The sequence below is a fragment of the Trachemys scripta genome, chromosome 3, assembly GCF_013100865.1.
Source record: "Trachemys scripta elegans isolate TJP31775 chromosome 3, CAS_Tse_1.0, whole genome shotgun sequence".
Classification (NCBI taxonomy): domain Eukaryota; kingdom Metazoa; phylum Chordata; order Testudines; family Emydidae; genus Trachemys; species Trachemys scripta.
The window spans coordinates 77,553,222-77,697,400 of NC_048300.1; the positions used below are offsets into that span (position 1 = coordinate 77,553,222).

The 144,179-nt window shown below is 41.1% G+C and overlaps 3 protein-coding genes, 1 long non-coding RNA gene and 1 pseudogene across 5 annotated transcripts; 1 reads left to right on the forward strand and 4 right to left on the reverse strand.

Moving 5' to 3' along the window:
* Positions 1-9,168: 9,168 nt before the first annotated feature.
* Positions 9,169-14,058, reverse strand: ACTA1 (actin alpha 1, skeletal muscle). Its single transcript, XM_034765126.1, has 7 exons — positions 13,948-14,058; positions 12,229-12,369; positions 11,436-11,760; positions 10,868-11,029; positions 10,158-10,349; positions 9,859-10,040; positions 9,169-9,583 (listed from the first exon to the last, which is right to left on the reverse strand). Exons 2-7 carry the CDS (start codon positions 12,355-12,357, stop codon positions 9,440-9,442), a joined length of 1,134 nt encoding a protein of 377 aa, XP_034621017.1. The 5' UTR covers positions 12,358-12,369; positions 13,948-14,058; the 3' UTR covers positions 9,169-9,439.
* A 104-nt stretch (positions 14,059-14,162) lies between these two features.
* Positions 14,163-72,154, forward strand: LOC117874723. 2 transcript variants are annotated; one of them, XR_004645058.1, is made up of 3 exons: positions 14,163-14,498; positions 48,484-48,662; positions 71,991-72,154. It is a non-coding gene; the product is annotated as an uncharacterized LOC117874723 (long non-coding RNA). The 2 variants fall into 2 exon arrangements; XR_004645059.1 differs by lacking the exon at positions 14,163-14,498 and adding an exon at positions 42,799-43,309.
* NUP133 (nucleoporin 133) lies at positions 19,812-78,456 on the reverse strand. The gene is made up of 26 exons (XM_034765125.1): positions 78,158-78,456; positions 75,112-75,230; positions 73,463-73,566; positions 71,506-71,613; positions 66,512-66,643; positions 64,490-64,660; positions 62,115-62,270; positions 61,959-62,029; positions 61,199-61,346; positions 58,279-58,423; positions 56,736-56,893; positions 55,867-55,958; positions 51,405-51,568; positions 49,721-49,815; positions 49,399-49,623; positions 48,146-48,268; positions 44,465-44,564; positions 40,268-40,519; positions 38,792-38,925; positions 37,391-37,549; positions 32,707-32,842; positions 30,964-31,082; positions 29,324-29,404; positions 25,227-25,291; positions 21,339-21,427; positions 19,812-20,294 (listed from the first exon to the last, which is right to left on the reverse strand). The coding sequence occupies exons 1-26, from the start codon at positions 78,325-78,327 to the stop codon at positions 20,158-20,160; spliced, it is 3,453 nt and encodes a 1,150-aa protein (XP_034621016.1). The 5' UTR covers positions 78,328-78,456; the 3' UTR covers positions 19,812-20,157.
* A 12,739-nt stretch (positions 78,457-91,195) lies between these two features.
* On the reverse strand, positions 91,196-131,239 carry ABCB10 (ATP binding cassette subfamily B member 10). The gene is made up of 13 exons (XM_034765127.1): positions 130,752-131,239; positions 115,160-115,360; positions 114,587-114,789; positions 111,578-111,712; positions 107,989-108,135; positions 106,734-106,869; positions 105,643-105,738; positions 99,775-99,984; positions 98,944-99,023; positions 96,161-96,341; positions 95,847-95,890; positions 93,695-93,729; positions 91,196-92,860 (listed from the first exon to the last, which is right to left on the reverse strand). Exons 1-13 carry the CDS (start codon positions 131,077-131,079, stop codon positions 92,605-92,607), a joined length of 2,052 nt encoding a protein of 683 aa, XP_034621018.1. The 5' UTR covers positions 131,080-131,239; the 3' UTR covers positions 91,196-92,604.
* A 4,119-nt stretch (positions 131,240-135,358) lies between these two features.
* On the reverse strand, positions 135,359-136,530 carry LOC117875484 (annotated as a pseudogene).
* Between the last annotated feature and the right edge of the window lie 7,649 nt (positions 136,531-144,179).

The following is a 144,179-nucleotide window of genomic DNA, read 5'->3' on the forward strand; positions in this document are numbered from 1 at the left end:
GAAATAGTGTTTCCTAATATCCAACCTAGACCTCCCCCACTGCAACTTGAGACCATTGCTCCTTGTTCTGTCATCTGCCACCATTGATGACGTTCCAATGGAACCTGACTGCTTTTCTGCCATCTCAGCTGCTCAGCAGCCTGCCTGAAGGTCTGGTGTTGACCTGGGAGCCTGGAAACCCCAGTTTGTGGCTCCTTGGCAGCCCAACCTCCCAGGATCCCTGAGGCAGGCTGCCTTGGAGATGGGGACTGCAAGGCTCCCAGGATCTGCAACTGTAGGGCAACCACCAGGGATCCATTTCCTTTCGAAGAGACCTGTGATATTTTTGGGTTTCCTTCTCAATTGGAACAAAACCAGATGTCGAGATATAAAAATCCTCTGGAAAATGGAGTTACCTTTCACCGCCCAGCTCTAACAGTGATATAGTTGAAGTGGTAGAAGACTGTAGAGCGGACATGCAATTATACCCAATTTAAAGCACTTTACACGAGTACAGATATTTCTGTGAGGGGAAGGAAATACACCAAGATAAAGGTGCCTTACACTGCTATAGTTTAAGTGGCCATACCAGGGGTTGTATTGGTATAACTGTGGTTTGTTTGTTTTTTTAGAAAACCCCCAAACACCACACCCCGAACTGAAACTGTTAAATTGGTTAAAAAAACTGTGTGGAGACCAGGCCGCAGGTACCTTTGAAAATCCCAACCAGAGTCTCTGGGTATGCCTACACGGCAATAAAACACCCACAGCTGACCCATATCAGCTGACTCAGGCTTGCAGGGCTTGAGCTGTCGAGCTATGAAATTGTAATGTAGACATTCAGGCTCGGGCTGGAGCCCAGGCTCTGGGACCCTCCCCCCTCACCTGAATGTCTACACTGCCATTTTAAAGCTCTGCAGCCTGAGCCACACAAGCCTGAGTCAGATGACTAAGGTGACCAGATGTCCCGATTTTATAGGGACAGTCCCGATTTTCAAGGCTTTGTCTTCAATAGGCATCTATTACCTCCCCACCTCGTCCCAGTGTTTCACACTTGCTATCTGGTCACCCTAGCTGACACAGGCCAGCTGCGAGTGTCGTATTGCAGTGTAGACGTACCCTCTGTGGAAGAGTCTAATCTACTTCCCATTGCACTTAATGACAAAACTCCTATTGACTTCCATGAGCCAGGCGCAGCCCATTAGACACAACATAAACGCGTGTTTCTATGGGTATGGGTCTGTCAGTCCTTCTCTATTGCACAACAATCCTTCCTTCTTTTTTCCTTCACCGGGGGGATTTCTCAGCTTCAAAGAGTCATTTGCCCTGGAGCAAATAAACAAGCTGCTGGAGGTTTTTTGTACCTCTCTCCAAGCTCAGAGAGCAGTGCTCGGGGAGAGGGGCTGGGCCTGCGCTTGGGAGGGAAGCTGTTTTCAGCATTCCATATATGAGGAGCTCTCTGGGGTGTGGCTAACAGGCTGGCCCATTCCATGGCTGCCTAGGATGCTCCCTAGAGGCTCAGGGCCGGATTCTGATCCCAGCTACATTGTGTGATTCCCAAGTAATGTCAGTGGGGTGACTCTGGATTTACACAGGTGTAACTAAGAGCAGAATCTGGCCTTATGCTTTTTGGGGCAAAGTTATGTGAAACTGGGTGTGAACTTCCTATGTCTGGCTGTGATCCCGGAAGGGAGAGTGGAGCTCAGCTGTCTGCAAGAACGGCTGTTCCATAGCCTGCCCCAAAGCCTACGCTTAGTAGCATTTATTGTGCATTGTTAAAGTTAACATGACACTTTTTTTTCTTGCAAAATAAAGAGCTTCACACTGCTAGGGTGACCAGCTGTCCCAATTTTATAGGAACAGTCCCAATATTCAGGCTTTGTCGTATATAGGTGCCAATTACCCCCACCCCCGTCCTGATTTTTCACACTTGCTATCTGGTCACCCTATTCATGCAACGAAGTCCCAAGTGTGTGCTAGTCTGTGCCATGCAATGGACACAGCCTTGCCAGTTGCATAGCAATAAGGAGCTGTCTGACTACAGGGGAGTCGATACATTGTCTAGTTAACCCCTGTCCAAATGTAAACTCCAGCCTTTAAGAGCCTTGGTTACACCAAATTCTTCACTCTTCACCCAGGACACAGTTCATCAACCTCCCCTTCCACAGGGGCCCAGATCTAATCAGTGCAGCCCCAGAAGTATGGGGTGCTGTTCTGGGGCAGGGTATGGCCAGGAGACACTCTGAATTAATTCATCTGCCAATCAATCCTCCCTGGCAGGGCTCCTATTCAAAGCCATCCTTCCCTAGGGAGACTCCTCCACACCTAGCCCACCCTTGCAACAGCAAGTGTCAATTAAGAGCATCATGTGGATTTGCAACACCACCCTGTAGGAACCCATAAGCCAATCAATAGGTGTTGCCGGCACAGAGAGCCCGAGGAAAGCAACAGCAGGGTTCGTTGCCCAGTGTGCTTCGCGCCAATGAACACACCAGGGTGGAGAAGCAATCAAAGTTTATTTGAGATCTCAAAGTGGTGCAAGAAGACTGGCATGTCTCAGATCAAGCACACCATCATAAGCAGCTTTTCTCTTTTTATACATTTTGCAGCTAAGCTTTTCCCTTCTTCCCCTCCCTTCCCCCTCCCTCCTCCTATAATAGTTTACATTAAGCAAGTAGCAAGCAATTACATTTAAGCAGTTAAGTCATCTTGGTGGCTATAAGTCCAGCTTGTTAGTAACTTCTTTTTGAATTATCTTGTCCCTTTCCTTTGATTTGTTATTTTGCCTTTCAGCCAGAAGTATGCAAGCTTCATTATTACCGCTTGGCACCGGTATGAGCGGTTCTGCACCTGATAACAGGCTGTTACACATTCCAATTTTCTGCATCTGGCTTTTGAGGTCGATTAGAGTTTAAACATGGAAGGAGTTTGGTTCATTTAGGCCTAGTGCAGGAAGGCTTCATCGACACTCGTGGTCTTCCACCCTCCCGAGTTACCTAGGGTTATGCCTAATGACACCAATATAGGTTACACTCACCCAGCTGTGCTGTTTCTCCATCTGTGACAAATACTTTCTGGAAGCTATTTTGCAGAGCTGGCTGAATTGTTATAATCAAAACTTTGCCCAAAAATGGTTTTTTGAACAAAACAAAAAATTTTGCAGAAAATGTTCATTGGGGGTGACTTTGGAAAAAACAAACAAACTGAAAATCATTATTTCCAGTAAAGTAAAACCAACATTTTCCAGTTTTCAAGAACCAAAATTTTGGAAGGGGTTTCCCCCACCCTCAATTTAAAAAAAAAGTTTTCACAGGAAATCTGTTTAAAAAATTTATTTTTCATATTTTTTGTGAAAAATAACTGACAATTTCCAACCGGCTCTACCTATTTTGATTTTTAATGTGTAATAATAAGCCCTCATTAGATAACTAATCTAGGCCTGATGCTGATCTCTCCATGGTGTAACTCAGGCATGACTGATGGAGCTACATTGACATAAAACCTGTGAGAGAGGCGATTCCGGCCCTGGGAGCATAGGTCAATACTAATATGGGTTAAAATGCTTTTCAATTTAACGTGTTTAGAACACCATGGGAGAGAGAGAAGAACAGGGTGCAAATTCCCAATTCAGAACATGAAAAGGGCTGTGGCATTCATGGCATGTGCTCCGTCTCTCCGGAAAGGAAGAGACATGTTGGACCAGATTCTGCTCTCAGTGCAATGTAGATTTTTACTTCAGTGGAGTCACGCTGGAGTTACAGCATCACTGAGAGTTGAGTTTGGTCCCTGAGCCTTGTGTCTTCTGCTTCCTCGCTATTTGTGAGACATGCTCTGTAAACAATTAAATAACGCCAGGATAATGCTCAGAGCAGGGAAGGGCCTGTGGAAGAGCTCTGGGAGTGACAACACAGCCTGGTTTACATTTAAAATTAGGTCAACACAGTTACAGCACTCAGGGTGTGAAAAATCCACACCCCCGAACTATGTAGCTATGCTGACCTCACCCCTGTCAGAGATGCCACTAGGTCAATGGAAGAATGTTTCCATTGATCTAGCTGCTGTCGTTCAGGAAGGGGGTGCTCCTCCAGCGATGGACATACCCCATCTGTCGCTGTAGGCTGTGTCTACACTACCAGGTTGGGGGAAGCTCACATCTACAGCAACTCAGGATGGTGCAATCTGAGCCCATGTCTAATTTAAACATTTCTATGAATCTTCTTCTCTAAAATCCTTTCTTCAATTTTTTTTCCTGATTTAGCCTCTCTTTCCTATCTATTTTTACCTTCCAGAGTAGATTCTCAGCTATGCCCATGGATCATTGGGCCCAGTTGAGGAGGAGGGCTGATGCATGGGCCTGGCCCAGCATAATGGTAGAGCAGCCTGGGGACTTTCTCAAAACTGTATCAGCTGGCTATGGCCCCAAGAGGACACTACTCCAACAAAGAATAGCCCCAGCACAGTGGTGCTCTGGCCTTACCCTCCACACACACTGCTCTCTATACTAGGGGCTGCAGAGATGGGTGGTGTAGAAGTTGGTGTAATCAGATCCTTCCTCAGCTGGTGACCAGACACAGACAGGAAATCCCATTCTGGTGTGCTCTGGCTGCTTTCTGGCCCTTTCTACCACCAGACTGGCACACAAAAGCTGGATCACAAGAGTGAATCTGTTCCTCAGCGTTTTCTTTCTCCTCCTTGCCGCAATATTGCCCCACCATTATCCTCCTCTGCTGCGTTTCTAACTTCCCCGGGGTCTCCTTTCCTCTCCATTTCTATCTCCCATGTTCTCTCTATTCCATTTTATTCCACCACCACCACCCCTTGCACCTCTCAGAATAGGAGCCGGAATACTGGTCCAGCCGACCCTTCCAGCACAGCTGATGGGAGTGTTTCAAAAAGGGTGGGTGGCAGAGGGAATGAGTGGGTGTCATCCTCCAAAGGCGGGTGAGTTGACAGCTCTGTATTAATGACACATAGACAGGGCATAGACAGGGGCTTAACATCAACCTTATTTGGCAGAAGCATGGAGCTGGAAACTGAGCCCACAGCCACATTCACACATACTGATCTGCTCTAACAAAATAGAGCAGATTGTGCATTGTACAATGGCTGCCCTCACAGACCACGTCAATGGGGATTTGGTGACAAGGATGTATTCAGCATCCAATCAAGAATACAAATTTATAATCACCAAAAAGGATGATTAACGATGGAAACTGCCAAAGACTAGCTTAAAGGATTAGAGGAGAGATTTCAGGGGTTGTCCAATGAAGTAAATTTATAGATTGAAGGTCAGGAGAAACCATTATGATCATTCTAGTCTGACCTCCTGCAAGGGCTTCAAACATTATTTTGAAAACATAGTGGAGTGTCACAGTTTTGAGGAAGGAATCAAAATATGCATGGACTGAGGGTTTTACCCAGCGAAATCTGACCATTTCAATTGAATCCTTGTTGTATTTAGATTGCCTCGGAAGCTGTTTGTAAATGTTTCCAGTCCTGTTTTGCTTGTGTTGTTATACACAGGAGCAGAATAAGCACCCAAGTGAAATGCACACCAGGTGCTAAAGTCCCATCTGGTGAAAGCAAGTGAAACTCCACAGAAAGCTGTGCTGTTGCATCCACTTAGACCCAGTTGGAATTTGGCCCCTGATTTACTCTCTGACCATATAAGAAGGAAAACAGACATTTGGATTTGGGAATAGTACCATAATGAGCTAAGTTCCCCCATAGACATGAACAAGGATGCAGGTGAAGAGAATGTGATAGCTTAGAGACCAATCCTGCTTCCATCTAAATCAGTGGGATCAGTCAGGATGGAGCCCGTAAGCACTCATTTAACGTTTAAATCAGAGATCCCAATTCTTCCCACTGAGTTCAGTAGGAACAGGACTAGGACAATGGCACTTAGCTACAGAATGGGAGAATCTGGTTGTAAGAACATGGCTTCTTCAGGGCAATTACTATGTATATGAGTAATACACCGAATTTTGCTGCTAGGGACAGTAAGGACTGAGATGTCAATAGAATGATTAGGCTTTCTCCATGATATGGAGCATACGTAATTCACTGACAGCGATAATAAAGCCATTGAGTCAAATTCTGCCTGCAGATAAGCACACACAAATCCCAATGAAATTAGTAACATTCACACATCGGTGCCTAAAGTTAGGCTCTTGACTCCATATTTGGGCACCTGAATAAGTGGACTGAATTTTAGCAGTGCTGAGCACCTAGCTCCCATTGACTTCAGTCAGAATGGAGGGTGCTCGGCCCCTCTGAAAATCAGGCCACTTAATCAGATGCCTGAATATGGATTTAGGAGCTAACTTTAGGTCCTCACTTTGGAAAGTTTAGTCTGCATACCTAGATCTGACAGCACCACTTGTCTTATCATGAGGAGCAGCTGCTCTTCTAGATTAACCTTTTTTTCCAGCAGTTTTAAAAATTATTTTAAACCTACTAACAAAAGCTTGAACTAAGAGTGAAATTCATGTCCGCACATAGTTCCCATGTAAGCTCCTACGCCCCGCCTAAACCCTGCATTAGGGTGAATATCACTGCAAATGCCAGCAAAATTCCTATGTGTCTAGGCATTTATCCAAGGCTCATAACTGCAATATGTGAACACTTATGCCAGCTTTTAATACAGAATTTAAGGGGTACCAGAAAACATTTTAAAAGAGAAAATGGGTCATATCCTCTAAGGTCTTACAGTTCAGTGGGATAGCTGTGCAGGGGTCTGACAGGACGATGTCCTCTGTATTTCATTGTGTCTGGAGTTATCAGAATGGTTACCAACTCTTAGCAAAATAGACGTATAAAAGCTTTTTTTGGTTTTTGTTTTGGGAGGGTTGAGGTTGTTATTTTTAAGATGGAGGCAAACAAGAGCGACTGAAATGTAACCCCCTGAGACGTGGGTTATCAACCAAGTCTTATGGTGAGTTGGTGACATTTTACCTTAACTAGCAGTTTACAGTATATGAGGTTAGGGCAGTTGTAGAAAAGCTGCCCAAAGAGCTAAAAGGAAATGTGAACCCTTCCCAAACTTTTAGCTAACAGATCAAACTTTTCTTATGCCTTAACATTATTGTACACTTTACAGACATCATTAAAAAGCAAAATATTCTACAGGCTTAAAGATAATGTGCATTTCATGTTACATACCTTATGCTAAAGTCTGTAGATTTCAAAATATTTGTAGCCATTGATAACAATGGTAACCACTTTAAAATCTTTTTTCAAGCAGACATTAAATCCACCCAGTCTTTCCTTACAAATAACGTACATACTTTGAAGACACTAAATGGTCTAGTCCTGAAAACACTCAACCACACGAGTAAAGCTTGTAGGATTGAGTCCTATACCAGTGTGAATCCCTTTGTGATAATCTCTTATTCTAACAATCAGTTACACACATGCACATATCATATGTCTCTCAAAACCCTAATCTAAAATAAATGCAATATTTGGGGATCTTTGTGATATCTTTGACTTTACTCTGCAAACAATTATTTAAATGGGATCATGACCAAGAAATCTATATGAAATAAGGCTCTTAGAGATTCATTTCTGTCTAATGGAATCATGCCACAATGCTCAAAGGAACCCATTTCAGTCATTGCAGGGCATGAGGGAGAAGCACACAGGGGACAGGATTACTGGCTTGTCTGAAGATACTGCTGTATCCATGAGAGTGGAGTGCCTGAAGAGCAAGTGGTCAGTTCCTCAGCAGAGGGGAAAGAGCTGGGATTTTTGCTGCAGCTGAATTAATAAGGGCAGCTGAGTCCCATCCCCTACTCAAGGGCTAAAAGGACTGGCTTCCTCTCAGGGAAGAAATGCTACGTGGCTAATAAAAGGGAGCTTGAACAGTTAGCTCTGGCTTACCCCTGGGCCTCCTCATTGTATCCGTAGTTGGGTTTGGATCTTGTGGTTCAGTCTTTACTATTTACCGACAGCCAAACAAAGGTAGCCAGATTGACTCAGAGTAGGGTGACCAGATGTCCCAATTTTATAGGGACAGTCCCGATTTTTGGGTCATTTTCTTATATAGGCTCCTATTACCTCCCTACCCCCTGTCCTGATTTTTCACATTTGCTGTCTGGTCACCCTAACTCAGAGTCCGAACCAGTTGAATATGAACCACAACAGTAAGTTTCTAACCCCCTCCTAAAGAAGGGTCTCCCTCAGGCGCCAAAGGCCCTTGCCTAACTCGTGAGGAAGCTCCCAAGCCTTATCTGGACCCTGCCCCTGGCTGCAGACTCCCAAGGGGAAGTGTCGCTGATATTTGCCTGTGTATAATGGAGTGGAATGATCTATGTTTAAGCCCCACTCCCTGTCTGCCACTGGGCATTTACTTTATGCAGTGGTTCAGGGCAGTCACAGAATGGCTAAATAAGAGGGAAGGGCTCTGCTAAGTTTTATATAGTTTAGCCCAGTGATTTACTAGTGATTCTAAAGGAAAACCCCTCTCCTGTCAGTTCCACTTAGAAATGGGTTATAAAAAAAAGTTACTATTTACATTCTACTCCAATGAGGTATTTGAAATACGTGTGTTGCACAGGATCATTTGTCTAGTGAAATATATCTTTGGCGTTGGGCCAGTGTAAGACTGCATCTCATTCAAAAGAAGTTTTGTTTTTGTAGAGTTTAAGAAACTCATACAACCCAACAGCCTTTTAAAAAGTTATAAAAATAGAAAAGGCTTCTAGGATGAGATGTGGCACATTCTACAGCTATGACCATGTTTTTTAGAGCCAGGCTGTAATCCCTTGAAAAAGAGCTGTACACAGAAAATGTTAACCTGAACTTGAATATGGCAGCACTGGTACAACAGCACAGAGTAGGAAGATCATGTGTAAAGCAATTGAAATGTAAATTCTAAAAATAATAAATACTGAAGTGTTTCTCAGAACCAAGAAAGCAGTTTCAGATTCATATTTAAAATTGAAAAAAAAAAAAAAAACAGACCTTTTTAATATATTTTAAAAACTAACTGTGAAGCACTCTGGCCTCCTATAACCCAGTGTGTTTGTTTAATGTAGCATTGCTACTGTGTGAAATAACCCTGCATCATGTCAAAGTGTCGTAACTTTTTTCTCCCTAAATTGTAACCAGTTAAAGAACAGGATGAATGTGTATAGAGACTTCAACTCCAGAAACGGAAATAAATCATGACATAACCAACTCCAATGGGGCGTGACAGAATGACTGATGATTTAATGCTTCTTGAAGTTTTTGGTTTCCTTCCACAGGGCATGGTTTTAAAAATAAACAAAACGAGATAAAATAAATTAATTTATGTACACTTTACATACACTCTGTGTCACGTAGCGTTTGCAGCAACAGTAACAGAAATTGTTACAAAATAGAAAGTTACATGGCTGTTGCAGGTATTCAACAACCTACAACTTACAACAGTGTCATCCTGAGAGTGGTTAGCATAGTGATCATGTAAACATGCTTAGAAGCATTTACGGTGGACAATGGATGGGCCAGCTTCATCATATTCCTGTTTCGTGATCCACATCTGCTGGAAGGTAGACAGGGAAGCCAGGATAGAACCACCAATCCAGACAGAGTACTTACGCTCAGGTGGTGCAATGATCTACAAGATTAAGCAGAGCTCTGATCAGTAAACAAGCCATATATGGGCACAGAAAACATTTTATGAATTACTACACATAACTTTACAACATGTTAAGTGAGGTGGAATAGCATTTCCCAAAGAAGGAGAGTTAGATGCACCCATTCAAACTGATAGTTTGCAAAGTGCTTTGAAGATCAGCAATGTTAAGTATTATATCTTATTCCACTGTACTTGTCTGAAAATAAGAGTCTTATCTGATTATATGAGTCAATAATCCATATAGTCAAATGTACCTTGATCTTCATTGTGCTTGGAGCCAGAGCTGTGATCTCCTTCTGCATGCGGTCAGCAATACCAGGGTACATGGTGGTACCACCAGACATGACATTGTTAGCATACAGGTCCTTCCTGATGTCAATATCGCACTTCATGATGCTGTTGTAAGTTGTCTCATGAATACCAGCAGATTCCATACCTGGTAACATGAGGAGACAAAGGAATACAGAAGTAAGTGCACTTAATTCACCAGTGAAGCAGAAGGATCAGTAACACTGAAGGGAAGGATTTTTTTTGGAGAGAGGAGATTATATACCAATGAAGGATGGCTGGAAGAGGGTCTCTGGGCAACGGAAACGTTCATTGCCAATAGTGATGACCTGCCCATCAGGCAATTCATAGCTCTTTTCCAGGGAGGAGGAGGAAGCTGCAGTTGCCATCTCATTCTCGAAGTCCAGAGCCACATAGCACAGCTTCTCCTTGATGTCGCGCACAATCTCACGCTCAGCTGTCACAGGGAAAAACGAGATGTTAGAAGGCTGGAATGGGAGAGAGAGGAGCAAAGCAGCACAACCAGAGGTCAAGGGGAACGGGCAGGGACTCCAAAAGAGCGTGCCTGCATGTTTTCTGGCTCTGGGGGAGATTGTGCAGAGTCAAACAACAATATGAATGGAAGGGGGGGGGGGAAATCAAAGCATGGTCCTTGATTTTCAACATGGAACATCAGATACAGATCCCTGTGTTGAATATTAAATCTATCAAACAGGACCACACTGAGCAAATACACACCAGGTCCCCCAGGCTCAGGTTGTGTCTATTAAGTACAAACCTGTACCAATTAACAGGCAAGTAGCTAAGTACAAGTGCCCATTGCACTGAGTGGTGACCAGTCATCCCTAGTTACACAAAGGAGTGCAGGGTTGCAGGATTTGGCCATCCCCCTGGAAGTTAAACAAGGTCAGCCTCGAGTGTGACCGCTGTGTGCTGCCGATCAGAGGAGATGGTCGGTGGGCAGGCTCCACTTACCAGTGGTGACGAAAGAGTAGCCACGCTCTGTCAGGATCTTCATCAGGTAGTCAGTGAGGTCCCGACCGGCCAAGTCCAAGCGCATGATGGCATGTGGCAGAGCGTACCCCTCATAGATGGGCACGTTGTGTGTGACACCATCACCAGAGTCCAGCACAATACCTACAGGGAGGGGAGGGGGTGGGAGAGCAAGTAAGACTGAGCACCTCGCTAGGCCGACACAAGGCAAGGCTTGGGAAATGGTCACAAGGGAAGGAGCAATCCCTGCAGGACCTCATGGAGAAGGGGCAGGCAAAGTTTGTTTTTACTAGTGGCAACATCAGTCTAACGCAGAATTGGGGGCCTTCTGAGGGCAGGGGGGGTTCATGTCTCAGAGAGTCTATGCCAGTGGGTGGGTGCCCTCACTAGGTGAGGGTGGGTGTTGGCCTGGCTCAAGGTGGGCGAAACCTATGCTGGTGGGTGGATGCCCCAGGGTGAGGGTGGGATCACCTATACTGGTAGGTGGGTGCCCCCCAGGTGAGGGTGGGTGCTGTTAGAGGCCCTGAGGAGGCCCATTACTCTCACTCACCAGTGGTACGGCCGGAGGCGTACAGTGACAGAACAGCCTGGATGGCCACATACATGGCGGGCACATTGAAGGTCTCAAACATGATCTGGGTCATCTTTTCACGGTTGGCCTTGGGGTTGAGGGGGGCCTCAGTGAGCAGGGTGGGGTGCTCCTCGGGGGCCACACGCAGCTCGTTGTAGAAGGTGTGGTGCCAGATCTTCTCCATGTCATCCCAGTTGGTGATGATGCCGTGTTCAATGGGGTACTTCAGGGTCAGGATACCTCTCTTGCTCTGAGCTTCATCCCCCACGTAGGAGTCTTTCTGACCCATACCCACCATGACACCCTAGAGAGGAACAAAAGGGGGTTAGGGGGCTTAACATCTCTCCGGGGAAGGAGGGAGAGAGTCACACGCTATCCACTCTGAGGAGTGACAGCCAGCTCAGGACAGAAGAGGAGAAAGCTCCCAAGTCACAGGGCACAGCTAGGGCAAATCCAGCCCATTGTAAGAGCAGCTATTGCAGTACAGGTGTGCCTGCATGGAGCACACCTGTACTACAACAGCACATTTGTGGGGCACTGATATATATATAAGCTAGTCTCATGATGGGAGGAAGAGTGATTGGGTCACAGCTGGTGTGACAGCAGGCAGTTGTAGCACAGCCGGCATATAAATTACTCAATCCCATTATGGAGGTGGGGGTCAGCCCCTCCCAAGTGATTAGGGACTTTCCCCAGAAAGCAGGGGATGGTTTTTAAGCACTACCTCTGTGAAGCTGCAGTCCTGGCAGGGCTAGAAGACAGGGCATTGTACCTGATGGCGAGGGCGGCCCACGATGGAGGGGAACACAGCCCTGGGAGCATCATCTCCGGCGAAGCCAGCCTTCACCAGGCCAGAGCCATTGTCGCATACGAGCGCGGTGGTCTCATCCTCATCACACATGGTGTCGGCTTTCTGGGGAATGGCAAGAAAATCAAACCACCATAAGAGCAGACAGGAGACAATGCAACACAGCAGTAGTCTCACCACTCATGATCCACTTTATCACTAGGAGGGTGGTGAAGCACTGGAATGGGTTCCCTAGGGAGCTGGTGGAATCTCCTTCCTTAGAGGTTTTTAAGGTCAGGCTTGACAAAGCCCTGGTTGGGATGATTTAGTTGGGGTTGGTCCTCCTTTGAGCAGGGGGTTGGACTAGATGACCTCCTGAGGTCCCTTTCAACCCTGATATTCTAGGATTATTCTGTCCCAGAGGAGCCGGGCTCTCCCCCACCCACAGAAGGTGAGGGGTGAAGTGGGGCATGGCTTCAGAATGGGGCTGCAAGGTCCAATGGACATCTCAAAGGGTTTGATTTAAAACAAAAACTTCTATTCTACTTTAAAGTGGTTAATTAAAAATCACATTTTAAACTCAAAGTAGATCCAGCCTTCCTTTCTATTTTAGAACTCTATTTTAAATCTTTATTCCACACAGTATGGGTTATAGGAAATTGTAAATTAGCTCAAAGAACTAATAGAATTAATCTACCACATACTCAATAAACTGCATTATTTATTACTTGATCATTTTATCATCAAGTTTAGAGATTGTTACCAAGTAATCTGGTAGTTTTAATACATACACTTAAGATACATAAAGTAATTATATTTGTGGGGGGTGTAAAAATTGTAATCTTATAATCATTTCCACTTGATTTAAAAATCTCATCAATCTGGAACACAAGTTAAAGTAGGTCATAGCTGCCAAGAGTATTTAGGAGAAATAATTGTAAACCTTTATCAGGATAACAATAGTAAGCCACAGTTTTAAAATAAAAGCCAGGGACTTTGATTCAATAACGTGGCAAAAACTGGAGACGAAGAGGCAGGAGAGTAAACTTTAAGAAATTACTTTTCACATAGTTATTTAAGGGTTTTAAAAATTTGAAGCAGTAAACGTGCTGGTTTCAATTGGATGGAATTAAGAAGATGCGATGTAAAAATAAAGTCATCCAAGTTCAAGTACCATCTTGGATGGTACAAATAGTAAAATCCAAATAGTAAACATCTATGGTACTGTGCTTTTCCTTAAAATCTGACTCCCACCTCTCCTCTGGGCTACAATAAAAGAGAAGACTGGCTCAACAAGAGCCACTTAAACTATTTCCCTTTTCATCACGATCAGTAAGGAGTTACTAGAGAGGTAACGCGTGCCTGTTAGCATTCTCTCCCTCCACTCAACGCCAGCTCGGCTCCAGGGAAGCTGCGGGGAGCTGCCCTGCAGATCGGCCGCTGTCCAGGCAAGACGCGCTAATCTCTCGCTGCCTCGCCAGCGATCCGAGCTGTGCCCCCGCGTAAAGACGCGATTCTCCCCTCCCCCGCACGAGGGCCAGCCCGGCCCGCTCGCTCTCTGCAGCGGGGGAGGCTCCCGCCTCTGGGGGTTGGCGCTTTGGCTGCTCCCTAGACACTGTTTAGTCTCGGGCCCCGGCTGGGCGTTGGGCGGCGCGCCGCGCTCAATGGGCTTTGCGGGCTCAGCCCCCGCCCCGCCCGGCTCACCTCGGGTGGCTCCTGGCTCTCTGCTCCGGTTCAGGCTCCTCGCAGCTCTCCAGCTCGGTGGGCTGCCCGGCCCCGGCCCGGCTTTATAGAGCCGCCTCCCCCGCCGGCCGCAGGAATGTCTCCCCGTCTGTCTCCATATTTGGGTGTTGGGCAGCGAGCGAGCCCGGCCGGCCCGGCCGGAGCCCCCCAGGTCCCCTGCGCTGCCGCGGGGCTGCCCAAAGAAGGAGCTCCTGGCCCGGGCCCAGGGACCAGAGGCCGGGCCGTATAAGGAGCGTCTGCCGGGCCCTCCCCGGCCCCCGCCTCGGGCCAGGGGAAGGGGCCGGGAGGGCTCGTGTCCGAAATAATCCCGACCCCGCGATACCCAGAAAGGAGAAAGCGGCGCAGGGCTGCCGGGTGGGAGCCCGCGGCCCGGCAGCGGCCGCAGGTTCGGGGCAGCCGGGGGAGGCGAGCCCGGCTCGGCCCGAGGAAGAGGCAGGGCCGTGGGGCGATCAGCCTTGGCTGGCCGGGGGACAAGGGGCTCGGACACCGGCCCCCCAGGAGCTAAGCGGCAGGTACCTCTCCAGCACTGCTACGGCCCTGCCTTTGGCAAGTCACTTGCCCTGCGAGTTCCCCAGCGCGCACAGCCACGCTTCAGTCCCGGCCGCCTAGCGCACAGCGCCATGGCGAGCCACGCACATTTGTGTACGGTCTCTTTAAGTGGGCAGTTTGTGTCAGACACACACAGCTCGGTGGATGCTGCCTCCTAATTAGCATTCTCCACCCCAGGGGAAAGGACTGTTGCAAGGGGGACATATGTTGTTGTTGTTGTTTAAATCACTGTAGATTTTTGGGTAGAAAAATTAATTCTTGCGCAGCAGCAGCTTTCTATAATAAAAAATGCTGTGCAAAATCAGTTTTATATATAGAGGATGATAAAGATCCACGTTCTGGCTAGTTGCCAGTATAGGTTGGACAGCTCCCATGCACAGTGGGGCTGCTGTTGTTTATGCTATTTATACCACTGATATATTCAGATATATTTAAAAAAAAAATTCTCCAGAGATTTGAATCTACTTATGGTCATGTAGAGGTTTAATGGTCATTTTGGGTTGGGGAAGGCTGGAAGTACAGTTGGTAGTTGTCCAACTACGGTTAGGATAGGAAGCACAGCAGCTGCTTATGGAGAGAATTGAAATAAATGGACAGCTTAGCGGGCCAGGAAGGACAGATGTGATGCCAAAAGTTAGTGGAAGAGAGCAGCAGCCTCACTTGGAGCAATGGTAACATCTACTTTTCTAAAGTACACAGTGTACACACATGCTGGAAGGAATCTGTATGCTCAACAGGTGTTTTCTCTATGGAAGACAAAGATAGAAGTGTTCAGGTTTGTAGCCCACCATAAAATATCCTTTTATAGGTTATTTCTCTGTAAAATTAGGAAGAGGAAACTGCTCCGACATTTCCTACTGATCGTTTCAGCAACCAGCAAGATAGCCTAGATATGTAACTAACAAAGGCCTCTCTGCATCCACCACAAAAGTTATTGAGGAGATGACATTTGTAACTTTTAGGCACCCTTAAAAAATGCTTGTAATTAAATTTTAAGGTAGGGATCACAGAATCGTATTAAGTACCCATTAAATTCTTGTACAATTCTTTGCCAAACCAGGGAAGGGGCCATTCTTCCTCCATAAATAGGAATTGTATTCATCCCAACAAAGAATAGTCATAAAAGGGGGGAAATATTTAGAAAAATAGGTTGTGTAGGTAAGAAGGGGAGTTAGCACAGAAGAAAATCTAAAGCTGAAAAGGAAACAGTAGATTATGATTTATTTATGTTGAATGCCCCTGTCATGCTTTCATTTGCCCTATATGGGATCTGACCTTACATTTAAAAATCAGTTTCGTATTAGCAAGCTCTTTAAAACACACTGATTTTATTGGGTCTGATTTAAAGATGCATATGAAAAAGAAATGCATAGCATAATGGTCTGTTAAAGAAGCCCCGGAAGAGATATTGGTACTGGGAAAATGTATTCCAGTGACTATTTCTAATACCAGAAGTCTGATGTAGATTTAACCACTAGCTGTTGGATCCTGGTGCATTCCAATTGCAGTTATGAACTGTATCCATTATTGACCTGCTGAGTTCTGATTGGCTTAGAATACAGACTTGATGTGTGACTCAGAATAGCTCATCCATAAGGGTTTTAAAAAGGTATATTAGTCTTACCAATAAGCTGCCTGTGACTGGATGAAACTACTCCATCGTTAAATAAGGGGAAATTAACTGTTCATCTAGCCAGGCTCTGAATAAGCAGAGATTCTATTTGGCATAGGTGAAAGACTTTCTTTAGAAATTCCTGTTACACTTAGAAGGAAGAATCAGGTAAAGGAGATGAAGAAAGCAGGCCTGGTTTGTAACAACTGACTTTGGCGAAATTAGGGTAGGAGTAGCCAAAGGAAAATTTTTCTAAAAAAAAAAAGACAACTAAAATGTGGAGTAGAGAAAAGTGCTGGGAGAAGTCTCTGTGCTACCACGAACCACTATGAAGGAGAAGGCATTTTCTGCAGTTGGATTTCCCCAGCTGCAAGACAGCAGTAAGGTTTATCAGGGGATGGTTGACTTCTTCTTCTTCTCCTCTAACATTTAATCTCTGCAACTCCTAGTCTGGCAGCTCTCCCTTTCACCTCTGGCTGCACCCTATGTCTTTTTGCTGCTGCTTTCCATTTCCACTTCCTGCCATGCTACTGTCGTAAAGCACGCTGGAGCGGGGAAATGATTTTTCTCTGCAATTTTTTCTCCTCTTCATTCTTCCAAACTCTGTTGCCTAAAACTGAACCTATATAAATTTTCCATAAAGAGAAGCTACCTTTTCTGAGGATTTTAAGGAATCACAGTAATCAGATATTAAAAAAGATGCCCAGATTAGTTATTTCATGAGAGATGTATTTGTACTCCAGTTATCCATATGTGGTGGCACAAACCCTGCTTAAAATATTAACAGGGGAAGCATTGATATGACCTTTTAATGTAAGTGTTAAAAAAAAATTATTGGACATTTACCATTTTGGTTTTCCTACAACAAATCTCATGGTATCTCAAAGTGATACTATAGCTAAGTATGATAAATAGCAATTCAATATAGACAAATGCCTGGTGGCAATATTAATTTTCCACATAAAAGGCCACTTCCCCTGTATACGTTCTCTGGGATTGTAAACATAGGATAGGCAGGAGGGGCTAAACCAATATTTATTTTTTCAGTGTTCAGCCACCACAGCGACTAGTCAGTTCAAATTCCAGCAATAAGAGCAGGGCAAGAATAAAACTGATCTCCATAGTGGAATGTCCAATTTCTTCCACTTGTCTTGCTACAAATCACAACTTCACACCCTTTTCCATTATTCTTAAACTCGTGATGTTTACAAGTGAGGGTTGGACATTAAAATGATTTGTATCCTATACAAGGAAAGAAATGCTTAATACATTCTTTAATTATAAAATTTGTGTTACCTCCCCCCCAAACATTTGAGAACATTTTCTCCCCTATTTAATTTAGCCACATGGCTAACTGAAAACTTTCTTGCAGGAACAGGTAGTAGTCTGTACTTATTGTAACTGTTCCCCTTCATTGTAATCTTTTTAGATCTATTATGCAGCGCTAAATGAAGACCTCTTCTCTGTGCCACTATTTGAGAGAAGTTTGTTCTATAAGAGAAGTGTTCACCATAAAGTTTTGTTACTTTATTTTAATGGATAGATTATCAGAAAAGCTTGGAAATAGGAGCAAATACCAAATCTTAACTGTGCAACTCTTGTAATATACACTTTGGACCCCATGTGCCCTAATGGAAGTAGATCTCTAACAGGAATCAGTGGGAGTTCTGATTGCACAAAACAGGGGTCGGCAACCTTTCAGAAGTGGTGTGCCGAGTCTTCATTTATTCACTCTGATTTAAGGTTTCGTGTGCCAGTAATGCATTTTAACGTTTTTAGAAGGTCTCTTTCTATAAGTCTATAATAACTAAACTAATGTTGTATGTAAAGCAAATAAGGTTTTTAAAATGTTTAAGAAGCTTCATTTAAAATAAAATTAAAATTCAGAGCCCCTCGGACTGGTGGCCAGGACCCAGGTCTGAGTGCCACTGAAAATCAGCTCGCGTGCTATAGGTTGCCTACCCCTGGCATAGAATGAACAAGCACATGAAAATGGACAATAACCCAATAATCTTGACCTTTCAAATTGTATACTGACATAGTGAACACATTGAACATTCCTAATTCCAATTCCTAATATCCTGTCTTTGGAGTAGATCAAGAGCTAACAGCAATCTATAGTATACATAAACTTTAGCAAATTTATCTACTTGACTAAGTGTAACAGCTTTGAGACATCTCCCATGGCATAATCTGTGGATTATGACTGGGTACAGGTGGTTAGATTGTATGGAGATGAGTCGGAGGGGCTGGGGTTGAGAAATCCCATCAGTACATTCAAGGCTTGGCCAGAAATGTCTACATTACTAGACACTTCAAGCTAATTTTAACAAAGCCAAAGCACAGGAATAAGATATCCTTACAAAGAGTGCCAGTCATTTGATATACCATTTCCCATCTCTCGTTTAGTTTTTTAAATAATTTGAGATCCCATTTCCATTTAAAATTGTGTTTTACATGAGTAAGTAAAATTCCAATACTTTAAATTATTCCCTTTTGTAAAGTCAAAGCTGTAAGTTATACCAATAGCTCTCACAGCCATGTCACACTGTAGAAACAGGTGAAGTTTAATTGTTGACTTTTTACAAGGTTGCTAATGAGTATCTTTTCCATATTAGTTAGAACATCTCTAGATAAGTCTATTCTTCCAAACATGTTCAGCCTTTCAGCCCTGAGCACTGTATTAGCACAGGGAGGAGGGGAAGCAATGGTGCGATAGCTGTGCTTTTTAAACTAGAAATTGGATTCTCTTCAACTGATTTAACTTATGACCTTCTCAGCTGTTGGATCAAGTTGTTTTAGCAGGCACCTGGCCAGGATAAGTAGAGCATAAGGGTATGCAAGTTGCTCTGCATTCACTCTCTGGACATTAAACTATTTGTAAAAGAAAAGCTCCTCCTGCGATTTGTCAGATTAAAGCAATTTTTATATGATTTTAAATTAAACCTGTTATTTCAGTCTGAGAACCATTACAATGTTAAGAGTTACATGGACTTTTTTTATCATCGTGTCAGAGATAAGTGAACTGGGGTAAGTTGGCATCTACTAGTAAAGAATGAGTCTTCGAGTAAGGAAGGTCTTCCTGGACTCTCACTTTGATAACTGCTTTCTAGGTTTCCTGTGAGCTTAGGTTCTAGGCATTTATTGTCAATTACTGTATGGTGCAAACTTCAATCTCATTGTTTTAAAAATGTAAAAATCTATAGATAACCTTTGTATTTGTAACCTTAATCTAAAAAATTGCTCTGGATTTGTTGAAAATGTATGTGAAAAACTGGATTTACGGACAAGTTGAAAGATTGATGTATTTGCTAGGCGAGGGGACTTTTGAGTCAGGAGATCTGGGTTCTATTCCTATCTGCCACTGGCACAGGGAGTGACCTTGTGCAAGTCACTTATCATTTCTGTGACAGTTTCCTTTTCTGTAAATGGGGACTACTTACCTATCCATGTATTGCATGGATCTCTTCAGATGAAAGGTGTTGTATCAATGCAAAGTTTTATCCAAAAGCCTAATTTCTAAACAGAGTGCCTTACACAAGCATGGCTTTCATTTCTTAATCCAAAAAGCTATATATTCGGCCATCATTTAACATTTATTGTATTTTTTCCAATATATACTACCAGGGTGAAATCCTGGCCCCATGAAGTCAATGGCAAAACTCTCATGGTTTTCAATGGGGCCAGGATTTCACCCAGGTGTATGTGCCTCCAGTGTTGAGACTTCCTGCACACGAGACAAAAGTACAGAACAAATGTGAAACCAAAAGAGGCACAGAAAATGAAAATCAGCCATACATTTACAGCCAATCGGGAGAGAAAGTGAGTTTCCCAGAGAGAAATCAAGAGACTTAGCTATATTGTAAAGACTGTTAATTTCAAAAGCCAAACACATTACTGTATAAACTTTATTACAAAGGTTTAACGAAGTACATACAGAATGTAAAAAAGTATACACTGCTTTAATTCAGTTCTTTAGAAATTTCTACTTTCAAAAATGTTAAAAGTCATCATGCTTGTCCTTGAACATAGTGTTCATAGTTTGCCTTTAGCACAAATTCAAAATAAGGATTGGATTTCAAGTTGCCAAGTTCATCTGCTTGCAACAAGTCCTTCACCTCTGGTAAATATTCACTGAGCTGAACTCCTACAACACAAATAAACGTGCATTATAGAAACTGTAAGATACTTAGATAGGATGCTTGATGCCAATGGAAACATCTGTACCTGCATTTCAGTTCCTGAATCATTTTGTTTGCAGTTGTAAAGACTGTTCTAATTCTATTCCATCTACTGTGTCATGCAGTGCAACAACTCTATAAAGTGTTCTGTAAAACTGAGTTCATTGTTTAAAGATTATTATATTCCCCTCCTCAATTTGACCATTTTCATATTCTATATTTTAATAGTTATGTAAACTCCACAAAGTGCCTGTTTAACAAATAAAAAAGTATGATGAATCATACTTTTGATCAATTAAAATGGACTTAGTCCAAATGACTGGATACTGCAGCCCTTAAAAAAGGTCAAGAATCAGATATGTTGCATTTTTAAACCTAAAACTGTTCTGAAGAAATGCACTTCCATATTTATAACCTTCAAGCTTCTCTCATTTGACAATATAGCTTTTTAAAATTGTGATTATAGTTAAGGTTGAGTTACTATTCTAATCTCTTTTAGTTGCTTATAAAATTTCATCCAAAACATTCCTTTTGAGTTGTGATGTTGCTTGATTGGTCTGAACACAAGGCTTTTTGTCAGTTTTTTAAAAGTGTGAGTTAAAACAATTAAGCCATTCTGAATTATAGTCCTGGTGTCTTTAAATTCCTCCTGTCCCATAGGGGATTTTCACACTGGAGGCTGAGTTACGTTGTATAATAATGAGTTACTAAAAAAAAAAACAAAAAAAAAAACACCACACTCCACTATTTTCCTGCAAAACAGATGTAATTTGGAGGCTCCGAGAGAGAGAACTTTGCATATTTTGTCGCCTCCCTAGCAATACATAAAGCTAGAGTAGGGTACCACATGGTCACATTTTTATCTAATGAATTACTGATGCAATTTTTTTACTGCTTTTACATCTTTCTTGTTCTACTTTTTATAGATAAAAGCTGTTTATTTTGTTAAGTATGTTTTAAAACAAGGATGACATACAGTAATTTGAGAGTATTTTTTACATATAACTTACTTTCTTTCAATAACTTTTGTAGTATTTTCACAAATATACTGTCTTTAGATGCTTCAATTGGATCATCTTTACCTTCTGAACTGGACCAACTGCAACTCAGAAAGTATAAATTATAAATTGTAAAGCTGATTAAAAACTTGCTTAAATATGAGAACAGGATAATTAAAAACCTGATACTAAAACAATACATTTCCTTGGCGTATACCTGTATTCTGTGTGCATTTCTACAGTTGAAAGCTAGTGTTCGTTGCATCCTGAATGGATTATCTTTTTAATATTTTAGAGGAAAATTTTATTAAAATTGTGGCATTACAAGACAATCTAATAAAGCAGATAATAGGAATGCCTCCCTACTGACGAAACTGTAACAGCGGAAAAAAGTTATTTGCTTCAATTGGAGAACTCAGAATCAATTACACACATGGGTCTAAATAAGCTAGTTTAAACAATTATTTTAATTATTCCACAATCACTATTCTGACAAGAGTTTTATGTAAAAAGACATACTTCAGAACACAGAAGCAAAGGCAACTTGCCAACATACTTTTTCAAACAGGAGAAGCAAAGGAAGAACAAAACGTTGAGTGAAAGGTTTAAAATTTCAAGGCCCTAACTCAGCACAAAATATCCAGTTTCTGAGCTTTGCAAGCCTTAATATGTGATCACATAGGCTGAGTCATTCAAGGGAAAGGTCAGGCTGTTGCTGAAGCCCTAATTCAAACCATTCTTGCTTGGCAGAGAGGGGGAAAAAACCCTGATTTAAAATAACTTCTCTTGCTGCTAGCACTGGATTTTTCAGTTGCTGAGGTTTCTTGTCCCCAATGTCAAATGCCATGCAGCCTAGAATTACGCTGGGTATGGCTACATTGCAATTACATACCCACAGCTGGCCAGTACCAGCTGACTCTGGCCAAGGGGCTGTTTAATTGTGATGTTGATGTTGGGCTCAGGCTGCAGTCTAAGCTCTGGGACCTTCCCACCTCAGAGTCCTAGAGCTCAAGCGCCAGCCCGAGCCTGAACATCTACACTGCAATTAAACAGTACCTTAGGCTGTGAGCCTGAGCCAGCTGCAGGTTTTTAATTGCAGTGTAGATATACCCATTATTTCAGTCCTAAAATGGACATAATTACCTTGTGTGGTCACTGGGAAATGGATGGTTTGGTCAGTTCTCAGCCATGTCTCCAAATAGGTACACTAACAACAACAAAAAGTAGCATCTGGGGAGAAATCGCTGTTCCAATGAGGTCAGTGGCAAAACTCTCATTGACTTCAACAGGGTCAGGATTTCACCCATGGTTTTATTGGTGAGAAAAAAGACAAAAGTTCCCTGTTACCCTCCTTTCCCCCTACCTTCACTCCTTCTACAGGCATATGAGTGGTGAAGAGAATGAGAGAAACTAAGTCCAGCACTATGTTAGGATGTTGCTAAGCATGCTTAGCGAGTCTTGTTGTTGTACCAAAGAATCCAGTCACCATATATAGTAATCAAGTTAGGGAATGTAACAAGCTCCACCCCTAAAAGTAGGTGTTGTGGAATGCCTAATGTAGCACTTTGCAGATGCTAGAGAATGGTCACTACCTCCCTTGGAACAGGGATTAGCCTCCTTGGCTGCAGAACCTCAGGGAAGTGGGAACCAAATCTGGAAATTATATGTAAACTATCTAAACACTATTCCACCCAAACGGGTTTGAATACAGATTAGCTAGCCCATGTGGATGAGAGCCATGTTTAAAATTTGTTCTAGCAGAGTTTAAATACCATTTCTAAACTCTGTTCTTGGCCCAGCATGGACAAGGCCTAAAAACTTGTTAGGCTGTAATTGTGAAGGCTTTAATCAGGGGTAATTTAATAAGGAGTGGGGAAGGTTACTAATCAGAAATAACTATGTTGCCTGCATATTCCCACTTGTAGGATAAATGCTCCCTGGCCAAGCTTGGAGTTTTCTGGAAATCCCTGTTCTTTGGAACCTCCCCTTTAAGTGGGAGTGGCTCCAACTGCTCTTCAGCTCCTTTTGACTGCCAAAGGTGCAGTGGGCATGGAATATGCTCTTTCCTCACTGGTTATTTTTAAATATATAGAGATATACCTATCTCATAGAACTGGAAGGGACCTTGAAAGGTCATCGAGTCCAGCCCCCTGCCTTCACTAGCAGGACCAAGTACTGATTTTGCCCCAGATCCCTAAGTGGCCCCCTCAAGGATTGAACTCACAACCCTCGGTTTAGCAGGCCAATGCTCAAACTATTGAGCTATCCCTCCCCCCTTTTTTTCCTTCTGTCCTTTTGGAGCGGGGGGTGGGGTATGACCATAGTTCAAAAATCTGACTGACTAGCATTTGAAAACTAGAAGGAAAGGGTGCCTACGTGTCATGGGCATTATCTAGAGCAGTCAAGTATCAGAGGGGTAGCTGTGTTAGTCTGGATCTGTAAAAAGCAACAGAGAGTCCTGTGGCACCTTTAAGACTAACAGATGTATTGGAGCATAAGTTTTCGTGGGTGAATACCCACTTTGTCAGACGCATGTCACAAGCGTCTGACAAAGTGGGTGTTCACCCACGAAAGCTTATGCTCCAATACATCTAGAGTAGAGACTCAACTTTTCCAGACTACTGTACCCCTTTCAGGAGGCTGATTTGTCTTGTCTACCCCAAGTTTCACCTCACTTAAACTACTCGCTTACAAAAATCAGACAGTAAAATACAAAAGTGTCACAGCAACTATTAATGAAAAATTGCTGCCTTTCTCATTTTTACCATATAATTAAAAAATAAATTGATCGGAATATAAATCTTGTACTTGCACTGAAATGTATAGTATATAGAGCAGTCTAAACAAGTCATTGTATGAAAATTCAATTTGTACTGTTTTCAGTAGTGCTTTTTATGTAGCTTGTATAAAACTAGGCAAATATGTAGATGAGTTGATGAACCCCCTAGAAGACCTCTGTGTACCCCCATGGATAGGAGTACCCCTGGTTGAGATCCACTCATCTACAGATCTGTGAAGAGCAGGAGGGTTGCCTCAAACACTAGTGATGAGGAAAACTCTTCAGATCCAGTTGATTAAGTCTAGTAAGGTGGGTCCAGCACTGACTTTGGTGATCAGTCAAAGGGGCTCTATAGCTAGCTAAAACAATATTTAGGTCCCTGGTCTCTTCCAGTACCAATGATCCTGTTTTGTTGACTACAAAGCGAGGAACAGCTTACCAAAGTGTTTGGGTCCAACATCGCAGAACCAAGGTCCTTGGAACTGTCTAACTCAACTAAGTCCAGAACTGAACATCCAGCACTGCTGGCTCTAGAGAATAAGTTGTCAAAGTAGTTCTGTGCCCAGCATAAATGACATGAAAGTCTCCAGCAGTAGCGTCAATGGACAATACTCTAGAACAGTGTTTCTCTACCTTATACCAAGGACCAGCTTGCTGTCTTCCTAAACTGTGACCGGTCGTTGAGAAACACTGCTCTAGAAGATTCCAAGCTTGGGATCTGCTTATTCCACAAGTGGAAATATGCTGTTAGCCTCAAAGAAGAAAATCCAGTTTCATAGCCAGTCATCTCTCTCTCCCATTAAAGGGCAAAAGAAAATTCAAGAAACCACATAGTTGCATTTTAATTCCCTAAATGTTTGAAGTATTTGTAGAATAGCTAGAAGATTTAATGGATAAACTATTACAGAAATAGCTTTGTAAGTGATACCTCTCCCCTCCCTCTAAAAACACATTGTTCTGGACAGACTTTTCAGACTCTATATTAAACATACATACATACCATTTGAACATTCAATCTGATATTAGACGCTGGAGATTAGTACAAACATTTACAATTAAGAAAAATCAATGCTATGAATAGAGAAAATTGTACACGTCATCTATGTTCAGTTATGACCTACCTGTCTCTTTGGAGAGCTTTACAAAGAATTTTAAGCTTAAGATCATTTACATCCACTTCTTCCTCCTTCAATTTAAAAAGAAAAGGAAAATTAATATTAGCTGCTGTTTAAAAAAAAAAAAAAAAGACGAATAAAGGTTTTTTTCTAACCACCACATCACATCCAGAACCCAGAGTTGACTTGGATGCTTTCTTTACTCTTATTTACAAAAGAATAATTGATATTGGTAACAAGTACATAGGAACCTGTTTGTCTACTTCATTGCAGAGAGGCTGTACCGTCTAGTGGTCAAAGCAGCAGACCATCTCTCAAAACCCTCAAAGCAAAACTGCCTAGTTTTGTTACCACTTCAACACTTGGGACAGGTACCTGAAATGAAGCCCAGTTATGACTTGGGGTGGAAACAGTGAAAAATGCAGTAATTTCACATGGTTTTGACACAAAAACCTACTAAAACTTGGTATTTGTCCAAATTTCATTCAGTCATTTGGTTCATTTGATTCACAAATGCAGGGGCTGCAAGCTTCACATAGCCTCCGAATTCTATTCAGCTCTGCTTACTGTAGATAAGCAATAACCTCCCTGTGCCTCACTTTACTGATCTATTTCACAGGAGTTTTGAGACTTAGTTCTTTGAAATCTTCAGATAAAACAGTACTGCATAAGCACAATGCAGTATGAGAGAAAGTAAGCATTGTAATATGTATGTATGTTTCTATGCAGCTGTGTTATACCCTTGCATTGTCAAACCATCTAACTGGCCAATATATTATCATTTGACCCTGAGTAATTTTGCACTACTGCCCTAGTATCAGGACAATTGTTAGCACCAAATCTGAGAGGCTTGCAAAGGGTAAATAATCTTGTCTTCTAAAACAGAAAAGAATCAACAGGAGAGAAAAGATTGAAACTTACTCTACATTCAATGCAACATTTAGGGCACAATTTCTTGTTCTACTTTTTTTGTACGCTTGCACACATTACAAAGAACAAAACTTGTGGGAAAGTCAGCAAAAATAGTGCAAAATAAAAGCAAATACAAACAGGTCCTCTAGTTAAGAAGCCAACCAGCACAGCCCAAGCAATAGAAGAATGTGATGTGAACATAAGTAGGGCCTAAGAGATAAACCAACAGTGACTAACAGAGGTAGGTCTTAATAAATATAGAAAAAATCAATTACAGCATTATGGTAAGGCTGCCATGTTTTTCAACTGCCACCCATTTGTGGGAAAGACCTGTTTCAGGAAACCACAAATTACTGCATTTTGGTTGAGATACAGTTACTAGATGAAAAAGATGAAAGATCTCGGTGCTCATATGTCAGAGAGTTAAGGATGGTTTCACCTATTTAAACCTATTTGAGAAAGTAGTAATAGCTAATAAGACCTAAAAGCATCTGATAGAAATTAGAAATAAAAAAATAAAAATAAAAACCTTCTGAAAATATCAGTCCCATGTTTGAGCTACTGAAAAGGGAGCATTACCTACGGTTTTCAAACTTTTTGAGCTGAACCCCCTCCCACCACAAGTGATAATTTTTGGTTACGCCTCCCCCCAACCCAGGCTGGGTGGTCTGCTGAGGTGAGTCAGGGGATGGAGGTAGCACTCCCTCCCTGAGCCCTGCTATGCGGGGCTGGCCCAAGCCGCCTGGCATCACCGCCACCCCCCAATGTTACTCTGCATCCCACAGTTTGAACACCTCTAGAAGCTGTTGCTAAATGGAAGGCAGAAATTGGGGGGCATGCCCCCCATGCATGGCCTCTGCCTGTCTCAGATGGGGGTAGGTTAGACTACATTATTTGGAAAGGGGTATGCAGCCTAAAAAGTTTGAAAAGCACTGCTCTAAAGTAATGCCTTGGAAAAATGCCCTTTGATGTTTAAAGACATCTGAGACGACAGAGTGGGAAATGACTTTAGTTTTGACTTGCAAAGCCAAAAAGTTTAAGATAATGTCTCTCATAAAGGGGTTACCCATTGGCACTCTGGCAGCCATGAAGGCCTTGGCCATTAGGGAAAAGTAAGTCTATGAAGGAGGGGAGAATCACTTGTCTGAGTGCAACTCCTATTTTAGGACAACATGGGCTGATCTGGCTCAGACTTCAACCATTAAAGGCTGTTTCCTCTCCATCTGCAGCTGAGGCTATGAACTTCTCTAATCCAATATCTATCTCTATCTATATTTTAAAATCCATGTTAGCTAATCTGTTTGAAAAACCTACTGTGCCCAGGGCCAGTTGTCTTACATGCTAGCTAGGTGTTCACAATGACCAGATAACTATCACGTGTTAAAATACAGTTTACCCTATCTACATTAGGGTTTTTAAATGTGTTAGCTAACATGTCTTTAAAATACACCTTTATCGTAGTGCAGACAGACCTCTAGCACAGATATTAAGAGGCCTGGCATGAGACCTTCCTGCTCAGATAATGATGCTTCACCACAAAAGGCCATTTGTTTTCCCATTAGCCTTCTTGGGCATCTCAGCTATTTAATCCCTCCCAGGAGAAACTGAGAAATCTAGGCTGAGGGAATTCTGGAAGCAAGAGTGTGAGCAAAATCCTTGTGCTCTTAGCTTTTTGCCAGTTAGATAAGAGTGTCACTGGGACAGCTAACAAGAGCAATCAGGCAACCCATGTCTAGCCTCAAAATTCTGCAGTTTCTCTTGTCAATCATGCATCTCCATGGGTGATACAGATGAAATCCTAAATTCGGCTGACCTTGTCCACTCAGAAATTTTAGTTTAATTTATGCTTTCCCATTTGTAGTGTATATTTTTACTCAGACATCTAAGTTTCTCTAATTTAAATGAAAGATTCTTTTAAATCTTATTTTCTTAAAATGACACTATATTACTATTTTCATAAAGGATAGTGGGAACTTGGAAAAAGGCAATGACAAATGAAAGAAGAGTAGCAACTAAGTCCAGTAACCCCATTTGCTGCTATTCTCTCCCAAAGTAATGTTATTATTTACACTTCGTTCTTATATAGCAGTCAAATCAGGGTATGTGTGTTAAGCAACATTTTTCTGTTTAAAGTGGAAGAAAACTAATTCTGGGTCTATCAATACAATACACTGTCGCAAACATAAACATTTTTCTCCTTCTCCATTACATACAATAATGTGTAATAAAAGCACAAAATACAAGCAAATATTTTCTACATAAAACTTATGCACAAATAAGAATTACTTAAGAGGTATTACAAAAAGGAACTTTAACAAGGAAGAGACCATAATTTAAGGTCTAAATCATCTAAATTTAATAACTATGTGATCAGCAAAGTTATTGTTGGGCAACACAATGGCCTTATTGTAGCACTATCATACAGTAGATTCAAGCTGGAGCCTTTTCCCTCCAGACTAGGAAGAGCTGGGAACATCAGAGATGATTCTTCCCATTCCAAGAAGAAGCACAGAAATGCTTTCCAGCACTTCTGTAGCAACCTTTCCTAGATACTTCAGAAATAACACTGCTCTGAAGTGACATGGCTTTTATTTTTGGTTGAAGAATGCTGCTCAGGAGTGATGGTCCTGGAGAGCTGATTTTTGGCATTGCCAGAAGTAATTGTCAGCAAACAGGGAATAAGAGTGTGCAAGGAGAAATGATGACCTCTCAAAGATACAAGCTTAAGACAGCAAGCTTTATGCCCTAAATAGTACTATCATAATGATAAAAACCACAGACGTAGACCAAAGTAGTCTTGTCAATTTGAGGAGGCATGGCAGATTCATTTTGGATTATTTATTGGCACACAGATAAACTGATAATAGTGGACAAGTGAGTATTGTTTTCCTAAAACTGATGGACACCTCCGCCCCCTTCTTGTTTGGTGACAAACTCTAGACTGGCAAGGTTCTCAATATAACACAGATGGCCTACCTTGTTGCAGTTTACAAGGGTAAGTGTTACTTAGTTACTTTGACCTACACCACATTTGACATTATATCTCCAAAGATTGACAAACTAGAAAAGGTCACTTCCATTGGTGGGCACCAAGGGCCAGTATGTAACCCTCAAGTTACAGTAATAACACCAGCTCAGAGAAGTTAAAATATACTTCCTCTGATTCTGAGATCATCCAACCGTTTTCCTACCTCATCAATATATTCCAGCAGGTCCAATGCTTTCTTGAAGTCATACTCATTAGCTCTTCTGTTCTCATCACATATGTACAGCTATGGTATGAAAAGATTAAGTACAGAATTATTTTTAGCTTGCAAACTGATGTAAACTGATATTGTGAAGAACTCTGTGGGAAGACCACCACGTATTTTCCACTTATGTGACCTTTTCATTGAAATATGTATTGATTTGGCTGCAAGTATTTTTATGGTAAGGAATACAGTCAAGGTTTTAGACTAACATTCCACCCACATGACAATGGTCTGTGGAAAGACTATATTGGATATAAGGCTGCTATAGTACAGGTTTCAAATTTAAATGCCGTTTAAGGCTGCAACATTCCTAGCCTATTGTAGCCAGAGCTCAGCTCCACAAATAAAACGAGCTCACAGCAATATAAAAATGCATGCACTATCGTTCGTTTCCTGAAAACAGACATGCTTGCGATCAAAATTCAAAATCAACCTTTTCCATCTAAAACTGCAGACACATTTTGCCAATTCACCCTTTAATATAGAGTTTCCATACAGGAAACCCTCAATCCGGATTTTAAATTGAAATTTAAGATTAAGACAATATATTTTGTTCCCAGCCCCTGATTTTCACTTCCTGGTTGTAAACAGTGACTAAGAACACTGATATGATGGTAGCAGGAACTTATTAGAGGAAAACTGGACAGCTGACAGTCTCCCAACTGCTTGAAAAGGGATTATGTGATATCTCCTCCTCTCCCTCTTCCCCCTAACTAGCCTACTTTAAGGTGTGGGTAGAGGACTCAGAACCTGCTGACTACTAGGGCAAGTCCAAGAAGATAGAGGGACAGTAATGGCAGAATGTGCAACTTGCTGCTTCTTTTGTAGAGGCTGTACAGAGAGCAATGAATACCAGAAAAGACATCACTGGTAGGTTCTGGTTTCTTTTGATGGTGACTGTAGCAACATGTTGCCACCATGCATTCCTCTATTACTTTCTGCACACATCAGTGGGTGGTAAAAGAGAAGCAGATGAAAAGAGCATGCTATCTAAAGGACATAGGAACTGGTAAGGCAATTTGTGATTGTAGCTACTACTGCAAAAAGAAGTGAGGGACAAAGGAGAGAAAGTCAGCTCTGTCAGATTTTTGGCTGGATTTTCTGTAGGGGATCAAAGACTTTCTCTTGGCTCTCAGTGCAGCTGGTCATCAAAATCCCTCCTTCCTGGTTGAAGCCCTCCCCCCTCTTCCACTTTGCAACATCCCTGTCTTCCAAAGGGTGGCAAGTTCTGGGTCCCTTCTGCCTCTTAAGCTAGACTCCAAGTTATCATGTATCCACACAGTGCCCCAATACAACAGCTCAGCTCCTGATGCTGTTCTGATTTGCTCCATGCATCATGGTAGTGCACATGTTCAACCAGGAAGCTAAAGCAGGAACTGGAGGCAATATCTTGAAGTTTAATCATAAGCCATAATGGAGGCTTAAGTATAAATAACCAATTCATATTTTACAACTGAGTGTGGGATGGAAAACCATCCTGTAAATAACAAGAAGACAATTCAATTCTGATCTTCTCACCAATTCTGTGGAAAATAGCAGCACATAGGTAAACTTTAGCTAAGAAAAGTTGAGGTACATACATCGATAAGCTGAGGTGCAGTCAATACAGGCATGACACTGAGGTTCATCTGTTTATCAGCCAGCAGTTGTTCAGGTAAGGTCTCCTGATGTAACAGAAAACGCTCCTGTTCTGATATTTCTTACATTTAGTTAGGGGGAAGAATATTTCACATTATTATTTATATTGTGATCATTAAACATACAAATAAATTCTGACTGGTCACAAAACTATTCAGGTTTACAAAGTTATTTGTCTTAAAGAGTGTGTTTATTTAGGTTTTTTAAAATTATTTGTATTACAGAAGCACACAGACTCCCCAACTGAGACTGGGGCCCTGATGTCCTAGACACTGTACAGAGGCAGTTCTTGTTCTGAAGGGAGTACAGTCTAAATAGCCAAGACAAAGATTGGAGAAAGGACAGCTTATCCTTATTTTACATAGAGAGATTATGTGACTAGCCTACGGTCACATAGGTAGTCTCTGGCAAAACCGGGAACTCAAGCCAGATCTCCTGAGTTCCTAACTCTTCACCACAAGACCATTCTCTCTCATTCATTTGAGGCGCTCATCATTACGTTTCAAAGGCGTTTCTTCACATCAGCTATATGTTTCCAGAGTGGCTGCTTCCCCAATGTGAAAAATATGACTTTTTAACTTCAAAATTTGATGCTGCCAGTTTATTTTATTTAAAAAGTTTATGTAGGAGATTAAACATATTAAAAGCTGAAGGACACAGTTTCAAAAAGTCTGCTTAGTTACCATTAATATCCTTTGTAATTTTCAGTATTATTTCACTTGGGGTTGTACAGATTACTGTTCACCTCCCTACAAAATCTGAATGAGGAGCTTTATACGTCCCCAGTCTGAGTATTTTAATTAAGAATGAAAGTTAAGATGACAATAGTGTTGATATTCAGTGAACTGTCATTAAGTTTAAAAACACAGATAATAACAGGAAAGGGATGATTCAAGAACAGCCATAAATAGGTACCTAAAACAAATAATCAAAATACTATTGTATTAGGGATTGTGTGAAGTATGTTGTAATGTTCCCCCTGGTCGGCAATATTACAGCAGCTACTCCAAACAAATCTTTCATGAGCTTTTCCACAATCTGGTAGTAAAGATGCAGCAATAGTTACTATCATTGGAAAGATATATTACACTTTGAAAACTGGGGCAAGGTTGCAGGACCTGTATAGCCACTTGGAGAGGGGACAGGTGCTCTCAGCCTCAATGTGTTTTGAATTAAAGCGTTATGAAACCATTTCCTTACCACAAAAAATGAAGTGACATATTTAAAAAAAAAAAATTGACAACCCAAGTTAACAGTACACATGCTTAGACTTTCACATTGCAAATATACTAATAAAGGAAAACTGGAAGGCTTTTAAAGCTGCCAAGGCTTTCTCCTCCAAGTAGATGAGGGCATGTAGCACCATGTAACCTCAACTCCAAAGGCAGTCAAGCACCATACACCATCCAAGAAATGATCAGAGGTGGTTTTGAGTTTTTGTTTTTTTAAATTGCAGTAGTTTTATTAACCTATTTACCAGAGTAGCTGATAGTGCCTTTTAAAAAATAACTATACACCCTTGAACTAGGGTCCAAATTTTCCAGTGACACTAGACAACACTGATGGTGAAAACTTCCAAAGGCCCAGCACTAAGGATTTAACTTTACCATATGTAACACTAACAAGATTCTGATTAAAGAAATCCATTATCTTGCTGTTCTCTTTGCTCTGCTCTTATTTCTTACCTTCTATTTTTTCGTGCAATAGCTCCTCTGAAAAGTCAGATGCCAATGCAGCTAGTTTACTCAAGCCAAGAAGAGTTTTCTTTTTTGCAAAATATCTGGTCTCCACATTTGCCAAAGCCTGCAGCGTTCTGTGAGCCTAAAGTTAAGAAGGGTATTAGAAATAACATCGAAGGCACAGGAAGAAATAGAATAGACGGACTCCTTTAGAACTAAACCCTTATGACTATTTTTTCTTTAAACCCCCTCCCTCCAAGATTTTATAGGCTATAACTCTCCAAAAAAAGAGTCGCACACTTGGAAACTGAAGTTCTGCATTTTGCTGTTTAGGACATGTGGCAAAAAGACTTCAATATTGATGCAAAAGTGATATTAATAAAATTACTGTAACTTAATTTTTTTAAGTTGTTACAAACTTGTCTGCGTCTTAATACATATAGCTAAACGAATGTTATTGCAAAGATGATTGGAAATGTAATAATACATATGTTTAGCTAATTAAGTTACAAAATGTTAAAGCTAATCAGAGAAATTCCAAAGATTTCTGCTTCTATCTTCTAACAACAAGCAAATTACATGCAGACAAACAACATAAGCATTCATGTTTTAGGAAAATAACATGCTTGTGAAAGAAATGCAGGGTGTGTTATCCGATCAATTAATCTTGGTAAAGTGAGCGTTACTAACCCCATCCTCTTGCAAGAAAACCTGCTTGTGTTCTTAAAAACTTTAGCAAAAAACATATGATGTTGGAAATATTTTAAACTTTTGTTTATTTCTTAATGCTGAAATGACAAACACCTTTGTGAAATGCAGACTTGCAAATGTTAGCTAAATGCAATAGTCCTAATATAGCTCCTGATGTCATTGCTGTGTAAACAGTTAAATGCTTTACGTACCAACATGAAATGTAATGACCTTGCTAAACTAGTGTAAGAAGACATTTAAGTACAGAATATTTATATTAATGAGGAATTAATTAATTAGCAGCAGTGCAGAAGCAAACCCTCATCCAATGCAGTCAGACAAGAAAATCACAGTTCCAAAAACTGTCATATGGAATCAACAAATTAAGCTGAAGACTTCTGAAAGTTATTTAATTTTAAAATACTGTTTTGAGAACTAAAAAGATCTCTTTTAGAAGTGTTTGGACTTTTTGAAAACAATTTCATTTCCTATCAAACTAATAAAATTGAAAGAATATCTCAGAACAGACATTACAGATCTAGAATGGACTGATTAAAAAGAGAAATTCTCTTTTTCAAAGCTAGTTATCTGATGGTTTCCTGTTAAAAGAACAAAGGCAATTAAAGAAATGTTGCATATTCATTAAACAGACTGCATATTTCAGGAGCTGAAACGGTCACCTAGGCCAACCCCAAAGGCATGAAGCCAATGAAAAGACAGCAACTGACTCGAATCTAAACAGGCCTGAAAGTGATGCGTTTTCCTATAATTTCATGAAAACAGGAAGGAAAAGGGTATAAAAACTCAGAAGTGAGCACATCCCCCCCACCCCCACAACCTGTGTTATCCTGCTCAACAGACCCTCGGTTACACAGCACTCTATAAACAAGGTGCCACAGACAGATAAGAAAAAAAAACAGAGAAGACTCAAGAAGAAACCAAACTATGGAAAACCTCCCCAAGACTTCAACGTGGATTGATGAGAGGAATTTAACTAATAAACTTGCCAAGGGATTAGATTTAAAACTCTTGTAATGATTTTGTTGGAATATCAAAATGCTGAAACGCTGAACGGCTAACAGTTTCTCCTGTTAATCACCAAGTGCTTAGACCACGTATTCCTGGAAAGGAAACAGGGACTAAATATTGGTAAACTGATAAATAGTGGAATGTAACCAGATTTAAGATTCTTAATATTTGTAATTAGCCTGTTTTAAAGGCAGCTCCTTAAATAGCTTCTTCTAAGTAACTAATTTAAGTATCTTCTTCAATTTCATAGAATTTAGTTAAGATTGCTTATTTTGCCCAACAATAAACTGTTTGGTTATCTATAATAATTAGACAGGCTTCATTTGCCCTTAAATTATTTTGCCCATAAATTTTGGCACTTTGTACCTCAAAGCAGCACCCTGGAACCCCCATATTCACTACTGTCATATAGTTATGATACATTTTGTACAAACTATGCCTTGTGAGGGATCATTTTAAACGTCTTGATCTGTTGAACATTAATATCCTGTTGGATTGTATTTGCTATACTTGTAAGTGAGGTTATGAAGTTTTGCTATGTGAGCGTTACTGAAAAATGTTGTTAGGTTGGGAACACCCACCACAAGCCTTTCAGGTACAACAATGGAGTAGCCAGATGTGCTGATGGTCCACTGAAGGAAATCCACTCTCCTAACGACCATCTCAGAGAGTGCACATATACAGTGGAGATTGCTTCACCCACGTCATAGCAAAAGATCTTTCCAGCAAGCTGGAAGAAACTATAAAGAGGAGAAGTGACATCATGACTTGGCCTCACTTCCCTTACAACTCAACACCTGGAAACATGTCTGGAGGATAAAGATTTTGAACTGGGGAGAGTGGTCCCAGGCTGGAAGAGAGTTTCAGCCTGTGTATTGAAGATCTGTGACCTGTTTGTACCATCTATCAGGGTGAGACACTGTTTGATTCAAATCCTGTCTAGTCTATAGAACTCAGATTGTGAATTTACTTTTATTTCTTAGATAACCAACTTTGATCTCTATACTTACTACTTATAATTACTTAAAATCTATCTTTCTGTAGTTAATAAATCTGTTTTATATTTTACCTAAAACAGTGTGTTTTGGTTGAAGAGCTGGGAATACTCAGCTCAGTTTACTAGTGTGTGTCCTCTCCACATAGAGGGAGGGGCAGACTGAGTAATGAACTTACAATGGTCAGGCTTCTGACCAGGGCAAGACAATACAGTTCGGGAATACAAGTCTGGGGAGCTGGGGGGGAATTGGCTGGAGCCTCTCTACTGTTGGTTCATAAGTGGCTGGGAGAAGCATTCATGTAACTCAGTTGGGTGTGTCCCTGCCTGTGAATGTCTGTGTAAATACTGTACCTGCCAGAGGTTTGGAGCTTGCCAACAGATCATAGTATAAGAGGCAGCCCACGTTGGTGGGACAGAGGGCTCAGTGGTCCCACAGTCCGGGAACCCCGTCACATGCATAAACAGTTTTAAGTATCTAAGATACTAAAACTGAGTTCACAAATTTCTTCTCAACTTATCAAGAGAAAAGCGCCCCCCAGCGGTGGTTCACTCTCAAGGGCGTAATCGCTGTTAAAAGCTCTCCACAGAGAGACATACAGAAGCGATTACAAACGGAAGATTATTATTTGTGGTCAATCATTTGTGTTGTTTAGTTTAATGCTTTCTTTAATAATAAAATAGCCAGGGTGAATAGTTATGATTATTTTGCTTGGTCTTGATCACAGTGTTCCCCTAAGGTATGTAAATAAAACCTCTGACTAAACAGTGGGCTGAGTTGGCAGAAAGATAAATAATTAGTAAGAGCTGGCCTACCATTTTTCTTGTTTCTCTAAATATTTTTTAGTAATTTCTAAAATAGAATTACCTGGCATCCAACAATTATACCTACCCCGTTTCAGCCCACAGAGATAAGACAGATCTTTATTCCTAAACCAATGTCCAACAATTTAAATGTGTGTTTCATTGTTAGTCAAGAAAAATTGTCACATGATTAAAGGATCAAGTAAGCAGATGAATTGCTACTTTACACACTAAAGCACTGACTTTATTCAAATAAGCACAAATACCAGATCAGAATGAGCTTAAAGGGGAAGTTTGACATGCAGAGTGATTCACTTGTTACTTCAAGAATGTTTACTTAGCTAGAAACTGAAATTTATGTACAGTTCTGAGGTAACAAGTGAATCCTTGCCTATACATCTGGTATGTCAGACATGGGAGTGGAAAAATTCTGGTATGAAAATATATTAATTCAGAAATTAGTCTGACACTTTCAGTTCTTTTCTGGGTTCCTTGCTCCTCTATTCACTATGCTTTACTTTGAAAAGAAAAGTTTCAGTCCATGTGAATAGGACATCAGTTGTATTTTCCAAAAAATCTTAACGTCTTATGTTAACGTTTTACCCAGAGAAAAACAAAGTAATTTAACTCCCACTGCTACTTTACGATATATAAAAAAAGTTGGAAAGGATGATTTAAAAACAAAAACAAAACACACACAACAGATTTACCACGTTTTAAAGCAGTGGTCCCCAACCTCTCTCGTCTGGCGGGTGCAAGATGACGAGCCACGGAGGACCGTGGCGGCGGACGAGCATCCACCGAAATGCTGCCAACAAGCAGCAAGGTCTCGGCGGCATTTCAGCAGATGCTTGTCCGCCGGCCAATACGCGGGTGCACCCGCGGGCACCGCGTTGGGGACCCCTGTTTTAAAGCATCAAGAATGTCAACTTTGGGTTTCCCTGATTTTGCTGGAAGACTTATTGAAGGTGTTAGGAAATATTCATTGTGAACGCTTTTACTTTAATTGAAGGTGGGAAGGGTGTTGTTATAATAAAAGCTTTCTTGATCCAAAATATTAGTCAGTGACATCAAAGAGTCGTGACTAGTACACCCTTACACTTGTATGTGTATTCAACGAATTGTTAGTTTTAAAACAAACGTTTCAGTTAATTTTATATGAAGAAATCCTACCTTTTCCAGATCTTGACTATTGATTTCATGTAACCAACTGAGATGCTCATGAGCTTGCAAGAAACTGGCCAGCTGTCCATGCTGAGCAATAGGCTGAGATAACAGCTTTCCTCGCTTTCCTTTTTCTAAGTACCAACGAAACAGGAAATCTGAAAAATTCTAAAGATTACAGGAGATGAACACATGTTAAAAACTGATGTCAGGTTTTGTGTCCAATTTAGTTTCAACACAAATGCTATACAGACCACACGTGGTTAGAACATGGATTTACCTGCTCAACAAAACCAGAGGGAAAAGTGTTTAACAAAATGCTAGTGAAAAAGCTAGTGTTTTGATCAAAAATATAAGTGTCTATGGAAGAGGACCTACACCATTCTCTACATATTTTAATCTATAAGCAACTCAATATTTTGGTCTCAAAAGGAACATCGTTAGTATGAACTTCAGTTGTTACAGATTACATCTTTGCTCTTTACTCTTGGAAAGTTCATTGCCATCAAAAAGCAATCTGAGTAGGCAGGGAAAGTAGAATATTGGTTTGGAAGTCTGCCATAGGGATCTGAGTGGAGAATTTTGCCCCTTGTTATGAATTATTCTCACATGCAGAATCACTGTCCATAAAATGCATTCAAGACTGTGATCTTTTAATTCTCAAATTTCAACAAACTGTGTACACACTGCTTATGATTACCACACACAGAGTTTTACTATATTTTGACCAAATTATTTCTAACTCAACAGTTATAATAAAAACAAAAGGATTCTTTTGTTTATATCTTTTCAGTGTGATATATAAAACCACCATAAAGAATCATCTTTTTATAAGGCTTTAAATCAGATGCATGATTGTGGAAGTCTCACACACACTTGCAAAGACAGAAGACTCCAGAACACTACAAGTCACTTTACCTTGTTCATGTACTTGCAAGACTTAGAAATAGATTAGGATTGAACATATGTTATGTAGTACAGGTGAGTCAAACAATTTAAAACATTTTACTTTATTGCCAAAATGACTCAGAAGAAAATGACTAAAGAAGATAGAAAAAAAAAGTTAAAAATTGTTAGTAGTAACTAAACTGACTACTGAATCGCCAGTTTAAATTCATATCCTGAAGCTAACAGAATATCAGAAGAGGGATATCACCCACTAAACAAGTTAAAATCCCATTTCTAGATACAAATCTTTTTGTTCAGCAAGATTCATTTTACTTTTGTACCACTTAGAATGGAGAATCAAAAGAGTAGGAAAAGAATTTTTTAAATATAAAAATGACCTAAGATAGCAAAGTCTATTAACTGGATTTTGAAAGCCTAAAATTACCATCAGTATTTTGTTGGCAATGATTTATATCCGATCTTACTGCAGAACAATGTCTAAACGAGTGAGAAAAAAGTTACCTGATCTGCAAACTGCGTCATATAACGTTGTAGTCTGGCCTGATTATCAGTCTGCTCACACATTTGTACCAAGATATCAAAGTCACAATACTTCTCTGCTAAAGCAGCTGCCAACTGATACTGTCCTAGGGAAACTAGGGAACCCAAAAGAGAAACAAGTCAATCAAACACACTCTTTGTCTGTAAGAGGATGCATGCTGTCTTGGATCACAATAATAAAAATAATTCAAAATCCCTGCAATAGAAAAATAGTTGTATATCAAGTATGCATTCATTTGTGCTTTCAAACCACAACTGATGTGCGTGCTTATGTAAACATGCATACACGTATAATATATACAGTAAGTAGCACAATAAATCCAGGGAGATTTTCAGAGCCACACAGGCCTGTTAGGCACCCAGCTACCTCTGAAAGTAAGCACACCACTCCCATTTGCACCTTTGAAATTCTTTGGTTTCATAAATATTTACAGTTCATAATCAGGCATCACCAAAAGTGAGAAAGTAACAAGACAAAGACATTTTGTCAATGTAGAAATCAATTATAAGGATTACTAGATTTATATACACAATATGTTATTGGTCACTTCTATTTTGATTCAAGTAAAGTCAAGAGAAATGAGATTCAAGGGCCTGATATCAGTGTGCTGCTAAGGAAATTAAAGCTTTAAACTGAATACAATGCTACAGAGCTTGTATATATTTACACGCTAACAGAATATATGTATGTTAGTATAAAAAGACTAACACATGCAATTTCTTTACTTAACAAAGACTTCCCTAATTATAATATTAAAAGCTCATGGATTTAATATTCAACTGTTCTATTAATTTAATTCATTTTAAGCCTAAAAAACATCAGGTTCATAAACTTACCAAATATTGTGCTACCTATTATAAGTGAGCACTGTTTCCAAGATTACATTATTAAACCCAAAATATTTTGGCTACATCAATGACAAGTTAAGCTAGGATTATTAAAATCATATATAATCAACATTATACAATTAATATTTATGCTGTTAGATGAATGTACCACTTGATAAATATTCAAACAGATCTATGGCTAAGTAGCAACAAAGTAGACTTACTTAGAAATATATTTTAAAGCTATTTTCATCCAACACTGTCAAGTCATATTAAGTTCCTGGCATCAGGCTATGCAATAAGTAATTGCAAAGAATGCACTGATTTTACAATTCAGGTAGGAGACTTCTGTCTGCTACATAGGTTTGATTTAGGATCCCTACAATAAGAATTCCATTTTCGTCAATCTATTTCTATAGCTAAATTCCCCATTAAATAGTACAAACAAACCAACAACTAATACACTGCATAGAAATGTCATTTTACTCTAGATATGGAACATTAATTTTATTTTTTACTTTCTGTATTTGCTTGGATCCAAACATTCCATGCATTGTTTCCTAGATGAATGGTTAATCCTTACACTAAAGAAAAGAGATCATCACTTACGAAGAGGAGACAAAAGTTCCGATCTTTTCTGAATATATTCCATTTCTAGATTATTGTATCTCTCTTGATCAGCAGGCCGGTCCACAGATTTAAGCTGAGAAACAAAGCCATCTAGAAAGCAATCTAGCAGTGCCACCAACTGTTCAGCCACAATGCTACGGAGGTTACTGTCCACTTGAGGATAAACAACTTTCAGAATAATTGCATGCTGACGTATTATTGCTGTTCGTATGCCAGCTGGACCACTAGATGCTTGGAAAGACAAAAAAAATAGTCAACATTAAAAAAATTAGATTCTATAATTAGCTTGTGACTTTATATATTATGATAGTATGAAGGGAGCACAATTATAGGCATTAAAGAGACAGATACACCACCATATGCAAAAGATATCTAAAAGATTGTAGTGTTTCTCACATTTTCAGTGTTTACTTTGTGCTTCTGTCAGTGCCTGCATGTGCACTGGAAAAGCATGAGAAGTTATCACACTGGTACAGTGCTCCGGGAACCCACATGTACACAATTCCCCAGAGGGTGTTTAAAGGGAACAAAACAAAAGTGGAGCTGCTGCTGTCTTAGTTCAGCTGGCTGCTGCTTTTTTGCTATTTTTCATTGGTATAAATGGTATAATTTCTGAAGTTCTATATTAAATTTTTTTAAAATTATACACAATGTAAAGATCCCACAGGAGCAAAAGTAAATAAGAAAGCAGTGGCAGAAAAGATGTTCCTCCCCTCTCTGTGATCCCTAGACAGAACTAAGCAGTAGGGAAGTAGTGTACACACATGAGCTAGGGAGGGAGCTTTTTCTTGGGACATTTCCATAGAGCTAGGGGAATACAACAGGATCCAACTAACGCCTCTTGAGAACTATCCAAAGGTCAACAAATAGCAGGGGGAGTCCATCCCCAGATCCAGAAGGAAAGTGAATGAGGAACCTTTTGCCCCTCAGTTCTCGTCAATAAAGCAGGAATGTACTGGAAGGCCAGAGCAGATGGAACAGGAGGTGCATAAGCTTCTGTGACAAGTAGCTAGGAACCTGTTTGAGCGGAAGAGGGCCTGGGAGCTGGAAATGTCTTATTTAGAGCTATGATGGCTACGTACACCGCTGTTGGTGTGACTCAAATACCACTGGGGAAACAGAAAATATGGAGAAAAAAAATATAAAGAACACCTGAAACACTCAGTATAGAATGCACATATCACATTGCAAATTTCAAATCTGAATTTGTCAGTGACCCAGAAAAAAGTTGCAATGAAATTAGCTATTTCTTTAAATATTCCCATTTTTCTTTTATATTATTAATACTAAGCATTAATTCTATCCTTCCCATTTTATCCACAGGTTAACTCTGAGCCCCTAACTTCTTATGCCATACGTACAATAAAAAACAAGTACAACTAAAGCAATTTTGCTTAAGTAATCAACCAATTTACATACCATAAATATAGACTGACATGCTGACACTGACACATACTAAAATTGTAACTGATTACAAGAGATTTGATGAGCAGTAGGAAAAAAGATTTCTTTCAATCCAATCAATAACAAAATGAAAAGTTTATATTGGGATTTTTTTGGATCTGTTTTATTTTAACAATTTAATTTAAAAAAGTATAAAGATCAGAAAATATTCTGAGATCCTTGTTATGAGGCACTGCAAACAGCTCTAACTACTACAGGACAGTGGTTATCAAGTTTTAGTCTACCAAACTGTTTGTCACAAGGTTCTGCATGCATCAACATAGCGCACTCCCAACACGCAGAGGCCTTAACCTGCAAATTATTTCCCAGAGTTACTATTCATGCCACTGCTAATTCAGCTGCACTGATGGGTTCCCTGACAAACAAGTCTTCAGTGGTTTCCAGAGATTTTAACCTGTGCCAAGTAAACACTTCTACTGGAGACGCAGCAAATATACATGAGAACAGAATCAAACTAACAAGTGACTTTGAGATTAGAGCAGCAGAGGTTGCAAGAGCGAGGAGGAGAATAAATGTTATGTCCTCTCCCATAGCATAGAACTTTAATAGTAACAACATTCATCACATTAAAACGAGTATTTTCATCTCGTCTTCCTCCTCCTCCTCCTCACATTGCTTCCCCCCCTTGTTCCCTCTGGAGACCTGCTTTGCTGACTGACCTAGTAAGGGAAACTGGGGAAGGTGATCTAGGTCATTTGCAGGAAGAGTGTGAGTAGATCCTAGAGCAGTGCCAGAATGCCCAACAAAGCCAGGGTGGTAAGCCAAATGGATAGAGCTGGGTAGGTGCTGAGGCTCAAAGGTGATGTTTGCCAAGGAACAGGTTGAGGGAGGAGATCTGAACATCTGGAGAAGGGTCCTTCCTTGATGTTATCAAGAAAGAAGAGTATATTTGTCCTACAGGTGGTTATGACCCCTCTCTAATGAGATGGAGAATATTGGTGTTGAAGGCTTGATTTTTTTTGATACTGGGAAAATCAGTGCTGGTAGCACTGGTAACCAAGCTGGTGCTGGTGGCTCAACGTCTGTAGTTGAACTATCTGCTGGTACTGTTGAAGATTTTTGTATCAGTATTGGGTCTGGTACCAAGGTTCTTGGTGACAAGGAGTCATTGCCAGTAATGAGTTTTGGTGTTGGGAGTGGACCTGATTTTGCTTGGAGCTGGGTGGAGCAAAGAATCTGCTCATGCTAGGCAGTCTGAACTGATTAGACTTTTCGGGTCAGTTAACAAGAGTCAGAAAACCCATGACTTTGTTTTGTTTTTTTTTGTTCTCTCTGGGAAGGAGGGCTGCCACATTGAGCCATCCTTAGAAAGTAGCTCAGATCTGCCCTGCCTTGATGTGGTGTAAGTGATACAGGGCTTTGGCACCAAGCGTGCAGCCAGTGCTGAAATCGGTTTGGAGTGTCGAGAGGAGCTGAAAGGATTGATGCCCTTTCCTTGATACAGGTAATGGGAGTATCCACACTCCAAGGGGTGCTGAAGAATGGGTATCCCTGGGAAGAGCATCCCTTTTTGGAGTTTGTGAAGCATTTTCAGAATCTTGTGGACTGCTTCAACAGGTAGAATTTTAACTAACTATCTACGGAGAAGTGGTTCTGATGGAGAAGGACCTGCATACAGAGCAATGATCCAGGACATGGCTGTGGGCCAACCAAGAGTTACCTACCATGCCCAACCAGTTAGCAGACTGAGTCCATTATGTGATGGGCATGGCTCGAAGCCAGATGGTTGGTCTTAGCCATTAAGCAGGGAGAGATCTCAGTTCATAGTAGTCAGAAGAAAAAAAATTAATATACTAAAATAACAGAACACTTAATGGACTGCCAACAGGATAAAAATATCACCTCAAAAACTAACTAGACTAGCTACCTTAATTATCAGTTTAGAAGAAAAGGCACTATGAGGCAGAGTGCAGCAGACACCACAGAGATAAGTCTTCCTGCCAGGGATGGGAACTGGGAACAGAGGTGATCAAAGCCAATCTGATCTATATATGCCTTTGGACATGGGGTCACCATGACATGCAGGACAGACAACGCCAACGCATCCTGCTGTTCGGAAGATTTTGATTTTGGTTACATGAAGCACACGCATACCATAAGAGGGGTCCACATGGACAAAAGCTGGAAGAAAAACTTTAAAATGTTTACATTACAAAACAAAACTTGTTCTGACAAGTTTTCACAGCATTGCATCCTCAAGTAGCAAAGCACAAATACTCAACAAAGCAGCAAAGTGGGCAACTATCAGTTTTTTTACTCTTGACAGGGAGCCCTGAACACTATCTGCCTGTGTTAAACAGAGCAAGATTAATATTTTATGCTTCATTTGAAAGTTACACAAAAAAATCATGATCTTGTCAGCTGGAATCAGGACACCCTAAAAACAAAAATTAGTCCTGCCTCCCAACTTTTGGCACCTTTGTTTTGTAGCCAGATTCTCAGTGTCCAGTGCAACAAGCTTAAAGGAATATCATCAGTAATGGAGAAACCGACCATTCATCAACAAACTAAACCATTAGGTTCTACTATCTATATGGATATCTACATACAAGCTTAGAATAGCGCATAACAGCACTGTCCAGTTTAATATTCACAGTTCGAGCTAACACAAAGACTTCAGAGGATACGGTCAAATGTTCTGAAACACATGAAGAGTATTTGTTAATGTTTTAAAACCGATATTAATTTGCTTAACATTTTCACTATTCTCACCTGTCCATGGAACATATTCAGGTTCTCTTTCCGGGAGCTCTCCTGTTTTATATAAAGAGGCTCTAGACTGGCGATACTGGCTGGCAGCTTGTAGCATATCCTGCACAACATTAAATGGACACCTTAAAATCTGGTCAATTTCCCAAACTTGCCACATTTTCTCTTTCAATCATGTTTTTCCTGTGTCAATATTTTTTCACCCTCTACTGATGCATGCAACTCACAAACAGCAGGAGAGTATGCAGAGGCCTAGCAAGAGCATTAGTGTACATGCCCAGGAGCTGTAAGTTCTCTACTATGCACATATGTTATCAATAGTCTCCCCCAGGCTGCTAGCCATCCTGCTACTTTTAAGGTTCCCATGAAGAGTAGTTCAAGAAGGAAAGTCACCATGTACCCTCAATCCCACCCCAGTACTTCAGCTGCCTTCTGAGATCAGAGGATGTGGCCAACTATCCACCCCCTGTCTAATACTGGTCTTTCTCCCTGCTCCTGTGCTCTGCTGCAGTTCATGGCAATCACTTCATCATCTCCTTCCTGCTAAAGGGATGAGAAGCAAAGGTGGCAATCCCCCACAAGGCTCCCACTTCCATGCTGGTTTCCAGAGACTATTAAGGGTTCCACCAGGAAATGGAGCCCCCCCCATTACTATTTTACACTAATTTCAGTGCTTCCCAGCTCTGTGAAGGGGTTCGTCTTGCCACCTTGAGGTCTATGGAGGCTTCCAAACTCCTTCAGACCCATTAAAAGATCTGGTGGTGATCGTGAGACTAAGTGCATCTCCTTCCACCTTTCTTCCGGATCCATTGTAAGGTAAAGAGGGGTAGTTAAAACCAACATGACCTTGCTTTTCATTACTTTCCTTTCTGCCACCCTGCAGTAGTTTGGGAAAGGAGACTTTCCAAGCCCCATATACTGAAACAGCAACACTTTATGATTTGCTGTTACTGTTAAGCAGACTCTTAAAATGCCTGAAGAAATATGTGCATTATAAGCTCTTCCAGAACAGTGCTTGAGTGTGTGATGATATGTTCTTGTTCATGAGACCAGGAAGAAGTGAAACTGACCAATACAGAGGTACACCTTTACACAAAGCTCTGTCAAATGGGCAAACTGGGGGGGAGGGGAACAAATCAGGAAAAATGTTTGAGCTCTAGTAATTGGGCAGGACAGATGTAGTGGAACAAAAGGGAACTGAGACTGAATCAGATCATCAGGACCATCATAACAAAGAGAACAAATCCAAGATTAGACTCCTGGGACTTAACAGGGAGAAAGAAGGCAAAAGTGGGCGATTTGACACATTTCTGGGGTCAGTGCCTCTGATTTTCTGGGACTTGAGCTGCCTAAACACTTGGTTTCTGCCAGAATTCTGAGAGAAATTGGCTCTCAAGGTAATATTCTCATACCCAAAATCACATATAGTTCACTACAGTTGTGTTACTCTGTTCTGACAATATCTTGGAATGTGATTCTATATTTCTGGACTATATCCATGCCAGCCTAGAAAGTTCAGTAAGCTTTTATCTAGTATGACACTTCTAGGAGTGGAGACGAAAAATCATAATTAATCAGATGATGGACATTAACTTCATGTAACGTAGTCAGAATGAGGCATGCCTTGTGTTGGCACTGCTGGATGGATTAAATGTGGATTAAGTTGTTTTGGATATTTTCCCTTTTGTGCCATTAACAAGGTCATATTCAGTGTTTTGTCCCTCTTGTCAAGAGAGAGATACTACTATATTTGTATAGACTAGTACTGAATGTATACGGAGTGTGACAAGCAACTGATGAGTTTTATTTTTCCCGTTCGTGAATTTCCCTACGTATTTCCTTTTTTACACTGTGCTTGGATACTGCAAGGAAGACGAGGCACCTAACGGATCCTTCGTAAAACTTGTTTTGTGCACTTTCATATTAATTAATGGGTAGTTCTTCTATTTGGCCAACTTGTCTATGAGAACTACCCATGTTACTGTACTGAGCAGTAGTCAAGGATTTCCCATGACTGAATCCAGCACCACAAATAATTCCTGTACTATACCTGAAACCATCTAACTCTACCAATTTCACTTCTTTTAATATTAGTAGTACTCATTTATTATTAAACAACTAATACATATATTCCATGGTTTTTGTTCAGCCAAGAAATGCAAATTACTGTTTTCTGTATTTTTCACCCTCTCTCTCCACTCTGCCCTTCCAATATTTGGGCTGGCTGAAGTAAAAGCCTTGTTGAAAAGGGTTCCATATATGGCACTGGGTTTTGTTTTGTTTTCTTAACTCTTGCAACTTATTAATTTCTACTACAGACTGAGCAGGTCCAGAAGTTTACATGATTCTATTAGTAATATCCATATAATAAAATCCTACATTACACATTCTTTATTAGTATCTTGATATTCTTGCACATGGCATTTGATATTTAAATAGCCTAAAATAGCCATAAAGGACAAAAATAAAATTAGATTTGCGAAGTCAAAGTATTTCTTGCAGTTTCCTATCCAGATGTGCCTTCTTTATTGAATTTGTTTTCAACATTGCAAGGTCCTTTTTCTTATTAATCAGGTGGGAAAACTGACATACAATTACTTCACTTAGGAAAGAAAAATCAAATGCAAAATTACAAAATGGATACTAACTGGTAAGGAGGATAGCACTGCTGAAAAGGATCTGGGGGTTAATAGCAGATCACAAATTCAGTATGAGTCAACAATGTAATGTAGTTGCAAAAAAGGCTAATCTAATTTGAGGTATATTGACAGAGTGTTGTATATAGGACACAGAAGGTAATTGTCCTGCTCTATCCAGCCCTTGTGGTGCTCAGCACTGGCCTCAGCTGGAGTACTGTGGCCAGTTCTGGGCACCACTCTTCAGGGAAGATGTGGACAAATTTAGGAGAGCCCAGAGGAGAGCAACAAAAATGATAAAAGGTTTAGAAAACCTGACCTATGAAGAAATGTTAACAGTCTTCAAATACACCTCTACCCCGATATAACACGGCCCGATATAACATAAATTCGGATACAACGCGGTAAAGCAGCGCTCCGGGGGAGGGGAGGGGGCGGGACTGTGCACTCCGGCGGATCAAAGCAAGTTCGATATAAAGCGGTTTCACCTATAATGCGGTAAGATTTTTTGGCTCCCGAGGACAGCGTTATATCAGGGTAGAGGTGTATGTTAAGGGCCGTTATAAATGACAGATCAATTGTTCTCCATGTTCACTGAAGGTAGGCCAAGAAGTAATGGGCTTAATCTGCAACAAGGGAGATTTAGGTTAGATATTAGCAAAAACTTTCCAACTGTAAGGGTAGTTAAGTTCTGGAATAGACATCCAAGGGAGTTTGTGGAATCCCCATCATTGGGGGTTTTAAAAACAGGTTGCACAAACACCTATCAGCAATGGTCTAGGTTTACTTGATCCTGCCTCAGAGCAGTGGGTTGGACTTGATGATTTCTCAAGGTCCCTTCCAGTCCTACATTTCTATAATTCTATATTCAGAAATAATTCTTATGTTTTCTTTATTTCTCTTTCCTGTTCTTTATGAAACAATACTGCATTCTCGACAACTTTCCCTTGCTTACTAATACTCAGAAAAGTAGGGTTGGACTCAACTTGCTAAATTCTGGTCTTGGTTTTTTTCTGGAGTGTTTCGCTTAATCAATGTAATTTGATACCTTTATGATGTTATTCACGTCAACAACTATCTGGGCCCACTCAATGGATTCAATTGGTGTATCCTTCAAGATTTGCTCCTCATGATCTAATAAGCATTCAAAGATTGTATCTATCTGGGATACCTGTAAAACATACAAAAATATTTGCACTGAACACAAGCCTACCCATTATCAGGTGATGTGTGACAGCCAAATGATTACTATCTATGAAAATATTGAAGTATTAACAGGATCTTGATTAAACAGCCTACTGGAATACAAAAAAGTATTAAACATTTATATGGATATTGAAAACATCCAGTTATTTTAGTTGATTTTGTTGTTGTTGTTTTTTTAAGGGTTATAAGCCCTCTCGCTTCTGGACACAAGCCAATTGGGTTAGGAAGAAACTCCCCATATGTGCAGGTTTTTCCATGATTGTCCATTATGGGGCTCCTTGTGCCTTCTTCTGAAACATGTGGTACTGACTACTGTCAGGAAAAGGGTAATGGACTACACGGACAACTGTTTCAATCAGGTATCACAATTCCTATTACTTATTTATTTTCTCCACAGCTAACACCAGTTCTCACCTCTCCTAGGGAGAAATCAGTCACTAGTTATTAATACTCTGTACATAATTAATCTAAAACTAAATCTAAACATTTTATTGCACATTGTTAAGATGAAATAGAGGAAATTAATGTAAACTAGACAACTGGAATGTAGTACAACTGGAATGTTTGCCTTAAAAATGTAATTGATTGATTGGATTAGACATACTGCATCAGAGAGGACAATATATTATAGTGAAAGGCACTGAGTGGTTACGACTCATTCCAGGAAGGGAATGAAGAGATGAGGACATGTTTTGCTAGCTTTATGAGAAAGAGACCTACCTAGATGGCATTAGTGTCCTTCAGTGCTCTCCTGTAACATGGCAATCCTAGCATACAATTCTCTGATGAGAAGGGAAAACATGGCAGTCTTTTCATCCTTCCTATAGCTGAACTGGTTGGAGATCAGATTAATTTTACTCTAGCTATGTGATGTCAATCAGGATTCATACTTTAGTTGCAGATGCATGCAAAAAGTTATGTTTTAAAATGAGAGAAAATGCTACCAATAAAGTTTTAACAGGAGAATTCTGGGAAGTTAAATTTGTTTTAGAAGAATAAAGTCTTATTTTACACATTAATGTATTTCAGTTTTTACAACATAGCAATTCATCATGAAAAGGGTTCCAATTAATCAAGGAAACTTCCTTGTCTTACCTCTCTAAAGAAAACATCTGCAGGGGTAAGACTTTGTGGAATATCACATTCCCTTTTGTTTAAAGCAATCAATATAGCGGTGTTCACCAAGTCTGGCAGTCTGGAGTGGTGGTTCTTGAGAACAATGGCTGCTGCTAACTTTTCTGCATGTTCACAGAGCAACAATCGAGTTGTCATTGGCATCCCTCTTACTGGAAAACTGCCCAGACATTCAAATAAGCCAACCTTTTATTAAAAAAAAATGTTAAGCAATGTGCAAAAAATGATTAATATAATATAAAAAAATATAAGTGTTCATGCCAGCAGAATTTTAGGACCTTACCTGATGAAGAAAGTCAATGAAGAAAGAATGGGCTTTCGTCTTATCCTCCAACTGATGAAGGAGAATAAGGGATGTATTGCTGAAACCAGCTGCTTCTGAAAAGAGTGTGTGTGTGAAGACAAGATTTTTAACTAAGAGCACTTTTTTTAAAAGTCCATGGTATTGCAAGCTGGAATTTAAGATCTCTTACATTTTGCAGCTTTTCTGTCTTCAATTATTACAAAAAAATGAACAAAAGCAAACCCTTGGGAAAAATAACTTATTTGATACTAACAAAAACTGATACACAAAGACTGGACTTTTTTTTTTTTTTTTTTTAAATCAGATCACCTTGTTTTGATCTTAAGAGACTGAAAATACAACTTAAAACTAAGTTTTTGTAATATAAATAAAACAAATATATAAATATGGAAGACAGACAACATCAAAATGAAGATAACTATCTGAATCCTGATTAAAGGGTTTATTAAAGACCTAATACACCTCCATCACTGCACAGATTTTACACTCCATGCACATATGGGCTTAGCAAAGCAAAAAGAAATTGCTCCCTCTTCTTCACCCCCGGATGTAGCCATATATTGCTGTTTTAAATATGGTTGGCCCAAGCTCACTCCTTTCCCTCAGGATTTGAATCCGAGGATCCTGATAAAATTTTTATACAAAGGAGCAAAGACTTTAAGGAACCAGTGAGTGGAGTGGAAGCTTCTTTGGGTATATCTGTGTGTTTGATATCCCAGTAGGGCTCCACTGTACCTTTTTATTGCTTTAGAATTCTCACAACTTCTACATACTCTATTATCAGAAGACTGCTAAGATGTGAAACTCACAAGAACAGTTGCGTCTGCAGTTTCCATCATGTGTAGGCTTATCAGAATTTTATTTTTATTTTCAAGTATTTATTGATTAATCAACTCCAGTTTTTGCACTAACAGGAAATCAGTTCAGATAATGCATTCATAACATAATGGCTATTTTTCAATATGTTGTGAATCTTTAAAGATTTAGTATTTGATATTTCATAATTTCTTATAGATTGCCAGGTAGAAATGATAGCAAAAAAAAGCATCAGTTGGCCATACATGCTACATATAAAACTTCCAGCCAAGTCCATGCTCAGCTCTGGGCAACTGCTGCCTGGAGATATAAAGGAAGGTCTCTTCTCATGGGTAGTTACTCAGGACACGTGATCAGAAGGTGGCTTGCTTCAGTGCTTCACCTACACCAGATTCCTCCGGCGGGGGTTGGGGAGGTAAGAAAGTGTCACTTAGCCTTTGCATGTAACTTCCCCCTGCAGCAACTGCTACTCTCCTCTCTTCTTAGCATTACTAGAGAAACAGCAGCACTAAAAGGAGTGAAAAGGAGCTATTTAGAGTAGAGGTTGCCACGCAGAAACAGTGGTCAAAGGCAAAAGGCTCTTTACCCCCATGAAAGTATACTCGAGAGCGCATAGGAAAAATTGTGGGGAGGCTGTTGGTGATTAGTTTGGGAAGAGGGAGTGAGGGTAGGAAAGAAAGGTCAAAGCGGTGCAATCAATGCAAGTTGTTGAATACTAAGCAATCCACAAGTCCCAAAAATTGCCTTCACTTCATGGAGCATAGGGCTTACCTTATGATTTACTTTTTAAGCAGAATACTGTGCACAACTTCCCACATATAAAACCCCAAATAATATTAAGCCTTACCCTCTGGTACAGATTCAGCCCATCGTGGGTCAGATGCAGGGTAATCATCCACTAAGTCTACACTGATCTGAATTACAGCTCTATCCAGTTCAGTATCAGAATCCAGGTCTGCATTTGGTGGAAAGAGCTCAACAACCATGCTCTGTGCACTGATTACATCTTTTCTGAAATAAAAGAGAAAGGCTGCATAAAACAAAGTGTAATCAAAAATGGCCAGAATGTTAAAAATTCTCACAACCAGCAGTTTTTTCTACTATACTTTTTATTAAATATGTAGGTTATAATCACTAACACTGTTTGTACTGACCACCTTTAACCTGAGTTTTTAAAAAGCATCTTAGTATAATTACCTATTTCAAAGGGGTATTATCTATTTTATTGATGGGTAAGTAATTTGCAGTCACTTTTGACCCAAAAAACCCTGATGTTTAGCTATGCATGCTGAATGCCTTTCCAGTAGCCAAGCTAACAGGAGCGGTCGACACAATATTTTAACTAAAAAAAATGTATGTGCCGAATGTTCCTCTTGGCTTGCTATTGGGGCCTAGTAGCAGTTGCAGATGGTCCACATGACGTTGTAGGCAATCTCATCATACCATCTCCTCCATACATTTATCAAGCGCAAGCTTGAAGCCAGTTAGGTTTTTTGCCCTCACTGCTCCCGTTAGAAGGCTATTCCAGAATTTCACTCTTCTTATGGTTAGATACCTTTGTCTAATTTCAAGCCTAAACTTGTTGATGCCCAGTTTATATCCATTTGTTCTTGTGACAACACCACCACTTAACTTTAATAACTCCTCTCTCTCCCTGGCATTTACTCCTCTGATATACTTATAGAGAACAATCATATCTCCCCTCAGCCTTCATTTGGTTAGGCTAAACAAGTCAAGCTCGTTGAGTCTCTTCTCATAAGGTAGGGTTTCCATTCCCCTTATCCTAGAAGCCTCTCTCTGCACCTGTTCCAGTTCGAATTCATCTTTCTTAAACATAGGAGACCAGAATTTCACACAGTATTTTCATGGCTGCATCCCATTGGCAGCTCATAGTCATCCTGTGATCAAACAATACACCCAAGTCTTTCTCCTCCTCTGTTGCCTCCAACTAATACGTCCCCAGCTTATAGCAAAAATTCTTGTTAGCTCTTACGTGCATGACTTTGCACTATTACATCTCATCCCATTTCTATTATTCTTGTTTTCAAGGTCCTCCTCATCTTCTTGTATATTCCAGTCCTCCTCCATGTTGGCAATACCTCCCAACTTTGTGTCATCTGCAAATTTTATTAGCACAATCCCACTTTTTGTGCCAAGGTCATTAATAAAAATGTTAAATAAGACTGGTCCCAAGATCGATCCCTGAGAAATTCCACTAGTAAACTCCCTCCAGACTAACAGTTCACCTTTCAATATGACCCGTTGTAGTCTCCCCCTTAATCAGTTTCTTGTCCACCTTTCAATTCTCACATTTATCTCATCTTCTCCAATTTAATAATTTCCCATATGGAACTGTATCAGACGTCTTACTGATATCCAGATAGATTGGATCTACTGCATTTCTTTTGTCTAAAAAAATCAGTTATCTTCTCAAAGAAAGAGATCAGGTTGGTCTGGCAAAATTCAACTTTTGTAAAACCATGTTGTATTTTATCCCAAATACCGTTTACCTCCATATCATTAACTACTTTCTCTTTCAACATTTGTTCCAAGATCTTGCATACAACTGAGGTATGACTAACAGACCTGCAGTTTCCCAGATCACCTTTTCCCCCTGTTTTGCCTAGAGGGGAAATCCTCTGTGTTTAAAATCTTTTTGTTACCCTGTAAAGTTATCTTCCATCCTGATTTTACAGAGGTGATTCTTTCATTTTTTTAAAATAAATTTCTTTTAAGAACCTGATTGTTTTTCGGTGTCCTAAAGACCCAGGGGGTTTGATCTGTGCTATTGGTTAGAATATTATTCTCAAGCCTCCCCAGGAAAGGGGGTGTAGAGGCTTGGGAGGATATTTTGTGGGAGGTAGGGATCCAAGTGGCCCTCCCTTAATGTTTGTTTAAATCACTTGGTGGTGGCAGCGATACTAAGGGTAAGGAAGAAATTTGTGCCTTGGGGAAGTTTTTAACCTAAGCTGGTAGAAATAAACTTAGGGGGTCTTTCATGAGGGTCCCCACATCTGTACCCTAAAGTTTAAAGTGGGGAGGAAACCCTAACATAGGTACTATATTAGCAATTCTCCAGTCATAGGGTACAACCGCCAAGTTTAAGGATTCATTAAAAATCCTTGCCACTGGGCTTGCAATTTCATGTGCCAGTTCCTTTAATATTCTTCGATGGAGATTATTTGGGGCCCCTGATTTGGTCCCATTAAGCTGTTTGAGTTTGACTTACATGTCAGAAGTAGTCATTTCTACTTTCATATCCTTGTTTCCATAAGCCACCCTGCACTACTCCCAAATTCCTCATTACCCTTATTAAAAACTGAGGCAAAGTATTTGTTTAGTTGTCACATACCATGGCTCAGATTATCCATTCCTTCTCATATCTGGTACCATTTGATCCAATAACATCTTTCTCCAAATAATGGCTCACTTTCACGCGGTTTAGCTCATCACAGCTTCCATTTACCATTCCTAGTTTGCACCCTCACCTCTTCACCCTGTCCTTCCAACTCTCATCAAATCATACCTCCTCTTATCTTCAGTCTCTTAACTGCCATCTTCCTCTTATCCCCTTCCTTCAGTTTCTCTACAGCTGCTTCCTACTCTCCTTCCTCCAAAAACACTACTAACCCAGTAATCTATTGTATACCCCCATATCCTTTAATCATCTTCCCTTTTCCTGCATTATCCTGCAAAACCATGTCTCATTCTACAATTTATTTCCCACTCTAGCACTGGCTCTCTCTCCGACCCTGGCACCATCCTCTGATGGTGATTTCTCCTCCCAGCTGCCCAGGTGGCAGCTGTGTTTGTTGCTCTCCTGCCAGTTCCAACAATTCCTCACTTTCCCCTTCCTTTCTGAAGTACACACCTAACTATCCACCCATCCCTTCTTGCCACTGCTGTCATTCATCATTCCAGCTTGCTCTCTCACTCTTCTCCTTTCTCTCCACCTAACTCTTGACTCTCTTCCTAGTTCCACACCATTAACCTTCAGTTTCAGCTTCCATGTTGGTGAGCCTCACTGTTTCATGTTCTCTTACTAATACCCTTGCTCAACCTGCTGTCACAAATCAATTCCCCCATTAACCTCCATGGTTGCAACTTTCTACACCAAGAATTGAGCTCAATGATTTCTCTCTTCCCGGACTAATTCATGTCCTCCTCCTTGTATTTAAGGATCTCCACAACTCAATTTCTTATCTCTCTACTTCGCCTGACAGTCCCCTTCATGCACTTCTCCCACACAAATCTCTGTCTTTCTCATGCAGCCCCTTATGCCTGGAACCCTCTTTCTGACTCTCTATTCCATGCCTCCATCCTCTCTTCAAAGTCCTTTCTCCAACCTCAATTATTCTAGGAGGCTTAGTTTTATAGATTATAGATTACTATATTCTTTCTATTCTAATATAAAAAATGTAAGTCTGCAGCCCTGAAGACATCTGCACAAATCACTAAGCAAACAAACTTACTGTTTTCACCCTTGGGTCACTCCACCCTTTCCAGTGTTTATCTCCTCCGCTTGTTTTTGTCAATTTAGATCACACATTTATCAGGGCAATGACTATGTTTTGAGAAGCATCATGCACATTCATGGCACTATGTAAAAAATATCTTCTAAAGTAATACTGAAAATTGTCCATTTAAATGTAAATAAAATAGTCAGGATTTTTCCATTCTTCCCTAACTTTCTTCATCAATGCCAGTTACTGAGAGGACAAACAAAATTTTAAGCTTAAAATAGCTTTACTTTGTGTCAATCAGATCATTAATACCAGCTCTGGCAGGTTATAGCTGTAAAAATGACTATACAAGTCTGCTCATTTCTAACATGGATCACTGCCTAGGTGGTCCAAAAATGCCAATTATTTCATGCGATAATTTTTTTAAAAAATTGGTTCTTTTTACAAAATCTCATGTGATTTTTTTAACCACAAAAAACTAAAAACTGAAAAATGTTTTTGAAAACCAAACAACATTTTTACCAATTTTTTGTGGGGTTTTTTTGTTTGTTTGTGTTGGGTTATTTTGGGGCTGTGGGATGTGTGTGTTGAAAATCCAGACAAATTCAACCAAAACGAAAAGCATTTCAGGGAAAATAAAATAGCTAGTCAAAAAAAAAATTGTCAATAACAATTTACTCAACAGTGTCCAAGGTGTGCACACACTTTTCTAGAAAAGGAATATATTAAATATGAGTCCATGGTGATTTTTAATTAATCAGCATGAATTTTATTTTTATCAAGAGAATCCCTTAATTAAAAACAAACTTGCCCTCTCTAGTAAATCAACATAGTGACTCCTCATACCTGCAGTACTGCAGAAAAGCAGCTTTCAGTAATTTAGTTTTATCCTCTTGTGCTATAATCTCCATTCTACTGGTAGCATCAAATGCAGAACCCTGAAATGTAAAGTAAAAATTCAGACCGAAGGACACATAGGCAAATACAAACCTCATTATGGAAGGAAAGTAATCTTTCTAAAATAACAGTGGTTTAGGATTATAATAGACAGGCCAAATCTAAAGTTTTTATTCCTGTGGGATGTTCTTGCTGATCACAACAACAACAAAAGAGACTGGGGGCAAAGGTAACAGGATCACAGTTCAGAAGCTGTACAGATTGATCTAGCCAAAGTAATGGTCATGAGATTCCCTCCATTATGAGGTACTACTACAGCAACTGATCCTAGAGGGTAAGACAAATGGGATAATGACCAATTCATTCTTAATTATTAGCTAACTAAAGAACTGGTCAGCCCCATACTAAAAGCCCAGCTTTCCATCCCTCTCTAAAAAATTTTGGGCAAAAGATTCTACTTTAGAAAAATGTTCTTGACAAGGTAACTCATCTGAGATTTTAAGTAAATGTATATTGTATAAAAGTTAAATATGGACATGTGAAAAAACTTTTTTCCAGTCTAAAAAGAGTTGGTAACTTGATAAAAAAGTAGAATTAAAGTAGCACATTATTCAAATGAGTAGAGCTGGCTGACAAATATCAATTTGACTGGGAATTTCAAAATATTGTAAAAACTGTTTTGGGTTTTGAAAATTTGTTTTCAGTTAGATCTACACAAAAGTTAAAATTTTCTGTGAATGAAATTGTGAAGGTGAGTGAACTCTAGGCACACTTTCTTTTTGCGTTACGAGGTTTTGAATTTTCATACTAAATATTACCTCATTGTTTGGTCCAGTTACAGAAGATGACAGGGAATCCTCAAGGTCTTCAGGAAGCACAGACACATTTTCCCTAGAAAAGATGGCCACAAGCCCACTTTTTCTGGTGAAAAAAATGGGAACTCCAGTGTAAGAACCTGCTCCTAAAATGCTATCACCTAACGGGAAGGAAAAACAAGACATTTAATAAATAAAATGATCATATAATGCTGCATTCATAGCTTGATCTTCAAGTAGACATTTACTACATTTTCCCATGAACCAGCTAACAGCAGTACTTCACAACAGATTTGATCATTCAAACAAACGATAAGACCCACTGCAGATTACCAAATGATATGAGGTAATAACTAAGCAAACAAACCTAATTTTAGAAAAAATGCAAAGCACAGATTCATAAAATATTCTCACATATTAAAGTAAGTCCAGCTTTACTTCATGTTATACACCATACTATCCTAGTAAAAGAACTGTCCTATAAAATATTAATAGCAGACCTCACTACAGTGGTCTACTCAAATCTTTGATGAGAAGTGGAATTAAATTTTCAGGTGGAGAGAGACTTGTTTGGTTTGCAGAGAAGCCTTCCTCTGCAACATGGGTTTAAACCAGCAAGTGACATGTGTAAATGGTGGATTCTCTGTAACTTGAAGTCTTTAAATCATGATTTGAGGACTTCAATAACTCAGCCAGAGTTTAGGGATCTATTACAGGAGTGGGTGGGTGAGCGAGCTTCTGTGGCCTGCAATGTGCAAGAGGTCATGATCATGATGGTTCGTTCTGACCTTAAAGTCTATGAGTCTATCAGAATAAGCAAGATTTGGTGGTATTTAAAAATAGGGCTCCTATGTACAGTTACACAGTATCATCTTATTTTCGTTTTCTGTCTCCTGTCAAGTGAGTTTCAATCCCATTTTTAGAGTAAAATCCCAGACTTTTTGCAAGCAGTATATCAATAAAAATATACTCAGCACTTATATGTATGTGTGTATATACACCTCTACCCTGATATAACACAACCCGATATAACACGAATTCAGATATAATGCTGTAAAGCCGCGCTGAGGGGTGGGGTTGGGAGGGCGCTGCATGCTCTGGCGGATGAAACCAAGTTCGATATAACACGGTTTCATCTATAACGCGGTAAGATTTTTTGGCTCCCGAGGACAGCGTTATATTGGGGTAGAGGTGTATATATTCAAAATTGTTTGCACAACCAACTTATCATTACACATTTCACACACAGGGAAGCTAAAGCAAAGTAGTGAAGTGACTAGCTGCAGGCCAGAGAAAGAACTAGCAGCAACAACTAACATTAGAGTTCAGACCTTTGACTGCCAAACCTTTGTTCATTCCATCAACCCATGCTGCCTCAATCTTTAGTTTTGAGGTAACTGGGGATCCTTGAATGAAGGAACAGAATGCCAAAATATATGGCTCAATCTAAATACAGTTTGGAAATAATTAAAATCAATGAAGAAAAATTTTGTCAATATGGTTAACTAAGTGAATTAATACAAATTAAGTTTCCTATTGCTATTACCTTGTGCACCAAAAAAAATTTTCTCCTGTGGTAAAGAAATTCTTCCAGTTCCAGTTGAACAAGCAAAGACCTCATCTTCAGTATACAGGTAGGCAGCATGGCTAAAGAAGTCTGGGACCACGAAACAGCACATCAGTTCTTCAGACTACAAGTGTCCAGAAGAATGGCAGAATATACAAATAAACAATATTTAACACTTAATACAGCACTTTAAAAATGTTCAAAAAGTTCTACAAACATGAATATCTGCCTTTTCTTAATTTTAACATGACAGACACATCTATCACAAATGTATTTTAAAAGGATCCCTATTTCTATTTCTAATTTTCTCTGAATATTTAAGATCTGTTTTGTCACCTGCTAACTCCAAAAGAGATGGAGGTATATTTTCACCAGAATAGAAAAGAGGTGAACAAATCAGTAATTCAGTAGCCATTAGACACTCCTCCTAATGCAAGAACCAATTTTAAAATTGACACCATGGAAAAAATATCAGCCATATAAAGTTAGGTCAAAGCTAATATTCATAAAAGCTTAATTAAAGAGACATTGACACTTCATGAAACATTTTTTGTGAAGTGTCAGATGAGTAAGCAAATATACTTTAAGCACACTTTGTGGATTTCTGTTAGAAATCTGCAGTACATCTGTAACTAAAGATTTGATTGCTGAAAACTAGGTATAGATGGGTTTAATTATCAAAGATATTCAAGATTATTAGTATTAGAGAGGCTAGTAAAACAGACTGATGTATCAAATAACAGAGTGTATACATTTTTTAAAAGCTAAGATTCTGAGCAAAAAAAAAACCCCAGGCAGAAGCCAGTAAATTTAAATTCAAAGCTGGTCTGGTTTTTCTGTTCTTATCAAAAGCATGAGGTTCTAAAATATCAACAAGCCAGACAGCAGCGGAGGCAAAGCCTCTTTTTTGAGCGGATGATTGCATCTGAGGGGGAAAGAAGGATATGTATATTGGGGATACTAGATGGAATTCAGAACCTTCAGCTGGCTTTGCTGAGCATCAGTACAAGGTATAAAAAAAAAAAATAAAGAAGCAACTGGAGATTAGAAAATTAGTTCAGTATATACAGCACAAGATACCGTATAAAACAATCTACAGCAGTGATACTGAAACTGAGGCTCACAAGCCACAAGTGGCTCTTTAAAAGAGTCTACTGCAGCTCTTTGCAGTACATGATATTAAAACACTGATTTAATTATTAACCAATCAGGATGCTTTTACTATGTTATTAACCAACTGTAGCTGATAAAATAATACTTGGTCAGTCATTTTGCTGTGAGAATAATATTTATTTCCCCGTCATACTGTTTAAATATATAGTACTATAGTAAATGAAACAATGAATTCACACTACTGAGGCTCTTTTAGGGTAATGTTGATTGCTAATCTGGCTCCTGAACTACTAAGGTCTGAATATCACTGATTAACGGCATATAAATCCATGTAATCAGGTAATGCCCAAATCACACAAAAGATTCATTTTAAAATAAAGACAAGAAGATTCCCATCTGGCTGAAATACTTTTCAAGTATCCTTTTTTCTTCTTACTCAGTATTATTTAACTGCTTTAAAAGCTCTAAAAAGACAATGATCAAGCTTTAAAATTAAAAGCTATCTCAACAATAGCTTTTAACCTCTAAGTCAGGGATTCTCAACTTTTTTCTTTCTGAGGCCCCCCAACATGTTATAAAAACTCCAGGGCCCAGTGTGGGGGGACTTGGGGCTCCAGCCGCCAGGCAGGAGAGTCCTCACGCATAGGTGTAGTTTGACTTCTATGGGGGGAGGGAGGGGGCCAGGAAGGGAGTGCCACTCACCTCAGCAGGCCACCCAGCCTGTCTGGGTTGTGTGGAAGAGGGGGTGCAACCAAACATTATAACTCAAAGGGGGGTGGCTCAGCTCAAAAAGTTTGAAAACCGTTCAGAGGGCAGGAGGTAGCTAGGTGTTGTGTGCAGGCGGGGTGGTAGCTCAGAGTGCAGGGAGAGAGGTAGCTAGTGGCTATGTGTGCCCAGAGTGCCTCCCCACCCTGCGGTCGCTGCTATCCTTTACCAGCTGAGTGAGCAGTCAAAGGGGGCTGGGAGCTGAGGAGCAGCCGCACCCCAGGCACCAGCAACAGGAGGAGGAAACAGGGGAACACCATGGAGTAACCGCTGCCCCACACTGCCCGGCTCCAGCTTCCAACCTGGCCAAGGGCGGGGCGGGCCTCAGGGGTCTGGGGGAGAGAAGTGGGGGGGTGGGCATGGAGCTGCCCCCGTGACTTCCCTGCTCTGGGTAAGGCACTGCAGTTTGGGGGGCCAAATCCGCCCATGGACTCAGGGCATTAGCCTCAGGGGGAGTGCCAGAGCACCAGGGCTTTGGTCCCATGGGGGGCACCAGGGCTCGGGACTTTGGCCATGGGTCCTGCAGCCCTCCTGAAATGGCTCATGGACCCCCAGGGCACCAAAGACCCCCAGTTGAGAACCGCTGCTTTAAGTTTTACTCTTAACTTTTCTGTATTTGCTGTCCATTTTCAGCAAAATTTCTTCAGCCTTCTCCTTCAGATTCAAGACACTGAGGATGAATTACTTCATAATTCATGCAAAATTGATTTTATAATAAAGCTGCTTACAACAGAGAGATAGATGGCGGTATGTAGAGGGCAAGATAGTAAACCTAAACAATAGGAAATATCTCAGCAATAACACTAGTGAAAAAGGAGAGCGTTTCTGTGGGTTTTTACTTTATATATTTTACATGAAATTTAAATATTTTACATTGAACTTTAGTTACTGCTCTCATCAAAAGCTGTTTATATTAATTCTCAGGAAAAGAAAAAACACACACAAAACATGTTGCCTGTAGACATTATTTCCGAGACCAATTCCAAATTCACTTTAGAGCAAAGGTCCAATGACTCCATACCTGAAACGGTGGATTATATTGGGTGACCTCCACAACAACATCATCAGACATGTGGTAACCTTTATCCTCCACTGTTATGAGAGTGTAATAGGTGAGACATGGACTGTCTCCAAGATGCCATGCTGCAGCCAAAATTACCAGTCCATCACTATTCATTGAAAAAGCACCACACAATAAGTACATGCACCATGGTTCAGAATACAGGAATATAAGTAGGACACTACATAAAAAATATTTTCAGGTATCCAATGTATTAGAAAAGTGTCTTTTTATTAAACAGGAACTTTAGTCTCCAACTTAAAACAGTGAGGGGGTATATGGAGTATTTTGTTGTTTTAATGTTCTTAATGCAACAACAATGGTTTTTAGAAACTGAAAATCTGTGGAAAACTAAATTCCCATCAAGCTGTTTAAGTAATATCAATAGAAGCCACAGACCAGTTATTTTGGTTAGCTGACACAGAAGTTATATTTGGCTTACCCAGCCTCCTGGAAAAAAACATTGCGAAGAAAATTATCATGAAATGACAGAACCTTAATAGGGTTATTCTGGGTGAAGAATTTTTAAAACCATTAAGTTCTAATGCTTTCACATCTAATACAATTAGTTATTTGCACTGAGGTGTCTGTTTTGTCACCAACAGCATTCAGAGTAATTAAAATCCCAATCATTTACATATAAAACAATGTAGGAAAATCGAAAGCACTTATCAAATCAGCACATGGTTCATCTCTTGCTAGACAGAATGCTCATGCCTACCGGTTTCGCTGCAAATCCAAATACTGAACGTTGACTCCTCCTTTAATATCTTCATAGCTACTTTCAGAGCCCTGTAAAAGACACTAATTTATACTAACAGAAACAAAGCAGCTAACTACCAATTTCATTTTATTTTTCAAGTTTACAGCCTCTTACCCAAATTGCATCTGTGATGTGTTCTTTAAGGATTCTGTTGATATCCCAGCTGAGAACTTGACGTTCAGTAGAATCATCTATCTCCCATTTGTTTAGATTTGAACTGGTCAGTGCATAAAAGCTTGATCTCTCTTTGTCCCAAAGAACACTAGAAAGCTGCATTAACAAAACAAAACAAAACAGAAAGCTCTGAGTTAAAGTATGTTCTTACTATTCTGATATATTGTGCCACTCCACTCTTAATTTGATAAGACTTATGCATGCTCAATTTGACAATTATTATTACTGTAGTGCCTACGAGCTCTGTTCATGGACCAGAACCCCATTATGCAAGGGGCTATATAACCACAGGATAAAAAGATGGTCCCTGCCCGAAAGAGCTTACAATCTCTGCTTTAACTATGATACAAGATTTAAGTATCTAAATAATTCCAGACGTCTTAGTTTATGGGATAGAAAAAAATTGCAAAAATCTCTTTCATGCTCCTCTCCAGCTTTTGTGAAATTCAGATCCAAAACTTGAGTTGATCCACAACCACTGGCATCCCTTTATCTAGGGAGAACCTATGAGTTACTAATAGTTTCTCCATTGTCATTCAATTTGCCCTGCATCATTCTCTGCACATCTCAAGTGTACACCAGGCTATAGTTCAATGTACGCTTTAAAAATCATGCTTTGGGTGATGCAAGGACCTGAAAGAACATTTGCCTAATGAAGTACACATGTTATAGATGCACTGGAAATGGGGCAAGGTCTCCACAGAAGTGACTGCATGAGTCTTTGTGCATTTGAATGTTAAGACTGCAGCTCTCCAGATAGACAAAAGGGTATTTTTTCCTATGACTCTAGTAAGGTGCATGGGATAGGATGTTTTGCTGATGTTTAACTTAACAGATTTTTTTTTTTTTATGAGTTGTACGGTTAAGAACTCAAATCATAAAATGCCAAAGGTAATATTCACATGCAAGTTAAACTATGTCCTTCCGTATGGATATGCATGACAATATGATCACAAAATAAATCACAAATAATACAAATAGAAGTCCATATAACCTTGAAAAGTGGATATTATATAACATGCAGCAAATGACACAGGGCCTGCTTCATTCACTGCTCATCTTGTATGTAAGTGACTTTCAGAAACTGTCAGCATAAGCAGAGTATATACACAAAACTAGAAAATGCCACACATCTGGTTTTACAGAAAACTGTACATTATATTTGATAAATGGTAAGTGGACAAATAATTAAAGACTCTTAGAATACACAAGTACCACTACACTGGATACAACCTTAACTTTCAGAGTAACAGCCGTGTTAGTCTGTATCCGCAAAAAGAAGAACAGGAGTACTTGTGGCACCTTAGAGACTAATAAATTTGTTAGTCTCTAAGGTGCCACAAGTACTCCTGTTCTTCTTTTAACCTTAACTTTGGCATTTTCTGACTTGAATGATAATACTGCACAGTAAAGCACACACTAAAGTTTCTTTCGATTAACTTAAATGAGTCTTCCTGTGGTGAAAAGCTTAAAAAATACACAAGCACTCAGCAATTAAATTGCTAGATCAGGTATGGTATGGACCAGAAAGAAAGACAATATGCTGTGTAAGACTAATGCCACTCCACGAAATAAACAAAGGGGCCACAGGCTGTTGAGAAATACCACATCTAGATAGGATACCAACTATAGTTTGCTTTTGACATTCAGTTACCACAGGCATAATCTATGACAAATGAATAGGAGGGACAGTAGTACACTCCAGTTTTCTAGGCTTTAAGCCACTTGGTGTTTGACAACCGCAACGCAGGGAATCTTCTGGGAAGCATATGAAATACCAATTCTGGAACACAAATCAGGTTGAGGACTCAAGTCCAAGTGATCATACTGGACGCAGATCATCCATTCAATGAGCACACAGATGCTATGATTTCTGAGGAAATTTAAAAACAGTTGCAAGATAATTATTCCTTCCTGTTTACAACAGTGCTGTAAAGCAGTGGTTTTCTTTAGGGGTCCGCAGACTATGTCGAAGAGGTCTGCGAAAGGTTGTCGTTACTAAAGAACAGTGGTTTTCAACCTGGGGTCCACAGACTATGTCTAAGATTTCCAAAGGAGTCCGCACCTCCATTCGAAATTTTTCAGGGATCCACAAATGAAGAGAGATTGAAAACCACTGCTGGAAAGTATTTCTTTTTAAAGCCTTACTGAATATAATTGGTATGGAATGGGTTTCAGAAGTTCTGTATCCTGATACAGTATATCCTTAAGTAGCAGTGAGTGAAAGGGGAAGGAAGGAGTGGGACAATAAGTTGGAACACGGCATTATAATTTAAAAAAAAATCTATTTATAATAATTTATTTCTTGAACTTACCGCAGCATCATTACTGGGAGATAAAATCCCCAAGAGAGAGGAGACTCTTCGGCCAATTCCAGAAAACATGCCCTGTCCCTGTGGCAGGACATGCTGATGGATCTTACCAGAACTGTCTGGTATCAATCGAACTAGCTGGCCCCTTGAAGATGATAAAACAAAACTTCCTCCCTAATGAAAAGTAAAAATGTCTCCATTAAACACATAAAAGACACACCACCAACTTTCAGCAACAATTACTATCAAATAAGGATTATTTGTACCAAGCTAGTAGAAAACAGGATTGGGAACACAGCCATCGTTGCTACTGTACAAAGAACCTGAGGGTTAGCAGAGATATACCATAAAACATTTTTCCAGCAAATTAATTTAAAGCTCAGCTGGCTCTAAAAGCCTGGGGAAAACTTTACTTGGTTAAAAATGTCAGCTTTTCAACAGGCCATGCTCTTTACCTGGAAATTATAAGACATTACATAAAAACTGAAATGTATCAGATGTTTTAACAACTATTTATAGTTCTTCCAAGGCTTAAATTATGGCATATAGCACACAATGTGCGTGTTAGGTTACTCATGTTTAAATTAATATTTTACCACTTTTTTTGAAAAACTGTTTTATTGATCAGAAAAATAGTCCACCTTTAATGAACATTTTTACCAACTATTATTTGTGAAATTAATGCTCATTTTCATAATCTTCTTCTTAGGAACTGCTCTGCTCCATAACAAAAAATTCTTTCCAAGGGTACCTTGCTGTTTTCACTGAAGTGCCCTGACCTACGTAGGACACATCACAACTAACTGCATAAGAAAATATCCATCAGACTATGTTGTGAGACTTATTTCATTATCTTTTAAAAATGATTTTGGCAATAGTGAATGTAGTTTTTGTAAAAGATGCCAGATTGTTTGTAAAAGGAAATGCAGCACTATATGGCAACAGTAGTGGAGAGGACAGGGACAGGCTCACCTCTTGTGCAAAGTCATTGACTTCAATGGTGTTACATGGGAGATGAATATAGCCCATACTGTGAAAAACACATTACTTAGAAGTATTGAAAGAAATCTGTATCTAGCAAATATTAAACTGGAGTTCAACAATGATTAATCTTCTAAACACTGCACAAGATTTATCCTATGGAATTACATTTCAGTCAACAAAAATTGCAAAGCTAAAATTCCGTGTAATGTTTTCAAATGAATGTTTACACTTCTCAAAATGCTGTGGTATAGTTCCATTTGAACTTTTCTTGAGTCTCAGTTTACCAATTTAGCAAATCTAGTGCTTCAAATCTCTGAGATGGCTGCACACGCACTTTCAATTGCTTTCATTTTCTGACAGATGCTTAATTTTTTTATTAGACTTTTTAAGTGAAACTAGCAACAGATGTGTTGTTTTGGGATGTTTTAATACTCACTGCTAATCAAAAATGTTACATATAAATATACTAATTCTGCCCTAAAGGGAAAATCATTTTATTTAAATTAGACTTCGGATGTGCTAGGTTTTAGAAGTTGCAAAATGCAGGTAAAAATTTTCCAACAGGGTCAATCTGCTGACATCTGAAACACTTATGTGTAATTGTTCATATACTTAAGTGAAAAAAATTGACAATTCCTTAGTAAACATAACAAGTTAAAAAAGAGAATATAAGTTCTCTTATATGGTTCTACCACCATTTTATCTTTGCAGTTTACTCCTCTTACATCTAATTTCTGAAATGGGATTTATAAAAATATATATATACAGTTTAACAAGCTCATACACAAAATAATTCTCTGTTCGTGTTTGTCATATTCTGAAACTTTTGGGAGGAAAGGGATCTTGCTCTCACTCATGGTGGTATCGCCTTTCTGTCAGTTCTGTGAAGTTAGCCATAATGAAGTCACATAGTTCACTCTGCAACTGTTTAGTTTATTAAAATTCCTAGTGGTTTAGGACTTGATGCTCCAAATACTCTTTCCTGTTTCTAAGTTAGCAATCAAATTAATACTTTCGATGTAAACAAAACTTGTACTATACCTTTACAGCTGTTAGAAAACTGCACAGAGAGCCTCCAAAGTCTGTAAAAGTCTCCGTATAGGAACCTTCATGCACAAGGCTGGGCCAATAACGTACAAACCCTTCGCTGGTGGCAACCATTGCTGACAGAGACTTGAAATTACAGAAAAATAGTCAACACATGATATAGATGGACTATAATAAGGATGAAACTTTTTATTGAATAATATTAATCTCTTTTGAGTGTCCCAGAGGTTAAGCGAGTAAAAACACAAAATTGGTAAACATATAGATACATACATACAGAACTAAAGCGCATTCAGGGGAGAGGAGGAGGATTATGTAAAAATGGAAACTTCTAACTCAACAGATGTATATACACTGAGTCATGGCTGCTTGTCTTACTGACAAAAATAATTTGTATTACTTTTTACTGCTGATCGTGTAGCAGGGCCAATATAGCTATGGAGTGCAAGTGAGATTTGTTGCTGTAAGAACCAGCAAAGGACTTAAGTTCCAGATGCAAAATCTTTGTTACTGGTCATGACATGTGACCCCAAAAACTCAGTTTGACTAATATCCAATGTCAGCTGGCGAGGCTGACAGAGAAAAAAAATCTTTTTACCTGTAAACAAAAAAAAAAAAATGTTTTGGAGCCATTAAGAGAAACATAAAACTCTACAATGCCTTTTTTACAAATGTATTCTTTAGAGAATAAGCACACAAACTCTCAAATGTTTCTATCAGGATGTTTTGGGTGAAGAGTTCTTCACTCTAGGACTCACTCTCCCTGGAGATCCACCCAAAGCCAAGTACAGAGAATGGTGCAAGTGCCTTTATCCAAGTAAAGATCTGGACAGGAAGCACTACGTCTCATCAACTGATTGCCCTAAAAATCACAAAATAATAAGAACATAATAATGGCTGTAAAGGGTCAGACCAATGGTCCATCTAGCCCACTATCCTATCTTCTATCAATAGCCAGTGCCAGATACTTCAGAGAGAATTAACTGAACAGGGCAATTATCAAGTGATTCATCCCCTGTTGTCCAATCCCAGTTTATAGCAGTTGGAGATTAAGGGCCATGGGGTTACATCTCTGACCATCTTGGCTAATAGCCATTGATAAACCTATTCTCCATGAATTTATCTAATTCTTTTGTAACCCATTTACACTTTTGGACTTCACAACATCCCCGGGAAGGAGTTCCACAGGCTGACTGCATGTTGTGTGAAGTGCTTCTTCCTTACTTTTGTTTTAAACCTGCTGTATATTAATTTATTTGCATCACCCCTGGTTCTTGTATTACATGAAAGGATAAATAACACTTCCTCCACACCATTAATGATTTTAAAGACCTCTATCACCTCCCACCCGTTGGTTGTCTCTTTTCTGAGCTGAATAGTTGGTCTTTTTAATCTCCCCATCATATGGAAGTTGTTCCATATTCCAATCATTTTTGTAGCCCTTCTCTTCACTTATTCCAATTTTAATATATCTTTTTTGAGATGGGGCAACCAGAACTGCCTGCAGTACTCAAGGAGTGGGCATACAATGGATTTACATAGTGGCATTAAGATATTTTCTTATTATCTATTCCCTTCCGAATGGCTCCTAACACTGTTAAGCTTTTTTGACAGTCACTGCATATTGAGCGGATGTTTTCAGAGATCTAAGATGACTCCAAGATCTCTTTCTTAAGTGGCAACAGCTGATTTAGACCCCATCATTTTGGGTGTATAGTTGGAGTTGTTTTCCAATGTGCATTACTTTGCACATATCAACATTAAATTGCCATTTTGTTGCCTAGTCATCCAGTTTTGTGAGATCCCTTTGAAACTCTTTGCAATCATCTTTGGACTTAACAATCGAGTAATTTTGTATCAGCTGCAAACCCTGCCATCTCACTGTTTCCCCACTTTTCCAAATCATTTATTAAATATGTTGTACAGCACTTGTCCCAGTACAGATCTTTGGGGGACTCTGGTATTTACCTCTCTCCACTGTGAAACCTAACCATTTATTCCTACCCTTTCCTTCCTACCTTTTAACCAGTTACTGATCCATGAGAGGTCATGCCCTCTTCTCCCATGACTGCTTACTTTGCTTAAGAGCCTTTGGTGGGAACCTTGTCAAAGGCTTTCTGAAAATCCAAGTACACTATACCTAACTCAATCATCCTTGTCCAGATGCTTGTTGACAACCTCAAAAAATTCTAATAGATTGATGAAGCATGATTTGCCTATACAAAAGCCATGTTGACTCTTCCCCAACACTGTTTATCTCTGTACCTGATAATTCTATTCTTTACTATAATGTCAACCTATTTGCCTGGTACTGAAGTTAGGCTTACTGGCCTGTAATTGCCAGGATGGTCTCTGGAGCCTTTTTTTTTAAAAATGGCTGTTACAATAGCTATCTTCCAGTCATCTGGTACAGAGGCTGATTTAAGCAACAGGCTACATACCACAGTTAGTAGTTCTGCAATTTCATATTTGAGCTCCTTCAGAACTCTTGGGTGAATATTTGTTCCAAAACCTCCTTTACTGACACCTCAATCTGGGACATTTCCTCAGATCTATCATCTAAAAGAATGGCTTAGGTGTGGGAATCTCCCACACATCCTCTGCAGTGAAGACCAATGCAAAGGATTCATTTCTGCAATGGCCTTGTCTTCCTTGAGTCCTCCTTTACCACCTTGATCATCCAGTGGCCCCACTGATTGTTTGGCAGGCTTCCTGCTTCTAATGTACTTACAGACATTTTTGCTGTTAGTTTTTGTGTCTTTTGCTAGTTGCTCTTCAAATTCCTTTTTGGCATGCCTAATTATACTTTTGCACCTGACTTGCCAGAGTTTTTGCTCTTTTCTATTTTCCTCACTAGGATTTGACTTCCAAAGTTTTTAAAGGATACCTTTTTGCCTCTAAATGCCTCTTTTACTCTGTTGTTTAACAATGGCGGCATTTTTCTGGTCCTCTTACTGTTTTGTTTTGTTGTAATTTGGAGTATACAAGACGTTTTACTCTTGTGACTATTCCTTTTAATTTCCAATTAAATAGCCTCCTCATTTTTATGTAGTTCCCCTTTTTGAAGTTAAATGCTACTGTGGTGGGTTTCTTTAGTATTTTCCCCCACTACAAGGATGTTAAATTTAATTACATTATGGTCACTATTACTGAGCAGTTCAATTATATTTAAAAATTTTACAGTAATTTATTTTGTAATGTTGTAATTTAAGAGGTCATTGAGCTATTCCTTTGACACAACCTCTTGCAGTTTTCCCACCACTAATATTCCCCTTACAGCCTTACTACTGTGGTCCACAAAGCAGTGATGTCTTTGCAAAAAACATACCCAGCTAAGGAAAGATTAATTTAATAATTTAGGCTTTCGCATGTTCTCACCTCTCATACTACTTCTACCATGATTAAACTGTGGCAAGAGTTAAAGGGGTCAAGTTTGGGGGGAGGGGTGTGACAGCAAAATGCTACTACCTCTTTTCACCACCTAGAAATTCAAGATGATGCCAGGATGGATGGCTTCTTCCCTTCAAGGACTAGCGGCTGATCTGACCCTCACTGAAAAGCTCTGGGTGCACTGAATGAATGCTGTGTACAACCTGAAACTGAAAACTGGCCACTATCTCATGTTCTTTGTGAACGGCAGTTACACACAATACAGTGCACAACAGTGCAATATAGTGTATACCGAGTTGATCCTGGGTTCTCATCCTCGCACAATGCAAGAGGTATTTAGCAAAGCAGCAGGCCCAGGAAGGCAAATCACCTATTTCTTTCAGTGTTGGATGGCATTCATAATGAAACTTAGGCAAAAAAACAGTTTTCATTTGCAGGCAGTCCACACACCCAGAATGAAAACACAAATAATGCATAACTTTTTCAGGAAGCACTATGTTCAAATTTCACTTGTCTGGACTAAACTTTCGGGCGTCCCACTGCTGAATGATGGTATTTTCCCTAGTCTGATTTTTAAAAAATTTTTTAATTAATCCTTTAAGAATTGCAATATAAGAAGTTTCTAATTACTACATTTAATTACCAAAAAAAGAATAATTCTTTTAAAACTGTCTTAAGTATATTAAATGTGAGCCTGCTATCTTGACAGTGATGTAGTTTATAACTAGACTTGGCAGATTTCATTTCATTTGATTATTTTTACAGTTGTGGGGAGTAGGGCTAGGGTTAGGGCAGTGCTGACAGCAGGGCGCTGCCTGTGCAGCCAATGGGAGGGCCAATGGAAGAGCAGAGACCCCCAGCCAGGGCAGCAAAGATGACAAGGAGCCCCAAGCCACAGGTGACACCACCCCACTGCCGAACAGTTCCTGCCTGAGGATGGCTCCCACACTCCTGGCTTGTGAGTGAGTGGGACTGTGACAGCAGAGCTGCAGAGAGATCCCTACATGGTCATTGACACCAGATCGCTACAGGCACAAGGAGCAGGGAAAGCTGTCATCCTGGTGGAGCAAAGCAGAGACCACCCAGCACTCCCAGCTGGTGAGTGAGAGTCCATGACAGCAGGGCTATAGAGGGCTCCCTGCACTGCCACATAAACCATTCAGCAGTGGGATGGCCATGCCTGCAACCAGGGACTCTTCCTCTTCCTCACAATCCTGGACAGAGATCTCTGCTCTGCCCTTCCAAGACTGCAGCCTCCCCCTGCACCTTGTGTGCAGGGATCAGAGGTCACCAACCCAGAGGCAGCACAGGGAGACCTCTGCAGCTCCACTGCCACAGACCGACCCACTCACTCCCATGACAGCAGGGCTGCAGAGGACTCCCTCCAGGGCCACAGGGCTGGTGACACACTGACAGTTACCGACCACTGTTTTTTTCGTCAATTTCAGTGTGTCAACAGAAATCGATGTTTATTGACAGTTATCGATTAAAACTGAATCCTGCCAAGCCTAATTATAACACAGGGAATGCAGTTACAAATGAATGAATGACAAAGAAGGATATTCATAGATTTTTTTTTAAATTGTTAAGTTGCTTACTTGTAGAGAAGGTACTTCACTTGAGGTACTGAGGCAGGATATAGCTGCCAAGCTAGAACTCCATTGGAAATCACTGGATGGCAACTGTAGTTCTTTGCATACAGATAACTACAACGAGGAATAAAGAGCCACTATTATAAACATACCTCAGACAAAGTCATTTGTATATCCATTTTACAAATTCTACTAATCTTTGTTCTGACAGTAGGTACTAAGGTAAAAGCAAATAATTAAATTACTCAAATTATATGAAACTACAGCAACGGGTTTTAGAGAGGATTATCAGAGTACAGTCATATTTGTGTTAAATAAATACCCAGGCATGCTTCACTCCCATCCTAATGACAAATACAGGAACTCTAGATTCCAGTCTTCTGTCAACCAGACACAACTTGTGTCTGCCAACAAGCAGGCAATTGTTTCACTGAACTTATTTATTTATTAAAATGTCTTAAATGTGATTTATAATGCCAACCATTTTTCAGATGATGCTCCCTCAGCACTTGGAGAAATTCTTCAGGAGGTGAAGGCTGGAGAAGATACAACAGCCCCAGCTTGGCAGTAGTATGAGGCTTCTCAGATAACCCATTGCTAAAGAACATAAATTCACCCCACCTTTACCCCCAATTAAAAAAAAACATACAACTAACAACCTGGGCCAATCATTAGGTTCATCTGCACGTATGTCATTACCATGTCCCCAACCTTTCATTTGCTCTTGAGTCTTTTAGATTGAAAGCTCTAGAGTACAGACTATCACTATCTGCTTCTACAGCACCCAGCACAATGGAGCCCTAATCCTGGTTGGAGGGGGAGGGGAGGGTTTGGGTGCTACTGGAGTAAAAACTATAAATAATAGAACTACTTTTTATTTTGCACTAATATGGGTTTAACAATCAGAACAATACTGTTAATGTATCAAGCACTCTCTTTTAAAAAATGCAAGCTCTGAATTTTGAACCAATTTTCTGCTTTTAAACTATCTTAAGTTCTAACATTGGGTCCCCATATGGAGTGTCACAAATGCCATTTTTAGCAAAATTGTCATAACCAGCTGACAGATCAGAAATGTATTTACACATTATTTTCAAATACAATTCACAAATTACACAGGGTAAGAGTGCTTCTCAACACTACACTGGACAAAGCAGGTTTCTTTGAAGCCTTTTAGCCGGAACACTGGTTATACATTTTCAAATACAAGATGGTAAAATCATCCAAAGAAATGTGCTTGAGAAAATTATGACTGTTGAATAGGGAAGGAAAATGTATCGATAAAATCAACACAGCTGCACCTGTCACTCTGGTATTGTGGACATTTTACTGTGAGAGTTATACAAAGAATACACGCTGCATTTGACTGAGGAGGAGAGACATATTCCCTATCATCAAGAGAGACTGGAGAATGCATCTCTATTCCTTGTTGTTATAACAACTACAGGCTCCTACAGATGTTAATTGCTATGCACTGAAGTGTTTTTTCGCTTAAGTGTATTTTGGTGCATAGGTAAAAATATTTTCTTGACAAAAGAAAATTAATCAAAACATCCACTCACAATACAAGAGGCTTATACAGATTCATTTCTCATGGCACACGCTGAAGAGCAGGCACAGGATTATCAAAACCAATCTTAATATATTAGCTAATTTCAAAAAACGTTATTTAAATCACTAGAGTGCATCTGCCTTGAGAGACACCTATTAAAGAAAAAAAACCCAATACAATATTAAGGTTGCACAGAGAGAAAATACGAGAGTTAAGTTCTACAGCAAGCTTTCACCTTTCTTATGGAGTTGCTACCACCAATTCGTACAAACCCATTCATCTTTTTCATGTGAGTTATGGGTCTCAGTTTGTCAACTATCCCTTGGGTCAAACTACAGAATTGAAAGACTTGCTCGATTAGCATAACACATACACACCCACTTTTTATCATCATTTTGACAGCCCATTTACCTTAGCAACTGGTGATTGACCAATCTTCCAAATAATCAGCCTCTCTTTGTAGACTAGCCAGGCCCATCCACTTTCATCTACCTGCACGCTTAACGGGTCATCAGCTACATCCAAAAAGACCATATAAAATTTCATGAAATAATAAGACTTCTAAAACTCTGTAGAATAATCTTTAAACTACCAAATCTTCGTTTCGGTAGGAAAAGAGGAAACTTTTTTCTAATAGATCCAATGCCACATGAAAAATTCTATGTCCTTTAGATAATTAAATGCAAGACACTCATTTACCAAATATTGTTTAAAATACATTTCAATGCAACATACTTACATTTCTCTCACAAAAGTTGAAAGTCACGCCAAGAAAATGACCCATTTATATTTTATTTATATCTTATTAGATAAAAATTGAGAGCAGCATAATCACTGAGGAAATTACTTAAAGTTATTGCAAATATAATGTAAAACTAAAACAGTGAACCATTATAAAAAAGAAACAGCAATGTAGAGAAAAATCTCTGAAGAGAGATTCTTGGTTTCAAGCCAAAGCCCATTTTCCTAGATTTTTGGAGAATGATAAGAAAATAATAACGAGTAGCTTTTTCTATTTATCTGCTGGTTTTATATCATTATGTGGGGTTGGGTTAAATCAAGCTGATGTATTTGTGTTTTAACAGTTTGGATTATGTGTTCTTAAAGAACTATTAAAGCATCTAAAGTTTGAGATAGGTACAAAATAAATGAAAAAGAAAAAAAGATAGACAGACATATACACAACTTGATTTCTTTACTCAATCCTTTGGATCTGACACACACAATCCCCCTTTAGACACTATTTTAGGCATTTTTAATATGCCTCTAACTGTACTATCTAGGTGCCAAATTCAAAATTGGGACTCTCATTAACTTTGTCCATAAAGGATCCAACTCCTTCATCATTCCTAGATTCAGCTATTTATATTTGGAAGGGATTCTTTTATATTAGTTCAGCCTTTGTTATTGAGGTAAGACTTTTTCATAAAGTTTTGCATTGCACTCTCAAAACAGACCAGTTTTAGCTCATTCTAATCATTTCCAGTAGTGTGGTTCCCAAGTCTTGAATTTTAGAAGCCATTTGGATTTGTTATTGTTTTGAAGGTAAAAAATCTGGATCAATGGATACAGTCCAATTATGTATAAAAATATAGAATTGTGAACACATTCTATGCACCTATTCAGCACGACTGATGGCATCAACCAACAAGTGCAAAACAAGAAACAATTAAGGATGGTTGTCCTTTTTTAACTTAGGATTTTGAAGGTACTTGTTTTGCTTGGTCTGTATGATACTCTCAGATATTACAAATAAAACAAAAATATAATGAAATAGTTCTGCTTTTCACAAGAAGTATGTTACTGAATTAATTGATATCCAGATGACTGACATTTGAAAGAAAGTAGTTGAGTTGTTCTGGTCATAAACAATTATAATTTTACATGTTTTGAAGCTTACAAATGCTCAAACAAGTGACTTACTGTATGCAATTAAAAAGAGGTGCTATCTTCTCCTCCTCCTCACTCAAAAATCAACTATTTAAAAGTATAAAGAGATCACCATTTTTCCTTTATCTAATCCAATTCCCATGTGGAGAAAAGAGAAATGCAAACCTTACCATCAGCCTTTCTTAGGGCCTCCATAACCTTAACAGGGAGAGAGGATCCAAAACTCTTAACATCATAGTTGATAGTCTCACTGGCTGAAGGATGTTGTATGACTCTTGTGGGTGTTGCTCTAAAAAAAAAAAAAAAAAATACGCACCAGCTGTGATTAATTTTCTACTATGTCTCCTGCAATTTTAATATATAATATTTATTTCATTTTTAATTGTTTAAAAGATAGATTTGATTAAATGGCCAGGTTTGTGAAAAAGGGGCACAAGTGCATATCTTTGGGAACACTCAAGACAAGTCAGTATATTAGGTTTCCCTTGTTGTATTAATTTAGATGGAATAAATGGACCAAAGGTGTTAACATAATCCAGTCACAATCCAACAATAAACAGTGTTAAACAAAGGCTATGTCTACACTACACAGCTTTTAGCGACATGGCTTAGCCATGCTGCTAAGTCATGTAGTGTAGCCACTGTCTGTCAGCTTTCCTGCCGACAACGTGCTGTTCACCCATGCGCTTGTCACGGCAAAACTGTTAGCTGGAAAGAGTTTTAGAAGGAAAAAAAAATACTTTGTGAGTCTCTTAGATGGTATTAAAAATGGTAATATCTGTCCTGTTGGATAAAAGAGAAGAAGTTGGTTGGTACGAGCTGTAGCTGTTGCTGCTGTTAAAAATGCAAAACTCCCTTTGGGGAAATGAAAATAAGTTACTTGAGATGGGCTGGAACTGATGTTATTCCTGCTGCTGTAAAAGTCAGACCCCGTTTTATCTCAGGTGGTGTCGGAGATATAGCTCGAGCTGGTAGGGGATAGCAGTATCACCTGGATCGCTCCCTCTGACCCCATCTGGTCAGGACATCCCACAGGATTAGGACAAAGAAGGCCTGGGTCCCAGGAGACAGTGGGGTTGACAGCCATGAGAGTGAAGCTCACTCCAGTAGCCTCAGTCTGATCTTTGCTCTGTATTTTTCCCCCCAAAGACTCTCTCTTAAGGACTCAAAAAGGGTGTGAAGGTGGAATAGCTCATACCCCCTCATTATTTTGTCCACCAATTAGGCCTAATATCTGACACACCAATTTTGGTACATAAATTTCCAGCTCCACATCTGTTTTTAACAAGCATAATTTCAACAGATTATGTCAATGCAGACTTTTTGGTTTAGACTAATCTAGTTTCTCTGTCTGGTTTTCTTGCATCTACTCCCATCAATATTTGTTATTATAGGTCAGGTATTGGCAACCTTTGGCACGTGGCCCATCAGGGTAAGCCCCTGGTGGGCCGGGACGGTTTGTTTACCTGCCGAGTCCACAGGTTCGGCCAATCGCAGCTCCCACTGGCCATGGTTTGCTGCTCCAGGCCAATGGGGACTGCGGGAAGTGGTGTGGGCCGAGGGATGTGCCGGCCGCCCTTCCTGCAGCCCCCATTGACCTGGGACGGCAAACCGCAGCCAGTGGGAGCTGCGATCGGCCGAACCTGCAGATGCAACAGGTAAACAAACTAGCCCAGCCCACCAGGGGCTTTTCCTGATGGGCCACGTACCAAAGGTTGCCGATCCCTGTTATAGGTTATTGTGACATTTTATGAGCTTGCACTTTTTACCGTAAAACTCTAAATTATGGTAAATTTGTAGGCTCAATTATCACAGCTCCTTCTAGAAAGTTGTTGGGTTGCTATTAGATTCCTTTCTACTCTAATTGACTTCTTTACAAATTTTCCCTGCTTCTCAGCAGTGTGCCCTTTCCTTGCCAACAAGCCGGAAAACACTGCAATGGCATCTTTCAATCAGAAAGAATGAAAGACTATCTCTGTAACCCAAACCTGAAACCAAGGTCAGAAAGTGAGAATGGGCTGCCATGATAAACAGACTGAAAGTTCAGTCTAGCAATCCTCCAGGGCTGAAAATGTCATCTGAGCAACACTTGTCAGTCTCAAGAACAAATGACTACTTTTGAGATTGAATTCTAACATGTTATATAACTGTTCTGGATTTATAACACTTCTGACCTACGTGGGATAGGGAACAATGCAAGTTTTTTTGGACAGTGATTTTTTTTAATGCATGGAAACTTTGACAACCAGAGGCCCAAAAACTAAAAAGGTACAATTGACAATCATTCTAGACATAAAATGAATGGAAATCATCATATGCTAGGCTTCAGTTCATGTGACTTTCAGGGTTACTACCAGCAGCCACAAGATTACGCAAGACCTAACAAAGACCTGTGCCCCATAATCTTAGAAATGTCAAACAGAAAATGAACACTATAATGAGCTAAAGGAAACACTGTTTATCTGAATTATCGCAGTATTAGGAGCCTTAGTCGTGCATAGGAGCTCACTGTGTAGCTGCTGTATGAACACAGAACAAAAAAACAATCCTTGCCCCAAAGAGCTTACAATCTAAGTGGGCAGACATCATGCTTACATTACCGACATTAGGAACGGGGCATCCTCTGCCCAACGCCACAAAGGAATTGGGTAATGTACAAACCCCTGGGTGATCAATCAGATTACTTGAACCACAGTCTAGGCCCCTATACTCATGAAATAAACCATACAAGTTTCTGAAGAGCACTGCAATATTAAAGCACCCTTACAGAATGAGCCTGAGAACCAAAATGCAGATGACCACATCAAAATTGCACTCGATTTACAAATCCCACCTCGCCCACCTACCCCACTGGGGCAGTTGTGAATGGGGGAGGAGGGGGCGCTGCAGGCTGTTAATTTAAACAACACCAATTAAGTTCCTAGCCCTTTGCAAGGAAGGGATGATCTGACGCAGGGGCGGCTTCCCGAGCCGGCAGGCAGCTCAGTGCCTCTGGCCGGGCTCTCCTAGGCAGCAGCCCCGCGCAGTTACACCGGACAGCGCGGACACGCCACGAGCAGCCGGGCCACTCTCACGCCCGGTTGAGCTGGGCAGCGCCGGGGGACAGGGGCGGCAGCTCTGGGCGGGCAAACAAGCCGCGGCCCCCGAGAACCGCTAAGCCCCGCTCTGGAGCACTAAGACCCAGCCCAGAACCCACCGCCTCCGCCGGGAACTCACCGCGCCGACAGGGAGCCGCTCCTCCTCCCCACCGGGGAGAACAGCCCCGGGGAGCCGGCCGCCGCCAGGCTCTTCCTGCCGCCCGGCCGGGGAACGGAGGCTGCGGCGGCCCCGAGGGGCCTGCGGGGTCCGCCCGGGGTGCGCGGGGAGCCGGGGGCGGCAGGGAACATGGTAGGACGGGCAAGGAGGGAGTTGGCGCGAGCTCAGCAGCGCCTGGCTACCAACTGCCGGTGCCGGGCCTCGCGCGCCGCCAACGTACGCGAGCCACGCGCTCAGCTCCGGGCGTCGCAACTGCCGACGTCACACTCCCGGCCCCGCTCCCGGGAGAGGGAGGAGTCAGCTGGGGCCTAGGCGCGCGCCTCCGGGTCAGGCGCGGGGAGCGGAAAGGCGGCTGCGCCGAAGGAATACCTCGCGCTGCAGGGAGGCCGGGCTGGGACGCGGGGCACCGGCGACCTCGCTGCCTCAGAGCCGGGACTCACGCTTGGCCGAGCTGTCGCCAGCCAGTTAAGCGCATTAGCACAAGCAGGGGGCTGGACAGGGGTCCCGAGTGCCTCCACTCAGCAGCCTGACAGCGTCCGGGCAGAGCGCTGCAGGGGGGCGGATTGCACAACTTCCCGCACCACACGGGGGCAGTGGCGGTGCCCCCAGAGCCAGGTGATCCCCATAACAAGATAGAGGGAATTCTTGTGGGGGAAGCCCCAACACACCCTGTGCTACCAAGTCTCCAGGATTGTCCTGGAGTCTCCAGGAATTAAAGATTATGTCATGTGATGAAACCTCCAGGAATAGGTCCAACCGAAGTTGGTAACCCTACCTGCGGCACAGCCAGCTCCAACTGTTGGATGAGCTCAGCGGGAAGGAGCGTTCTCTGTTCATGGCCCAAAGGAGTGCTGACTGGGCTGGGGCATGGAACTAAACTCCCTGCCTTGGAGGTTTTCTGCTCAGACTCGCTCGTCTGGGCTTGGATAAGCCTTGGGCCAGATTTAGGGGCAGGCAGCCGCCTGGGGGGGGCTGGGTTTGGAGTGTTGTTTTTGTTAGCGGCAAAAGGGAAAATAGCATGTTGGAAGTAGCGTGTTTCAGGTATTCCATGCATGGATTCATTTTTCACTAACCTCCTAGAATGTTTTGGATCTTTGTAGAATCTCATGGAACCTTCCAGACTTTCTGAGAACTACATTTAACATCAAACTCATGGAATGGGCTACAAAATGCAATAAAAAATAAGGTAGTCAAAAGTTTAACAAATGGCAGGAGTGGGGAGAACTGAAGCTGTTCCTTGCCTGGGACACCATTTGGTCTAGGGCCAGCCCTGGTGTCAGGCGTGAGGCTTGCCCAACCCCCTTTCATTCTGAGTGAATGGAAAGAAGGCAGAGATTTCCCTACATCCCTTCTGAATTTCCCCATCATCCACCCAGAGGTCAACTGGTTACATGCAGTGTTGCCTATTTAGTCTGTTGGAAATTTGACTTAAAATTGAAACATTAATACAGACTTTAAAAGCATATATAGTATATGATAAAATACTGAAAAAGAATAGTAGGTTTGAAAAGTATGAACAAAGATTAGCTTCTCACACAGCTGGGGTTTTTTTTATGACAATGTTGACACATTCATTTTGGTGATGTTGGCCAACCTAATAATTTCAAGTTATGATTTGTAAGCAAGGTCTGAATGAACCTTCCCCTGACAGCCAGTAATGAGCCGGAAAGTGGTGGGGAAAGGCTTCAGGACCAGATTATTTACATGAACACACCTACTCTGCCTAGGTATCCAGCAGAGCTGTGTTGCCTAAGTGATCAATTTTGGCTGGTGTTGAGTTACAAATCACTGTAATATTGAATGCAGGAGTAATGAAATGTTATCTTTATTGTATGAGTAAAGGGCAGCAGAACTGTACTTAGCTTGTCCAGAGTGAGGGGGGTCACACTTAGTGCTTAATTTGTGCCAGTGTATGCCAGGGCTGGGCCCCAACATATCTAGGCTTGGCAGTTCATAGCCCTGGGACATCTGGGCTTGCCACATCAGTTATGAAAATAAAAAACTTGCATGAGCCCTGGCACCTCTTTCATTACAAATTAAGCACTGGTCATCCTCAACTAAACTGCACTCGCTAAGCAGGGGACTTGGATGCCAGATCCCAGTGACAAGAGAGGGTGGGCTCTGCCTAAGAGTCACAGGCACTGTTTGGCCTGTCCCCTCTGCTGTTTATAGAACTGATTAGGCTCCATAAAGAGTCTTTTGTGTTTTTTAAATAACCCTAGAACTGAAATCACTGATAATCAGGTCTAAGTGCTTAGACCTGCTGTGGGATAGTATTTCTGTGGAAGAAACAGCCCAGCCTGCACTAGCACTGAGACCTGGGTGGAATCACAAAAGACTGACTTGTAGATGTCACAGTGGCAGGTGGCATCAGAAGATGACAGCGCAGGACCATTGGCAATAGAGCAGTGGAGTGAACAGTGGCCAGAGCAAGCAGCTGGAGGAACAAGCTAGGTGCCTTCTCCTCCCCGCCCCCAGGGTGGGAGGTGGACTCACATGAAAGCACCTCTGAACTCTGGGTCTCCACTGCCCAAGGACAACAACTCTGAGTGGGGTGCTGTGGAGGGAGAAGGGAGGGCACGTTAAAGGAAGGCTTGTTTGTTGGATTATGTTTTAGTGATTTTGCTCCAGAATGCTTGATTTGTGACTGGGAAACATATAAATATACATATCCTAATAGGCCAAGATTTTTTTAATGCATTATTTGCCAAGATCATTATCTCACATCATCTTGGAGAGTTTCTGTACTAAATATTTATTACCATATTAATTTGTACATAAGAATGGCGATACTGGGTCAGACCAATGATCCAGCTAGCCCAGTATCCTGGCTTCTGACAGTGGCCTATGCCAGGTGCTTCAAAAAGAATGAACAGAAAAGGCAATCATGGAGTGATCCATTCCCTGTTGTCCATTTCCAGCTTCTGGTGAACAGAGGCTAGGGACACTCTTTGTTGCATCCCTGCCCATCCTGGCTAATAGCCCTTGATGGACCTATTCTCCATAAACTTTAGTTCTTTTTTGAACCCTGTTATAGTTTTAAACTTCAGAAAAGCCTCTGGCAAAAAATTCCACAGGTTGGCTGTGTGTTGTGTGAAGAAATACTTCCTTTTGTTTGTTTTAAACCTGCTGCTTATTAATTTCATTGGGTGACCTCTGGTACTTGTGTTATGTGAAGAAATAAATAACATTTCCTTATGCACTTTCTCCACACCCGTCAAGATTTTTATAGCCCTTTATCATATCCCCTCTTAGTCGTCTCTTTTCCAAGCTGAAAAGTCCCAGTCTTTTTAACTCTCTCCTCATATGAAATCTGCTCCATACCCCTAATCATTTTAGTTGCCTTTCTCTGTATCTTTTTCAATTCCAATATATCTTTTTTGAGATGGGGCGACAAGAACTGCATACAGTATTCGAGATGTGGGCATACCATTGATTTATATAGTATAAGTGGAGGAGCTTGGTTTCCCAGAGTGATCAGCAAAGACAACGCTGACATCCTCTGTGAAAAAGCTGCAAAACACCAAGCCTCTGAACTACATCGACATGCAGAAAACCTTATAAGCCAGTAACTGTCAAAGCCAATTTTAGAAGTACTTAATGAGGCTGTTAAGAATGCTGGAGACTCTCACAGTTTATGCGAACAAATACGGCTTTCGCATCATACTTTCTATTTAAGCAAGCAATACTACAAACGAGGCCAATGGTAGGGGCTTTGTCACTTGCTAATCCTGAAGTTGGACATTGGTTCTAAACAAGACCAGCAAATGCTCACTCTCTTTCTGCAAGAAACTCAACTGACTGGTTAGAAGCATGCAGTGCAAGACTCAGCAGTTAAAAAAGTGAAGAACTCTCTCACCACATTCAGAAAATGTGCATACATGACTGATGAATGCACTGATGCAAATGGGCATCAAGAATTAAGTCATTGCTAGGGCCCTACCAAATTCATAGTCTATTTTGGTCAATTTCATGGTCAGAGGATTTTAAAATTTGAAATTTCATGATATCAGATATTTAAATTTGAAATTTCACAGTGTTGTAACTGGGGGGATCCTGACCCAACTCTGAAGGCAGAAGTAAGGATGGGATGGTATGATATTGCCACCCATATTTCCGTGCTGCTGCTAGCAGGGTGTTGCTTTCAGAGCTGGGTGCCTGGCCAACAGCTGCTGCTCTCCAGCCTCCCACCTCTGAAGGCAGTACAGAAGGGTGGCAATACTGCGACCCCACTACAATAACCTTGTGAAACCCCCCACAACCCTCATTTGGGTCATACATTTAATGTCTTAGTTATATTTTTTTCAAGAAAGAATCCAAAAGGGACTGAACGTCTTGGAAAAAATAGAAGATACACTGGGACTGAAGTTCAAATTAGTCCAACCTGGGAAAACCCGCTGACTTTATCATGAGTGATCCTTGGCAGTTGTCTTAAAATTACTGCAAGCATTATTATTGGCTTTGGAAAGTATCTACTGAGATGGGACAGATAAGTAGTGAGGCTAGTGGACTACTTTTGCTACTAAGTTCAGAGAAGACTATTGCCATTCTCTCTCTTGTAAGTCTACTGTTGAAACCACTTGGGTCATTAAACAATGCCATCCAAGCGCCTGCTCAACAATAGTAGATCTTTGTCCAGTGATAAAAGCTGTACTTGGATCAGAGAGTTAGCAATTGAAAATGTACTGGAAGAAGCAAAGACTTCAGAAGTTGATTAATTAAGGCACTTATATTGACTCCTTAAGTGAAGAGGCGAAGAAGTGTTTGTTAAGCTATCTGAAAAAGTACACGGACTTGATTCTTACAAATCTACAATAGCAACTTCTGGATTCTACTCAACCTCTACGTAGCTTTTACAGATGCCTGTCTTATAAAACAATGACAGTTGAGTGGAGTGAGGCACTACCAGCAATAGGTCTGCTATGTGATCAGGGCAGAATAGAGAATTTGAACACAGAATGAAATATCATACAATGAATGAATGAAGGTTTGACTTCAACTTCTACTTTATCATCACTAGTGGTTCGACCCAATCTTTATGCTAGGTTTCCTGGGATGAAAGAAGTAGGAATTCATCTCTTGCTCCTCAGTCACAACAGTTTAAGTTGAGCATTCTTTTTCTTCACTGAATAGAATTTTGTGTTCTGAAAAAAGTCACCTTCTGCCTGATCATAAACATCATAAAGGACTGGAAATACCGGACACACGAGAAGCTACCAAAGATTAATGCACTGCATTTGAGAAGTTCATGAATGGAGTTGTGCAAAATTACAGTAAGAAACCAAGAAGGATGGAGCTGTAGTGCTTCATAGTAGGCTTGAGTAGCCAACTTTGTGTGATGATTTTAAAAAAGGAGTTAAATCTAATAAAATGATTGTGAAACATTTTTCAGTTTTTAATGTGGTGCCATGCAGCCTGCCTTCACCCTCACGGTCTCACCTCTCATTCCCCTGTAAATTCGAACACCTCCCCTAATTTCAACTCCTGGGGAAAACATTGAAAGAAGGGATGGACATAAGTGTCCAAACCCAAAGCACAAGCACATGGCTCTACCCAACACATAGACTAATGCAACCAAGTCTGCCAGCAATTGGAAGAAGCAAGACAGAGGTATCACTGAGTATCCTATGACTGAGGGGGCAGGTGTTCAGGAGAAAAGTAGGAGATAGCCTGGCCCGCCTGTGACTCTGAGAAAAGCCTAGGGAGGAGGCTGGCTAAAAAGGCTTGGGGCTGTAAGCAAAGAAACTGCCTCCTGTGTTTTATTTTTTCCTTGGGAAAATAGGTCTTTGTATGTTCCTTGTAAATAAATGGGGGGGGGGGGAGAGAATAAATAAAAAAGTACCTATCCCTCCATCTCACTTTGCTGGGGCAACCTGCAACACCCCAAATTTGACCTGAGTGGATAGGCAAATGGGGTAACTGTCATAAATAGTCCCTCATCTAGTCTAGTATTGCATCTCCAACAGAGGCCTTTATCAGATCTGCCACAGGAATTATCCACCTTTTTCTTACCTGGGCTCCATGTGTGATTTTTCCCAAACTAATTCTCCTCAGATACCCTAAACGACTCGGGTGTAAGTCCCAGGGTACTTCAAAATAGTTGATTTGGAAATCAGTGCAATGGTTTATGGGGCATACATAGCAGCAGTAGATAACAGGTTGCAAGTAACTAAATAAACTCATTGTAGTGAAAATTAGGCACCCAAGACAACTTGCTAGGAAAGCCTTTGAAGTTAGAAACCATTGGTTCAGAGGAAGGCAAACCAATACTCAACCCAGTGATGCATGTGCCATATCTCTAAAATTTCCTTTGTTGGGAGCAGTGTAACTTATTTTTGTCCCCACATTAACTGTGTTCCACACAGATTTGTTTTTACTCACCCTTAATGTTGAAGATGACATTAGAAATAAGGAATCGTGAAAGTGAAGTTATAGAAAAAAACATTATAGATGTGCAGTTGCACCTGCATATTAGGTAAGGTTCAGTTTTTCCATTCTAAGCAGACATTTAACTGCACTGCTTTGTATGAAGAATCCAGATTTGGGGAAAGCACACTTACAGCATCTACTCTAAAATTGAATTGTCTGGGGATTTTTAACTAAATCTGTTACTCGGTTCATGAGAGAAAATTAATTAAAAAGGATTTTAAATACATTTTTCTTTACTTTTTGCTAACAGTCGGTTTGCATCAGTCACACTTTTCACAAAATCATTGCTAGCGTTTTTCAAACATGCCTTCAAAGAAACTAGGTTGCAAATCAGCAAAGCTATTACTGTTTTTTCCTATCTTTTCCATTATATTCATAATTCTACCCAATGGGACTGAAATGGATTTGGAGAGCAGGAGAGACTTCAGGCTGCATTTCCATGGTTAGATACTTGTAACAACAGACCTCAAGCAGCTGGGAAGAACCACATGGATATAGTCAAAGCATAGTCTCCCCCACCAACCATGGCCATAAACTTGGAACTGTGTTGCTTGGGTGATGCTGGTTAGCAGCCAGGGCCGGCTCTAGGTTTTTTGCCGCCCCAAGCAAAAAAATTTTGGCTGCCCCTCACCCCAGCCCTGGGCTCTCACCCCTCCCCCATCCCCTGCCACCCCAGCGCTGGGCGCTCTCCCACCCTCACCCCCCCACCTGCACCCCCTGCTGTCCCAGCCCTGGGCTCCCCCCCACCAGTGCTGACTCCGCCGCTCCCCCCTCATCTCCAGCCAGTCCGGTGCTGGCAGGATTGGGGTAAGCAGCGGGGCTCCCGGGCCACACCTCAGCCCAGGGTCCCTCCAGCCAGGACACCCGCCTCCAGGACGGGCCGGGACCAGGAGGGCAGAGCTGGGGGACCGCCCCAGCAGGGGGCTACGGAGCCGGGGCAAGGTAGCCCCAGAGGAAACGGAGTCCTGGAGAGTGGGACGTGGCCCCGCACGGCAGCGCCCCCCCCCATGGCTCCGCTGCTGCTGCTGCTTCTGGCCGCCCTGCCGCAGTCCCTGGGCGGCTCGGGCTGCTTTGCCCAGCCCCAGCTGTGGCGCAGGGGGTGGCTGCCCTGCGGCACCTGAAGGCAGCTCCGTGTGCCCCGCGGGGCGGAACCAGCCCGAGTTCCCCCGCTCGGAGCCTGCCCGGCCCAGCCACAAGGTGCAGCACTGCTCCCCCATGGCGCAAACTGCAGCAGCCCCAGGGCGCCACCGCGCATGAGGTGCTGCTGCTGCCAGGCCCAGCTCTAGTCTTTTGCCGCCGGAAGCAAAAAAAAAAAAAAAAAAAAAGGCCGGAATGCCGACCCTGAAAATGTGCTGCCCCAAGCACGTGCTTGGTTTGCTGGTGCCTAGAGCCGGCCCTGTTAGCAGCCACCAGGGAGCAGCATGAAGGGGAAGCCAGAGGCCCCTAGGTTTTAGGAGATGTAGTTGACAGGCTCCCTAGCATCAAGAACACACGCATCATTATGCTGAAGTAGGGAGGGTAGAGATGGACTTCACTAACCCCACACCCCAGGCACAAGTAGCATCCCTCTCTCATTGCAAACATAAGCACTTCTTCATACTCCACACACCACAAAGGAAGTCAGGGAGTATCCCCATCCCTTTCACCCCATTCCATATTCTTCCAAGACCTTCATCCACTCCCTGGAATTACAGTAATGACTCCTACATCATGAAGCTTCCAAAACCAAGTTGCATAAATAGTTCTTATGCCCCTTGCTTTGGGTGGGTCACACATTGCATCTCATATTTGGGCCTTGGTACATTGAGAGGTATGGCACCTGGCCAATTGTACAGTATAAAAATACAGGATATAAGGAATTTCTTTCTGACCCTCACATGGGGATTAGCTTCTTGTTTTAAGGGCTAAGTTTAACAGTTCTTGATCCAGATCTCCAGTTAGGGACATATGTCAATTTACACCAGTTGTGGGTGTGGCCCACAGGATATTAATAGGCTTACTCTTGCTTCAAGACAGACAAATCCTCCTTGGCTTCAAATTATACAAATAGAGCTCTGCTGATTTATATCAGTTGAGGATCCAACCCTTCACTTTTCCTCCTTAGAGAAACAACAGTTACTATTCATATTCATATGTCCATTTTTTAAAGTATTACTAAGCTATTAGCCTCAATCATACCTGCAGTATTAGATATGTTATAATTGCTGCATAAAATTCCTTCCAGATGTTTTAAAGGTGGTGCCTTTTCATTTCAGCTGGTGTCCTCTGGTTCTTGCTTTACAGGAGGGGAATAAATCAGAATGTCCAATAGGACTTCACTGTAACATTCTATTCTAATTATTATCCTGCAGTCCTTCCTTGTTATGATAGTTCACCCCTATGTAATGGCATGGAACTCACATGTTATGGCTGTTTCATAAAAACAAAACAACCACAAAAATGAATGCAAACAATACAAGGAAGTTGGGGCTGGGGAACCAAAAAAGGAACTGGAGTGCAATCCACTCCTCCCAACATCCATCAAAACAGATTTAAAAACACTTTATAATGTTATTTAGTTCCCTATCACATAACTTATGTCATACTTTAAAAGACTATAGTACTTACAACAGGTTTGCTTAATTAAATTGTGTTTATTAATGAACAAAGCAGCTACTGTAGCAATGAAGCTTCCCCCCCCATTGCCTTGTCAACCCATCTTAACTGTTCTTGTGCACTGCCTCCGGGGGAGAGGAGATATAGTAATTCAAACTTTGGCACAGGAGAAAGAATGCCAACTAGTGCTAATTGTACCTATTAGCCATTTTTCATCTAGGAAATGAACTTAGACAATCATCTTATTTCACATATGGCATTGAATAAAAGACTATGCTGACTTGATCTGGATTTGAACTAGCAACTTTGAAATTAAATTATTCTTTATTATTTGTATTATCATAGGCCCTAGGAGTCTGTCATGGACCAGGACCCTATTGTGCTAGGTAGTCTACAGACCAGGAAGACAGTACTTGCCCCAGAACTGCCCTCACCCATCACCAATTATTTGAAATGTACAGAGATGTTAATGCTCAGGTCCACTTCTTCAAAAAGATCAAGCTTGTCTTGAAATTCTGGAAGAGTAATAGACATGAAATAGATTTTTGTTTAAAGGCTACTGCAGAAAATTAGGGAGTTGCCTACCTGTCTGGGAAGACAGTTTGTTTTAGGAGATTCAAGCAGGCAGACTTGTGATCTGCAGTTAGTATACAACTTCAAGAACTGATATTATGGCAGCTGGTTCATATGAACCTAATTTATTTGAATACAAAGGCATCTTGGGGGACAATACAGAGGCTCAAACTAATGTGCCTAACTGACAGAACAGCAATGTTTTTCTTCAAAAAATAAGAAATGCAGCTTCTTGCATCACACAAAATACAAAAGATTATCCTTCACGTGTACAGTAAGTCAACTGTTGACCTGTCTCCTTTCTCCAACAATTTGTAGCCTTCATTTTAAGGTGCCAACAACTTTTTGTTGACTGGTTTAACACAGCCACTAAACTTTCTCAAGACAGTTGAACAACTGTTACCCTAAGCCCAGCAGTGTGGAAGTGGTGTGACGGCAGTATTGTTTAAGCACTCTGTCAGGAATGATAATCTTTTGTATTGCACAAGAAGTAGACTGCCAATATGCAGTCTTTGAAGAGAATGAGGGAGGTTCTATGCATCAGACGATAAAAATATAGTTTGACAGCAGCAGTCAGCTACTTGAATTAAAGAATCTTCTCTATTTCAAACATGCCAATAATTAACAGTGATAATACTTTATTCAGTATTTAAATATAGCTAATCAAAATAATTTTTGCAAGACAGTGATTTTATTTTCAGTGTCCTAGCTCCCTCAGGAAAGCATTCATACTATCCGAAATTAGAAACAGTGAACGGAGCAGTCAATGCTAGCCTGTCACTAGGGCAGCCAGAACTCAACACTAAATACAATTATACATTACAGAAAAGGTTTTTATTTTCTTTGGGTCAAATCCTGAGATGCTGAACACCTGTTGAGTGCCTACAACTCCAAATGAAGAAAGTAGTTACTCATTCTCTCTGAGAATTTGGCTTTTGAAGTTGGACAGGCTGGTCATCTTATTTAATGTGTACAACAATCCAAGAAATGTGTCAAGTACGGAATAATTAAATTGAGGAAGTAACAAAAATCCCCATTTAGTTAAGTGTGATGCCACAGAAAACAGAGCCATATTCCACTTTCAGAGTTTTGAACAAGATTTCCATTAAATTATATGGGAGTTCTATGTACTCTCATTCAGTAGATCACTATTAGTGTTCTAAATTTCAAGTCTTTGGAAGGAGAACTGTTTAATCATTATTTGAAATGATCCAAGTTCTCGTTACATCATTATGAAGCAGTATGTCTTACCATGAGATGACAGAAGCAATAAATTTTTTATTGATAAATTTAAATTCAGGATACAAAAAAATTACTAAAAACAACTGAAGAGGGCAATGCTGGAAAATGCCATCAGTGAGTATAACAAACAGATTCATTTTACATAGGGTGCTATAGTACACTATTCAGATACTCCACCTAAGCGTGGCCCATTTTCCTTCACAAGACCACATTGAATTAGCAGACTGGATGAAATAAAATTGTCCTTGGCAAAGCAAGTCTGTCAATAGTGTCTCAGATGCACACTAACAGTTTGCTGGGTTTAGCCTATACCGGCAACCACTGAAGGTTCCTTTAATGAACCAGAATGCAATACTGTGAGCGTTTTTAAAAACGCACTGGTTTTCTTAGCAGAAAGATTCAATCTCCCTACAAAGCCTCAAAGCTGAAGAATTGTATTGTTGAAGCTTGAACTAGTAGGATTGCAGTGGTATAAAACAAAACTGTGCAGAACATCACTAGTTATGCTGTATTGGCCACATACAGTGTGCCACATCCACATCCAGTACTCCCAGCATGCGCTGCAGGATCTGTGGATTGGGCACCTACCCACAATGAAAATCACAGCTCCCTGCAGCAGGTGCATGGTGGTTTCAAACTGGCTAAATTTTTCAAAAAGGCTTAAGTGACTTAGTTTCAGAGTAGCAGCCGTGTTAGTCTGTATCCGCAAAAAGAACAGGAGTACTTGTGGCACAGTACTTTAGTCTCTAAGGTGCCACAAGTACTCCTGTTCTTTAAGTGACTTAGGAGCCCAAATCCCAATGACTCTCAGGGCTTGTTTATAGGAACACTTAATTCGTGGCAAGCTGGGGTGTAAATCTACCCATATTAGCCTGCACCGTACTAGGTGTCCATCTGGACCGTGCCACACTAAAAGTTTTGCAGTGCACTTGAATCTATTCCCATTTCAAAACAGTGTAGCTGATAAGAGTTTCATGGTGTGCTTTAATCTAGGCTGTTTTGAAATGGGAGTAGATTAAAGCACGCAATGGAACTTTTTGTGTGGCAGCAGGGTCCACACAGATACCTAGTGCACAGTTTATGAGCTCATTCTGCACCTTACCTGAGGAATGATTATTCACATGAGTAATGGTTTTTAGGAAAAGCCCATCATTTCAAAGGGTACATAGAGAGAAATAATGAAGTTAAAGCATTCTCTATCAGCATTTTTAGCCTGCAGTGGTTTTTAGAATTGTTTTTAATGTTTCACACAATGGCATATAGCATTGCCAGCTTTCTAATCACACAAAACTAAACAACCTAAGCCGCCCCTTCCCTGAAGCCCCACCCCCTGTTCTCAACATTTCCCCACCCTCACTCATTTTCACTGGGCTGGGGCAGGGGGTTGGGGTGTAGGAGGGGGTGAGGACTCTGGCTGGGGGTGCAGGCTCTGAGGTGGGACTGGGGATGAGGGGTTTGGGGTGCAGGAGGGGGCTCCAGGCTGGGGCAGAGGGATTCGGAGTGCAGGAGGTGGCTGGGGTGCAGGATGGGGTATGGACTCTGGGATGAGGAGTTCAGGGTGTGGGAGGGGGCTCTGGGCTGGGGTGCAGGGGGAGGTGAGGGCTCTAGCTCGGGGTGCAGGCTCTGGGATGGGGCCGGGGATGAGGGGTTTGGGGTGCAGGGGGGGCTCGGGGTTTGGGGGAGCTCAGGGCTGGGGCTTACCTCAGGCGGTTCCCAGTCAGGGGTGCAGTGGGGCTAAGGCAGGCTCCCTGCCTGTCCTGGCACCGCGCTCCTAGGCAGGGGGGCCAGGAGGCTCCGCACGCTGCTGTTGCTTGCAGGCACCATCTTCCCCCAGCTCCCACTAGCCGCAGTTCCCAGCAAATGGGAGTGCAGAGCTGGTGCTCAGGGTGGGGGCAGTGCACGGAGCCCCAGGTCTCCCCCCCGCCTAGGAGCCAGACCTGCTGGCCACGTCCGGGGCGCAGCACGGTGCCAGGACAGGTACGGACTAGCTTGCCTTAGCCCTGCAGCATCGCTGACTGGAGTTTTAAAGGCCCAGTCAGCAGTGCTGACCGGAGCCATCAGGGTCCCTTTTCGACTGGGCATTCCTATCAAAAACTGGATGCCTGGCAACCCTAATTATTGGCATAACTAAGGTAGAGCTTTTCCTCCTAAAACATTCTCAAGCATACATTTTACTGAGGCCTTACCCTGTACTAGGAAATTCACCTGCTGCTTACAATTGTTTTAACCATGCATAGGCTTATGCCAGCATAGACTGCTCTTAAGGTGAGTTGCAAAAGAATGTTTTTTTAAATTGGCTTTGGATTTTTGTTTATTTCTTCACAATGAATAAAAAAAGGTCTGTATTAGAAGAGGGGGAGGGGGTTTGTTTTTTTTTAACTTAAGTATCAGGAACATCAAATTTGGTCCTGCTTGGATTTGCTGGTGCTCTCACATTTTTGTGTACTTCTCCTTAGTTGAAGGGACAAGGATTTTGCATATTTAACAAGGCATCTTTTCACCAAAGCATTCAGGTAGTCATGGGAGTTAGGGAAGTGTTAAACAACTGACTAAATATTCCCTCCTATCTCAGTTGCTCAACTTCCAGTCTTTTATTGTGATATTGTAATTTCACTAATTTTCTGGTTGCCCCAGAGTCTTCATAGCTAAACAAGACTTGAATTTCTAACAGAGAATGGAAAAAAAGTTGCAAATAAAGCTTTGAGCATGATTTATATACCCTTTGCAAGGAGGCAAAAAAGTGCACAAGCCCACTGTTTGTTCCTTTAAAGGTCACCTTTAGAGTGTAATGAAAGTAAAGACCAGAAGAATACAGCAATGAGGAGATGCATGCAAACTTTAGAATTTTCCACTACAAACTAATGTTTAGCAGCAATTCTGCTCCCTTTGCCCTAGCTGTAAAACCTGAAGCTTTCAAGAGTACTACTCCCCATCCAAGCTTCCAAATAATTTAAAATAACTTCGGTTTATAAATAATTATCTACAGTTACTGCAGATGGTGATTACACCCCTCAACTTCCAGTTTTATTTTGAAAGGGAAGAGAAAAAAGCAGCATGTGAAAAAGGAGACTGAAGAGTTTTTGTCATGCCACTACCGTCACACAATTCTGAACTTCAGTCTTTTAAAGCCAAAGTACAGTGATAAACCCAGAAAACAAAAGGTCCCTGGTACGCAAGAGATGATGGTGGTGAAATTACCAGGATCTGGATTTCTAATTTCCCTAAAATTAGGAACTTGCTTGAGAATAGAGTTCATTGCTATACAATGCATTAAAATAGAGAAAATGCCATATTGAATCAATTAAGTTACCACAAAGCAGAAGAATCTATACACTTTGAAAACAATTTCAGTGCTGTGGACATTTAAAAAGTTACAATAATTATTAAAAATCTCTGAATAAAAAGTTTAACACATCTAAGTTTCAAAATGATATTTTGTACACTTTGGAAAAAATAGAACATTTACTTTACATAACTAGAAACAAATTATATTCTTTGTAGTTTGTAAGTTTCTATTCCTTATACTTCCGTTCATACATTTTCTTTTAAAAATTCCTTTTCTCTGGATTTTACACATTTAATGCAAAAGTTTTACTATTCTGAAGAAAAGCTTGTTTCTTCATTAGTTTCCTGAAAAGTCCATTTGGATTTGCAAGAAGTTCCTCATGTTTTCCACATTCAATAATTCTGCCTTGGTCAAGAACTGCAACAGAATCAGCATTCTGAATGGTAGACAGACGATGAGCAATAATTAGGACTGTCCTCCCTTCCATAAGCCGATCTAGAGCTTCTTGCACTAGATACTCATTTTCAGCATCCAAAGCACTAATTCAGAAGAAAAGAAAAAAATAAGTGTCACTGTTCTCTAAAATCAATATAGCCTGGTCTACACTAGGCTTCTTTCTCTAAGCTCTCCCATCACTGCCTTTCCAACAGGGTAATAATGGTGGAGTTGCTAATGAAGACAAAGCGTTGGCAGCTGCCAGCATTTTAAGCACCGAGTCATGTAGACTCATTGTGAGCAGAATTAGTTGACTTGGTGCTTACAATACTGGCAGCTGCCTGGAGACCTCTCTACACTAGGGGTGAAATCCTGACTCCACCGAAGTCAGTAAAGCTCCCACTGACTTCAGTGGGGCAAGGATTTCATACTACAGCTCCTACATCTGCTACCATTAATGAAGCTGAGCCAGTGGTAGCAACGGTGAGAAACGTTTAGTGAAAAAGTCTAGTGCAGACAGTCCATCCTGAGTATGCATATCACACACATACACCCCTGAAATTTAATACTGAATAACTTACAGTGGATGTGGTGTACTTATACCTATCCACTCAGGACTTACAAACATTAATATTTTCATAAAGTAGAGATACACAATCTCAAAGGTTTTTGTAATGTTTTAGTATTCATGTAAATCACAAATATTTCATAAGAGTTACATTTTATTTAATAAGTAATAAGGTACTGTCTGTTGCACTTAATCTAGTGGCTTTCATCAGAGCATCTTTAAGTATTTTTCCATTCCATTGATGGGGAAAAAAGTTAAACGACTTGCCCAAGGTCACACACAGACAGGAACAGAACCTAGATCTCCTGATTCCAAGTCTCCTGCTCTAATTATAGGACATTTGCTAGCTTTACTTTATTTTATTCCTTACCTTGTTGCTTCATCTAGAAGAAGAATTTTAGGATTCTGAAGAACAAAAGTAAAATTATAATTAAAATCAAAGTTATACAAAACCTGAAGGATACAAATTCTATTTATGTATAAAAAAAATTCACAAACAGGACTAAAACTACAAGCAAGATTATTTGCTTCGTCAGAAGACTTGAATACAACATGAGACTCAGTAGGTAATAAGTCTAGACAGAAAGGATAGAATAAAAATATCACATTATCTTTTTTTCCATCTACTACTGTTACTTTAACACCTAAGCTCATATTACAAAGATTATAAATCTCATCTTTTCAGTTTGTTTACTTTGTGCATTTGGCAGCACTTAAGGGTCGATTTCACTGTTTCCCCTGATTTTAGAGTCCACCTATTGTTTGCTTATAAGCAGTCTCCCTCCTGTTACACATGAACACAACATTTATCTTGCATTTGGGAGACAGCAACTTCCTAGGTGGCTGGAATGCACCAGGCCACTGAGGATATGTCTACACAGGGGAAAAAAAGTGGCCGGCCCACTTTGATTGCAGGGCTGTTTCACTGCCGCATAGGCTACCAGGCTCGGGCTGCCACCCTGCCACCTCACAGGGTCCTAGAGCCCAGGCTCCAGCCTGAGGGCCAGAAGTCTAAACAGCAATGAAACATTCCCACAGCCTGAGCCAGATGTTGGTTTTTCTTTGCTGTGTAGACATACCACTAGAGGCCAAGAACACACACTGGAAATGTAAAGAACCATAGTGTACTGTGGAATTGCCACAGCATGTAGTTCCAAGAATTATTCCAAAACCAGACTGAACAAGCAGAAAAGATTTAGTTAAACACAAAAGAAACAATGCAATTTGCATTTCAACACCACATTCTTCCTTCATCTCTCTCTTGGAGAGGGTTGGATGCAGCTCAACTTCCTAAAGCAACACAAGTCTTTAAGAGTAGGTCTATGCTGCAATTAAAAACCCATGGCTGGCCCGTGCCTATGTGCAGCGCTCAATCTGTGGGACTGTGTAACTGCAGTGTAGACGTTCTGGCTTGGGCTGGAGCCCGGGCTCTAGAACCTTGCGAGGATCCCAGAACTCAGGCTTCACCCCAAATAGGAACATCTACATCACAACTAGACTGCTGCGCAGCCCCGAGCCTCGGGAGCCCGAGTCAGCTGGCACAGTCCAGCCACGGATGTCTAATTGCAGTGCAGACATATCCTAAGGAACACAGTATCAGAGGGGTAGCCGCGTTAGTCTGGATCTGTAAAAAGCAACAGAGTCCTATGCATCCGACGAAGTGGGCATTCACCCACGAAAGCTTATGCTCCAATACATCTGTTAGTCTTAAAGGTGCCACAGGAGACTCTGTTGCTAAGGAACACATTTTGCAATAATCTAAAATGCTAAAAACAAAGCGAACACCAAACAGACCATGTTAAGATGGAATCTATTAGTGTGCATTACTAAGGGTGATGAGGGTCCACTGGTGTTGAAATCTATGAAAAGTAATTTATAGATTCTAGGCATTAAAATAAAGGCCCCCTTCCTCTGGTCAACAATCACTAGAACTTACAGGCTGAAAAAAGATTATCTTCAGAAGACTGTCAACTCACCCCAAACCTCACTCTCCTTCATAAAAGGCATGGAATTTCTATTCTTAACGACATCCAGGGGTTCCCCCAAAAGACATGGGGGAGCCATGGGTTTGTATTCTACAGAAACTTCAACAAACCAAGGTTTTTATCCTAAGTGCCCTGCAAGCTATAATTAGCAACACCATGAATCTGGCTGGAAACCAAGTTGTGCAAGGACGTTGACACCATATTCAAAGTGGAAATCATCCCTGATCTTGAGTAAGGCTTATTAAGTGAACCATTCTATCTTGGCCTACTGTCTTCCTTACAGAGTGGTTCTAGTCAGAGCCTAACCACAAGAAAAAGAATGCATCAGGCATAATAGAAATTAAAGAAATTAAAATTAAAACTTGAAATAAATATATTGCCTTAACCATCTCTCTCTTCCTCTTCCAACTCCCTCATCAATATACAGAACTTTGAATATTTCAAAAGATATTCACTCCCCACAAGGAAAGACTCATCCCCTCTTTTTCCTCCTTGAAATAATTAAATAAAGAATAGCTACCTGTTTTTTAAGCTTACCTTGAGCAGCGCTCGAGCAATTGCAATTCGTTGTTTCTGCCCTCCTAAGAAAAAAGTTTTATTAAATTAAACTGAAAGGTAAAATAGAAGAGGTTCTGATTGTAATTAAAGATCTAAACTGACTGTAACTAGACATGAACTGATCTCTGCTAGTTACTGAAATGGATTTTATGTTGGGGGAAGAAGGGATTAAGTGCTTAGGACAACAGTACTCCAACAAAAGCTACTGATTGATAAAGCAAGCTGGATAAAGCCTTTTTTTTTGTTCTACTGTGTCAATATCTTTTTTTTTTTAAAATATGTCAGAGGTATACCTGAAAGGAGAATGCCTTTTTCTCCAACTAAAGTGTGGAATCCTTCTGGAAAGTCTCTGATGAAACTGGCAGCATTAGCTATTTCAGCAACTTTCTGGATTTCTTCAACAGTTACCATAGAAGGGTCTTCAGCACCATAGGCAATATTTTCAGCAATAGAACAGGAGAACAGAACTGGTTCCTGATAAATGCAAAAACATGGCTCATATGGTATCTCTATAGTACATATGTTTTCTTAGTAAATCTTGAGTAAAATAAGTCCCTTTTAAAGGATCAAATAGATGACAGAGTTTTAAGATTTATTGTACACTCTAATGTTTTGGGGTTAACGAATAATGCCCCAATTATTATAACATGGAGGTCAGAGGTCAAAGGTAAGTCCATATTAAAAAAATTGAGGAAAACTTTTCAAATGACACTTTACATGACTATTGACTTCTAATATTTCAGAAGGAGTTCAAGGCTATCTGTTCATTCAGAAAACACAAGTTTCTAGGATACCAGGTATATATCATTCTTCGCTGCATCTACAGGTCATCTCTCCTTATTAAGGCTACGTACATATTGTGTGCTTTGTGTACTGAAACAGCAAAAAAAGTGTAAACACAGGAAATAGAAGGCAAGTCAAATGATGTACAATGAGAAGGTGTTCAGGACAAGATAAGACTGCTCTTTGTATGAAACAGAAAAGTTTCGTATTGTAACTTTTATTATTGGAAACTCAAAACTGGACAAAGTGAGATTTTTAAAATCAAGAAAAACTAAATGTTGACACACCTACAAGGAAAAAGAGATTCTTCTTACATGAAGGATATTCGGTGGTACTGTCTTGCAATACAGATGATGTTTTGGAATGTGAAGTACATTTGGATTAGAAAAATAACTGGACTGTGATACCCCAATTAGCTAGCCAGCCAGTCATGTTATGAAGACTTTCTGTAAAAAGACTACCTACTTTCAAACTGTTTGGGTGGCTCCTCTTTAAGGGACAATTGAATGTGTACTTTCTGCACCTTTAGAAAAGTAAGTGCCAACAGTGTCATATTAGCATGCCTTCATAATGGAAATAAATTATGTAAGCAAGGAAGCAAAAGGATTAGACAACAGAAGGTAAGTTTTCAAAGCAGCATGTAAGCACAGGATTGTGTAACTTTGATTAATATCAATGTTAGTCATGGAACTAAGCAGTCATGCATATCTGCAGCGTTAGCCTCTGGAGGTCCTTTCTTGACTCTATTTATTCATAAGAAAGTCCCACAAAAATCAAGCAACTTATGTTCTAAGTTGTGAACCATGTACTTTCCAGTCCTCTACACCATTGTTTCTCAATGACCAGTCCGTGGATCAGCGTTGGTCCCCGAAATCTCCCTGACACACTTTAGGAAGGCAGCAAGCCGGTCCTTGGTATCAAAAAGGTTGAGAAACACTGCCCTACACAAGAGGTATTTTACCAACGATCGCTATCTTTCAGGAGCTACTTAACTAACCTACACAATCAGAAACTTGCAGACCACGGAACAAGCAGTTTGGGACTAATTGAGAATTTTCCATTTTAGAATATAGTATAACATGACAGTGACTAATTAATGCGTATGAGGGCAAGAGGGAGTTTCTCCCTTTTTGTGAAAAAACAAGACAAATGGCTTGTCTACATTACAGACCTTTATCAGTATAACTATGTCACTCAAAGGTGTGAAAAAATCCACCCCCGTGAACGAAATAGTTATGCCAACCTAACCTCCTGTGTAGACACCGCTATGTCGGTGGGAGAGCTTCTCCCATCAACATAGCTACTGCCTCCCAGGGAGGTGGATTAACTACGCTGACAGAAGAGTTCCCGCCCATCAGCATAGAGCAGTGTGGGCAACCTGCGGCCCGCATACGGCCCATCAGGGTAATCCAATTGTGGGCCGTGAGACATTTTGCTGACTTTGACCATCCGCAGGCACGGCCCCCCGCAGCTCCCAGTGGCTGCGGTTCGCCGTTCCCGGCCAATGGGAGCTACGGGAAGTGGTGGGCCGCTGCCACTTCCCAGTGTGCAGGAACAGCAATCCGTGGCCACTGGGAGCTGTGGGGGGCCATGCTTGCGTGCGGTCAACGTCAGCAAAATGTCTCACAGCCCACAATCAGATTACCCTGATGGGCCGCATGCGGGCTGCAATTTGCCTACCACTGGCATAGAGTGTCTTCATTAAAGTACTAGAGCTGCGCCTTTGCAGCATTTTAAGCGTAGTTGCCCGTAGTGTACGGCAAGCCAGGGTGTGAATCTACAGTGCAGTACAAAATTTTAGTATGAGGTAGCAGGGTCCACATGACTAGTTAGTGCATGGCAAGTTAGTGTGCTGTAGAGTCTCACCCCAGTTTGCTGCACACTAAGTGTCCATGTAAACAAGTCCTTAACCGTACAAAATTAGAAAGCGAGACAGTAGTAACTGATTACAGATTTCTTCCTTCACGTAGAAATTCCCCTCTTCCTTAGATTCATAGATTCTAGGACTGGAAGGGACCTCGAGAGGTCATCGAGTCCAGTCTCCCGCCCTCATGGCAGGACCAAATACTGTCTAAACCATCCCTGATAGACTTATCTAACCTACTCTTAAATATCTCCAGAGATGGAGATTCCACAGCCTCCCTAGGCAATTTATTCCAGTGTTTAACCACCCGGACAGTTAGGAACTTTTTCCTAATGTCCAACTTAAACCTCCCTTGCTGCAGTTTAAGCCTATTGCTTCTTGTTCTATCCTTAGAGGCTAAGGTGAACAAGTTTTCTCCCTCCTCCTTACCTGACTCACTGTTCCAATTTTAGTCCTGAACCAGAGTGGATTCAATTGACGGATATCAACGCCATCAACAGTGATAGTACCTTAATTTAAGAAACATTAAGTTATACAGGATATAAGATACTGACAAAAGGCAGAAAGCAGTGGAGGAAAATACTCAGTTTTCAAGGGTTCATAAGAGATGTGCTCTCTCTCAGTCCTACAAAGGTGGTGTATTTCATGGAGCATTTATTTATCCTGTCCTTTTTCAGGCCCTCTACAGTGCTCATTTAAACACGTGAGGCAAGATCACGCCTCAGTCTGTCAGGTGCAAGAAAGCAGAGATGTGGAGGGGGTGAAGGAGAAAAAAGTGTCCATAGAATCTCCTTGGGTGCAGGGGCCAAGTACAGTGGGGTTGTCCTTGGCTTCTGAGTGCACAGGCTGACGCAGGCTAGTACCACTGGCAGTGCTAGTCTCCCCCCAGTGGGTGGGGAGGAAGCAGGGCCATGCCACACACAGAGTTTTCCTTATTTAAACTGTTGGGGCCCATTCTTCCCCCTCTCTGAGGCAATGACTGGCAGGTTACTCCACAGATTGCTTTTTAATATTATCACATCAGTTTTGCCCCATGTCGCAGTGACCGTGCCTACACAGAACAGGAGAGGACTCTACAGAACTGCTGCATCAAGCACCCAGCAACGTGAGGCACGCTCTCCCGTAAAGAGGAAAGTGTTGCTTCTGCATAGCTTTCAGGCTGGGACCTCAACTCCTTCCACTGGTTGTTCAGAAAAGTGTTTTCTTAGATGCAGAATATCAATTATTTCCAATGGCAGTCACAGTAACATATAAACGTACCTGAGATGGGATCATACAGCCTCAACAGAAGAGATACAATGGTTGATTTGCCTGAGCCACTTGGGCCAACCAGTGCCATAACAGAGCCAGCTGGAATGGAAAGGCTGAAGTCTTGGAAAAGTGACATTTCTGGACGTGTTGGATATGCAAAGTGGATCTCTTTGAATTCCAAAGCACCTTTGAACATGTCTTTGTTTAATACAATTCCATCTGAATGATGAAGAATTAAAATACAGAAGAAGCTGAATGACAATAAAAATATATCAAAACCTCCACAATGACAGTTCAGCCTTCCATAAAACCTGCTGGCTACTACAGAGGCACCCAACATTTGCTAAACCACAGATCACATTACCAATTTACCAGGTGCTTGAGTGCTGCATCTGTTATACAAAACTGTAGTGGGTCCCCCACCATTTTTAACATGTAACACATGGAGACTAAACCTCCCAGCGTACAGTACTGCACCTTTACCAATAAGAGTAGTTTAATCTCCATTGGCTATTCAATGCTTAGCTTCTCAGCCACGCTGTCACTGGAACAAATCTGCTTCCAGATTGAATTCAAACAAGTCACTAATGGCCATTTTCAGATTTTTAACATAAAAAAGAATGGTTGATGGAATTAACTGAAGTCCAAGGCAGAACAATATTCAACACAGACCAATCAATACAGTGTCCTTTAACAACAGCTCAGTAAAAACTGAAAGTCTTCAGTTTGTGAAATACCAGAACAAGCTATTGTGAGTGAATGAAATTTTTTTCTTTGACCACTTTTTTCTTTTTTTGAAACAGCATAAAGCTTGTAAATATCTAGGACTTAAAGGATCACAAGCAGTTCAGGACCCAGTAAATCCTACAAAGTATGTATAGAGTACACCAACTTTAAAAAAAAAAAAAAAACAACAACAAAAAACCCGTATGTTATGCGAGTTCACTGTTTGAGGATAGGAAATCAAGAGGGAGGCTGCAATAGTGCAGTGAAAGTAATTTAGTACATTTGGGCCCTACCAAATTCACATCCATGAAAAACGAATCACGGACCATGAAATCTGGTCTCCCTCTGTTAAATTTGTTTTTTTTATGTGCTCTTATCCTATACTATACAGATTTCTTGGGGGAGAACAGCGTTTCTCAAGTTGGGAGTCCTGACCCAAAAGTGAGTTGCAGGGGGGTTGCGGTATTTCCACCCTTACTTCTGCGCAGCTGCCTTCAAAGCTGGGCAGCCGGAGAGCAGCAGATGCTGACCGAGGGCCCAGCTCTGAAGGCAGCAGTGCAGAAGTAAGGGTGGCAGGAGTATACCAGGCCATCCTTACTTCTGCGCTGCTACTGGCAGGGACTCTGTTTCAGAGCTGGACTCCCGGCCAGTAGCCACTGCTCTCCAGCCATCCAGCTTTGAAGGCAGCGTCGCAACCAGCAGCAACGCAGGAGGATAGCAGTACCACAACCCACCCTACAATAAACTTGTGATCTCCCCCCCAAAATCCTTTTTAGGTCAGGACCCCTACAATTACAACACCATGAAATTTCAGATTTAAATATCTAAAATAATGAAATTTACAATTTTAAAAATCCTATGACTGTGAAATTGATCAAAATGGACTGTGAATTTGGTAGGGCCCTAGTTATAGGATTGCACAGTCATAGGATTTTAAAAATTTTAAATTTCATGATTTCAGATATTCAAATCTGAAATTTCATGGTGTTGCAATTGTAGGGGTCCTGACCCAAAAAAGGAATTGTCGGGGGGGGGGTCACAAGGCTATTGTAGATGGGGTTCTGGTACTGCTACCTTTACTTCTGCGTTGCTGCTGGTTGCAACGCTGTCTTCCAAGCTGGATGGCCGGAGAGCGGCGGCCACTGGCTGGGAACCCAGCTCTGACAGCAGAGCCACCGCCAGTAGCAGCGCAGAAGTAAGGATGGCCTGGGATGCTACAGCCATTCCTACTTCTGCGCTGCCGCCTTCAGAGCTGGGCCCTCTGTCAGCAGCTGCCCCTCTCTGGCTGCCAAGCCCTGAAGGCTGCACTGAAGTAAGATGGGCAATACCACGACCCCCCTTAAATAACCTTGCAGGTCCCCTGCAACTCACTTTGGGTCAGGACCCCCAATTTGAGAAATGCTGGTCTTCCCCATGAAATCTGTATAGTGTATGCTAAAAGCACATAAAAGACCAGATTTCATGAAGGGAGACCAGATTTCATGATCCGTGACACATTTTTCATGGACATGAATTTGGTGGGGCCCTACCTATGACCGTGAAATTGACCAAAATGGACCATGAATTTAGTAAGCCCTAGGTATAACAGATAATCATATTATGCAAAGGATAATTTAGTGCAATCAGGGTATTAATTTATTCACTTTATTAAACTGGTAAGCAGGTAGATAGACAATAGGCATGAGTATAGTAATAAGTGATCATCTGTAGCAAGTTTAACTATATTTGTAATGCTTCTTTGTTTCACTTTCCATTCCCCTCAGCTTTCCTCCTCTTTCCCAGTCTCTTATCTTCATTTACTTCAACTGTAGTTGCTCTGTCAATAGCTGCTGCATGTGGATTCAAACTGCTTCTCCGACATTAAACCATGCAGGTACTAAATGTTAAGTTGCGTGATAAATATGTAAATTCATTAAGTGTTCATTTAAAGATGCATTTGCTCAATAGCAATTTAACAACACTAAGTTATTTGGTACAATTGTTACTGTATCAGTAAACTCTCTGATTCCAGTTATTCTTGAATGCCTGCCATGAAGTGCACTGTAATGCTTCAACAGTACAGGAAGTCTGATGCAGCAAGTCCTTCCTTTATATTTCCCCATATATTAATGTAAAAAAAAAAAAAATCAAAGCTATACACAGAATTTTATTTTTCCTCTTTGGATTCTGGAGACACGTAGAAAAACAGTCTAACTAGGATACTGAGATATTGTCAGGGAAAAAACTGGAGTAAGTGAGGTCAGAACCATGCAGAAGAGCGAGCAGATGTTTTGTTTGAGTGTGGGCAACAAAACTGTTTTGCCTTTACTGTATGCTTAGTTCTGAAATCACCTCCATATTTAATCCTTGAGGCAGAGACCTATATTCTTCTCTACGAATTTGTTTCATGCTGAAAGGAAATTAAAAACCCCTATCTTAATTTGGAAAAGTTACCCCCAGTTTGTAATGTGCTGAAGTCTGAGACTGCTGGAGGAGGTTACATTAGCTAATTGTTGGTTTCTTGTGAGATAAACATTTTCTGCTCCAAACCTTAACCCCAGCTCATCAGATTTAATACTCATTTCCACTTATATAAAAGAGCATTTACATCTTCAAAAGCATCATTCAGACCAATTTTCATAACACTCCTTTCAAATACATAAGAGTCATCCCCATTTTACAGATCTGGAAACAGATGCAAAGAGGTTAAAGACGACATAGTGAATTAGCATCAGAGCCAGGATTAGAACTCTTAGTTCTTCTAGCCAAAGAAGCAGAAATGAAACAATTGATACAAAATTAAAAACATACAGTAAGATGCAAAACCTATTCTTTATAGCCAGAGCTCACTCAAAACACTTCTACTTGGTCTGCTGCCATATTCTCCCCTCCCACTCTGATAGCTGCATTTGTAAAGAATTTCTGATGACAATGTAAATCTCGAGACCAAAACTAGAGTGTTTTTCTTACGTGTCACTTGAACTCCAAGATAAAAATAGTGCTTTATGATATTTGTTATCTACATACCTGATGCCAAAAGTGATACATGATTTTTGTTCAGTGCGATCTAACTGATCAAGACCAAATAACAGTTTCTGTCTTTATGATAACCTCACTGAACTAATTAAACGCAGATTAGAATTGAGTACACATTGATCAGTGGTGTTTATCCAAAAATTCTTCAATGGGTTTAACCACTGAATGACCCTTGCTGGCTTCAAACTGGTGATAATGACTAAAGAAAGCAGCAATACATTTCAGGTGCTGCTGGCAACAAACCTTTATTACAACATCAAGGAACAAATTTTTTCCTCACTCAGATTTGTAGATGGATTTTGCACATCTACCTTTTTTGAGAGCTTTTTTTTAAATATCTGTATCCCCCAGATTTATAAAGAGAAAAATATAACACCTATAGGAGAAAACGTAGATAGTAAACTAAACATGTGAAAATTATGTTCATCTATATACTGGTTATATCCACATCACTAGGTTATTAAATTTGTGTAATATTTATAACAGCATAAATCAATGAGCTATTCTTAACCTGATCAATGTGAACATTTGTCTGTAATAAGTTAGAGATTTGCCTCATTAAGAGAGAAGCATTTGTACCATTTTGAGTCCTTTCTTCACCCTTCTAGTCCCTTATCTATTCAGCAATTAAAGACAGATATGTGTTATCTTCTTTAGCACAAATACTGAACATTAAGAAGTGCAATCCTGACCAAAACCCCCTTCTCTTCCTCCATCCTCATACTGTAAAGATGGCCTAATATGAAAGATATCAACATTAGAGTAATATGCTGAGTAATACATTTTGTATCTAAAGAATTAGAACCAGGCCAGGTAATAAACTCATTAGTTCACCCTGAATGAAGAACTGTTGAATTCAAATTCTGTGTTTATAATTTCTATGAAAAATCTCTTTAATCAATAAAATATTGTTGCAAAGAATGTAGATGTGATGCTGGCAGACCAAGTGCCAGCTCATGCTAAGGACCTTAGGCCTCAACTAAACACTGGCAAATCCATAAGCTGGAACCAGTCTGGCTCACCTGGCATGTTAGTATTCTTAAAATAGGTATCAGGCTTATGAAACTGTATTTAGACTTTATGAAATGCTTGTAAGTTGCTGCATGCAGTCATCTCACTTATATACATATCCCATGTTACAAGGTAATATTTAAGTGTATGCTCTGAAACTGTAAACCCCCACAGTCAGGAGAAAAACATTTCCAAGTGTGAAATACTAGTTTACCACAGGAGGTGTTATCTCCTGCCCAACCAAAGAAGGCCCATAGATACCAGACAAATGTTGTGGAACATCAGAGGACAAAATAAAACTTTGTTGATTGCTCCCCCTATACCCATGAAGAGGAGACATGCATGGGAACTCTGGGGTAAGGGAATAGAAATTCCTGACAGGAAGAAACTGCATCTCTGTGCTTCTTGGACTTGGAGAGGGCAAGATTTCGAAGCATGAGCAAGGGATCCCCAGTGCTTAGCCTAGGTTAACCCTAGAGGATTTATAGAGTTTGCATATTACAGCAGCTTCTATTATCTTTTGGAGCCTAAGACTGTAAGTAATTTGTGTGTGTATGTTTACTTGCTTTAACCTTCTAAATAACTCTCACTTCTTTTTCATAGTTAATAAATCTTTAGTTAATTTATTATAGGATTGGCTACAAATATAGTCTTTGGTGTAGGATCTAAAGTGCAATTGATCTGAGGTAAGTGACTGGTCCTTTTGGACTTGGAGTTACCTGAATGTTATTGTGATTTTTGGTATAAGGGACCATCTATCACAACGGCAAGATTACCTGGGAGGCAATATAGTTCGGAGTACCCAAGGAGGCTGAGACACTCCATGGTAAGGCTGTTGTTGTGCACAGCTCACACTAGATACTTGGTTGGTGAAATGTAAATACAGAACTCACAACCAAATCGAGGTGTGTGCCCTGCTTCTTAACAGTCTGCCGTTGGGTTGATACTTTTGCTGAGCCGCTCCAGGTAACTTGACAGTAGCCAAGGAAGATTTCCATTGAATCAAGCTTCTTTATGAGAATTTTACAGCTTGTGTTAATTTTAAGTAATACCAACCTGTTGTCAAATGCCTGTAACCAGTCAGAGACAACACTAATGCAAAATGGTAAAGAAACAGGAACCCACCATTAAATGGAAGCTCTGGCTTTCTTTCGATAAGTTCCCACAGACGTCCTCCAGCTCCTAATCCTTTCATAAGCTCAGAATAGAAAGAGCTCAAACCTAAAACAAACAACAACGTTATGCATCACACAAGAACATGGAAGACATATTAGAAAAAAATAACCTGGTTTTAGCATCCATGAGCAAAATTCTGAGTATCATGGAAAAAATGGAGACGGGCTTAGTAAAGGGGCCCAGTGAAAAATAAAGTGTATAAGTAGACCTCACTGCCCTTCCAGAAACACTGAGCCAATGTCGGTTTTCAAACTAACAAGGTACAATAATGTATCAGAAGCAACAGACTCACTTTAAAAACAACTCTTCCAAGTAGCTGACAAGCTAGCTATTTGAAATACCTTATCTTCATTTTTGCCTGCGTGCAGTAGTGATGATTGTTCCCTAAAGAGGAGCAGTTAGTCTCTGGGTCAGCAGATTACAGTTTCTGATCTTCACTGACAGGGGAAGAGGAGCAAAGCAGGAAAGAGAAGAGATGTCCTTTTCTGCCTTTGCACTAGAAGGCAATCCCCTACAATAGTCTTCTGCTGGCACTTAAAGATCCAATGCAGCTTTAGACAATTATCCGTGTGGAATTACAGCTAATTCCTACAGGTCTTCCTTTGTAAAATAATTTCTCTGAACAGAGACCAAGACATTTTATTCCAAATAAAACCTTAATATTTGTTTAAATTATAAACACCATCATTGGCTACACAAAGAACATCATCAAGAAAAGTTAGCATTATAAACCAGACACTGAAGAAATGCACCTTGAAAAATTTAACCATTGCATTCTCTTGGGAAAGCTTTAAAACTAACTATTTGGTCTTAACGAGTCAAAAGCCATTAATACTGATTGATTCATACTCACTGGAAAAATACTTGTGAATCTTCTCAGAAAGACTATTCTGTACTGATAAGCTATTGGTTAACTGAAGACATTCAAAGAATTACAAAACACTTGAGGTTTTTGGTTTGTTTTTAAAACCAATGTTTTCCCTTACTTAAAAATAATTCCTTTATCTTATGTTTTACATTGTGTATTTCACATTCCATACCTCCAATGCTAACTCCAACCCAGAATGCATACATCAAGAAGGAAGAGAGTTCACCAACAGTCATGTGGGCACTACCCATCAGTAATCCTCCTTTGTACAGAACAGAAAGGACAATCATGTTCCCAGAAAGCCCAGTCTGGGAAAGAAAAAAAAAAAACGACAGTGAAGAAAAACTGGATCTTCCCTTATAAATTCAATTTCATCTTCTAAAATGCTCTTTTAAAGATTTTTTTTTTTTTTATAAAAGAATATTCTCCATAGTAAGTGGCCCTTAGTGTAATTTTAAGATTCTATAGGACTAAATTTTGGCTCATGTTTAGTTTCCTAACTTTCTTTGTTTCTTAGAACGCAAATAATCAGTCTGGTGATCCAGACGCCATGTAAAATGCTACTGTGCAGGGGTTTGGAATGCAGGCACTTGAAGATCAGTCTTTCACTCTCCAGGCTGGAAAGGACAGCTTTGCATCATTCCCAACTGATCTCTTCCCCACCCAGGAACAGCTGTGATGGGCTTAGAAGAAATTGTGCTCCACCTTCAACAATTAGATACAAAATGGCCTAACCCTGGCGAACCCCAAAATAAGGCTCCCTCCTCTCTCCCCCCAGTAAAAAAAATTAAAAATAAAAATCATACAATGGGCCAATTCAATCCTGTGGACCACCACCTTTTGCAGATAAAACTCATGGCACAGGGCCCATGGCAGCAGAAAGTCTATCCAGAGGAACTTTGTTAGGACACAAGCACCTAGATCTCTACTGGGAGGCACAATGACCGGAGCTAGCTTAGGAATTGGTCCATGGCTAGGACAACCCTGGGACGAGCTAATTCAGGGCATCACCCACACAATTCTGGCAGGTGTCTGGCAGGACACCTATGGAACCCCAATCCACAATTTAGAACAGGGTTTTGCTTCGGGTACCACAGAAGGAGGGTGGGAGCATATGCATCACCTGTCCTACCCAAAGGTGAATCTCCTGTGAGATGGTGGTCTCTGCTGGTGCAGGGAGGTGTAAACTATGAATGTGAATTAAGCCTCATGACTTTGCAAATGCAGTAGAATTTGGTATTCAGCTCCCTACTACACCAAATGATATGAAGAGGAAAAGAACTGGGAAAACTAATTCTTCTAGTACCTGTATAGGAATCCAATTTAAGGTAAAGTGTAAGTGTGAGAGAGAGAGAGAGATTAAAGAATCACAGATTTCCAGGACTTGATCAGATTCTGTGGATTCTTCGCTACCATAATATACTTACTGCACCAAAGAAGCCTGCCCGAGCTAATGCCTCTCTTTTAGCTAATTGCAGCACGTAATCAACTTTGCTTGTATACTTCTCCATTTCGGTCATCTCCTGCCCAAAAGCTCGAACAGTTCTTATGTTTCCGATACGTTCTTCAGCTAACTATATTAAAGCAAAAAAAAAAAAAAAAAAAAACCACATATACAGATACTCATGGTAGGCTTACATTCTGGAATGCCTGAAAGTAAAATCAGTACAACTATCCTAGTCTCTCAATACCACTGAAAATTTCACCCTCCCCTCACTTCTGTTTTTTAATTCTATTAAGCTGGAAACAGTAACTATGTCAAGGTAGTTTGAAAAAAGAGTTTCAAAACTGGTTTAGCTTGAGTATTAGTATGAGAGGATTGTGCCAAGTGATTAGAAAAAGGAGTTTAAACATCTTAATTTATTATTTGTAATTGTGACAAGAATGAGGATGCTAGAAATTAAAAGGACCTGTCAAAAGAGTAAAATGTTTACAAGCAGCATGGAGACTATTTAAAAACACACCATTTAATAGAGGTTCAGACTAAATGTATACCCCAAATAAAAAAAGACAGCAGGAGGATCAAAAGAATGCCACCATGGCTAAACCACAGCATAAGGGAGGCCATTAGGGGTAAAAAGACATCCTTTAAAATTTGGAAGTCAAATCCTAATGAGGAAAATAAGGAGCACAAACTCTGGCAAGTAAAAGTATAAGGCAGACCAAAAAAGAATTTTAGAAGCAACTTGCTAAAGGTAAAAAAAAAAAAAATTACTATTAGTTTTTGGAAGTGTATCAGAAGCAGAAAGCCTGCTAACAAGGCAGCAGAGCCACTATATGACAAAGATGTTAAAAGAGCACTCCAGGAAGACAACCATGGCAGAAAAGCTAAATGAATTCTTTGCATCAGTCTTTACTGCAGAGATATGTGTGTGTGGGGAGGGGGGGGGGGACCCACATCAGTACTATTCTTTTTGGATGACAAATCTGAAGTACTGTCCAAAATTGATGTGTCAACTGTAATGTCAATTTTTCAAAAAGGCTCCAGACGTGATCCTGGCAATTATAGACCAAAGAGCCTTCAGTACCAGGCAAATGGGTAGAAACTGTACTAACAAACAGAACCAGACACACAAATAAGCACAGTTTGTTGGGAAAGAGTCAACAGGGCTCTTCAAGAGGGAAGTCATGCCTCACCAATCTATTAAGAATTCTTTGAGTTGTCAACAAGCATGTGGATAAGGGTGTGATCCAGTAGATTGACAAGGTCCCTCTCCACAGGCTCATAAGGAAACTAAGTAGCCATAGGATAAGAGAGAAGGTCCTCTCATAGATCAGTAACTGATTAAAGGATAAGAAACAAAGTATAGGAATAAATGGTCAGTTTTCACAATGGGAAGAAGTGAACAATAGGGTCCCCCAATGATCCGTACTGGGACCTGTGCTGTTCAATATATTCATTAATGATACGGAGGAGATGTGAAAAGTTTGCAGACAACACAAAATTACTCAAGATAATTAAGTTCAAAGTAGACTGCAAGGAATTATAAAGGATCTCACAAAACTGGGGGACTGATCATCAAAATGGAAGATGAAATTCAACATTGATAAGTGCAATCCAATGCGGACTGGAAAAAATAATTCCACATACACAGAGAATGATGGAGTCTAAATTAGCTATTACCACCCAAGAAAGATCTTGAGTCACCATGGATATTTCTCTGAAAACTTCCACGCAATGTCCAGTTCTGGTTGCCCCATCTGAAAAAGGATATAGTGGAACTGGAAGAGGTTCAGAGAAGGACAAGGAAGATGATCATGGGTATGGAATGGCTTCCATACAAGGAAAGACTAAAAAGATTAGGACTGTTCAGCTTAGAAAAGAGGACAAAAGGGGTTATGAAAGGTCTATAAATCATGAATGGTGTGGAAATAAATTAATAGAGAAGTGACATTTACCCTTTCACATAATACAAAAAACAGGGCTCACCTAATTAAATTATCAGGCAACAGACTGAATACAAACAAGAGGAAACACTTTTTCCATACGATGCACAACCAACCTGTGGAACTCATTGCCATGGAATGTCGTGATGACCAAAAGTATAACTGGATTAAAAAAAGAAATGGATACGTTCATGGAGGATAGGTCCATCAATGGCCATTAGCCAAGATAGTAAGGAATGCAACCCCATGCTTGGGGTAACCCTAAACCTCTGACTACCGGAAGCAAAAGACAAGCATGGATCACTCCATAATCACCCTGTTCTGTACGCTCCCCTTGCAACTATAATATGGGCCACTGCTGGAGATAGAAAACTGGGCAAGATGGACCATGGTCTGACCCAGTATTGCAGTTCTTATGTTCTTATGACGAAGAAAAAAAACAAAACAAATACTCTAATATATACTATGTTAAATAGAAAAGGCTGAATTCGTTGCTTGCATAACGCCATTCATTTCAATGGAGTTGCTTTAGGTATGAATTTAGCCCAAGTAGTCTTAATTCCAATTAAGTGGGTAAATTTCACTTCAAATGAACAAAAATGTTAGTTCTAGAAGTATCCAAATGCAATCAGACTGCTTACTAATGGACACCAACATGATCTTATGCTCCGGCATTAGAGATAAGACAGGATTTGGGAGCAGCATATCTAAAAGAAAAAAGCACTGGAAAACAGTACAATTTTACCTCCTCTTCAACCTCTGCAAAGCATAGGAGGCAAAGTCCTCATTAGTAGGAAATCTCCAACCTGTTTTCAAAAAGATCAGCTTCTTTTGGACGGGAGAGATGAACAAAAGGCTAATCTTTCTTCTGCACAGGTCAATTTGCCAAGGAGTCTATAACTATGACATTCCAGGTCTTACACAGATGAAGCCTGTGGATATTTCAGCTAGATCTTGTCCCCAGCATTGCTATTAAAGGAGATCACTACCCTCTTCTAAGTAGTTTTATTTTACAGTATATAAATATGCCCCAGCACACACAATAAAACCCCTTCCACAAGATGTCCCTTTAATAATGAGGTCCCTCCAACTTGCATCTTAACCCCCTCCCCAACTGTCTATGAGAAAAGATTAACTTTGCAGCATGCCCTTAAGGTTAACAAATCTGGGATCAGGTGGATCCAAGGGGGAGCATGGGGTCAGTTCCAACATCAAGGACCACTCACAAAGAATGACTTGCTGGCTGCTACCTCTTATACTAAGAAGCTGGAGCAACTCGAGTAATCTCAAACGCAATACTATGGCCCAAGAAGAGAGGTAGTCCCACACACAACCAGGTCCCAAACCATACAAGATTTCATACGTCAACATTTCTCCCCCTCATACTGAAAAAGAACCCAATTCCCTTAACCTTTTCTCAGCAGAATTCCTAAATCTTGAATGATCTTAGATACTCCATGTTACATTGTAGATAAAGCTTTTTTAAAAAAAATGAATGTTAGTACTGAGATACAGGTCTGACTCAGGGCAATGAAAGGTATTCTTATCCTCAGCACCTCGGCAACTCTACAATATTTATTTAACTTAATTGTATCTAACATGATCTCTTAAGTTTCTTAACAAGATTACCTGTGTTGCTTCTGCAAGGGAATCCTGGGTCATTCTAGTAAGTTTTCGCAGATATCTTCCATAAATCACAGCTATGATAGCCAGAGGGGGCACAACACTCAGAACAAATGCAGCAAGTTTTGGAGAAACAAAAAACTAGAAGAAGTAAGTGTCCAGGGGTTAATATTTTGGCATACAAATAAAGAAGTCTTGCTAAAACACACTAGTACATAGACTTAATGCAGTGTGGTTGCTTTCAACAGATGTTTGTAAAATTAGTGTGGTCACAATTTCTTTCCTTTGTCTTCTATTTCTTACAGACAAAATGCCCATTCCTCTATTGCATTTGGGAAATGTTAGCTACCGGTTAGAACAAGGGACTGCAAGTCAAGAGGTCTGGATTCAATTTCTGACTCTGCCACTTCTTTGCTGTATGGGCTTGGCCAAGTCACTTAACCGGTCTGTAAAATGACAATGCTATTTAGCTCCCTTTCGAGTGTGTTAAAAAGCTTAATTTTTTAATATTTGTAAAAGGTTTCATATCTTTTAACAGAAGGTGTTATAGAAATGCAAAGTATCACCATCAACAATGAAATATTGAAGAGAAAGTTTGGCTTAAGGGCATGTAGAGAACAGATATATTGCATAGTATTTTAGTGGGGTTGAGTAATAGAAGAGATCACCAATATTCTTTACCCTCTGGCCAACTAGCAGTACCAGCAAAGGTAATTCCTATTTACTTTTCTTGTGTGTCAGAAAAATGGATTTAGTTAATTGTCCTATAAGGTCATCACCTACAATTAACAAGCTGCATCAGAGCATCTATGCAAAAGTAGCCGAATACTGTAAGAAGGCTTTTTTTAAAAGTGTTAATTTTATTATTGCATGTTATTTCATTTGGTTGTTTTCCTTCTGGTGTTCTAGACAAAAATTTTGCAGATACATTTAAAAAATGATCCTACAGATGTATTACTAATATGATCGACTGTAAGGCACTTTTACAATAGCCTTTCCACCCCAAGTAATTTTTTTTTTTCCTGTTAACCTAGTAGGACCATACCATGCCAGCAATTTTTAAGCAGAACTCCTCATGGAAATTAATGAGAAATTATTCTTAAACAATCTATATTGTTGGATAAGGGCAGGCCCATGACACTTACTTTAACAGAGGACTGAAAGCCATATATCTTATCAGAGATAAAATTTTAAGACTTAAATAATGCTTTAAATCTTTACAGAGTAGAAACTCTTGCCAACTTTTGCTGGCACTGCCAAACTAGAAAGCCTCTCTTTTTTTAAGAGACTTTTCCTGTCTGTCTTTCCTGAACAGACACCAGAAAACCACCATGGTTATCATTTAAAAGGATTGCCACCAAGTTGCCAATTCTCTGAGATAAGGTAGCGTAACAAAGTTCAGTCTAGATAAACAACAGGGGGAGGAGAGGGAAGTGTCAGTTTTTTATGTACTAAAAATTAGGAAACTGACCCACCACCAGAAAGTGTTTTGCTTGCTGTGCATCAGTAACACTGAAACCCTTTACTGATATTCTACTTACGTAAGCCATTGCCTCAGTCTATTATCCATTGCAAAATTCTTATCAGTAATTTGATATTTAAGGCTGACCCTGCTCAACAAGTCTTTGGCCCAATGCACATGACTTCACCCAGTTTTAGATCAGGCCCCTTGTGCCCTCTCCCGCTCCTATTAAAGTCAATGACAAAACTTCCATTTACAATTTCAATGGATGCAGGCGCACGTCACTTGACAGCTATATTCTGGGTGATATATGAATGGGGAAACCTAAGAAATGTGGCGCACAGTTCACTTTCGATCCTTCAAAAAAGAAAAGGACAGAACACAATGAGAGTTCCTCCCCCATATCTCTTATCATGGCTTGTCATACAGAAGTGAGTATCCACTTTGTAGCACACTCGTAACTGGCTGCAGGCACAGTTTATTACAATGGAGTACATAGAATCATAGAACTGGAAGGGACCTTGAGAGGTCATCTAGTCCAGTCCCCTGCCCTCATGGCAGGACTAACTATCTAGACCATTCCTGACAGGTGTTTGTCTAACCTGCTCTTAAAAATCTCCAATGGAGATTCCACAACCTCCCTAGGCAATTTATTCCAGTGCTTAACTACCCAGACAGTTAGGAAGTTTCTCCTAATATTCAACTTAAACCACCCTTGCTGCAATTTAAGCCCATTGCTTCTTGTTCTATCCTCAGAGGTTAAGAAAAACAATTTTCTTCCTCCTCCTTGTAACAACCTTTTACATATTTGAAAACTATTATGTCCCCTCTCAGTCTTCTCTTTTCCAGACTAAACAAACCCAATTTTTTCAATCTTCCCTCAGAGGTCATGTTTTCTAGACCTTTAATCATTTTTGTTGCTCTTCTCTGCTCTCTCCAATTTGTCCACATCCTTCCTGAAATGTGGCACTCAGAACTGGACACAATACTCCAGTTGAGGCCTAATCAGAGCGGAGAAGAGCGAAAGAATTATGTCTCGTGTCTTGCTTACAACATTCCTGCTAATATATCCCAGAATGATGTTTGCTTTTTTTTGCAACAGCGTTACACTGTTGACTCATACTTAACTTGTGGTCCACTATGACCCCCCAGATCCCTTTCCACAGTACTCCTTCCTAGGCAGTCATTTCCCATTTTGAATGTGTGCAACGGATCGTTCCTTCCTCAGTGGAGTACTTTGCATTTGTCCTTATTGATTTCATCCTATTTACTTCAGACCATTTAACCAGTTTGTCCAGATCATTTTGAATTATAATCCTATCCTCCAAAGCACTTGCAACCTCTCCCAGCTTGGTATCGTCCGCAAACTTTATAAGTGTAAAGGGGATTGTAGATATTAAGAAAACAGGGGAATAAGTCTGCCTCTACAAAGCACAACAGCTTTTATAGCAGACTACAGAACCTTCACACACATAGCCATTACTGGATAGCAAGTTATACATCCTTGAACCTGCTGTGAGCAGTGAGGGAGAGGCAGAAGATGACAGACATACCATCATTCCAACCCCAACTGATGCTTGAGCTCCTGCTCTTAGTCCATCAGAAAGGTTTTCAGTCACGGAACGGCCCAACAGTGCTGTGTCTGAAGACAAGCGATTAATCAGTTCTCCTGTGCTGGTTTTGTCAAAAAACCCAACTTCTTGCTTCAGAATAGAAGAGAACATAGTTGCTCTCAGTCGTTTCACAATTCTTTGTCCTATAAGGGGCAAAAAGGATGACTATTTCCAGCAAAGCATGACATACCAAAACTTTACATATAGAAATACCCACAAACACACGTTACTGACTTCATGCAAGGTTCTGCAACACAGAAGTCATGCTAAAATGTTATAAAATGTTGGAATCTATGCAAAATGAGTTTTAAGATCTCTCTCAACATCAAATAAAAATGAATTAACAACTCTCTTGGAAGGGATAAAACACACGCATCCTATGTGATAAAGTACACTGACAGTTATGTCAGAGAAGATCTCAGCTAGCTTCAGGGACTTCTTTCAGACCATTATACAATACTTTGTTTCTATGGCAAAAAGGGAGACAGTCTCCTGACCCCATTTTGTTTTTACCTGCAGTCTGCATGAGGTAGACACGAATAGCATTAGCAGCAGCACCACACACAAAAATTCCACTTAGCAAGGCACAGAGGCTGGTCAGGCTGTCGGTGACATCTCCAGTGGGATTTGTATAAATTACATCGATAACTTTCCCCAGGAAGAAAGGGGCTGACATGGTGATGACACTGGAAACTGTCAGAAAGCCAACAGCAGCTGGAAACAAAACAAAAAAGTCAGTTTGTGTAAACTTTAATAATACATATAAAGAGTCCTTTACTGTCTATTAATACTTGAGTTCTCCAGAACTGTATTATCAGGGCTCTATTTTGGGTCTTAATCTTGAATAGAATGCTGTAAAATCAGTTTTACACTGTTTATTAAATGCACCAGCCTCAACAAAATTGTATACAGGAAGGTGTGGCAGAGCCCATTTCAAAAAAGTCTCTCTCACAAACAGATGCTTTGGAAGGGGGAAAAAAGCATCTTGTCTAATACAGAAGACTCGTGATGTATTTTCAACAGGCAGCATAACATAAGGCTCCCTCTTGCAGACAAAGCTTGTGTGTCTTGGTGGTTTAGTCAAATAGAATCCATAACCCAGAACGTAGAAGAATAAAAGAGTCCTACGGGGGGGGATAGCTCAGTGGTTTGAGCATTGTCCTGCTAAACCCAGGGTTTTCAGTTCAATCCTTGAGGGGGCCACTTAGGGATCTGGGGCAAAATCAGTACTTGGTCCTGCTAGTGAAGGCAGGGGGCTGGACTCGATGACCTTTCAAGGTCCCTTCCAGTCCTATGAGATAGGATATCTCCATTATAAAAAAAAATTTAAAAAAATTATACGCATTCTTGAAAGAACATTCAGTGAGCAGAGAAATGATCTTGTCAGAGCAGCATCTGCAGCCACCCTATTACTACATCAGCTGCCTTTTATAACACCCTGGTGGTTGTGTGCTGCTTTCTTTCTCACGAGTATCTAAGAGAATTCATCTGGGCTCAAACTTTCTCTTCCAGTTGGATGGCACCTTATTTTGCAAGGGAAACTATGGTGGGTACAGGGAGGAACAAAAACCACAATGACTCCTTTTTTGGATCTTGAAAGGTCTGTACTGCCCAACAGGAAGAAGAACTGGAATGTTTATGAGACGGAGAGTGTTTCTCACTTTGAGGTGAGGTCTTCACTGCCTCAGGCCCTCTCTACGCTAGGGAAGTTCTAGACAAGTTTTTCACTAACGCCAACCCTATTTTAGTAAGCCCAATGGCTGCTGACACCTGTTTCAGCATAATGCAGATTAGACTTGCTACCAGCTAGGTTATAAATAACAGTGGTGGAAACAGTCAGCAGCCAGCGGCCTAACTATGCTAGGGCTTCCAGTGTTATTTTTTCAAAAGTTTTTGTAGGAGTAGACAAGGAACTGAAATGCAGGTCTACAAACTCTTCAAAGCACTCTCCTCTATCCAGCAGTATAATTTGTCTTGCTTGGGTTCAGCTTCAACCACCTATTCCTCATTCATCGTTGGTGCAGGTTTTGTTATAATTCTTTACTAGTATCAAATTAAACTAACAAAGTAAATATTACCAGCGTAGTAAACTACTGATTACTGAACTATTCCATTTATTTAAATACTAGATACAATGTGTTAAACAATACATCTAAACATGATCTTGAAGGTGAAAGACCAAGTAATCCATGTTACAGTACCTCCTCACTTAAAGTCGTCCTGGTTAATGTTGTTTCGTTGTTACGTTGCTGATCAATTAGGGAACATGCTCATTTAAAGTTGTGCAATGCTCCCTTCTAACGTTGTTTGGCAGCCCCCTGCTTTGTCTACTGCTTGCAGGAAGAGCAGCCCGTTGCAGCTAACTGGTGGGGGCTTGGAACCAGTGTGCACCAGCAGCCCCCCTATCAGCTCCCCACTCCTCTAAGTTCCCTGTGCAGCAGCTGCCCAGCAGGCTAGCAATTGCAGCTGTCCCTCTCCCCACTGCCATGTGCTGCACCTGCCATCTCCCTTGGAGCATCTCCCCAATACTCCTGCTTGTTGTGCAGGGGGCAGGAAAGGAAGAAGGGGGCTGTCAGGGTGTCCCTCTCCCCCCTGCTCCTGCACCCCACATACCCCATCTTCCATAGAGCAGAGGGGGACACACCAGGGTTCAGGACGGAGGAAGCTTGCAGCAGCTGCAGTCTCAGCAAACTGATCTAATTAACAAGGCAGGGTACTTAAAGGGGAAATGCGCACATCTCCCTCCATTCCTACTGCCTTGTAGAGTGAAAGAGTTAACCCTTGACGGCTCAGCCAATTGCTAGTTCATCATTTAGCAGTAAGGGAAATATCCCACCCTCTGACTCCTCCACCTCAATCAAGCTTCACAATCATCATCACTGTGTACTAGTATTAAATTGTTTGTTTAAAACTTATACTGCGTGCGTGTGTGTGTGTGCGCGCGCGCGTGTGCGTACGTGTAGTCTTTTGTCTAGTGAAAAAAAATTTCCCTGGAACCTAATTCCCTCATTTACATTAATTCTTATGGGGAAATTGGATTAGTTTAACATTGTTTCGCTTAAAGTCGCATTTTTCAGGAACATAACTACAACGTTAAGTGAGGAGTTACTGTATTACTAATCCCTTTTGCCTTCATAAATATGTTGAGAAGCTAGCAAAGAGCCATCTTCAGACATTTGTCCAACATCAGTAGCCTCGATCCTACAGAGTCAGGTTTCAGGCCAGAATCTGGAACAGTATTAGTATTGATGGCTGCTCTCTTTCTTTCCATGGAAAAAGGGAAAAGATCTATACTCATACTCTTGGACTTCCCCACAGCAGTCAGTCCAGTCAATCACAGATACGGTTATCCTGTCTCAGAGAAGTGGCAGGGGTCCAAAAAACACACTATGAAACTGATTGAGTTCTTCCTCACAGGACATAGCCAGAGGATAGCAATTCTGCCATTGGTTCCTTTACCCGTGGCATACTATAGGGATCTACACAATAGTATCTGCTAGTTGAAGTAGTGAAACTTTATGGGCTCAGATGCCAACAATAGGCAGATGACTCCATTCTGTTGTTCAGTCTATAACACCAGACATTCACCTGCTCCAAAGTCTGGCAGAGAGATCAGAACATGACAAGATACAAACAAAATATATGAAGGGTTACAAGTAAATCAGGTATTTATGGTATGTCATTTTAGTAGTAAGAGGTGTTAATAATAGGTATAGAATTTATTTCAAACATTTTTTTTTAATTTCAATTATGTTCCCTTAATTAAGATATAAGCTAGTCTATCTCAACCATAAAAATGCAGTGAGTTTCCAAACACCAACGTTGGGACTGAAATAAGAAAACTTCAAGTGTACAGTATCATATGAAGTACTACTTTACCCCTATTTTATTTTAACCATTAAATGTTTCAAATGGGTATAATGCAAACATGAACTTGAATAAAACACACAATTCATATGAATCTAATTGTTATCCACTATCTCCCCAACTTATTTAAACCTATTGGTGTGACAAAAGTATTTCCCCAGAGAAAGCTGAGTATATTAATTTTTAAACAATCAGCGAATTGCAAGTAAGATCAATGACTTAGGTAATGCACTTTTCCATTACCACAATTTTCTTTTTAAAGGATCACTACAACCTTAAATCACACTGCTGATTGAATTACTTTTTAAAACTTTATACCCTTGTTAGTAATACCAACAAAACACCGTAGCAAAAAAAACAAAAAACACCACTCTAAAAAAAAAAAAATAAAGTTGTTTTTAAGCTAATTTGGCTTATTTGATAGCACTTTCTGTATAGGTGCACTGTTTCACCTCTGTAATTATATAAACAGGGGAAACTGATTGGTTGGATTGTACTCACAGCAATAGGGGAGAAAGATATTTTAAAAGAGAACATGATTTTAAAATGACAAATCATGCCACCAGTGAATTTAGGTTAAGGTGCAGTCATATTGACCAACATTTTCAAATTAATTTCAGGGAGATTTGGAGTGAGGCGGGTCCTGAACACAGGGGGTATGATGCAGAAGGGAAGGGAAGTGACCCCATCCAGAAGTCACAAACTACTGAACAAATGTATACTAGATTAATTTTTGAACAAGATCAATGATACAGAGTGTAAGTCTGAAAAATTAACACGGATAAATTTGTAATAATACTATTCCTTAACTTTAAGGTGGTTTTTTTTTCCAAAAAATTATGTTTTTATAGGGTTTGAAATTTCCTATGCAAAGGTATAAAAACAACCACCTACTGCAATTTTATGCAGCTTTGTAGAAGAATGAAAAAGTGTCATTTGCCACAACTGAAATGTAAATAAGATAATTATTAGCATGAACCAGGAGATGGTGATAGCAATATTTTTATGGTCACTTACGAATAGGATCCTACCAAATTCACAGTCCATTTTGGTCAATTTCACAGTCATAGGATTTTAAAAATCATAAATTTCATTATTTCAGCTATTTAAATCTGAAATTTCACAGTGTTGTAATTATAGGGGTCCTGACCCATAAAAGAGTCAGGGGGTGGGGGAGGAGTCGCAAGGTTATTGTAGGGGAAGGGGAGTTGTGATACTGCTACCCTTACTTCTGCACTGCTGCTGGTGGCGGCACTGCCTTCAGAGCTGGCAGCTGGAGTGCAGCGGCTGCTGGCCAGGAGCCCAGCTCTGAAGGCAGAGACGTCAACAGCAGCAGTGCAAAGGTAAGGGTGACATGGTATGGTATTGCCACCCTTACTTCTGCGCTGCTGATAGCCGGGTGCAGTATTCAGAGCTGGACGCTGGGCTAACAGCCGTCGCTCTCCGGCCACCCAGTTCTGAAGGCAGGGCAGAAGTAAGGGTGGCAATACTAAGACTGCCCTAAAATAACCTTGTGACCCCCCCGCAACTCCCTTTTGGGTCAGGATCCCCAATTTGAGAAATGCTGGTTTCCCCCATGAAATCTGTATAGTATAGGGTAAAAGCACACAAAAGACCAGATTTCATGATCTGTGACGCATTTTTCATGGCCGCGAATTTGGTAGGGCTCTACTTATGAAGATGTGATTATGGTGAATGAGCACACAATTCCAAAACATTACTCACTTGCAGAAGAGCCTGGTGGGGAAACACTTGTCTTTTACTCTGAGCAAATAAGCACTGAGTATTTATAGGAAATACTCTCTACCACTGGAAAGCAAGAACAAGATACCTCTAGTTTTGCGTGCAGGTCAGGAATGGAACTACAAGTAATTAGAGTGTAGGGTTGGACAAAGCACAGCAGACAAATGAGATGGGAAAAGGCCAGGAGGAAAAGCAGAAGAAACTAGTAAACTAGTAAAAGACAAATGCTAGTGACCTAGAACGCAATGTAAGATCAAGCATAATATCAGTTTAATAATGAATACATCCTCTCTCTCCAGGAGCTGGACTTGATCTCATATCTTTTCTATTTTTAACCTCTGTGATCAAGGTGCCATCCTAGACAGCCGAAGGCACCATTGGCTGGTCTCATGCAATCAGGTAAACACAAGAGTCCTGAAGCTATCTTCTTTATAGTAGTCACCCTCCTTAATATTTGGAGACATTACAGAATTAAGAACCCTGTAACTTCATTGTAAAAAACAACCAGGGTGGATTTGATTTAAATCAAATTGATTTAAATCATGATTTAAATCACTAGTCAGGAAGACTCGATTTAATCATGGATTTCTACATAAAAGTGCATAATTGTTGATTGTTATAACCTTAATACATATTCTTCATAACTCCGAGATAGATGTAGGTTTCATTTTTAGAAGGTACACATGATACATTTTTAAGTGATTTATTTTGAAAACTTGTCAGATTAGTTTTACCAGAAAATGAATGAATGAATGATTGGTTATTTCATTTACCAAAGGTAACTGAAGCAGATATTTATGAAGTCATTGGGAGGTGAACTCTCTCTGATTCAACAAGCTAATCATTAATATTTGGAGGATTTTCTTGCCATGCTGTATTAGGAAGAGAAGATCACCAGGCAGACATTTAAATTGTTTTATTTAACTAAAACAACAATGTTATGTATTCTGGATCTTTTTCTTCAACAGCAAACATAATATTTTAACAAAGCAAGGATATGAATTTTTGGATTTAGTTAAACATTCAAGTTGTTTAAAATCAGGTTTGTTTTTGTTAAAATTGTTTTTTAACTAAAATAGTTAAATGAAATATTTAAAAAAATTAAATCGACGATGTCATCCAAGTCAACATGAGAAACTTAAAATATTGGCTTCTGCCGCTAACTCAGTCATCTTCACCTTCATTTTCCTGTTTGTTCATAATCTGGAAAAGAAAAACAAGCTTTCCTGCTTTTTCAGGTCCCAAACCATTTCTCAATTTGGAATGAATTAGTCAAAAGGAAGAAAATATTCTTTCTACACCAGCAGAAGAAGCTACTGCTGTTAAAAATGAGATCACTTCAAGAGTCTCTGAATCCAAGTGCTTAAGTGAATTCCACCAGTTCACTGGTGTGACTTTCTTTAAAACATCATCAGCAAACATGTATCTCTTGAATGGTTCTTATTCCCGAACTGGGTCTCTTTTACGGCCTGCTGCCATTATAGGTTTTCCCTTCTAGTGAGAGAATGGTATGGTAGATCTCAAATCAATGAAAGCTACACTCAGAAAGACCTCAAGACTTCTGGAATACTGCTCAAACAGTTTCACTTTGGTTTCTACTGCTTGTCCCTCCCTTCTCACATTTATCTCCAGACTTCTTCTCCTTGTCCAGACCTATTCTGCCCCCAACAATCTTCTATTCATTGAACTTTTTGAAACTTTGATTTTTTTAGAGAGAGGTAAGGGATTGACTGTGTGTACACAAATTTGCAAAGGCACAATAGGGTTGAGGTCTGTTATTTCTCACCTCTATAGATTATTTATCTATTTTAAAACATTTTTGTTAACAAGCAGCATGTTCTCTCTGGAGACACAAATCCAGAGTTTGAGAACTGCAAAACTAAGTATCTTTGATGGTATCTTCTAGACTGAGCACTGAGTCCCATTGGTTAGATAGAAAGATTAACCTAAATAATCTATACAGAAGCCCCTGGAGCCCCATAAGATTGGGTCCCTAATCCATGAACTATTGGAACTCATTTACAAAACTTTTCTTAAACATTACATGAATAGATTGTCTCATACTATAGAATTAGAATTTATAATCCCAATTCCATGATGAGATATCTTTGAGCTATAATGTATCTTAATTAAAACTATCTTTAGTTTTTTTCCCCTTATAAAGCATTTTATCAAAAAAATCCTATTTAAATCATAAAAATCCTTTTTTTTGTTTTTTAAAAATCATTGATTTTTATCCACCCTGAAAACAGAGTAACTATGGAGTAAATTCTCAACATGGCATGTAATGTTATTTTTCATTAACATTAATGAGAATGATAAGATTAAAACTCATGTTTTGGGCTTAAAAAAATATTCCCAAATGACTAAACTACAAAGTTTAGTGGTTGAAGTGATGGTGCTGCACCTGAGAGATGTCACTATTATTATGTCTATGAAAGGAATTTTGAGGAGTCTAGCTTTTATAAAACAAAAAACTGTACATACAAGCTTTTTAATATAGACACTAAAACATTTGTTTGCCATTTGTATCAGCTAAGAACACTGAAGAAAAAAGATTAAGCAGCATTTTATATCCAAAGTGTGTCTCGTACACTGAAACTGTTACCGAACAGTAAACCTCTGTTCTCTCACAAAAAACTCTCTCAGATAAAAGTAAAAGTACTACCAAGGAAAAAAGTCTTTGAGGGTCAATTTACCAACCCACAGTAGTAACAAGATAGTTGCAAACCCTGGTTGGTCTTTATTTAAAAAAATGTAAGTTATGAACAAAAAAGAAAAACAGCACAGGAAATTTTCCCCTTACAGAGGCATCTACAACAGTATTTGCTACTTCTACTGTAATTAAATGCCTACAGGAGTTTTCATTATTAATGTTTTTCAGGTGTTTATAACTTGGCAGGTGCTAATCAGGGAACTTCTGTATGCAAGGAAGCGGGGTGGGCTGAGAGATGTGCTGGCTGCCCTTCCCGCAGCCCCCATTGGCCTGGGACAACGAAACGCGGCCAATAGGAGCTGCGATCGGCCGAACCTGCGGACGCGACAGGTAAACAAATCAGCCCGGCCCACCAGAGGCTTTCCCTGATGGGCCGCATGCCAAAGGTTGACGATCCCTGAACTAAATGTTCATATTGGAAAGGCTACCATCACCTTTAGCAGACTAACTAAAAGACCATGGAACAACTCAAAACTTACCATTAAGACCAAAATGCTAGTGTATCAAGCTTGTGTTCTCAGCACTCTCATGTATGGACATGGACAACTTACACTCATTGGGAGAAAAGGTTAAACAGTTTCCACCTACGCTGTTTATGCCACATATTCAACACCAAATGGCAAGATAAAGTCACCAAAACAGAGGTTCTTCAAAGGGCAAATTTACCAAGTGTTTCAGCTCTGCTCAAGCAAAGACGACTGCGCTGGCTGGGCCATCTGAGTAGGTTGGAAGATGGATGCCCATGTATACCTAAAGACTTACTATATGGGGAGCTATCAGAGGGAACAAGATCAACAGGATGTCCCAAGCTTTGCTATAAAGACACGTGCAAGCGAGATATGAAGTAATTTGGAATTGATCTTAATCCATGGGAAACCTTGGCAAGTGATTGTAACAAGTGGCACCATCTTCTCCATCAGGGCATCAGAGCCCATGACAGAAGCTGGCTCCTACAACTTGAAAAGAAAAGAGCCTGTAGGAAGCAAGCAGCTCCCAACCAAGACACATACATTTGCAATAACTGCCAAAGATCATGCAAATCTTGGACTGGACTATTTAGTCATAGGAGACATTGCAAAACCATCTACATCACAGGCTGCAATTCCCACTGTCTCTCACAGACGAAAGAATGCCAACTGCTTATAACTGGGCAGTAAAAAAATTGCTTCAGGCCAAAATCTGGCATTAAAGGTGTCAGTTGGGAAGAGGTTTAAAAGAAAAGAAAGAAAGAAAGAAAATCAAACCTAAATGTTAAGCAAATCAACTTCCCTCAAGGCCTCCAAACAGCAAAATTTTAAAAAGCAATGTTCTAGTTTTGCATTTGCTATTCTAGTGCTTTTAAATGAGTATTTTAATTAACTGAAATGTCAGTTTTTAATTTTAATTTAGATTAATCATTTTGGTATCTCAAAAAAGAACATAGGCTATAGAAATGGATTATCAAATCCAATCCCCCTGCTATCACAGGCTACACGGTCATATAATCCTGCTCATAAATTTGTCATGCCTCATCTCAACAGTAACTAGGTTGTTCACCCCGTACTTCTATTAGAAGGCAGTTCCAGAACCTCACTCTTCTTCTACTAGTCAGAAACCTTCTAATTCCCAGGATAAGTTTATTCATTGCCTGTTTATACCCAATTTATTTTTGTTCCTTTGCCAACATTGTCCTTTACCTTAAACAGTTCCTCTCCTTTCCTGGCATTCAACCCCAACGTACTTATAGATAAAAGTTATAGCCTCTCAGCCTCTGTTTTGCTAAACAAGACATGCTCTTTTAGTGTGCTCTCATAACAAAAAAGGAGCATATACATAAACTACTTTTCAACATTTTTTACAGTGCAAAATTAGTTCAAATGCAAGCATTGGTGAATTAGTTTTCTTATGTACATTAATAAATAAAATACTATAATTACACATTAAATTATTATAAATTGTTCCAGGGACATCTACATCGAACACATCACTGGCCACCGACCGTACCAGGAGGTGTGAGCCGGAGCGACATCGTGATTCAACTACGAGAAAGGGACTGAGAGACTTTGTCCGTTGGACAATATGAACTGGAATAGTAAACTCACTGAACATTAAATCTCACCAAATGAGGATCAATCCATCCTCATCATCGTATCCACTCGTTATACTCTACACCTGAACATAGCTATTATATGAACAACATACCCTCATATCTCAATGTCTGTACTTTGACCTGTCAACCTTTAACCCCCAATCAGGGATATTGCAGATTATGTATTCCTTACGCCATCCGATCTTAAACCGAATTTAGCACCTCTTAATAATCTGTACGTTATTCCCTGATAACCAGAAACTTCTATGCTTAAACTCTGTACTGTTCACTTTTTCGAAACATCTTAATAAAATTTTTTATATCATGCTTGTGGTTTGTAGATTAATAGCTGTCTTTACTTGAGGACTCATTATGATAGACCCCATTTAGCAATTGGGGCATTACATAGTCCGGGGCATGAGGCGGAGTGTGATGGGTTTTGGGGTACCCAAGACTCTGAGCCCTGGTCTACACTACAAGGTTAGGACGATTTTATAAGCAATGCGTCTACACAACCAACCCCGTTCCATTGACCTAAAGGGCTCTTAAAATCGACTTCTGTACTCCTCCCCGGCGAGGGGAGTAGCGCTAAAATCGACCTTGCTGGGTCAAATTTGGGGTAGTGCAGACCCAATTAGATGGTATTGGCCTCTGGGAGCTATCCCAGAGTGCTCCAACGTGACTGCTCTGGACAGCACTTTCAACTCCGATGCACTAGCCAGGTACACAGGAAAAGCCCTGGGAAATATTGAATTTCATTTCCTGTTTGGTCTGCGTGGCGAACTCAGCAGCACAGGTGACCATGCAGTTCCCCCAGAATCGCAAACGAGCTCCAGCATGGACCGAACGGGAGACACTGGATCTGACCGCTGTATGGGGAGAAGAATCTGTGCAAGCAGAACTCCGATCAAAAAGAAGAAATGCTAATAGATATGCCAAAATCGCACAAGGCATGGTGGACAGAGGCTACAACAGGGACACACAGCAGTCCCATGTGAAAGTTAAGGAGCTCAGACAAGCCTACCAAAAGACAAAGAAGGCAAACAGTCGCTCCGGGTCAGAGCCCCATATATGCCACTTCTATGATCAGCTGCACGGCATTCTGGGGGGGACCCTACCACTACCCCACCACTGTCCGTAGACACCTGCAAGGGGGGAGTCTCACGCAACAGGGAGGAGGAGGAGAATGTGCAGCAGGCAGGCAGTGAATCTGTTCTCCCCAGCAGCCAGGACCTTTTCATCACCGTGGAGCCAATACCCTCCCAAGGCGGGATCCCGGACCCTGAAGCCGGAGAAGGCACCTCTGGTGAGTGCACATTTGTAACTAAACTACAGGGTTTAAAAGCAATTGTGTTTAATGTTTGATTTGCCCTGAAGACTTGGGATGCATTCGCGGCCAGTACAGCTACTGGAAAAGTCTGTTAATGTGTCTGGTGATGGAGCGTGAATCCTCCAGGGATATCTCCATGAAGCTCTCCTGGAGGTACTCGGAAAGCCTTTGCAGAAGGTTTCTGGGGAGGGATGCCTTATTTCCTCCTCCACGGTGGGACACTTTAGCACGCCAAGCCAGTAGCAAGTAGTCTGGAATCACTGCAGCACAAAGCATGGCAGCGAATGGTCCTGGGTTTTGGTCGCATTCAAGCAACATTCAGTCTATATCTTTCTGTGTTAGCCTCAGGAGAGTGATATCATTCATGGTCACCTGGTTGAAATAGGGGAATTTTTATAAGGGAACAGTAAAAGGACCCCGTTTATGCTGGGCTGTTTGCACTTAGCTAAAAGGGATCATCCCCGAGAATAGCCACACAGTGGGCGGAGGGGTGAAGGGATCATCCCAGAGAATGCTGCACATCCACCCAAAAACCACAGCCCCTCCTTTTAAATGGCAAACCCAACCGACATTGCTTGCTATGGGAAAGGAGGGCGCTGCAGTTTGAAACCATTCCCACGTTATGAAGGCGGAAGAAGCCAACCCCGCGTACCCTTTGGCTTACCATGGCTGCCTGGAAACCAAATTCTGTTGCCTAGCCGTGTGTGATGTGTCACCATACCGGCAGACGCTCAATATAAAAAGGCAAAATGCGACCTTGTACCTAAAGCACATGTGCTGTCTGCCGTGAATTGCTTGATTGCCTAGAAAGAGTCTCCCTTTTGTTCTCAGAAATGTATCATCTTAAATTTTACTCTCCCTTTTTATCCCCCCATGGGTGCAAATGTTTCTATGCTCCCCCTATCATCTCAGTCCCTGAGGTTATTGCAGATTAGAAGGCAAAACAAAAAACAAAACAAAAAAAACGTACTCGCGATGACATGTTTTTCGAGCTCATGCAGTCCTCCCGCACTGATAGGGCACAGCTGAATGCATGGAGGGATTCAATGGCAGAGGCTAGAAAAGCATTAAGTGAGCGCAATGAGAAGAGACAGGATGCAATGCTCAGGCTAATGGGGGAGCAAACGGACATGATGAGATGTCTGGTGGAACTGCAGGAAAGCCAACAAGAGCACAGACCACTACTGCATCCACTGTACAACCACCTGCCATCCTCCCCAAGTTCCATATCCTCCTCACCCAGACACCCAAGAACGCTGGGGGCAGGGAGGAGAAGGGTGAGGCTCTGGGTACCCAGCCACTCCACTTCAGAGGAGGCCCAAGCAACAGAAGGCTGTAATTCAAACAGTTTTGATTTGTAGCGTGGCTACCATAAGCAATGTGGCCTTGTCCTCCCCTCCCCCACCCGGGCTACCTTGTCAGTTCTCACTTTTTTTTTTTTTAATTAAGAAAGAAAGAATGCATGGTTTCAAATCAATATTTCCTTTGCCAGCTGTGATTGAAGGGGGGAGGGTGTTTGGTTTACAGGGAATTAAAATCAATGGGGGCGGGTCTGCATCAAGGAGAAACACAAAACTGTCACACCGTACCAGTCATGAAACTGGTTTTCAAAGCCTCTCTGATTCTCAGTGTGCCTACCTGTGCTCTTCTAATCACCCTGATGTCTGGCTGCTCAAAATCAGTCGTCAGGCGATTTGTCTTCCCCTTACTCTCAGAGATACTATGGAGCACACAGCAATAACAATGGGAATACTGGTTGCGCTGAAGTCTAACCTAGTCAGCAAACAGCGCCAGCGAGTTTTTAAACGTCCAAAGGCACATTCTATCACCATTCTGTACTTGCTCAGCCTACAGTTGAACTGTTCCTTACTACTGTCCAGGCTGACTGTGTACGGCTTCATGAGCCATGGAAGCATGGGGTAGGCTGGGTCCCCAAGGATAACTATTGGCATTTCAAAATCCCCAACAGTAATTTTCTGATCTGGGAAGTAAGTCCCTTCTTGCAGCTGCTCGAACACCCCGGAGTTCCTAAAGATGCAAGCGTCATGCACCTTTCCCAGCCATCCTACGTTGATGTAGGTGAAACGTCCCTTGTGATTCCACCAGTGCTTACAGCACCATTGAGAAGTACCCCTTGCCGTTTATGTACTGATTGGCAAGGTGGTGCGGTGCCAGAATAGGTATATGCGTTCCCTCTATCACCCCACCACAGTTAGGGAACGCCATTGCAACAAAGCCATCCACTATGACCTGCACATTTCCCAGAGTCACTACCCTTGATAGCAGAATGTCAGTGATTGCATTAGCTACTTGGATCACAGCAGCCTCCACAGTAGATTTGCCCACTCCAAATTGATTCCCGACTGACCAGTAGCAGTCGGGCGTTGAACGCTTCCACAGGGCTATCGTCACTCGCTTCTTAATTGTCAGGGCAGCTCTCATCTTGGTATTCCTGAGCTTCAGGGCGGGGGGAAGCAACTCACAAAGTTCAAGGAAAGTGGCTTTATGCATGCAAAAGTTTCGCAGCCACTGGGAATCATCCCATACCTGCAACACTATGCGATCCCACCAGACTGTGCTTGTTTGCCGGGCCCAGAATCAGCGTTCCACTGTATCGACCAGCCCCACTGCCGCCATGATGTCCCAATTGCCACATCCCGTACTTTCAGGAATGTCTGTGTCCATGTCCTCCTCACAATCATCCTCGTGCTGGCGTCTCCTAGCCAGGTTCTGCACATACTGCAGGATAACGTGCAAGGTGTTTACAATGCTCACAACAGCAGTGGTGAGCTGAGCGATCTCCATGCTTGCCGTGCTATGGCATCTGCACGGGTAACCCAGGAAAAAAGGTGCAAAACGATTGTCTGCCGTTGCTTTCATGGAGGGAGGGGGAGAGAAGAGACTGACGACATGTACCCAAAACCACCCGCGACAACGTTTTTGCCCCATCAGGCACTGGGCGCTTAACCCAGATTTCCAATGGGCAGCAAAGACTGTGGGAACTGTAAGATAGCTACCCACAGTGCACCACTCTGTGAGTCGATGTTAGCCATGGTATTGAGGACGCACTCCGCCAACTTAATGCGCTTAGGAGGGACATACACCATCGACTGTATATAATTGCTTTCTAAAGATCGACTTCTATAAAATCAACCTAATTTTGTAGTGTAGACATACCCTGAGTCATCTTGTTATTTCCTACCTCCAGTGAGAGATAGTCTTCCTTGTCTGGGTGCCAGCTCATTACACCACAAGCCTTTCAATCACTCAAGCACTCTCTTTTGGACTTTGTCAGCCCTAACTTTGCCTTGCAGGTTAATAGGTGCACTCCAATCCCCGAGTCCCTTTGAATTGTTCCCCTGTGATATCGTGCCCGACATTGCCTACTCACAGAAATCGCAGATCCTCTGCTCTCAAAAGTGCAGTGTACCCCAACATACCAGTTTTACCTTAAACCACTGCCCCTTTAAACCACACAACACTTGCAAGCACTTATAATAAAACAAAAGATAGTTTATTTAAGAATGAGGATTTAACTAGAAACAAGAATGATGGAAACAAAAGATTACAATATAAAACAAAATCATAAAATACGAACCTGGGCCTACACTTATCAAGAGTTATCTTCCTTAGCTCATAAAGTAGGTTCCTCCTTTCCCCCCAAAGTTCAGTCTGTTTGCAAAGTTGGCTGGTGTCCCAAACACCAGGTTTCAAACATTTATGAAAGCAGCCCTGTTTCACAAGGGGTTTCCTCAGTGAAAGGATACAGAGTACTACTCTCTCCTCTGTTATACTGAAAGCAGCCTTTTGTTTCTATTTGCAGACAGGGCAAACCCAGTCCTGTTGTACTGTTCCTTTTTTACCTTTAAGGCATTTCAGTTGTTTGCCGTTGCCTCTGATGGTGTCCCATTCAAAGTCTTACCATTGTGCAAAGCTAAACAATTGAGCCTTGCATTGCATCAGGTTAGTGAGGGTGACAAATCCCCTTTGCCCAAAAGGGCCATTACCAAGACATATTATCCCCTGGTGACTAATTTCTACTCCAAGTCTATAAAGCATACTTTTAAGGTAAATACATTATTCCTTCAATATTACCCGGGCACACATCTCATAAAGAGTCTGACTCTTGACAAGTTACCTCCCTTCCACGTTCCCCTTTGTGCATAAGTACCTGTAAGACACCTATGGGGTGCAGTGAGTTTGTCGGCTCTGCGGTGACAGCTCTTTGTGAAGATCAGGGGGCTCTTTGCCAAGGGGTGCTGGTGTCACAGTGAGCTTGGTGTGGCTGACAGTATGGGGCAGGGCGCAGAGGCTGGGTGGGGCAGGTAACACTCACTAGGATGGGGGGCAGGCGGTGCTGGGAGGGGGCAGGGGCAAGTACCTGTCAGTCTCCAGCGCTCGGGCCGTGCCAGGGCCAGCAGCCTCTTCACCTCCGAGTCTCCCCCACTTCCCCGGGGGCTGCTCCTCCTCTCCGGCTCCCCGGCGGCCGCCCCAGCCGCCCGGGAGGACGCGGAGCGGGGGACGCCGCCGCGGAGGAGGCGCAAGGGGCCGGGCTCGGCTGGGGCCCCGCACCTGCCGGCCGAGAGCAGCAGGAGCCGGGCGCCGCTCAGGGGGAGCCGGGCGCCGCTCAGGGGGAGCCGGGCGGCCCGAGCCCAGGGCGGCGGCAGCCTCCGCAGCAGCAGGGGCAGGCGGGGAGCGTAGCCCGCCATGGGGCAGGGGAGGCCGCGCTGGCGCTACTGCTGTTTCCCGGCCCTGCCGCGGCGCAGGAGAAGGAGGCGCCTACAGCCGCTGTCCCCCGCCACCCATGGAGCCGGAGCGCAGGGCCTGGGGCCCGGCCCCGCCTGCCGCCCGCTGATAAGGGCCGGGCTGCGGCTTCCTGCTCATCGCCGCAACGCCAGCCCAGGAGCCAACCCAGCCCCCGGCCAGCGCCCCCTGCTGCCTCTGCCCGGCTCACCACGGCGGGAACGTGTAACATGGTACAAATCCACCCCAGGAGTAAACCCCTCCCCCGTACCGGGTTGGGTTGCTGCTCCCCCTGCCCCGTCCTGGGCCTTATTCTCCACTCTCTTCTCAGCGCCGCATCACTTCCACGGGCTCCTCATTAGCTAGCCTTCCAGTCAGCTTCCCTCCTGGCTGAGAAAGGAGAGGGAGGGTCACAGATCAGCAGCATGCACCACGGGGCACGACTCATTTTGGCGTCGCAGGTGGAGAGATACAAGTTACCGACACTTATTTCTTTGCTCCAGTCGCGGAGGAGCCCGCAGAGCCCCCCAGGAGGAAGCCCATCAGCGCTGGAACTCCCCCCATGTTTTCATTATCTGCCCAGCCTACTGTGAGCCGTGTCTCATTGTGGCAGTTCACATGGGCAGAATTTGTAATCTCATCCTGGTGGAGGAGAGGTCTGTGGCCGGAGGAGCTGACAACTTAAGGGCCACTATCTTCCTGGCCCCTCACTCAGACTACATACAAACTCAATAATAATAATAAACAGCACTTAACACTTACATGGCACTTGCCATCCTCAGACCTCAAATCACATTCCAAAAGTAGCTATGGATTATTATCCCCATTTTCAAGATGGAAAACTGAGGCACAGTGAGAAAAATCATCTTTCTCAGGATTGCATAGTAAATGAGCAGCAGAGCGGGCAATCAAACGTTTTAGTCCCCCCCCCCCCCCCAGTAGCCCCGACTACTAGTACCAGTAAAGGCTCCAGTATCAGACTCAGGGGCCATAAACTGGCATGAGTGTTTAAGTCAAATAAATTCCCTGCTAAAATCAGTGATGAGATTTGCTTTAAAACATATGGCAGCGTGTAACAGCAGTTCTTGAACAGTGGCCTAGGAACCACCTGGGATCCACTGCATCCTCTTTGGTGGCCCACAAAATGTTTTGAGAACTAAGCTGTACTGGCAAACTGGGGGGTCTGTGTGGAGATCACTATTCTACACTGGGCCAAAGAGTGAAATAGAGACCTACAAGTGCTTACTACTGTACTATCTACATTTCTGATCTTGTATTCCTTACATACTCAAAACTCTAAATGACTTCTGAGAGTTTAGGTACATAGTTCTGAGTGCTTTTCAGGCCAGGTTCAGGTTCCCCCAGCTGAAATCTTTAGGTTGCAAAAACAACCTGGAAAATATTACATCCAAACAAAATCCTGGGATTGTAATTATTTTCACAGCACCCAAAAGTGTTCTAGACACTTTATAGAACAAGTCAAAAACAAATTCCCTGACTCAAGGAGCTTAAAATCTAATTTTAGAATGGCACATAGTGAGGGTAACAAAGATGAGGGGGATAATGACATGGGGCAGTTCCTAAATTTAGATATGCACATCTTCATGGTTCTCTTAGTAAACTATCCAGGGGTTGTCTCCCAGCTGCGTTTGTACAGCTTCAAGCACAAGGGGTCCTCAATCACAAATGGCACCATTGGATGCTGCCATAGTATACATTTTTACTACTACCACAGATTGTTCTTATGTAGAGTGAATGTGTGAGAGGAAGAGAGATTCAGCCCACTTCTTGTAGGCAACTCCTTGTTTTTTATTGATGAGATCTAAAACCAAATACTCAAATACTTGTTAGTATTACGTTCTTGTTTGTTTGTTTGTTTAAACAAGCTAGGTCAGGGGTCTAAACTACCTGACAGTTTTCATGCCAGGACAGAACGGGGCAGAACCTACCTGAAAGAGGAAGACTCAGTTGTGCACATGTGCAGTAGAGACATATGAGACTAATTTCACATCACTCTCTGGTTAAGAGTGTCACTGGGATATTTCTCATGCTTCTCCTTGCCAGGGATGCCACAGAGATGCAACCAAATGATCAGATGAGGAGCAAACTATCTCTGGGCAACAGATGAACTGAAACAACAAAGAGTCTGGTGGCACCTTAAAGACTAACAGATTTATTTGGGCATAAGCTTTCGTGAGTAAAAACCTCACTTCTTCGGATGCATAGAGTGAAAGCTACAGATGCAGGCATTATATACAGACACATGGAGAGCAGGGAGTTACTTCACAAGTGGCGAACCAGTGTTGACAAGGCCAATTCAATCAGGGTGGATGTAGTCCACTCCCAATAATAGATGAGGAGGTGTCAATTCCAGGAGAGGAAAAGCTGCTTCTGTAGTGAGCCAGCCACTCCCAATCCCTATTCAAGCCCAGATTAATGGTGTTGAATTTGCAAATGAATTTTAGTTCTGCTGTTTCTCTTTGAAGTCTGTTTCTGAAGTTTTTTTGTTCAATGACAGTGACTTTTAAATCTGTGATAGAATGACCAGGAAGATTGAAGTTGGTGCTTCTGACCCAGTTGCGTTTAAATGAAGAGAACCGAGAGTCGGGTTTGTATCTCTCCTTGAATAATGCTTGTAACCAGCTCTCTTCCCCTATTTCTGGCAGCTGTTTTCCAAGTGTGTTTCCAAAAACATTAGCTAGCAGCAGGGAAAAGGTAATGAAAAATCTTTAACTGAAATAATGTAAACTGCAAGGCATTATCCAGACCTGCCCTAATTCTTATTGCTTCCTTAGGGGTCAAAGCAGACTCCCTCACTGGGAATTAATTTGGCAACAATATTTTACAGTCTCTCCTTTCATGGGGATGGAGACAGATAAATTGTGCTGAGTGTTACTCTCTCCTGTGGAGGAAGGATGATATTTGTGTATGCATGTTTCCATGAGGCATTTGTATTCTCACTAGAGTGGGATTGAAATTTTGTGTTTAAAAAGTTCCTTTCCTCCCACGTGGTTTTTTAAAAATATATATTTTTAATTTAAAAATTGCCAGTATTATCAACATTTTCCAGGAATACCGACTTTTATTGTACTGACATTTTTACCAAAATAATTTTTGAAGTTTTTCATTTATCAAAACCCCAATTTTCAGTAAGAAAATACAGTTGTTGGAAAAATGTTAAATTATTTTAAAAATTTAGAAAAAAATACAACACACATTTTTGTAAAAAATATGGAGCAATTTGAAAAAACTAGAAAAGGAGACACTGTCAAATCCTGCAAAATGTAAGCAGCTTCAAAAATTTCAAATATTTCTATGAAATATTTTTGTAATTTATCATCTCTAAGGATGTTATCAAAACTTTGTACTCTGTTCAGTAATAAGTTAGAGAAAGAATGGTAGCTGGCGAGTGCAGAAAAAAATCAAGTATATATGTTTATTTTTTAGGAAGACGAATGGGAAATAACTTACAGGAAATAAGAAGCTTTAAGGAAATGGAATTATGGTGACAAGGGTTAAAGGTATGGATGAGATACTGAAAACAATGAAGAAGACAAGTAACCCATTACTCCTAGAGCTGAGCATGTTCCTGATGTCATCAATATACAGGGACACTTACAAGGAGGTAAATATACACAGAATTAGGTTAGCTTCTGCACCATTAGAAACACAGGGAACACTGCATGTTTCCCAAGTGGTTAGGAGAACATTATTCCTACCTTTCAAATTTCTCAGAATAGATGAAACACTCTACTTTAAAATGTAATTTGAATTGTCTGTTTTTTAAAGAGAATTTAGAGTTTGTGAAAGAAGCCCAGTTGATAACTCTGACTAAGCCCGCCTTAATTTAGAGAACAGGGACAGAATAGGCAGCAGCAGTAAAAATTTCTCTACTCTGCCCTGCTCTGCCATTATGCCCCAAGCCTAACTCTTAGGGACCATCACTTTCCTCACCCAGTCCTTGACTTTTCTCCTCATTCTGCAGAGAAGGGTGTCAGTTCTGAAAGTGATTTTGGTTACGTGGAGACTTTTCCTCTAAGGGCTGGACTGAAGTAATCAACTCATTTAAATAGGCTAGCAAACAAACAGCTTTCAGTGTTTACCACACTGGGATTCTTGAATCAGTGACCTAGATGTGAAAGACTAATCCCATGACCCATCCAATCCCCCAACTTGACTTTTAAAAACCAAGAAGAAAGCTTCCCTGAGTTAAATTTTTGTTTATCTATATATATTCCCAGCTTTTAGATGGTCATTGAGAGAGAGCCTTCAGGATGTAGTTCAGATGTACTTGTCAAACAGGTACTCCCCCATGCCATCCTGGGACACTCCCAGGTGCTTCAACTTCCTGAAGTAGTCTCCCTACTACTTGCTGGCCTTCACTTGCTCATCCAGGCATTTAGACTCCAGGAAATCACACAGCTGGAGGTAATATTTCTCTGTAGTCAGATCATGCAGGTCCAGTAGGGCCTGGTTTATAGTCTTCTCCAATGGCAGGGCCTCCAGCCTGCTCCCCCACTCATACTGCTCTGACTTCTTGATGTCTTGCAGGACAATGCACCCCTCTCATTTGTTCTGCTATGTCAAGAACCTCTCTGCATGCTCCCTCTGGCTCATGGGACTGCTCTTTCAGGAACCTGGTCACGTGCCTGAGGAGCACATTATCACAGTCAGAGTAATAGTAGAGAGAGAGAGAGAGAAAGATAGCTGGCATACAACATCTGGTTCACCGTATGATTGATGGTAGCCTTGCACTCTGCATGGAGTTCTAGTGTACTTAGGACTCCATTTCAGTATCTATAAGATTTAGCAGTAAAAGAGCAGTAAGACTCTCTAGACCAGGCTGTGTTCAAACATTGCTGAAGCAAGAATACAACCCAACAGTGTTTCTCTGAGTAACCAGAGGATAGAGCTTCTGATGAGGTGCAGTGTGTCAGAAAGCCCTAGAAGCACCTGTTCAGAATCTAGATATCAGGGCTAATAGGAAATAAGGAGACCGCAAAGACATGATTGGGATGTAGAGTACTAGAAGCTCAGAGAAACAGAATGGTGCTTGCCCATGCTATCTTTAGGAAAAAGCCCAACAGGCAGAATTTGTTTGTTAATATTCTGAGGGCCTTCACAGCTTTTGAATATTAAGGCCCAGAATCCAATCTCACATGAGCTGCTGAAAGCACGTTTAGCAGCAACTGGAAGGGATAAAGAGTGCTGCAAGAACTGAGTTTAGCTTGTAACAAAATCTGACTGAGCCACTCACATATCAATGTGGAGCTCTCTGGAGAGGATATGAAAATTAACAAGCTGTTTAAAGCAGAAGAGATTAAAAAGTATGAGGGGGCATGCACGTGAGACTGCTTAAGGAATATGGTGACAATTGCATACTTACTGATACCTTTAAATAGATGTATTCCATCCATATGGCTATTCAAGAAGGATTTTAACTACCATGAACTATTATTCTATTTATGTTGTTGCTGGTTTATTATGATCTGATCTAGGGATATTGATGGACTTATGTATTTAATATATTTTTTTTAAAATTGTTAAGAGTGCCCCAAACACTGGATGGGAGCTCTTTGGGGGCTTGTAAAAATCCAAACAAACAAACTGGAACCAAGCAGGTAAATTTTAAAATGTTTAGTGGCATGCATTATCCCTGGCAGGAGGTATAGGCCAGGATGTGGAGCTGCATGGGAAAGTTAGTATATAGAGAGTAAAATAAGCAGTACAAAAGTAAAACAAAGCACACACATGGCACAGTATGTGATCTGATACACTGTAATTTGAACCCACTTAGCTAAAAAATAAACCTTTACTAAAGAATGAAACTTTCACCGCAAGGTGTATAGTGTACAATAGCTGAAAAAGTGCATGCAGCTTGATCAGTGAAGCATATAGGAGAAATGCTTTTCACACAGTTCAGGCATTGATGCATGCAACTTCCTCTGAAAATGTGTGATTTGATCTCTTGATACTACTTTGTCAGTAAATAATGTCATTTGTTCTGTTAAGTATGTAATTTGATCCCTATTAGCAATAGAACTCAATCACTATGAACACAAACAGAGTTTCAGATAAGTAGGGTCCTCTTTACTCTCACATTTCCTGAATTTGCTGCAGCAAAGTCTGTGCTGGAGAATTAGAAATCTGCATGTCTCTTCCTTGAGGGAATGTTGAAGAGGGGTAATTAACTTTTTTATCTGAAGTAGTAAAAATGCATAAGCAGCTCGGAAGCTGGCACAGATTTCATTTGAAATAGCACTCCATGCTTTATTCTACTTAAGGACTTGGTTTTCAAAGTGGGCTAAGTTAGCCTTTTGGAGATTCTGCATCTATGCACAACCACCCCAGATCCCAAATGGTTAGGAAACATTTGGACAACAAGAGTGTATTAGATTGTTCATGGGAGAGTAATGAATGGCTAAAAATCCTGTCTGTTTTTTTCTAGTCTGCATTTATTTACAGTATGCATATAGATCATACTATTGCCTTGAGCAAGGATGGATAAGGCAGCAAAAGCAACACCAGCACAGGTTAAACACAGGTAACCCTAGTGCAAAAATCTCTAGCTAAACTGCTCGCCCTAAAAACTGTACCTTAACTGCTGTGAAAAAATTAGTTGTCTTCACTCCACCAGTTAGCAAAACATCACTTAAGCTAAAACTACTAGAATTGGATGAGCAAACAATTTCTGGTTCAAGTAACATAAAAATCAGAATGCTGGCTACTGGCTGAATCCAGTGCATTACTAGGATCAGTCTCCCACAAACTCTGACTGTTCCATATTTTAAAAGATGCAATAAAGTTACCAGTTGTTCAAGCTACATATGACACAAGAAAGATATATAATAATCCTAAAGGACTAATTAAAAAGTATAATATAATCTTCACATGGTCACAATTTGTCTGGAGTTGTCTTACAAAGGCCTTGTCTACAGTGGCAAGTTTCTGTGCAGTAAAGCAGCTTTCTGCGGTGTAACTCTTGAGGTGTACACACTGCCAAGCCACTCAGTGCGCAAAAACTGTGCAGTTGCAGCACTGTAAAAATACCACCCCGATGAGAGGCGTACAGCTTTCTGTGCCAGGGCTACAGCGCTGCGGTGCCAGTGTAGATTCCCTGGTCGATTACAGCGTTGTGATTGGCCTCCGGGAGGTATCCCACAATGCCTGTTCTCACCTCTCTGGTCATCAGTTTGAACTCTACTGCCCTGCCCTCAGGTGACCAACTGTGAGCCCCACCCCTTAAATTTCTTGGGAATTTTTGAAGTCCCCTTCCCGTTTGCTCAATGATGTGTGCAGCGGTCTCAGTGCATCTTTCCAGGTGACCATGCCTGCTCCATGCACCAGACGATCCCCCGCTTGGAGCAATGCCGAGCTGCTGGACCTTATCAGCATTTGAGGAGAGGAGACTGTCCAGTCCCGGCTGGGCTCCAGCTGTAGGAATTATGATACTTACGGAGAAGATTTCACAATACATGACACAAAGGGGCCATGACTGGGATACACTGCAGTGCACGGTCAAAGTGAAGGAGCTGCAGAATGCCCACCACAAGGCATGGGAGGCAAACTGCCACTCTGGTGCAGCACCCATGAGTTGCCGGTTCTACAAAGAGCTGGACGCGATACTTGGTGGCGACCCCACAGCCACTGTGGATACTTCGGTGGCTCGTGTGCAATTCAAGAGTGGAACGAGCCAGGAGGAAGAGATCTTGGACGAGGATGTGGAGGGGGACCCAGAGGCAGAGGACGACTCAGAGGTCAGAGATGCATGCAGCCAGGAGCACTTCTCTACCCCAGAGGAGGCTAGCCAGTCACAGCTGTCGGAGCTTGGCGAAGCGCGAACAGGAGAGCAGGCCCCTGGTAAGTGGCTTTGATTTTGGGAATTGCTGAAGCGAGTTGTTGGGGGCAGGAGAGTTGCAGAAAGCAGGCTTGTGTCTGTATGTGTACCACCACATGCCTAGTCTGAGTGGTGGAATAGGGTCTTAATTAACTCCCTCACTTCATGGGAATCTGCCTCAGAGATCTCCACGAAACTCTCATGGAGATACTGGGCAATCCACTGCAGCAGGTTCTTTGGCAGAGCTGCTTTGTTTCTTGCCCCATTAAGGGTAACTTTCCCGTGCCACACTTCCCTCACGGGGGGGGGAGGGAGAGGGGACGACCATTGCTGCACACAGGCGAGCCATACAAGGGCCAGGGCAGAAGCCGCAGTCCTGGAAAAGACCCTCCCTTGATTTCCTGCTCACCCTCAGCAGCGAGATATCTTCCATAACGAACACAGCCTGTGGAAAATGTGGGGACAGTAATGATTATAAGGCCCCCCTAAAGGGCTGACTCTCCCCAAGAGCCATGTGCCCAGTGTATAGTAGGGTCCTAGAACACTTATTTTCCCAGTCCCTGTGGTTACTCACCATTTTGGGAGTCTTGTGGCTCATGTGTGCTTGCCTGGGGTCATCCAATTAGTGACAGTTATGTGAATAGTGACTGTTTTAAATCACTGAATCAGTGGTCTGTGTATTGGAAACAATACTGCTTCTGTAAAATGTTGCATTTTGGCTTCACAGATATGACCTTGGGAGCCCAGCCTCCCTCTTTATTATCGACGGCTAAACGGCTGCGCAGAATTAGAAAGCAGCCACGAAAAACTAAAGCGGACTTTCTGCATGATGTCATGATGCACTCCACGGCCGAAAAACAAGAATTGAAGGAGTGTCGGGACAGGGAGAAGAGGGACCGAAAGGAGAACGCAGCATGCCAGAACAAAGCCACGGAGCGGCTCTTAAACGTTATGGAGCACCAATCGGACATATTCCAGGTGCTAACAGCACTGCAAACCGAGCAGCTCAGTGCCCGTCCCCCCCTACAGCCGCCATCGCAAAACTCTTTCCCATGCGCCCCCCCAGACACTGCCAACACACTCTTATCAACCTCCTGGCTCCAGTCTGTACCCGCTGCATTCCACTCCTCCCCGCTCACAGTCCAGCCCTGCTGACTCCCAGTACCCACTGCACTAACATCCATCCCTCTGCAGTTTAGCCCTGCTGAAGTACAGTACCCGCTGCACTGTACTCCGAAAGACAAGGTTGCATATGATACCTGGATATACACAAATCTTACCACCCTGGGACCCTCCCTTCCCCCATCCCCCACAGTGCTGATGTGTTTTTTTGTTTGTCTCTCTCTCCCCTCTGGTTGTTGTTTTTTAATAAAAGAATTGTTTTGGTTTGAAAGCAATCTTTATTCCATTAACTCAAAGCAAAGAGAGCCTTGCAAAGCAACAGACAATTTTCTTAAACCTTCAAAGTGCATCGTCTGCACCAATCACAATCACCTCCAAGCATTACAAGCACTGCACTCCCGAGCATAGCAAAAAATATTAGTGGCTTTCAGCTTCAAATTGCTGCCTCAAGGCATCCCTGATCCTTATGGCCCCATGCTGCCCCCCTCTAATAGCCCTGGCCTTTGGCTGTTCAAATTAGCCTCCAGGCCTGAGTGAAGCTTTTACCCTTCCCTTCACAAATATTATGGAGCTTATAGCATGTGGCTATAAGCATAGTAATATTGTCATTGGCCAGGTCCAGCCTCCCATATAGGCAGCACCAGCGGGCCTTTAAACGTCCAAAAGCACACTCAACAGTCATTCTGCACTTGCTCAGCCTGTTGTTGAACCGCTCCTTGCTGCTGTCAAGGTTGCCCATGTATGGCTTCATAAGCCACAGCATTAAGGGGTAGGCAGGGTCTCCCAGGATCAGAATGAGCTTTTTGACTTCCCCTACGGTGATCTTCTGGTCTGGGAAGAAAGTCCCTGCTTGCAGCTTCCTGAACAGGCCAGTGTTCCGAAAGATGTGTGCATCATGCACCTTTCCGGACCAGCCTGAGTTAATGTCTGTGGAACGCCCATGGTGATCCACCAGCACGTGGAGAACCATTGAGAAATACCCCTTCCGATTAATATACTCGGTGGCTAGGTGATCTGGTGCCAGAATTGGAATGTGTGTGCCATCTATCGCCCCACCACAGTTAGGGAAGCCCATTTGTGCAAAGCCATCCACAATGTCACACACGTTGCCCAGAATCACGGTCTTTCAGAGCAGAATGCAATTAATGGTCCTGCACACTTCCATCAACACGAGTCCAATGGTCGACTTTCCCACTCCAAACTGGTTAGTCACCAATTGGTAGCAGTCTGGAGTAGCCAGCTTCCAAAGTGCAATCACCACTCGGTTCTCCAACAGGGCAGCTCTCATTCTTGTGTCCTTGCACCGCAGGGCTGGGCCGAGCTCATCACAGTCTCATGAATGTGGCTTTCCTCATCTGAAAATTCTGCTGCCACTGCTCGTCATCCGAGACCTGCATGATGATTTATTCCCACCACTCAGTACTTGTTTCCCGAGCCCCAAAGCGGCAACTGTGGTCAGCACCTCCATGAATGCCACAAGCAATCTTGTGTCATATCTACTACGTGTGGCAAGATCAATGTCACACTCCTCTTGCCTTTGTAGTTTAAGGAATAACTCCACTGCCACTCGTGACACGTTAGTGAGAGTGAGCAGCATATTGGTCAACAGTGTGGGATCCATTCCTGCAGACCGAAGAGGCAGAGCACGCAGTACACAAACTGTTGAAAGATGGCACCAAATGCGGATGGAAGCACAGGGATTGCTGGGATGTGAAATAATGCATCACGGGTCATTGGGACAAGATCCAGGATGCCCCATGACCCCCTCCGCCTTCCCACAACTCTTAGCGGCAGAAGAGGAAGAGATGCTCTGTGGGTTACCTACCCAGAGTACACTGCTCCGAATAGCACTGCAAGTGTGAACAGCTATTGCACAGGCAGCTGACAGATCACACAACAGCGGTTTCCCTTCAGCACTCTCTGAGCAGTGATGTAACTGCTGGTGATGTAACTCTGACAGTGTAGACGTACCCAAAGATGGAGACAAAGGTGACCTTAGTAATTTGGACAGGCATGTGAAAAAATTTGCCACTTTCCCCTTTCCCACAAAGAGCTCATTCAAGTCAATTATGCCTTCATTGTGTCCAGGGATGGTATAAGGAATTTGAGGAATGTCAGGGAGATGATTCTGAAACAGAGCTAACACATTTTAAATAAGGTGTGTGAGCAGGGGAAGGGATGGAAAATCTCTATCCCCCCCACCCCAATTCCTCAGAAGTTGAGCCCAGCTGCTTGTTCTTTTCAACCCCAGCAATTGCCTTACATAGGTTTATATCAATTTATGTTTTCAAGGTCCTTCACAATAAGGGATAGACTTTTTAAGTGAGATTCTCCTCCTTTACATTTTTTGGTCCTCCAAGTGGGGGTGGGTGCAAAGGCTATCTCTGATAAGTTTAATTTCTGTTATCTAGGTGATGAATTGTCCTAAATGCCCACCTTCCTTCCTTCTACTCCTTATTCTCACACAAGACATTTTTTGAGCTTCTATAGCATTGTTATAAGCTGTACTTTGGAAGTATCTGTTATACAAGGCATGCTCCTGCTTCCTTCACTGAAGTCTATGGCAGTTTAGACATCACATTCCATGGGAGTAGTATCACACCCTTTATCTTTTTTCGGATTACCTGCTTATTACCCCTTTACAATTTAAGTGGAATCTAGTCAGACATTCATCAGACAGGTTGGTGCCTTCAGAAAACTGGGGCGGGAGGAGGTCAGTAATGATTTCTTCCAGCCATTCCTTCCTCAATCTGTACAGAAAATATTTGTTGAACCATTTTGAAAACCAGACATCTGTAAAAACATAAACCCATGATGTTTACAGGCAATTTGTGAACAGGAAATCCAACACCGTTTCACCAAATAAGTCAACCAGCTCTGCTAATTATCACAGCTATTTGATTGCAGATGAGGCTTTAGCTGAAACTCTCTCGAGCCCGTCTTTTCCTTGTATTAAAGTCTTGTTGTTGAATGTGTGACATTGCTATGACAACAAGCTTGATGGCATAAGCAGAGGATCATAAATTCACTGCAGACAGCAGAACAAGAAGCCAAGCAGAGACGAGGCAACATTTAAAAAAATGCCAAAATCAAATATTTGAAACTAACAAAGGTAATGCAAAGCTATTGGCCAAGGAAATGTGCCTGAATTATACTTGCTGTAGGCCTGAATATAATATGCATTATTACTTTCCCTGTTTGAAAATAGAAGTCATATCTTCCAGTCACAAAACAACACTTATGAAACAGAGTTATAGAAATATCTTCCACAGCTGAATTGTCCAAGAATGTTACAGGCTTGAGAGAGACTGTTTCTACTGGATGAGGCTACAGTACATAATGTGTTGTTTTTTAAAGTAGATGCTTAGACAGAAGGAATCTTATCTTTATACCTCCCTATGAAAGATTGTTGCATATTTGTGATCAAGAAATGGAACAAAGTTGTGCATATTTATAACTTCTTGTAGTCATAGAAACACTAGCCCTCCGACAAATTTTGCTTAGGTTCTTTAACTGAAACAAACTGAACTTGGTGAGCAAGATGAGTTATTTCAATCTTGGCTCCTGTCCAATACATTAAAAAAAAAATCAGAGCTAACGTGTAGCATGATGGGTTAGACTTTGGCAGGGCATATTCATGTCGTTAATTAAACTGTCACATAGATGTCTTGTAATGGTACAGTTTTAGATCCTAGCTCACCACAAGCAATAAGACACCTTCACAATGAAAGCCATTTCAGGACTTTCTGTTGAAGAACCTACTGAGTCCACAAAGCTGTCAGGCAGAAACAGTTGGAAAGGGGTTAGAAAAATTGTCTTGAAGTCCTTTTATTTTTCCTGGAGAATCGTAAAGAATATAATGGAAAACTCAGTTCTGGAGAATTTTATCTCAAACTTGAAAACACTGGTAGGAAAAGCTATTTAAAGATGGTTTTGAATGGAGAGAAAAATTAAAAACTTGACTTACAAAAATTTAGTTTGGTTTTCCCCTTAAAAAGATCAAGAATGACAAGCGTATTGTTCCTTGGTTTTGCCTGAGGATGTAGATGCCACAGCTATGCATTGGGAGCTCTCAGCCTTTACCTGAAGGGAGGGCAACTTGTCTCT

Coding starts and splice junctions, on each gene's coding strand:
- ACTA1 (XM_034765126.1), bottom strand. CDS start 12,357: ATGTGTGATGAGGATGAGACCACCGCGCTCGTATGCGACAATGGCTCT. Junction 11,030..11,435: donor CGCCTCCGGCCGTACCACTG/GTGAGTGAGAGT, acceptor CCCTCCCTGTAG/GTATTGTGCTGGACTCTGGT. Junction 9,584..9,858: donor CAAGCACAATGAAGATCAAG/GTACATTTGACT, acceptor TTAATCTTGTAG/ATCATTGCACCACCTGAGCG.
- NUP133 (XM_034765125.1), bottom strand. CDS start 78,327: ATGTTCCCTGCCGCCCCCGGCTCCCCGCGCACCCCGGGCGGACCCCGC. Junction 73,567..75,111: donor GGCCCTAAGAAAGGCTGATG/GTAAGGTTTGCA, acceptor TTTTGGATGTAG/CTGATGACCCGTTAAGCGTG. Junction 66,644..71,505: donor GTGAAGTACCTTCTCTACAA/GTAAGCAACTTA, acceptor TGTAATTTCAAG/TCTCTGTCAGCAATGGTTGC.
- ABCB10 (XM_034765127.1), bottom strand. CDS start 131,079: ATGGCGGGCTACGCTCCCCGCCTGCCCCTGCTGCTGCGGAGGCTGCCG. Junction 96,342..98,943: donor AAATTGGAACAGTGAGTCAG/GTAAGGAGGAGG, acceptor TGCATTTATCAG/GAACCAGTTCTGTTCTCCTG. Junction 95,891..96,160: donor AAAAGGCATTCTCCTTTCAG/GTATACCTCTGA, acceptor CTTTTTTCTTAG/GAGGGCAGAAACAACGAATT.